This window comes from Canis aureus, chromosome 25 (genome assembly GCF_053574225.1).
Source record: "Canis aureus isolate CA01 chromosome 25, VMU_Caureus_v.1.0, whole genome shotgun sequence".
Taxonomy (NCBI): domain Eukaryota; kingdom Metazoa; phylum Chordata; class Mammalia; order Carnivora; family Canidae; genus Canis; species Canis aureus.
The window spans coordinates 37,539,582-37,653,362 of NC_135635.1; the positions used below are offsets into that span (position 1 = coordinate 37,539,582).

Below are 113,781 nucleotides of genomic sequence, written 5' to 3' on the forward strand. Positions count from 1 at the left end.
CCCATTCAGGAAAGAGACCACCCCCACATGCCCCCCACACCCCACACCCAGAAATCCAGAGGAATTATTTTACAGAAATCAATCTGCAGTTAAGAGATTAAATAGTAAGAATATGGTGATGATAGTCTAAAACAATGTTTTATCAATGGGAGAGTACTATTCACAAGAGGGTGATAATAATGAAAATGATCAAAAGGAAATGGGGCACCTGGGTGGCTCGGTGGTTGAGCATCTGCCTTTTCGCTCAGGTCATGTTCCTGGGGTCCTGGGATCCAGTCCCACATCAAGCTCCTGGTAGGGAGGCTGCTTCTCCCTCTGTCGATGTCTCTGCCTCTCTCTGTATGTCTCCTGTGGATAAATAAAATCTTAAAAAAAAAAAAAAAAAGAAAAAAGAAAGAAAATGAGTCATGACTTCCAAGAGAATGAAGCTGCTGTCAGGATGCCTGACATATTTCCATATTTCATTTCCTGTGTTTTAGAATCCAGCATGTTAGAGCTAACCATTGTACTTTGGTCTCCACATCAATCTTTCAGCTGAGCACCATTACATGGAAGCTTGCTAAGTCCCTAGAGGGGGGCTATGCAGAAACTAGATTTGTGAACCCGGCAACTTAAAAATCTGCTAAGTGCTACAAATATGTAGCCACCTGACCCCAGATAGGAGAGTAATCAATTCGCCCTGGGGAATCAGACATCCTTATGTTTTGAATCAGTAGGTTAGAATCTTAATAACTGGGAAGCTGCTTGCTGACATTTTTGAATAAATAAAAGGAAATCCAGCATGCAACAAAATACACTTTCTTTTTTCTGGAATCCACATGTTAATCAAATTCAGTAATAGAAGGACGCCTGGATGGCTCAGTGGTTGAGCGTCTGTCTTTGGCTCAGGGCGTGATCCCGGAGTAACGGGATCGAGTTCCACATTGGGTTCACTGCATGGAGCCTGCTTCTCCCTCTGCCTATGTGTCTCCCTCTCTCTGTGTTTCTCATGAATAAATAAATAAAATCTTAAAAAAAAAAAAACAACAACCATGATTTGTTAAGTGGAAAACTGCTTTATACGAATGCATTTAAGTTTTTCTTCTTTTGACTGATAGTCTCACCCAAATGACTATGGATGTATCAAAAGGTATCTTAGTTGCAGACCCTGAATTCCAAGTTAATGTCTGTGCCTTGTCAGTTTAAATTGCACAATAGGGACACCTGGGTGGCTCAGTGGTTGAACATCTGCCTTTGGCTTAGGTTGTGATCCCGGGGTCCTGAGATCGAGTCCCACACCAGGCTTCCCAGAGGGAGTCTCTTTCTCCTTCTGCCTATGTCTCTGCCTCTCTCTGTGTGTCTCTCATGAATAAATAAATAAATAAAATCTTTAAAAAAACGTGTACAACAAAATGAGGCATTTACAAGAAGACATGAGAAAAAAAGATGATGACAACTAAAAAGAAGTAATATAGAAATATATAAAGGCAAAGGTAATAAAGTGTGAAATGATATTGTTGATTTTATGAATTCTTACTATATGTCAGTAATTATTTGAATGCATGTCTATGGCACATGATTTTAGGTAATAGTAAAAACTGCTATTTTCTTATTTACATCACAAGATAACACAGTGTCTTGTACACTCATACATGTGGCCATTGAAATTTCAATTAATTAAAATGAAATAGAATTTAAAATACGATCTCTCAGTTCCACCAGCCACACTTCAAGTGCTCACCAGCCACATGTGGCAACTGAATTGGAAAGCACAGACACAGAACATGGAACAAGCTCATCATTCCAGAAACTTCTATCAGACAGTAGCATGTGATTACTCTTTCTTGATTTAATCTTCATATATTACATGATTACAAGATAAATCAAAGCTCAGAATTCCCAGAGAAAATCACTATGAGAGCTGGAAGTGACTCCTGAGTAATTTTGGTGTACTGTGTGGAGACTATCAAAGATCAACAGTGTCACTTTGGGGCAAATAACTAGGTACTGAACTGGTGTATGGTGGAGTACTAGCCAGGTAGTTATAACTAATTTCTTTTTACCTCCTCAGTAAGTGCAGAAGCATAGCCGGGCTTGTGTAACCAGCAATAACAGCTGGTTATAAACATAAAGCATTGTCTCCCAGACCTGATGCAAGGATCAATTCTCTATGAATCAAATTACATGTATATTACATTATTTTTACTTTTTGGTAATTAGAAATAAAAAGTGCCCTGGTGATTTCCATTTATAAGGAAAGCCTCATTCTAGCCATCTAAAATTGCATGCTAAACTTCAAGGTTAAAGTTTTACCTATTCTCCAGATTCTCTGCTTTAGGCTGGAAGTCTGTAATGGTAAAGAAGGGGCATGGCTGACCTTTTTATATCCCTATCCTGGGCTTCACCTCTAGCATTGGAGCCGGAGGAGGCAAAAGAAGTACAAGACAGGAAAATCCCATTATACTTGGGGAAAGGGCAGGAAATTACTCTGGTAGCTGGGAAAACACCTGGACAAAGCAAATCCCCAAAGCCTAGATGACCAAGACAATGCATCAACCATGGTTGGTTGTGTGTCAACATCTGTGTCATTTTGTTGGAGAAATATTGCAATTAACCGACAGGCACTCTGAGACAGGCCAGATGGAAATCCCCAAACATAAACATGAATCACCAAATATTAAAGATGAACAACTTGAAATTAAGATATTAAACTGAAAAACAGCTTACAACTGAGAAAACAGTTGAAGATCACGAGAAGAATTTAGTAATAAGTAAAATTGACATACTCAGAAATTAGTGCATATCTTTTTAAAATAATCAAAGATCTTGAAATTCAGCATATTGATTTTTAAGATTAAAAAGTATAGATGGACTGATTAGGAGAATGGATAGCACTGTAGAGAGAATCACTAAGTGGACGATGAAACTGAAACATAGAATGTAGCCCATAGGAATCTACTATGATTCCTTACAAACAACTTTGCTCTTTGCTTTTTCTACCTATTGTTTTGATTTTTTAACAATGAAAACATAAAGTATAGAGAACAAACTGATAGTCACCAGAGGAGAGGTGAATGTGAGGATGGGTAACTGGTGAAAGGGACTAAGAGTACATCTGCCAAGTGAGTAATGTATAGAATTGTTGAATCACTATATGTACACCTGAAACTAGTATAACACTGCATGTTAATTATGCTGTAAGTAACATTTAAAAATAAAAAAATAAAAGTTTAAAAAATAATGAAAACATATACATACTTTGTGTAATTAAAAATAGAATTTTAAAAAATAAAATAAAATAAAAATAAAGATAATTTATAACTTAAAAGTAAAACATAAACAATGTATGCTCATTATAGTACATTTTGGAAATGCAGAAAAGCTAAAAGATGCAAAATATTATCTTAAGAAATTAAATAATTAATTAATTAAATTAATCAATGATTAATCAAATAATCATTTCATTTCTTTTTTAATGTCTTTCTTTGTATTGTGTCTTAGTGACTTCAATATATGACTTCTATATGTTGTTGATTTCTAACTTTTTAATTAAAATCTATCTTTGCCTAAAGCATTTAACTCAATTAAAATCACATCATTTTAGATTTCCTCCAGAAACTAAAATTTAAAGTAATTGGCTATTTAAATGTAGATGCACTAATGGTTTTAGACACTAAAGAAAGGTTTCAAAACAGGCTGAAAAATAAATAATGACATTAATCTCTGTAATGTAATTAATCTCTGTAATTTTATTGTTTTTATTTTCTTTTATTACGTATGAATGTTTAATAAAGTTGTGCATGCGTAAACTCCCATTACATATAAAGTGTCTGTGTGACTCATAGCACCACTATCACTAGCATTGAGTAATATATATATTTAAATTCTTCACAATAAAAGAGCACTAAAGATTATGCTTCATGTCCCTTTTAGTTTCCAGTACGATGAGTCTGGAAGACTTGTTGTATTTTTTATATGATTTTTTTTGTGATTTATTCCTTAAATCATTATTTTCAGTGTTTATTGTCTCCCTTTTAATTGCCCTTGAAACTTCTTGGTCTACTTTGATTTTATTTATTTATAACTGATGTTATCAACCTAGTAATTATTTCAGGGTATTCTATGATATATATATGATTTATTTCTAAATAGGTCACTACTTAACCAGAAACCTCTTGTCAGCTAATATTGTTTGTCCTGAGTTTTGAGACTAACTTTATTATGTTGCTTGCTATCTTCTCTACTTACTCTGTTGATCGACCAGCCTTTCTATTCTATACTATACTCTTTTAATTACTGTAATAATATAACATGTATTTTCTATGCTACTTTCTTTGTTATTTCTAGGGTGAGGATGCGGTTTAATGAGGGCTTTTTAGAGTATTCTATGCCTCCTTTGATTCTAAATACCTCCTTAAGGATATAGTTATTTTACAAATTGTGTTCCTATTTCTATAAATTCCTTGTTTTTTTCTTTTTTAATAAATAATAAATATTCAATAAATAAAATAAATTTAAAATAAATGTTAAAATATTTTAATAAATAAGTTCTATTTGATATTATAAGCAGAACCTTTGGAAGATATGAAAAACCCCACCCCAAAAAAATGTGGAAAGAAAGCAACCAATCTGAATTTTCACTACTTTCCTTTTGTTAAAAAGAAATGTATCCCTTCCTCTGAATTCCAAGGGATTCAAATGTCACCCCTATGTTTATTCAAGGGGAGGAGGATAATGAAATCTCTCTCACTGCATATGCTATTAATATACTCCTAGAAACTGGTCACCCAGTCTCAGTACATAATCCACTGGTGATACTCAAAATTTTCTTTTTCTGAGCTACAACATTTTACACCAACAAACAGTAATAGGAACTAGATAAAAGTATATGTTTGTGTCTACTATGAAATAATGCTGGGTCAATATCCTTGTTAAGTCAAATGACATCTTATTGCCACAACTTCACAGAAATTAAAATGTATGTATTACATTTGCCCTTTGAACATTTCAGCACAGACAAGATTCATTGCTGATTTTTCTTCAGTGACAAACACATCTTCATATGTGTTTGTGCATTTGTGTTTCTGGACACGGTAGAGTGGGTCGTCAAGAAGATGTAACCACTGGTTGACCTGTAGGCTCGACCTCCTCAATCAAAGGCTCCTCATCCCTTCCTCTGTCCTTATAATACAAATTCCACTTGGCTTCTGCTCCCAGAAGCTGCCCAACGACATGGCCTTTGAGATGGTCATTGGCATTGAAAGCTTCTGGCTAGTATACATGACTGAACCCAGGTAAGGCCTCCATATCAACTTTTAAAATATGGTGGGCAGGTACAGGGATTCACTCATCATGCAGTTGCCCAAGACAAGCTGCACATCTAAGTCCCCTTGTCTATTAAACCTACCGCCTACAATCTGGAGTGGCTTGCCTCTTTCCTTGATCTCTCCCTGCCCTCCACATATGGAGGACTGGTTTCAGATTTTACCAGGAAGCACCTGGAGGGATTGTGAACCAACAACTAGTGAGCCAGATGGAAGACTGGAGAAATGGCCTTGGGAAAGAGGCATTTGTGGGGAAAATCCCATATTGGCCATTAACTTCTGTGTGAGAAGGAGTGTTCAGCATATGTTAGATGCTTGTGGACTGCAGTGTGAGTACAGAGACCCCCTGACAATACCATTTCCTGGTATGGTATGCTGATAACCATGCTAAGTCCAGTTGTAGAACAAAATCTTGTGATGACGAGGAATCCATTGCTTATTTGGGGGAGACTGACAAATCTTGCTGTGGGAAAGACCCAAGACAGAGAAGGAGCTCGGGAAGCCAAGAGGCTATCCTAATTGACTGTAAAGGGTCAGGTAAATGTAACCCAAAACAAATATGGCTTGACCTCATTGCTGTGGAGACCCTATCTGAACAGATAGATGAACAACTGAACTCTGTGTTGTTTGTCCTGTGGAAAGCCCTAAAGCCTGAACAACAGTTCAGATCTGCCATACCTGCCCCCTTCATCCTTGATTCATCATCCGCTCCAGCAAGGGCCTCAGGGACACAATGCTAGTCAGGGTGGGTGCCTTCTATGCCCTGGTATAAGTTGGAGGCCGAGATTGCCTTCAGGCGAGAGCAGTTATGGGTGACCTGAGACCTCATATAGAGCTCACTATTCACTGGTCCTCCAGAAATAAAGGGTGATGGCTCTGGTGGACATGGGAGCTGATATTCTAGCATGATAACCCTCAGAAGTTGTCTGGCTCCCTTGATGAACTTGACAGATATGAAGATCTCACAATTATAGTTAGGGAGGGCCTTTGACACTGCAAATTGGGTATTCCCTACCCCAACCCAAGAATATGAGACTTTTATCTCCCCAATATCTGAGAACATATTGGGCCTTGATATCATCCAAAGTCAAACTCTGCAAACCTATATCAGTGAATTCCACCTCTAGGTTAGGGTAATCAAACCAGTGCTGAGAGGAAATGCCAATTGGGAACTGGTAAGCCTGCTGTCCCCATGAGGAGTGGTAACTGTCAAACAATATAAATTTCCTGGGGTCATAAGAAGATAGGAAAAACTATGCAAGAACTGCCCTCAGTGGGCACAATGTGTCCTGCCCATAGTGTTTTCCATAATCAAGTATGGCCTATAAATAAGCCTTGTGGCAGATGACAGTGAACAGCTGAGAATTGAACAATATAGTACCCCCATCCATGCAGCTGTGCTCAACGTTACTGCCATCTTAGATACCTTGGCCAGGGTCCTATGAGTATATCCTGCTCTGCTGGACTTAGCAAATGTCTTTTTCAGTATACTCCTGGCCACTGAGTCATAAAATTAGTTTGCCTTCATGTGGGAGGGGCAACAATGGTCCTTTCAAGTGCTTCCCCAAGGTTACCTGCACAACCCCATCATATGTCATAGGATGGAACTCCAAGATCTGTCCCTGTTGTCCTCCCCCACATCAGTAAAATGGGTCCATCACATTGATGATATAATGTTGACATCTGAAGACTTGCCTTTGTTGCAGGACACTCTGCAGTTTTTGCTGGAACATCTGTGAAGGAGAGTATGGACAACAAACTCACAGAAAATTCAAGGGCCAGGTACAACTATAAAGCTTTGGGAAGTTTTTTGGTTGGGTGAGAGCTGTGTTGTCCCAGAAGCTGTGATTGATAAGGGGCAAGCCTATCCAACCCCGAAGAATATGAATGTGAACAAGCCCTTTGTAGGGATTTGGGGGCTTTGGAGGATTTTTATTCCTTACTTGGCATGCATCCCTTATACTTCCTGGTAAAGAAAGGACATCTATGGGACCAAGGATCAGAGCAACATGCTGCCTTTGAAAAGGCAAAAGTACTAGTGAAATAGATTAAAGCTTTGGGCATCTCCCAAGCAGAACTACCATTTGAGATATATGCTTCCATCACTCCACAAGGTATGTGTTGGACACAGTGGCAGAAGCAAAAGGAGTGAATACTCCTAGGTTGTGGTCTCAGCTCTAGAAGAGGCCACTCACCTGATATACCCCCATAAAGTAATCATTCCTAGCAGTGTATATAGCATCCCACCCACCTACCCCAAGCAGAGCTGCTCACTAAAGGATAGCACATTATGCTAACTTTTCTGCATAGCAAGGAATGGACTGACAATATGTTCCATCGATTCGCCCCTGCCATAGCTTCAAAACCCCACTTTGACTAAGTGACATGTCTCTGCAGCAGAGGAGCACTGTCTCTAGAAAGATGGGTGTTACTAGCCCCTGCAGAGTATGTAGATCCCACCCCTAATTTTATAAACAGGGAACAGGATACCTCTGATAACTGGGTATCAGGTATTACAGCAGGGTCTAGTCAAGGAAATCTGCCCACGTGGACTGTGGACGCTGTTCAGCCCAATACTGACACCATCTGGATGGAAAGAGGAATAAACCGCGGCAACCAGTAGGCTGAGCTCAGAGTGATCCGGCTGGTGATCCCTCATAAACCCTGGCCATTAACCCTTTGTACTGACAGCTGGGCTGTTCTAAAGAGATTAACCCAATGTCTTGGACAATGAAAAGCCAAGGAGTGGATGATCATGAGTGCTCCCTTATGGAGTCAGGATGTGTGTGGAAACCTTTGTGTTCACCTGCAAAGCCTGAAACAGTCCTCATTGTCTTCCACATCCTGGCTCTGACCCACCCCTGGCACTCAGGAGGCTGATGCCCTAGGTCAGGTATGAGCCCTAGTAACCTACCTTCAGTAGATACAGCAGATTGACTGCATAGAAACAGTGACCACTGCAGTGCCCAGGTGGGATGGAGGCAAGGATGCCAAGGATGCCGGATTGTCCTTGAAGTACAATAACTTGGTTCATGAAATAACAACATGCCCTGTGTTCCAAACAATGCCCAAGACAACTGCCAAAGGAGTCGGGGCCATTCACTGGAGTTTTTTTATGAATTAGTGTCAATTAAAGGACACACGAGTTATGTTTATTTGAATAGAGAAAGATACATATACTATTAGAGATGATAGGGAAGCCCTGGTGGCCCAGCGGTTTAGCGCCGCCTTCAGCCCAGGGCATGATCCTGGAGACGCAGGATCGGGTCCCATGTCGGGTTCCCTGCATGGAGCCTGCTTCTCCCTCTGCCTGCGTCTCTGCCTCTCTCTCTGTCTCTCGTGAATAAATAAATAATTTATTTTAAAAAGAGAGATGACAGAGATATCTTAGTAAAAATATTTTGACAAAGCATATTTTTAAAATTCACAGCCATTCATTATTGTTTGTAATTCTATGGATCAGCCAGGCTAACTGGGTTGGGCTGGCTCAACTGTTCTGCTTAAATTGCTCTTGTGTCTGAGGTCAATCTGGCTAAATGATCTAGAATGGCCTCATTCAGATGTCCAGCTGGTGGCAAGCTCTTGGCTGGGGAATAGCTGGATGTTGGCTGAGGTAAACTTACTTCGGCTTCTGATCCTTTAACAAATTAGTCAGGTTACATAGGGAACTATTATCTACCGATCCAAATATTTCCCAGTACGGTGAGATTTTTCAATTAAAATGAAATATTTTTGGGATCCCTGGGTGGCGCAGCGGTTTGGCGCCTGCCTTTGGCCCAGGGCGCGATCCTGGAGACCCGGGATCGAATCCCATGTCGGGCTCCCGGTGCATGGAGCCTGCTTCTCCCTCTGCCTATGACTCTGTCTCTCTCTCTCTCTCTCTGTGACTATCATAAATAAATAAATAAATAATTAATTTAAAAAAATGAAATATTTTTATAATCAGAGCTACTTTGCCAAATAATTTGGGGGTCTTTGTTTTCCTCTTTAACCAAATTTTTATCGTGTTGTTTGTTTTAACCAAAGCTCAACAAAGATGATTTCTTACTTACATCACAAAACAAGTAAATGACAGAACAAGGGCTCCAGCTTGGGTATTTTGACTTGAAACTTCGCTAAATTACAATACTTTGCTTTCCTTAGGTAAAAAATTATATTAAATCTCAAATTTCATATTTAATATTTTAATTCCTTAAAATGAGCAGTAAATACTTCTATTAATAGTTTTTATTGATGAATACATTTAAAATTATGAGCATTCCTTGGAGTATTGCTTTTGGTGTTCTTCCCTGTATATTTTGTTATAAAATGTTAGTCATTTTTATTGTATTTTAAATATTTTATAACTGTTTTGATCATTACTTTTCCAAGATTTATCCATGAATGCATTTTTAAATTTCAAACGACTGCTTGCTTGTCTGTTTTTTATTGGTTAATTTGTTTGGTTTGGGATCAGAGAACAAAATCCTTTTGAGTAAGGAAAGGGCAGAGCTAGGTAGAAACAGATAGATATGGAGGTATGGGCCTAGGCCCACGCAGGAGGCTAAGTGACCAGGCTCACAGAAATCCCAGATGTAGAGAAATGTTGTAGATGAGATATTTACCAGAGAGAAAGGAATATAATAAATTCACCTTGTTAATTCTAAATACAGATGAGATATTTTCATGAAAGTTACAAATGCATCTTGTTTATCTTAAATGTAATAGATGAGATATTTACTAAGTTCCCTATAAAAGACTGACCAAAAAGTCCCTCAGTAATAACCCATTAGGGACTCCCCTCACTCTGGGGAACTTTTTTTTCCCCCTTTCTGTACTTATCTTTATTTAATAACCTTTCACTTCTCCCTTTTGTGTCCACAAGTTTCTTCCTTCGACTCCATGAGATGAAAACCCTTCAATACTTTGATCATTTTTTCTATTCTATTATGATCAGAGACTATGGAAGTAAAATCAATTAAAATCTTTATAAAATTGTTATAAGATCTATTAAAGTTTTATTTGTGACAACATAAGTGATCATTTTTTTACAAATAGACTCTTTAAGGCATATGAGAGTCTTTAAACTTGTTTTAAGATGCACCTGAGGGATCCCTGGGTGGCGCAGCGGTTTGGCGCTTGCCTTTGGCCCAGGGCGCAATCCTGGAGACCCGGAATCGAATCCCACGTCGGGCTCCCGGTGCATGGAGCCTGCTTCTCCCTCTGCTTGTGTCTCTGCCTCTCTCTCTCTGTGACTATCATAAATAAATAAAAAATTTACCAAAAAAAATTAAAAAAAAAAATAAGATGCACCTGAGTGTTTTCAGTAGTTGAGCAGCTACCTTTGGCTCAGGTCATGATCCTGGGGTCCTAAGATCAACTTCAACATCGGGCTCCCGGCAGGAAGCTTGCTTCTCCTTCTGCCTGTGACTCTGCCTCTCTGTCCCTCATGAATAAATAAAATCTTAAAAAAAAAACAAAACTTGTTTTTAGTAAAGTCTGTTGCTCATTTAATTACTTTTTCTCTGTGCTTACTGAATGCTATTAACTATTTTAGTAACTTGTGTTTATAATAATCTAATATTTATACATTTATGTTTTCTGACTGATAAATTACCTTTTATTGCTGTATATTATGTAATGGTGATTTAATCAATTTACTGTTTTCAATATTAAATAATATTCTGATGATATCACAACTCCTAATTTGTTTAGGTACATTTTCCAGTTTCCCATTTCTTTACTTTTGACTTTTTTTAGCATTCTTGTTTTAAATGTTTCCTGTAAATTGTTTTAAGTTGAATATCCTCTTTTTAACACAATCTAGTAATCTATTTTTTAATGAGGGAATTCAGTCCATTCGTGTTGTGTAGTAACTGATGTATTTGATATTTCACTTTACTTCTTATTATTTAATTACATCATTGTAGAAGCATTATGGTATAGTAGTAAAAGCATATACTCAGGAAGCACACTACCTTGGCTAAAATGTCAACCCTATTACTTGCAATCTGAGCACATTATTTAACATATTTTGCCTCAGTTTTCTGATCTGTAAAATATGTAGTATCACAGATGGATACTTCCACTTGAGGAAGAGAGGTGGTGACACTCTCTGGCAAGGGAAATTGGGCTCAGATTATTGCAAGAACATATTTGAAAGAAGATTCCAAAATGAGGTAAACATGGCTAAAAGAGTCATTCAAAATAGAGTCAGGAGGATATTGAGAAAGCAGGACCTGTGCATGTCTCCTGTTACAACTTTTGGAACACCATAAACTTCGGGCTTTTGTCAATTGCAACTTGTCAATAGCACCTGGACCACCTGCAACAGGTCCTTCTACTCTGAAATAAAATAGAGACAAGGTAACATCTATTAGCTAAATACCAATTGTGTTTTTAGATAGTCTTTTTAACTCTTTCAGCACCAATTCCTTCAAAATCAGTTGTATAACTTTGTGGTTTTTGCCTTTACAAGCCTGTACGCCCCACTTGCAATTCGAAGCACACTTTTGATATTGGTCCACTTTCTTTTCCAGGATTACAATCCATGGGCCCCAACTAAATGCTTTTGGTTGCTTTCCAATTTCTTCTTGATCAATACCTCCTATCAGATCTGAGTTCTCCAGGTACCTGCCCCTGCGTCTTGGACTTCCAAGGTGGCCTTGGCTGCCCAATGTAAATCTCAGCACTATGGAGGCACTCGCTACAAATACCCTCCCCCTCCCCCTTCCAACAACTTCCAGGAAAATAGCCTTCATGACCCACTGCAAAACCCTGGGCTTCTCCAAGCTATAACCTCTATCTCCAACATCCTACAATAAGATGCTATAGTTGGATTGCTCCTGGAACAATGTTTGGCCTCTGGACCACCTGGAGAGGAAATGTGTCAGTTGTTTCAGTCTTTTAGTAGTCCCCATTGCCCTGATGGTTGCTCAAAAAAAAAAGTGCATCCTCTGCAGAGGCCTTTCCTCATCCTGCAAAGTCCCTGTGGAACTTCTCTCATCTTCCCATTATCTGTACCTTTCTCATTTGTCTGAGAGTGTGCAATTTGGTATTTAAACAAGCAAGTGTGAATTTTTAACAACAAAAATCTATCCAAGAATAATATGGGACTAAATACACTTCTTTGATAGCTTTTATAGTTTCCAGTCAAATGCCTATTGAATAACCTTTCCTTCTGGTGAGTAGTCTTGGCTGCTCATAGCCCCAGCATAACTGAAAAACGCAAATAGCAATCTGGAGATGTAATTTGAGATACACTCCATCCTGTAGCTTTTAAACTGCATCAGGGGAAATGGTCCTATGGTTGTCTTCATTCATTTGTTAGAAATGCTGTAACAAATACAACACAATGAGGGGCTTAAACAATGAAAATTTACTTTCTCATAGTTCTGGAAACTGGAATTCCAAGATCAAGGTGTCAGCAGGTTTCTTCTGAATCCTTTTTCCTTCGTTTACATGTGGCCATCATCCTTGCTATGTCTTCATGGTCTTTCCTCTGTATACTACTTTTCTGGTGTGTCTCTGTGTGTCCAAATTTCCTCTTCTAAAGACATTAGTCAGATTAGATTAGGCCCACGTGAATGGCCTCATTTTAACTTAATCACCTCTTCAATGGCCCTATCTCTAAATACAGTCACAGTCTGAGATACTGAGGATTAGAGAATCAGCATATGGATTTGGGAATGGGGGGGGAACATACTTCAGCCTATAACGTCATCACTATAAATAAGCCTCTACACAGCAATATCTTCTACATTCTCCTTATATTTATTTCTAAAATAAAGTTGGGGGGCTGGGCACCTGGATGGCTCAGTTGGTTAAGTGTCTGACTTTGAATCAGGTCATGATTTCAGGGTCCTGGGATCAAGCCCCACATCAGGCTCCCTACTCAGCGGGGAATCTGCTTCTTCTTCTTTCTCTGTCCCACTCCCAACTTGGGTGATCTCTCTCTCTCTCTCACTCTCTCAAATAAATAAATGAAATGCTTAAAAAGTAAAAAAATTAAAAATTTTTTTTAAATTCAATTTGCCAACATATACTATAACACCCATTGCTTATCACATCATGTGCTCCCCTTAATGCTCGTCACCCAGTTACTCTATCCCCCCACCCATCTCCCCTTCCACAACTCTTTGTTTCCCAGAATCAAGAGTCTCTCATGGTTTGTTCTCCTCTCTAATTTTTCCACTCAGATTCCCCTCCTTCCCTTTGATCCCTTTCACTATTTCTTACATTCCACATATAAGTGAAACCATATGATAATTGTCTTTCTCTGATGGATGTATTTCACTCAGCATAATACCCTCCAGTTCCATCTACATTGATGTAAATGGTAAGTATTCAACCTTTCTGAAAGCTGAGTAATATTCCACTGTGTATACATATAACACATCTTCTGTATCCATTCATCTGTCAAAGGATATCATGGCTCCTTCCACAGTTTAGCTATTGTAGACATTGCTGCTATGAACATTGGGGTGCAAGTATCCCATTGTTTCACTACATCTGTATATTTGGGATAAATACCCCGTAGTGCAATTTCTGGGTTGTAAGGTAGTTCTATTTTTAACTTCTTGAGGAATCTCTATACTGTTTTCCAGAGTGCATACACCAGCTTGCATTCCCACCAACAGTGTAAGAGGGTTCCCCTTTCTCCACATCCTCACCAATATTTGTTGTTTCCTGTCTTCTTAATTTCAGCCATTCTAACTAGTGTAAAGTGGTATATCATTGTGGTTTTGATTTGTATTTCCCTGATGACAAGTGATGTGGAGCATTTTTCATGTGGCTGTTGGCCATGTGTAGGTCTTTGGAGAAATGTCTGTTCATGTCTTCTGCCCATTTCTTACTGGGGATTCTTTATTTTTGTAGTGTTGAGTTTGGTAATTTCTTTATAGATCTTGGATACTAGCCTTTTATCTGATATATCCTTTGCAAATATCTTCTCCCATTCTGTAGGTTGTAGGTTGGTTGAGTGTTTCCTTGGCTGTGCAGATCTTTTTATCATGGTAAAGTCCCAATAGTTCATTATTGCTTTTGTTTCCCCTGGCTTTGGAGACATGTCTTGTAAGAAGTTGCTATTGCTGATTTCAAAAAGGTTGCTGCCTGTGTTCTCCGCTAGACGTTTGATGGATTCTTGTCTCATCTTTAGGTCTTTCATCCATTTTTAGTTTATTTTTGTGTGTAGTGAAAAACATTGGTCCAGCTTCATTCTTTTGCATACGGCCGTCCAATTTTCTTAACACTATTTATTGAAGAGACTGTCTTTTTTCCATCAGATATTCTTGCCTGCTTTGTCGAAGGTGAGTAGACCATAGAATTGAGGGTCCATTTCTGGGTTCTCTATTCTGTTCCATTGATCTATGTGTCTATGTGCCAGTATCATGCTCTTTTGATGATCATGGCTCAGTAATATAGTTTGAAGTCAGGTATTGTCATGCCCCCAGCTTTGGTTTTCTTTTTCAACATTCCTCTGGCTATTTGGTGTCTTTCCTGGTTTCATACAAATATTAGGATTATTTGTTACAAATCTGTGAAGAAAGTCCTTGGTATTTTGATAGGTATTGATTGAATGTGTAAATTGCTTTGGGTAGCATAGATATTTTCACAATATTTATTCTTCCAATCCATGAGCATGGAATGTTTTCCCATATCTTTGTGTCTTCTTCAATTTCTTTCATAAGTGTTCTGTTGTTTTTAGAGTATGGGTCTCTTACCTCTTTGGTTAGGTTTATTCCTAGGTATCTTATGAGTTTTGGCACAATTGAAAATGGGATCAATTCCTTAATTTCTTTCTTCAGTCTCATTGTTAGTGTATAGAAATGCCCCTGAGTTCTGGACATTGATTTTGTATCCTGCCATATTACTGAATTGCTGTAGGAGTCTAGCAATCTTGGGGTGGAGTCTTTTGGGTTTTCTATATACAGTATCATGTCATCTACAGAGAGGGAGAGTTTGACTTCTTCTTTGCCAATTTGAATGCCTTTTACTTCTTTTTGTTGTCTGATTGCTGAGGCTAGGACTTCTACTACTATGTTGAACAACAGTGGTGAGAATGGGCATTCCTATCATTTTCGTGATCTTACAGGAAAGACTCAGTTTTTCCCCATTGAGAATGATATCCACTGTGAGCTTTTTGTAGATGGATTTTATGATATGGAAGTATCTCTATCCCTACACTTTAAAGAGTTTTAATCAAGAAAGAGTTTTGTATTTTGTGAAATGCTTCTTCTGCATGAATTAAGAGGATCATATGGTTCTTGCCTTTTCTCTTATCAATTGATCGATCACGTTAATGATTTACAAATGTTGAACCACCTGTGCATCCCAGGAATAAATCCCACTTGGTCATGGTGAATGATCCTTTTAATGTACTGTTGGATCCTATTGACTAGTATCTCAGTGAGTATTTTGACCCCCATGTTCATCAGGGATATTGGGCTGTAATTCTCCTTGTTGATGGGGTCTTTGTCTAGTTTGGGATCAAGGTGATGCTGGCCTCATAGAACAAGTTTGGAAGTTTTCTTTCCATTATATCTTTTGAAACAGATTCTGTAGAAAAGGCATTATTTCTTTTTTAATGTTTGGTAGAATTCCCCCTATAAAGCCATCTGGCTATGGACTCTTTTTCTTGGGAAGTTTTTGATGACAGTGTCAATTTCCTCACTGATTATAAGTCTGTTCAGGTTTTCTATTTCTCCACTTTCAGTTTTAGTAATTTATAAATTTCCAGGAATGCATCCATTTCTTCCAGATTGCCTAATTTGTTGACATTTGGTTAATCATAATGCATTCTTAAAATTGTTTTATTTCCTTGATGTTGGTCATGATCTATCCTCTTTCATTCATGATTTAATTAATTTGAGTCTTTCTTTTTTTTTTTTAAATAAAATCTTTTTTATTTTTATTTTTTTTAATTTATTTTTTATTGGTGTTCAATTTACTAACATACAGAATAACACCCAGTGCCCGCCACCCATTCACTCCCACCCCCCGCCCTCCTCCCCTTCTACCACCCCTAGTTCGTTTCCCAGAGTTAGCAGTCTTTACATTCTGTCTCCCTTTCTGATATTCCCCACACATTTCTTCTCCCTTCCCTTATATTCCCTTTCACTATTATTTATATTCCCCAAATGAATGAGAACATATAATGTTTGTCCTTCTCCGACTGACTTACTTCACTCAGCATAATACCCTCCAGTTCCATCCACGTTGAAGCAAATGGTGGGTATTTGTCATTTCTAATAGCTGAGTAATATTCCATTGTATACATAAACCACATCTTCTTTATCCACTCATCTTTCGTTGGACACCAAGGCTCCTTCCACAGTTTGGCTATCGTGGCCATTGCTGCTATAAACATCGGGGTGCAGGTGTCCCGGCGTTTCACTGCATTTGTATCTTTGGGGTAAATCCCCAACAGTGCAATTGCTGGGTCGTAGGGCAGGTCTATTTTTAACTGTTTGAGGAACCTCCACACAGTTTTCCAGAGTGGCTGCACCAGTTCACATTCCCACCAACAGTGTAAGAGGGTTCCCTTTTCTCCGCATCCTCTCCAACATTTGTGGTTTCCTGCCTTGTTAATTTTCCCCATTCTCACTGGTGTGAGGTGGTATCTCATTGTAGTTTTGATTTGAATTTCCCTGATGGCAAGTGATGCAGAACATTTTCTCATATGCATGTTGGCCATGTCTATGTCTTCCTCTGTGAGATTTCTGTTCATGTCTTTTGCCCATTTCATGATTGGATTGTTTGTTTCTTTGGTGTTGAGTTTAATAAGTTCTTTATAGATCTTGGAAACTAGCCCTTTATCTGATATGTCATTTGCAAATATCTTCTCCCATTCTGTAGGTTGTCTTTGAGTTTTGTTGACTGTATCCTTTGCTGTGCAAAAGCTTCTTATCTTGATGAAGTCCCAATAGTTCATTTTTGCTTTTGTTTCTTTTGCCTTCGTGGATGTATCTTGCAAGAAGTTACTATGGCCGAGTTCAAAAAGGGTGTTGCCTGTGTTCTTCTCTAGGATTTTGATGGAATCTTGTCTCACATTTAGATCTTTCATCCATTTTGAGTTTATCTTTGTGTATGGTGAAAGAGAGTGGTCTAGTTTCATTCAAATTGGCAAAGAAGAAGTCAAACTCTCCCTCTTTGCCGATGACATGATACTCTACATAGAAAACCCAAAAGTCTCCACCCCAAGATTGCTAGAACTCATACAGCAATTCGGTAGCGTGGCAGGATACAAAATCAATGCCCAAAAGTCAGTGGCATTTCTATACACTAACAATGAGACTGAAGAAAGAGAAATTAAGGAGTCAATCCCATTTACAATTGCACCCAAAAGCATAAGATACCTAGGAATAAACCTAACCAAAGATGTAAAGGATCTATACCCTCAAAACTATAGAACACTTCTGAAAGAAATTGAGGAAGACACAAAGAGATGGAAAAATATTCCATGCTCATGGATTGGAAGAATTAATATTGTGAAAATGTCAATGTTACCCAGGGCAATATACACGTTTAATGCAATCCCTATCAAAATACCATGGACTTTCTTCAGAGAGTTAGAACAAATTATTTTAAGATTTGTGTGGAATCAGAAAAGACCCCGAATAGCCAGGGGAATTTTAAAAAAGAAAACCATATCTGGGGGCATCACAATGCCAGATTTCAGGTTGTACTACAAAGCTGTGGTCATCAAGACAGTGTGGTACTGGCACAAAAACAGACACATAGATCAGTGGAACAGAATAGAAAATCCAGAAGTGGACCCTGAACTTTATGGGCAACTAATATTCGATAAAGGAGGAAAGACTATCCATTGGAAGAAAGACAGTCTCTTCAATAAATGGTGCTGGGAAAATTGGACATCCACATGCAGAAGAATGAGTCTTTCTTTTTAATAGATTTTCTTTTTAATAAGTCTGGGTAAGAGGTTATTTTTATTATTAATTCTTTCAAATACCAGCTTCTAGTTTCATTGATCCATTCTACTATTCTTCTGGTCTCTAAGTAATTGAGTTATGCTCTAATCTTTATTATTTCTCTTCTCCTGCTTTGTTTAGGCTTTATTTGCTGTTCTTTCTCCAGCTTCTTTAGGTGTAAGTTTAGCTTGTGTATTTGAGATTTTTCTAATTTTTTGAGAAAGTCATCTATTCAAATGTATTTCCCTCCTAGGACAGTCTTTGCTCTATCCCAAAGATTCTGAACACTTGTGCTTTCATTTCCATTAGTTTCCATGAATCTTTTTAATTCTTCTCTAATTTCCTGGGTTACCTACTCATTTTTTAGTAGAATGCTCTTTAACCTCCAAATATTTGAGTTCCTTCCAAATTTCTTCTTGTAATTGAGTTCTCATTTCAAAGCATTGTAGTCTGAAAATATGCAGAGAATATTTTCAGTCTTTTGGTATCAATTGAGACCTGATTTGTGACCCAGTATGTGGTCTATTCTGGAGAACATTCCAAGTGCAGTTGAGACGAATGTGTATTCTGTTGCATTAGGATTGAATGTTCTGTATATATCCATGAAGTCCACCTGGTCCAGTGTGTCATTCAAAGCTCTTATTTCTTTGTTGATCTTCTGCTTAGATAATCTTTCCCTTGCTGAGAGTGGAGTGTTGAAGTCTCCTACTATTAATGCTTTATTATTTATATATTTCTTTACTTTGGATATTAATTGGTTAATATAATTGGCTGCTCCCCTATTAGGAGCATATATACTTGTAATTGCTACATCTTCTTGCTTGATAGATCCTTTAAGTGTGATACAGTGTCCCTCTTCATCTCTTACTATAGTCTTGGTTTAAAATCCAGTTTATTGATATGAGGGTTGCTACTCCAGTTTTCTATTGAGGTCCATATGCATGGTAAATGGTTCTCCATCCCCTCATTTTCAGTCTGTTGGTATATTTAGGTCTAAAATGAGTCTCTTGTAGCTTGCTTTTTTATCCAGTCTAATACTGGAGCATTTAGTCCATTCACATTCAGAGTAACCATTGAAAGATATGAATTTAGTGCCATTGTATTACCTGTACAGTCCCTGTTTCTGCAGATTGTCTCTGTTTATTTGGGCTGCCTCTTTGCCTACAGGATACTCCCCCCCCTTAATATTTCTTGCAGGGCTGGCTTGGTGGTCACATATTTTCAGTTTTAAGGTAGAGTTTTCCATCCTCTCCATTTTCTTTGAAATCTAACTTTTATTTTGTTAGGCACTACTACAGAAAAACTCTCCCAAAATGATCAGACAGTAGAATCTTCATAAAGTTTGGCAGCCATTTCACAGATTTAGGTTTGTTTGATAATAACTGCACTATTTGTGAAGACTCAATTTCCCTAATAAAGAATTTTGTGTCTATGCCCTCAACTAATTATATTTCATCATAAAGTTTTAGTAATCAGACAAGAATGTTATTCTCAGTTATATTATTCTAAATTAAAAAAGGTTTTTATAAACTGCTTTTGTCTTTATTTTTGCTTGTATATGTTTTTTGACATATTAAAACTCTTGCTTTTTTTAGATTTAAAAAAATATATTTATTTATTTATTCATGAGAGACACACAAAGAGAGGCAGAGACATAAGCAGAGGGAGAAGCAGGCTCCCCCCAGGGAACCCAATGTGGGACTCCATCCTGATTCCAGGATCACTCCATGAGCCAAAAGCAGACGCTCAACCACTGAGCCACCCAGGCATCCCGGTGTTTTTAGTTTTTATAAGACAATTTTATTGAATCATTTTATTAACTTTAAAATTTATTTTCCCATTGATGATTTCAGCTTTATATTTTAACATGTAAGTTAAAAACACAATCTCTAAAATAAATTGACTAGGTTCAAGTCCTGGTTTGTGCAATTTGTTAATCTATATGTGCATGAATTTCCTTGCCTATTAAATTGAAATAATAGTATCAACTACTTCATTGGATTACTGTAAGGATGGAATGTATTAATAAATGTCACATTCTTAGGATAGTACCTATTCTATGGCAAGCACTTAGCAAATTGTCCTTGTATGGTGCTATAGCAAAATAGTGACATTTAATCTCTTCCTTATTATTTTTCTGGTGAAAATCAGATATATTGTTTGAGAAAAAAAAATGGCCTTTCAACTATCTTTCCTACATCTCTGAATATATAAGAAATGGGTGAAAGGGCATTTGTAGCAGAAGCTACTTGTTTATCCTGTGACACTCTGCTCTGCAAATCAAACAAGCTCTGTAAGAGTCTGTTTTTTTTTTTTTTTTTCTTGAGTGTTTGTTTGCTTTTCACCTTCAAACTGAGTCTCATGTGTTCAGCAGATGTTTTTAAGTATGGTAGAGTTAGATCTCAGAATTTAAACTATTTATTTTTAGAGTATTTCCCTCCCCTCTGCATCTTCACTGGCACCTAGATTATTCCAAAACCACAGCAAAAAAGAAAACAGACTAAAAAAAAACTATTTATATAAGAGCATGGCAATAAGATCCTCACACAGAGCCAGATTTTTCTCTCCCAATGTCTCAATAAGGATGGATGACCAACCATCTTGATCTACTAAAGTCTGTCTTACTAGCAGTAATGAAATCCTATTTCCCAGGAAGTCACACCCCAGGATGCAAAAAAGATTTTTGGAAATGAGAAGTTGGATAAAAACACAAATGAAGATAGAAAATAATACGGGCTGAAGACAACACTGTTTTGAATGTCAAGTGTATATGGCATTATCAGCCTCTTGTAGGTACTGTTTTTTTCCAACCACTCATATAGACAACCATAATCTGTGGATCACAAAATGGACCCTTTATTATTTCATCACTCAAAGTGATGCTACTTAAACATGTAACTTAAGTGTGTCATGGTCATAAACATTAACAATCCATCCTTAACTTTGTGAACTAGTTGTTGTCTGTATTAAGACAGTGCTACTTTAATTTTTAACATTGTGATTATGTAGTAGGAGTTCAGATAATGAAAATAAAAATGCTTGCATTACAGTCTTAGTCAGTTTGGGCTGCTATAAAGAAGACATCATAGACCAGGGAGCTTAAGCAATAAATATTTCATAGTTCTGGAGGCTGAAAGTTTGAGATCAGAGTGTTATCATGATCCAGATCTGGTGAGACCCCTCTTACTGGTTTTCAGATGATTGTCTTCTTGCTCTATCTTCACCTGCTATAGAGAGAGACTTTGTGTCTCCCTCTTTCTTCATTGGGGCAGTATCCCCAGTACAAGGGCCCCAGCCTACATGAATTACTCTAACGCTAAGTGCCTCCCAAAGGCCCCACCTCTAAAAACCATCTAATTAGAGATTAGGGTCTCCGTATGTGAACTTTGGGAAGACACATTCAGTCCAGGGCATATACCAAAGCCAGCATCACCCAGACATTACAAAAAAACAAAAACAAAACACAAACCTAGATATGTTATTTTAATGATAGATGAAAGGACATATGCAATTGGATCAAGATGCTAGCCAAAACAGCATACCGCACAATATGCAGAGAAAAATTTGGGATTAAGCATGGTGGAGCAAAGGATATAAAAGACCATGAAGAGCGAATCTCTCAAAAAAACAACAATAATAATAAAGAGAATGTGAAAACTTTTGGAGGTGATGAATATGTTTATGGCTCTGGTGATAATTACACAGGTGTATATTCATCTATAAACATCATTGTATGCATTAAATATATACAGTTTTTTGCATATTAGTTATACCTCAAAGTTATTTTAAAGAAAAATACTGAATTTCACAAGTCTCCAGTATGGTAAGTGACTATCCCAAAATCAAACAAAACTTTTTTTCATTTCCCAAAGCAATTACTCAGTTAAAAATATAACTGCCACTGAATTTTGAGCATACCACTCAAAGGGACACACAAAATTGCATCTGTCCTTGAATTGTTCTTTGAGAAACTAAGTAAAATTACATTTCCTGATTTAGAGGTCACAACTAAAATGTCTTGTGGGCCAATTTTGATCACACATGTGTCTGTTGGTCCTTGGAGGATAGAGGTATTTTTTTTTTTCAGATCCTACCAAAGATCATGATTTCAACAGCATATCAAGTAACTTTTATCAAATTATGTTCACAAAAATGTCCTCCTTAGATCCTATGCACTCCGATTTAAAACATGAAATTTCAAATCCTCCTCTTGATTTCTATGAAGACTTTAACAAAATCACAGAAAATATAAAACAAAAAATTGTTAATATCTTCTCCAAATACAAACTAGATTAATCATGTTTGTCAGTCCATGAAAATGCAAATTTTGACAAATTCCATTTAGTCTGTAAATTTTTACCAAAAAAAAAAGAAGAAAAATATCTTGCATGTTATGTACACAAATGGCTAAAAAGGGTGTAATTTGCCTACCTGTAGTAGTGAAGCTTCCATAATGAAAGATTTATTACTTTTCAGCTTTCTTAAAATGTGCAGAAACACTTAAATAAGATTTCTGACATTATAGAAATGGAAAGAGATAGCCTAGTCAGACATGTGCTCCCAAGATGATTGTCATTGTTGCTGGCCATATCAAAGATGTGGAAATGTTGACCTGTCATAAAATCTTATTTTCAAATTACAGGGCAAAAAGAGTGTCCTTCTCTGATTTGGAAATGCATTGAAGATAAGAATGGATAAAGGGATAACAGTAAAACAGAATTTATATATTTCTCCAAAATGTTTAATGATATTTGAAGAAGCCATACAGAGCACCCAAAAGGATAACCTGCCTGAACCCAAGTTATTCAGTGTTATATGTACATTGCAACAAATACACAGCAGGCAAATTACCTCATTTTGGAAATAAGACTATTCCATAACAACAACAAGTCATCAGAAAAGAACAACCAAATAAAGGAGTTCTTCTTAATTTCTTTACTAAAATTGTGACTTATTTGGAATCCAACATAAGTTTTACAAGTTCAAACTATTCCTATGCTTTACAACCATTTCCCTGATAAAGAGAGGTTTAAGTTTGATGACATCCAGGGTGCTTGGGAGTGTTCTAAAATGATAGACATTTAGACATGAATAGCCTATATGAAAAATTTATACATGCAATGAACCTGATTGACAGCCAGTCAGTTTTCAAGAAATTATCAAGGAAAATAAATTACAGGGAAGCCGATCTATGATTTGAAAAGGGAAAAGAGCTTTAAAAGGAGAGTAAACAAAACTTCTGAAACATGGATTCTAGTAAGTTCTTTTGGCCCAGACATCCTTGGAGCTCCATGAGACAGACATCTTCTCATATGAGTAGAGAAAAAGCTGAAAAACAAAATAACTGAACAAAAAGTCTAACTTCTTTCTCAAGAATAGCAAAAAAAGAAATAAAAATCTAAAAACTGCTATGCAAATAAACTATAGGGTTGACAGAACTGAGATTACAAACTATTTAAAAAGAAATGAAAATCAAAGATTCTTCATACCACAACCACCAGAGCAGAAGAAAAGTAATTCTCTGAGGAAAATGTTTGACTTAAAATATGCTAATCAAAGACAGATCATAAATTATGATCTTCATGACTCACTTTATGAAATTAAAAATATTACAAAAAGCTTTTAGAAACTTGAAAGAGTGAATTAATAAAGAGCGAAGTAAAATAAGTAAAATAGAAAATCGCACTTAGAAGAGTAGTGAAATCTAAAAGCAAATTATTTGAAATAAATGTAAAAACTAACCTTCTTACGAAATTTAAGAATAGAGAGCCATAGATTACAGCATTGGAATAAGAAAGGATATGTAAGTTCTGCCTAAACAAGCAATTTCTGAGTGAAGAACTTATGTACTAAATTTATGTGTTAGTCAGCCTGAGACCAACTAACTTATGCCTGCTGTCCTCAAATAATTATTCCTAGTAGCCATTTTATCTCAAAAGTCCTAAATTGGGCAAAATATTATATAGTTTCACGAGTTATAAGACATTATTATAGTGCATATCAGCACAATAATTTGAAAATAAAGAGAAAGTAGACTTTTCCTAGTAAAAAGTAAATGACTAAAATTGACACAAAGGTAACAGAAAGCTAGAACAGAATAAATACCACATAAAAGATTCAAGTTTATTTTATGAATAAAAACAGCTAGATATGGTTTCCTGAGCTATAGTTAACCTGTAGCCAGCTGGGGACTTCAATAATTTCAACTATCCCCATCTAGGATCTCCACTTCATTTTATAAAGTCAGGTTAATGCCATATCCCAGAGATAAAACTCCAGAAATGAAAACTAATCAATACCAGTTAGGAGTATAAGTAATTCTAAATGAAATGCCATTAAATACAGTCTAGTAATATATCAAAAAACAGATTTTATTCATAAATACAAGAATAATTCAACATCTAGACATCTTTTGATATAATTTATTATTACGTCAACGTTTATTCATTGGATTCTTCACTTATCAGAAATATAGTTTCCTTTAAAAGGTCATTTCTCAAGTTTAGATGCTGCTCTATAATTGTGCTGGTGACAAGTACACCTGAGCCAATGTAGAAAGCATTAACAGATATTCACAATATTTTACCATTTGACATCTTGAGTCACTGAAAGGAAGTCCACAAATATTTCCAGTTGGCTGATCTTCTAAAAGCAGTAGTCATTTCAGAAGATGGAGCATATTTGAAACAAGTTCTTCCTGGAAGAAATTTTTAAAAGATGTTCAGATTAAATGTACAGCTTCCATGTATTTGTGAGCAACTGGAGACTTGGTTAAAATACATATTTCAGAAACAAAGTGTGAAAAGAAATATCCTCATAATTGGTCAGAAAAGTATGTTCTATATATTGTCATGGTATTCTAAAGGAGAACAAAATAGATTAGGATTAAAGTTTGTAAGATTTTCCACCACAATACTAAGAGAGACAGCACATGTAAAGAAGCACATACAGAGAGAAAGAACCATGAGAAGTAGCAAGCAGAGCAAGAGGAATGGAAGAAAGATAAAAAAAAGGCAAAGGGAGGATGAGCAGCTGGTTTATGACCTTTCTTCTAGCCTCAGCATGTCTAAGGGGTTTATCTTTGGTCAAATCCTCCTTGAACTACTAATTCAAATAATTTATAAGAGTATCTCAGATGTAAGATAAATGAGAATGTGGATAAGGTCACCCTGGACTCACTGTCAAGTTTATTGAGTAAAGAGTAATCTGAAAGATAAGGCTCAGACATTGAGAAGGGAAAGGATTACTGTGTAAGCAGAGAAAGATAGGGGGGTCCTGACTAGGATCCTGGCAGACAGAGACTCTGAGACAGAGAGGAACCAGGGATAAAGGAACAAACCAGACCATCGTGCCCTGGATGTCAGGGTTTTTTTAGGGCAGCCACATTGTAACCACAGAAAATGACCAGACCTCAAAGAAGAAATAAGCCATGAAGGATGCTATCAATAGTCCTTGCTCAAATCAAGATGGCAAAAGAATCTCAGGGCCACAAACTTCCCCATCAATCCTCAAGAAAAGACTGCCACTAAAAGCCCTGAGTGGCAACCCATGTGGGGCCACTCTCATTCTAGAAAGCTTTTTTATTCCTTACTGCTCTCACCTTCACTTAATAAACTTTCACTTCTCTTCACCCATTTTTGTCCATGAGATTCATTCTTTGACTCTGTGAGACAAGAACCCTGTAATAACACCAGAGAAAGGGGCCAGTCCCATATGCCTGGGATGAGCGCTGGAAGAGATAATGTGACTAACACAGCATAAAAACTGAAAGTACTGATGTCTGATGGCTGCCAGGGCTGAGGTGGTCTCAGCCAATTCCATTTTATCTATCATGACCTTATGACCCCAGGGGTCTGAAGCACTATATCATTTAGGGATTCCAGAATGTCATCCTGGGAGACCTCTGTTACACTGTTCCTGAAAATGCTATGTTTTTCCTGCCTTATATATATTTTTTAATTAATGTATTTATTTGATAACGAGAGAGAGGGAGGGAGAGTATATGAGGAGGAAGGGCAAAGGGAGAGGGAGAGAATCATTAAGCAGACTCCTCACTGAGCAGGGAATCCAATGTGGGGCTCGATCTCACCACCCTGAGATCATGACCTGAGCTGAAACCAAGAGTCGGACACAACAGACTGAGCCAGCCAGGTGCCCTTGTCCTGTGTATTTTCATAAAGAAAGTAGATTGGGCAGGATGAAGCCTGTTGTGTTTTGTGGGTTTCATTGTTTAATGTGAACTTGAGGTCATAGCTGCTGGGTAAGCCAAATAAGCGTTGCAAAGAAACCAGTAAAAGTATTGAGAGGAAAGAGTATTCAGTGACTAGGGGCAGACAGAAAGTACTCACACAGCTCTCCACATATTCCATTGTTTCATACAATATTTTCAGTAACGTTCTCTTCTTTTTGTGGTGCAGGTGTGTCTTAATTAAAATACAATTAAATTGTATGTATTTTCAATCTTATTTAATTTAAACATAAGGAAACTATTATTTCATTGTTTGTTTTTTAATCACTGTAAAATTTTCATGTTCATGTACTCTCCAGATGAGTAGAACTTTGGGAAATTTCAAATACTTGAAACCACTATCTTTTCCTTCCTAATGTTATCAGGTTAAAGGCAATTCTCCTTTTAAGGAAGCCTCTGACAGAAAAACAAATGTCCATTTTGAGAGTTGAGTTTTACTCACAAATTACCATTGACCTCACTTACCTTTTTTCTGACATGGTGGCAAGTTTTCCTTAGTGTCTTCTCTGTTCTTGACTCACACACTCCACCCTGGTCCTTCTCAGAAACCATAGGTATCTTTCCTCCCTCTTGATCATCCAGCTTCAAATTTGACACCCCAAAGAAAACTAGCCTTGAAACGGAAATGACAAATGTCAGTTTTTCCTGACTCAGGGATATTTGAGCTTAAGATCATGCATGTAGGAATATATACATGAAAGAGTGATTATATGTATGAGCAATTCAATTTATAGAGGCTAAAAACTTCAAACAGATCCTACGCAAATATAGGAAACCAATAATAAAATGTCCTGTGTCTTACATGTCCCCTCTACATTTTTACCCCACCCCAATTCTCTTCAAAACCTCTCATAGAGACAGGTGACAAAACCAGGTGAAGTAGCTTGAGATGCCTCATTCTGTCCTTCTAGCTCTTTTTCTCTACTTGATGGGATCTCCAATAGCATTCGAACATCTTCTTCCATTTCATAGTTTTGTAAAAACTTTACTAGAAATTCGTTTCCAACGATGAGTTTATCTGATAATATGGGGGGGGGGGAAAACCCTGCTGAGAATGGTTATCTCCTAAGGAATTATATTTTACAAAAAAATATTCCTCTTGTTCAACATACAGTAACATCCCTGCTTCATTAATTAGTTATGGCACAAGTGAGCACAATGGAGAGCAAAAGAGTAAAAGCAAATAAGCAAACAAGAGTTAGATAACCGAGAGAGAGACAGGCACAGACAGAGATGAGAAGTGGCCCACTGTATTCTTTCAGGTGTAGAGTGAATGAAACAGAAGTGAAGATTTCAATTCATACAAGACTACAAGCTCTGACAATTTGAAGATATAGCCTTCTCTTGGGCCTTGATTTTTTTCCTTTCCTTAACCAAAATAGAAAAGTGTTGAAAAGTCAAAAGATAAATATTAAGCATCCAAAAGACAACAGCTAAAGGAATAATACACATAAATTCTGAGGAGAGGGACAAACGTTGCGAAAAAGATACCTGTCTGGGAGAGATCCTCTTTTCTAAGCATGTTCATAGGAGTTTCCAATGAATGATTCTGGAAAATAAGATTGAGAGAAGATTTTCATTTTTGTGAGATGCCTAAGCATACTGGAGCAATTTGATTTATTAGACATGATGGATAACCAAATTTGACATTTGTGGGTGGCTCTTGGCTGAATATTGTCACCGGATGATAAAGTGAAGCTAAGGCTGTAGTTATCTCCACAAACTTAAATTTTATCTTATAGATTTTAGTCAGCACATTCACTGGCAATTAGGTCATCAAAGTCAAGTTGGAGAGAGTTCCATAGTCTATGGCTTTACCCCAATACCACTGTGAATCTGTGCCCAACACTGAGCTCATGAAAAATTCAATACAGTTGCAGTGAATTCATGCTCCATTTTTGTACTATCATAATCTTCACAAGGACATTTACAATTATATATAATTTTCTAGAGCACACAGCTATTAAGTGGTGAAGTAGTTCAATACTAATATTTCCTTTATGCAACATTCCCTGGACATGGAGTCACTAGTATTTTCATGTGTCCAACATCATTATTCCCTCAGCAATTCCAGGATGCTTGCTTGCCTAAAATAATTATACAAACTTGATTATAGTGTTCTGCTATTCTAATTTTCCTCTAACTCCTGGAGGTAAATGGTAATTTACCTTGGGTGGCAACCACTCCATTTCTGAAATCTCAGAAGCTAGATTTCCACTAGAGAGTTTGCTTTTAAGGGAAAGTAAATTTAATCAGTGTAAATACAAGCAATGCAAATCCAGTGATTAAATAAAGTTTGGCTCTCACATAACCCTGATAATCTGATGAAGCTTCAGACTTTTTAACCATGAAGATTGAACTCCTACTTTCATATGAATGTGTAAATTTTCTAGGGATATATTTAATCCCCGAAGCCCATTTCTATAAGTCATATTTAAACACCTGGATAAGTGAGTTTTCCCTGAAAATATTACTGTGTCTAATACTACTGTTTAAACACAGTGATAATGATCTTGCACCTAAAATTTAGGGAGATCTGTAGTAGTGCCAAGGAAGAGCTATTGTAACTATCTTGAGAAGTTTACCAGAAAAGAACTCTCCTATTCAAATTGTTTTTCACTTCTAGAGTTTCAATTTCAGAAAGAAAACACAAATTTGCTATTGTAGTAATGGCTTTAAAATATATGATACATTCCTAAAAATTTATTTTTTACTCTGTCAAGTGACAGAGTAACAGTGTGTTCTTTTCTCAGCTCATTGTTTGTTTTTTTATTCTGAACAAGATCAGCCAACAAGACCCTACAAAGAAATCAATTAAAGATAGTGTTGCCCACCCATGCTGCTCCTAAAAATGCTAACATGGGAGACCTTGGCAGCTCATGACCTTGCTGACCATGAGAGACCTTGTGCCTAAGAATTGCTTGCAAATGAAGTTTTCCATCTTTAGGCAGAGTCGAAAGACATTCCAATTTCAGTAATACTAAATATTATTTTGGTGTTGTGTTTAGAAAGCGAACTAATTATCTGTGAATTCCTTTCATTGACTTTTGTTTATCAATGCCCTTAAATATTTGCCCTATTAGAATGAAAAAAAAAGTAACTTCAGTTTTTCTTTGAGAAAGAAGTTACTCCTAATTAGAAAAAAATACAACCTAAGTCTCTCCTTAATCCTCTATAAATCTGATCTTTCAGAAGCTTGTGAAATCCATTAATTTTTTCCTAAAAGATATACATGCAAGAAGTAAACTATAATGTGAATAAGTTTCATTTAAAAACCAACTGAAAACACCACACATGTATTACTTCATTATTCATTTACTTGGGGGGAAAAAATGATCCAATTCTTTGTTTTCAAAAGTAGGATTCCTTTTAGAAAACTGTTTATCAAGCAAAACTTCGGAGACTTTAATTTTGTTTTATAATCAATATGTTTTCAGTGACTAAAGAAGTTACTTATTTAAGCAAATCATATCTATATTGCTGCAGCATTACTGAGAGGTCAAATCAGTCTTTGCCAGGGCTTTCTTCCCCATAGCCCTCAGTCACCTAGAAGAGAGAAACTATAAAGTCTTCCTTACTTGGCTTTCAGCTTCCAAACCAAGGTCAAAAGAAGCCTAGAATCACTTTTGGCAAGGAATAAAAGCTCACAAAACATTCAATCACTTTTCTCTAACAAGATTTTTTTTTCTAATATGGATATCCTGGATGTCCCCAGCATCCACTCACCACTCACACTTTTTTTTTCCCCTGGAGGGGAAGGGGGGCTGGCAGGACAAAGGGATCCAGACCAGGTACACTTCCGCAGCACTTAGAGCAGTGAACCTCATCAAGTCCCTCTTGCCTGTTGATGGTTAAGACAAGCAGAAGCCTAAAGGATAGGCTTAAACCAACAGCACAGTTTTTAATGGATCTATAATTTTGAGAAAGTGTCAGTGTTTCCTTTCAAATACTTCATGTCTTTCCTGTCACTTCAAAATCAAAATATCTGTGTTGAGAACTTAAAAATCATTGGTAAAGATGAGAGAAAGAGGGGATCCCTGGGTGGCTCAGCGGTTTAGCGCCTGCCTTTGGCCCAGGACGTGATCCTGGAGTCCCGGGATCGAGTCCCACATTGGCTCCCTGCATGGAGCCTGCTCCTCCTTCTGCCTGTGTCTCTGCTTCTCTCTCTCTCTCTCTGTGTGTGTGTGTGTGTCTCATGAATAAATAAAATCTTAAAAAAAAAAAAAAAAAAAAGATGAGAGAGAGAGATTTGTCACCATACTCACTAATACAATTTTCTTTCAGGAAGTCTTACTTAAGTCGCATGTCTTAAACTGTACCTTATTATGACTTCCAATGCTCAAAACCCTGCAATTCAAAATGTGTATCTCTTTATCTTTTGGATCTTCATCATTATATTCGTTCTATTTCATTTTTTTTTTTCTGAGGCAAATCCCTCCACGGGTTCCGGGACCTGAACACATCACTTCTTCCTACTTTGTTCCTCTGAGTCTCTCTCCCCTTTTACATCCAAACCTTTCAGTTTTAAAACAAGTTGTGACATCTTTATTCCTGTAATACCTTTTCCATTTATTAGGATGCTTTAAAAGGCACAGATTATATTTATTTTGAATTATCTTTCTCTGAGCGAGAAAATAATTTTCAAATTCCTTTTAACTTATGTGAGTCTCAGTTCATACTTATTATCTATGTCAGTAATTCTACTTTGAATTACTGTTTGAGGGGTTTTTTTAAGATTATATTTATTTTGACAAAGAGAGAGAGAGAGAGCACATGCAGGAGGAGGGGCAGAGGGAGAAGCATGCTCCCTGCTGAGCAGGGACCCCCCCCAAGGTGGGACTGGATCCCAGGACCCTGGGATCATGACCTGAGCCAAAGGCAGATGCCTAACCAACTGAGCCACCCAAGTGCCCCAATGTTTGAGTATTTTAATGATGTTTCATGGTGATACATTTTACCTCAATATATTTTAATATACTCTGTCATCTTACTCTCCATTGTATTTCTTTTTTAAAATAAACATGTACTAGAGTAATTATTGTACCTAATTTCTCTCTTTACCAAATGTTATGCACTAACTAAACTTTCTTTTCATTCTAAGTTTTCTTTTATCTCTTTAATACATGATCCTTTTTTTCCTACATAATACTGACTTAAAACCTTAAAACAAAACTGTACAAATCATATTGATTAGCATAGATCTGTCAATATCTTAAAAGACTTCTAACAAAAGTAGTATGTTCAGAGGAAGTATGCTTTACTTCAGGAATTAATGTTCATATCAATGAACATTATCTGTTTATGTTGTAAATTAACAATGGAAACTGAGAAGAAAATATCAGGTGATAATCCTGATAGGTGTAAAAAGAAAAAATGTGATGCTCTACAACAAACTTCTGATTTAAAAAAAATTCTTATTAGATACCGTGAAGTACTTTTTAAAAAATATATCAATTTATATAATACAGATATGTTAATGCCAAAATTTTTTCTTCTCTTATATTTTTAAGTATTACTTCTATCTCATTTGTTATAACATTTTTATAAACATACACTTCATACTTCCTTTCCTTTCTATTTTGCTTTCTATATTTTCTTTCCCAACATTTTCACCCTTACATAACTTTGCCTGCATCATTATTTCAGAAACTGCTCAAATTTTAGCCTACAATCCTTTATTCTCTAATACGGATTCATTTTTTATTAACTTTAGTACTTTAAGTGTACTTTAGTACACTTTTTAATTGTCTTATTATAATTTATAATTCTATTATGTCATTTCATTTCTTTATTTCCTTTCTTAAAAGATTTCATGTATTTACTCATGAATGACACAGAGAGAGAAGCAGAGACACAGGCCGAGGGAGAAGCAGGCTCCATGTAGGGGGCCTGATGCGGGAATTGATCCCAGGACTCCAGGATCATGCCCTGAGTCAAAGGCAGACACTCAATCACTGAGTCACCCAGGCGTCCCTCTTTATTTCCTTTTATCTAGTTTTCCTAGAACCTCAATATGTTCTTTCCCAAGCTTTTCATGCTTGTTCCATGGAGGTCATGTCTTTCATACTCTGTTGTTGATGATGAGTAGTTTTAACTTTAAATTTCTAACTTATTTAGTAAATCATTTAAAAATTGAGCCTTTCCTTTGAGTCTTAAGATTTATGATCATTTTTCTCGATATTTAAGATTTTTTTCCTTTTTGATACTCCCATTTTAAAAAATATTTTGGGTGCTCGCTTTGGCAGCACATATACTAAAATATATTTTAAAATATTTTTGTTTATCTTCAAATGAGTAGAAATCTTTCCAGACTCCCATGCTAAGAGGCATGTAGATTTTACTTGATTCCATTCACCTGATATACATATATATGGCTTGAATGCCCTTCTAAGACCTATACTTATGGGTCACTTTATTGTCAATTTGTCAACTTATAGGTCAATTCCCAATGCTCTACCCAAACTCTGTAATCTAAGGCAAAGTTTTTCTTTTCTTTCTTTTTTTTTTTTTAAGATTTTATATATATAATCATGGGAGACACAGAGCGAGGCAGAGACATAGACAGAGGGAGAAGCAGACTCCCTCTGGGGAGCTTGATGCAGGACGCAATTCCAGGACCCTGGGATCACACCCTGAGCCAAAGGCAGATGCTCAACCCCTGAGCCACCCAGGCGACCTAAGGCAATGTTTTTCCAACTGAAGATTATACCATAATAATAGATCCTGAAATCACTTTAGAAAATTACAACTAGCAATGTCAGTGTATATTGCACATAACTGTTTTAAGTATTGCTTGGCAATGGCTTTTTTCAGTTGTAGGTACATATACATATATATGTTCATAAAATGCATTTCTTACTATAAACATAGAATTGTTTGAAGAGCACTGCTCTTGGCTGGATCTGCTTTGCTAAAGTTGGTTTATATTATAGTCCCACTGCCTATCTAATCCTTTGAAATACTGGAACACTGGGTGTTATGCTACATGTTGGCAAAACGAACTCCAATAATAAAAAAAAATGATCAGATCAAAATATCAAAAAAAAGAAATATTGGAACATAACAAAATTCGAATTCACTTTCAGATCTACATATTTGTTACATATCAGAATACAATAAAACTTCCTTTGATACTCTGACACGTTTCTCCTTGCCTCTCTCCCTAACCCCTTCTGTCCCTGTCCTTAACAAACACTGCTTTTAAAGATTAAATAAAATAAAAGCAGAAAGATGATTGAAAGAGTTTCTGTCTTTCTCCAATGGACAGCATACACAGTTCAGGGACTACTGTTCAATTTTAGGGTTTCACAGAACCCTGTGTTTCTAAACAAAGGAGACAAGAATGAAGTGTCTTTCAGCCTTCTTTCACGTAGATGGAGCTGCTGTATCTGTTTGGAACCTATCATCGCCAGCTGTGTGTTCAGTGGAAGAAAATGACAGTAACATTTCTAGTCTGATGACATTTGAAAGCACTTATTTTATGTAAAATTGTTTGCCTATTTTTTTGTTTTTGTTTCTTGTTATATCTGTTTTTCCTTTACCATCTTTTCCCTTTTGGTTTACTTTACTTTATGAAAGAATTTCGATCTAAAATGGAACCAGAGGATATAAAATGAAAAATCTCGTGCATATGCTCTCTGCACCTAGAAAAACAAAATGTACAAAACTGATTTTCCATAAATGCCTGATTTACAGAAAACTGGTAATGTTGAAATTTTCTTAAATGATAAGGAATTGGTCAAGGGTTATCTTAAATGAAACTTAGGATTTTTTTTTTTTTTTTTTACAGTTTCCACAAATGTGAACAAGAAAAGCCCAAGATCAGGTCAATCACACAAAATAAGGGGAACTGAGCTTTGTTTGTACAGTTGGACTGGTTTTGTCTGCTAGGGGAATTTTCAAAGCTGATCTCTGCTTTTGATTTTAACAGTCTGCAAAGTGATCTCTCCCCTCTTTACATTCCCTGCCCATAAATACAGGCTACCCCAAGCCCTCATCATATTTCTCTGTAACTTACTACAGTTTGTGCATCCCAAATTGTAATTCCTCTGCTATTCCTATGTAAACTCATCTTTTTTTGACAATGTTAAGCTTCTTCAATTTACCTCTTTTTCAGATCAATATTCCTTGGTATCAGAAGTAGGATCCAGGGATGTCTAGGTGACTCAGTTGGTTAAGCATCCTACTCTTGATTTCCTCACAGGTCATGATCTCAGGGTTGTGAAATGGAGCTCTGCAATGGGCTGGGTGTGGAGCCTGCTTGAGTTTCTCTCTCTCTCTCTAACTCTGCCTCTGCCCCTCCCCACCCACCCCCTGCTCACTCCCTCGGTCTAAAAAAAAAAAAAAAAAAAAAAAAAAGAAGAAGAAAGAAGTAGGATCTAAAGGAGATGACCATGAAGGATGACAATCCTACAAATAGAGCAAGGTGCGCTCTCTTCTCCAAGCCCCTTGAGCTCCTCGCTTCCAGAAATTGCTGTTTATGATCAGTTCATGTGTCTCTCACATTCTGAGATCCCTCCTTTTAGATGAGCTTTCTAATTTCATGCTAGATCTGTTCAAGAGCTTTGTCTTTTTTGGTGAATACTCATTTGTTTTCTTGGTTTCCAGAAGCATGTTAGAATTTTAGTATAATTCTTTGGAATTCTTAAGAGCAAAACAGAAAATATATGTTGGCCAGCACAGGTCGAACAAATAAATGCTGCTAGAGGACCCACCTCCTCCTTATGAAAGATTTTGGTGTCCGAAGCAAAAGACTCTTATAAGAGGATAAGTTGGTCATGCACAGGCCAAATTGACATTTAGTCACCTGCCAACTACAAGACAACTTTGGTGGGATAAGGGACATCTGGTCATTGTCGGACAACTAGGGCAATGGCCAGGAAAAAAAGAAGCATCCCATGAAAGGAACACTAAAAAAACCCCACAACTCCCAACCCTAAAAGCACATCCATCAGGCTATTCTGGAATTATTTTTTTTTTCTTTGCCCTCAAGAAAGGGATTTTCTTTGCCCTCTTAGCTAAGGGATTCCAACCACCTAAGTGCTCTAACAGTGGCACATTTAGAGGCTTGAGTGGTCCCTAAGTGGCCCCACCTTGCTAAAGGTAATTTAGAGCTTCAGAGGCCACTACAGGGAACTTTCCATCCCACCTTTTCTTCAGACTATGTTAGAAGACCACAATAATTGAACAAAAAAACATTAAATAGGATAGCTATTTTAATCAATACCTAGAGGATTCTAGATGTACTCAGCATTCTAAATTTTCCTCTTTATAAAATATTATTTCTAAGTTAACTGGAGGGAAAAAAAAACAAAAGGTGATTAAAAAAATTTTTTTGAGTCCTCATCTTTAGCAATATGAGCAAAGGTTCCCCCAACTCCATTGCTCCACTTCCTCTAGATACACCATTACCTTCTTCTAACACCTTCCTTTATCTGAACTCTTCTTCTCTATAGCTGAAACTTGACCAATTGAGCCTGTTAAAATTCTCTCTTTTATTTTTTAAAAGATTTTATTTATTCATTCATGAGAGACACAGCAAGAGAGAGAGAGAGAAAGAGAGAGAGAGAGAGAGAGAGAGGCAGAGACATAGGTAGAGAAAGAAACCAGGCTCCATGCAGGGAGCCTGGTGCAGGACCCAATCCCAGGACCCTGGGATCAGGCCCTAAGCCAAAGGCAGATGCTCAACTGCTGAGCCATCCAGGCATCCTAAAATTCTCCTTTTTAAAATAAGGCCTCCGAAGGTCCTGCTAAACCATTGATTTCTTACGTTCCATAGGCCAAAGCTGAACTCAGTGCTACAGTCAAAAATTTTCCCAAGGTAACTGGGATCTTCATCGATTTGCCAAAGGATTCAATATTGTAATTCAGATTTACCAACCTGCCTTCTCTGACCTTTATCAATTAGTCCACGTGCTTGTTGAAGGAGGTTAAGCCCAATATTGGATGAAAACTGCTAATTGGAAAAGCCCTGAACGATCTTTAGAATTCCAGTTAAGTCAACCACCAGATCTTTTATGTGATCAAGCTCATGCCATGTCCAAAAGGCTGCATCTGTTCATGATTACTATAGTAGACTCCAAGTTGTTTTTAAAGAAAATTCTGGACTCCCTGTGCACATTGAATCACCAGGGAAACCTTTAATTCAGAGTCTACAAATGGCTTAGAGATCTATTTCTGTTAGTCAAGAGAACCTATGTAGCATGGGGAATAGTATCCACCCTTGATCTCATCAAACTACCTAATCTGTTAGCCCACACCCTAGAATATGATTCCAAAGGAAGGGAACTACAATTTTAAATTTCCAAATTCAGTATGTGGAATTTTTTTTTCTCTTGAAAGGGAAAAATAACTCTTGAGTTCGAATGCCTGAACTGAATATATATCCCTTGAATATAACCCCCTCCCAAAAGTCTGACACCTTTTCCTTTCACATATACTTTACAAATCAGAGAAGATCAAACTTCAGTTTTCTTCTTCATTATTAATTTTAATATCCCTACTCGATGGGCAAAATCCATAGACATACACAGAATTCATAGTGTCCTTCCTATTAAGATCCAAATTGATCCCTTATAACCTCTCCCCCAAATTATCAACATCCTATAAACAAGGAATTTTGCAAGACATAAGACCTATCATAGAGGACTATAGAGTGCACAGACTTATTATTCCTTGCATCAATGCTCAAAATATCCCTGTTTTACCTATAAGAAAACCTAATTGGGGAAAAAAAAAAGAAAAAGAAAACCTAATAGTTAAAGATAGAGACTTGTCCAAGACCTCCAAGCAATAAATAACATTGTTATTCCTTCATCCTGTTGTTTCTAATCCCATGCATTATTTTCCCTATGAAGGACATGACAATATACCTAGACAGTAATGTACCTGGGTTTTACTGAAAGTTCTTACTTTTCACAAATTTCAATAGGTGATCTAGAAGATATAAAATTTTCTGGAGACCCCACCTTAGTACAATATGTAGATTATTTACTTCTCTGGCTCACCCTCTCAAGCTTCCTCACAAAAAAGACTCCTCTGTTAAAACTCTTAGCCACTAAGAGACACAGGGTCTCAAAGCAAAAGTTGCAATTTATTCAAACTTAAGTACATTACTGGCCCAACATCTATACATCTTATTTTTAAAAAAGCAAGAAGTCCTAAATATGACCCCATGATCTAGGAAAATCAAGATGACTTGGCCTTGAAAACCTTGATAGGAAGTTTAATAAATTAAACTGCTCTTGGATATTCAAATTATTGGCTGCCCTTTTTTGGTTTTGTATATGCAAAGGAGGAAAATGTTCTCAGATATCCAAAAACAAGGGGGCTGCCACCAATGTGTAGATTACTACAGCCAACAATGAGGTTTCGCCATCTGAGGTTACCCCTATGCTTTGGAACCATACTGCCCTTCTGGTAAAGGTCACTGAAAAAATAGTTATCAGACCTGGGGCCCCTGGGTGGCTCAGTGGTTGAGCATCTGCCTCTGGCTCAGGGCATGACCCTGGGGTCCTGGGATGGAGTCCTACATCAGGCTCCCTGCAGGGAGCCTGCTTCTCCACCTGCCTATGTCTCTGCCTCTCTATCTCATTAATAAATAAATTAAAATCTTTTTTTAAAAAAGGAAAAGAAAAGAAAAATAGTTATGGGATCCTTTTTGACCATCTCTGTTCCTTCATGCTATCAAAGCTCTCTTGAACTCACACCATATCCAGCACCTTTCAGCAAGTCACCTAGCTTCTCATAAAATTCTCTTGCTAGCCACCTCTAACCACCTGTCATACCACTCTCATTTACTGTGACAATTTCAACCTTGCTACCCTTCTCTTTTTTCAGGGGACAAAATCCCCTATGACTGTTTAACTTTCAAACAATTAAGTGATTAGTTACAAGAAATCCCCTTGAAAAATATTGATTTCTCACGATTTACTGACAGCTCTTACCTGAAAAAGGAAAATGGTAAATATTTTACTGGATATGTGATATCGACTCCTTTTGAAGTCATTCAGACTGCAAACTTACCTTTGGCCATTTCAGGCTAACAAGGCCAACAAGCTGAATTTGAGCCTCTTCTCTAGCTAAAGGTAAAACCACAAACCTCTATACCAACTGCTAAAGGAGTAGTCCATGGTTTTTGGAATGTTGTGGAAACAATGAAGTTTCCTAACTTCCAGAAGATGCAAAATTATAAGTGGTCCTTATGTCCAAAATTTACTAGATGCTATGCTTCTACAGCGGCTCTAGATATTATTACAGTCCCTGAGCATTCTAAATCTGACTCCTGGGAGCCATAAGAAACTACCTTGCTGATGCCTCCACAAAAACCATGGCTCTTACTGTTTTTCCCTGGTGATGACCTAAGAGGACTAATCAGGGAAATACAAAAATTGGCCTCTGAATAGGAAAAGCAGATTTGGAAGTTTAAGGGATTATGAAGAAAAGAAACTTTGATTTGAGCTCAATAACAAACCAGTCCTACTAGAAAGATCTAAAAATTTCCTTTATTAACTACACTAATTAAGTCATTAGTCAACTGATAAAATGATAACATTCATGAATCAATATTGGTGGTGAAACATTGACAAGGTCACAAAAAGTGCTTATCTTGCTTGTTCCATCTGTCCTGAATTTAACCCAGGGAAACCTATCTGTACTTCTCCTGGACATTTTAATTTCCTCAATGGACTATTCAAGGTTTGGCAAATGGATTTCCCACAATTGCTCCCATCTTACAGATATAAGTATGTTATTTAGCCAAAAGTATTATTTAGCCAAAAGTATTACTGTTAGTTCTTCTATATCTTATATCTACTTCCTCCAGGACGCATAAGCTTTTGTCTTTTGAAATAATTACAACAGATGTTGTAATTGTCTACTCCCACTTATTTTTACCCACAACTAATAAAGGGGGATATACTTCAGTTTTGCAAAAGCCTGACCAAGCACCTAGAAAATAATCATGCTCTGGTAGAACAATCTTTCCACAGTGCATCTCCAGGAGATGAAGACAAACTCACATCTTACAATGTGGAAACTTGATCTATTGGAAAGACATCGCCAAAGAAACTGTTCAGCCTCACTGGCAAGATCTCTACCAGGTGAATTAACTAATCTCTGTGCAGCCAGACTTCAAGGAATAGACTCTTAGATTCATGTGTCACATCTCAAGAAAGCCCCAAAACCTCAATGGACTTGTATACCAACTGGTGACTTCAAACTGGGAATATCTGGGAACTGAGGCAGATAGCATCTGAAATAGACAACTTACTCAAGATACACAAATGAGGTCTGTATGACTTTACATTTTTTTCAAAAACTTACTCTACATTCAGTTGATCATATCATTCAGGGCTTCAACTGATCTTTCTCTGGTTTTCCTACTGTTCTTTAACTTTAAAACAGTATTTTATCCTCACCTTGCAGAAACTCTGAATCTGCTACCTTACTGATTATTGGATTTGTGCCAGAACAAATAATGTTCATGATGAACCTGAATTGTGGCCTGGCTACTGTCCTTAGAAGGGTGGTGAAACCTATCTAGTAAAGATAAAGGATTTTCCTATTGTACCTTTGAAACCACATGTCGCTGCACCTGGGTGGCTCAGTCTGTTAAGCATCTGCCTTCAGTTCAGATCATGATCTCAGGGTCCTGGGATCAAGCCATTCAGCAAAGAGTCTGCTTCTCCTTCTACCCCCTGCCCCTTCTCTCTCTCTCTCTCTCTCTCAAATAAAATAAATAAAATCTTAAATAAAAAAAAAAAACATAAATGTCCTCTTTCTAGAGGACTGGTGCCAAATATTATGGCTACAGAACTGTCAAACTCTAAATGTGCTTACTGCTTAGCAGGGGGGAAACTGGGCCCTGCTTGGAGAAGAATGTTATTTTTATGTCAGTAATTTAAGAAAAATAACATAAGAACTAAAAATAATGAAAGACAATATCAAGCTGCTAGCAGAAGTTGGCCAAACTACTGGAACCTGGGACAGTTTTTATCTATTAAACAAAGGCAATTGGGGAAATTGGCTGAGAAGTATGTTTCAATCAATAGCTATCATTGGGCTTTTGGTCATCAGTTTAATTGTAGTATTAAATTTCTATCATTTTTGTGTTAGTAAGCAGATGTCTTCTCCCCAAATGTAGGTACAAAATAAAATTCTTTTTCTTTGGAAGGCTTTTCCTGAAACTCAACTGACCATAGAAACTAAACCATCTGTCTTAGAGGGACATAATGGAGATTCTTCATTTTCCACTCTCTCATTCAGATAAGGCCAAGAAAATTCCATTGCATGTCCCTCCTCTGTGGGACAAGACATATGAAGATGGTCCCCCTGGCTTCTTGGAAAAGATACCTGAGAACAACCCTTCTCAGCTCCATGCCAACATACAATAAAATCTATAAAGAGCTATGCCCTTGACAAAAATTAGCAACACCTGAAAGACAGAATTGGCCAGCATTGTTTTCTTTGAAAGATGTCCATCAAAGGGGGAAATGTGAAGAAAAGAAGGGCATGTGAAAGAATTTCTAACTGAAAAAAAAAATCTCTGGGGCACCTGGCTGGCTCAGTGATTGAGCGTTGGCCTTCAGCTCAGGGCATTATCTTAGAGTACTGGGATCGAGTGTCCCACATCAGGTTCCCCGAGGTGAGCCTGCTTCTCCCTCTGTCTGTGTCTTTGTGTCTCTCATGAGTAAATGGGTAGAATTTAAAAAGAAGAATGAGAGAGAGAAAGAAAGAAAGAAAGAAAGAAAGAAAGAAAGAAAGAAAGAAAGAAAGAAAGAAAGAAAGAAAGAAAGGGAAAGAAAATTGCAGAACAACATCTCTCAGACTCACATTTTTATTTGACAAAAATCAGGGTTTAGAGATGGTGCTGTTACTCTTAATCATTGCTATACCCTATCATTTTATCACAGAATCAATCATGAAAACATAAACCTGTTTAACACTGAAACTGAGCTTTGACTTTTGACTCTGCGGTCATTCACTGGCTATGGAATGAACTCCCTGGACTCAAAATGGAGTTTTGTCATTTTGCAAAATCCTTGTGTGTAATACCACCTCAAAATATAATTATGTGGAAATATTCTATCATCAGAAACAATGGTAAACAAGAAGACTGTGAAAGAGAATGGCATTTCTATCTTCCTTGCATTTACCTATTCTCTGCACTATTTAAAAACATGTTTCCATGTATGAGGTATGTATTTTTACCCATGTCATTAAGAAAAAGGGAAGAAAGTCCTTGTTCTGCTCATAAAAGTCTCATATATGACTTCTTGCAAAAAGACTAACTCAACAATACATTAGGTAAATCTTTTTTTATATATATATTTTTTATTGGAGTTCGATTTGCCAACATATAACACCCAGTGCTCATCCCGTCAAGTGCCCCCCTCAGTGCCCGTCACCCAGTCACCCCAACCCCCCGCCCATCCACCTCCCCTTCCACTACCCCTTGTTTGTTTCCTAACATGAGAGTTAGGAGTCTCTCATGTCACATTAGGTAAATCTTAACCCATTCTTAACCCTTGAGATGTTGTTCTATGTTAAATATATACATGCAATTCAATGTATTCCCTTATAATTGTTATATACTTTATAAGAGAGAAGAAGCAAGTGTCATGTCTCATGGGCACATGGTTCTTCATTCATTTACTCAACAATGATTGGACGCTTGCTGGGTATAAGTGCATTCACAAGGAACAGTGACCCAACAAAACAAAATCAATTTATATCCCAGTGAGAGGTGCCAGGCAATAAACAATAAATATAATAAGTAAGGCATTATATAATATGTCAGAAAATGGTAAGCATTTAAAATTGTAGTCTACCTCCTTATCTTGTGCCACTACTGCTCTCCCTTGCTCTGCTAGTAACTGCAAACTTTAAATAATTATTTGTTGAGACCCTGGGTGGCTCGGTAGTTGGGCATCTGCTATCAGCTCAGGGCATGATCTTGGAGTACCAAGATCGAGTCCCACATCACGCTCCTCTCGTGGCGCCTGCTTCTCCCTCTGCCTATGGCTCTGCCTCTGTGTGTGTGTGTGTCTCTCATGAACAAATATATAAAATTAAAAAAAAAGAAATGTTTTATAATATATAAATAAATATTTGATGAATAAATGAATGAAAAATAATGTACCCATGAGACATGACACTTGCTTCTCACTGAGAAGATGCTAGGTGAGCAAAGGTATGAGGTGAAGAAGTTAGCTATGTCAACATCTGAGAGATAGAAGTGGCAAGCAAAAAGCACAAAGTCTTTCAGATAGGAAGACTTCTAGATCCTGGAAGAAAGCAAGTTCAGTACGGCTAAAGCAGATAAAATAGAATCAGCAGGTTGGGGTTGTGGCAACTGAGGATCAGAGGAATGTGGGGGAAGGTTGTGCAGGTATGGAAAACATCATCCTTCTGAACAAAATTTCCATTGAAGATTCAGAGGAAGAAAATTGAGCCACATAGAACATTATTTTTCCACTGGGGCAATTTTTAATGAAGAAAATACAATTGCAGTCTAAATAAAGAATCACAGTTCAGTTGACAAGCCCACTGCCCCAATCTCTGAATCAGCATGGTGATATTAAACATGAGTCTTTGTAGTAAGACCCCCAAAAAAAAGACATTTCTTGTATTCTTTTTATCATTTGTGTTGCTTCTCAAAATCTGTGCCTGAACTGTTATACATGAGTGATGAATTACCAAATTCTACTCCTGAAACCAATATTACACTACATGTTAATTAACTTGAATTTAAAAAATAAAACCTGTGCCTGGAAATCCTTGATGCATAAAAATGTGTCCTTCAAGCTTCAGAATTTTCCAGCCTACTCTCTACTAGGCCAAGTATTTACAGGGAGAAAAACATATACAGAAAATCAGCAAGTTATCATAAAGGATAAATTACCATAGCCAGGATTCCTCTTTCTTTTATTCATTAAAAATATTTTATGAATGTCCCATGTGTGTTAATATGAGTTTCAATGTTATTCTGGCAATTCTCCTAACTCTACCCCCATTCCATGTACACTAATATGACAAGGACACTCATTCTCACCCACTCACAGTTGCTCAATGCTCTGTAAACACATCTTTCTTTGGAAATAACATTGGTTTAGAAATATGTCCAAAGGTAACGATGTCTTTTGTAGAGTTTCTTTTAAATAGCTTTATTTTAATAATAAAAATCATGAAGGAATTATTATTATTAAGCCAATTTTACAGATGAGGAAGGAGAAGTCGTGTAATTTGCCCAACACAGCACAGTAAGTAAGGATTTCACCCCAGGCAGTTTGACAGGTGACTCTATCCTGTTAACCCTTGTGTTGTCCAATCCTAAATCCAGTTAAAATACTCCCACAGGTGCCTGAGTGGCTCAGTCCGTTAAGCATCAACTCTTGATTTCCACTCAGATTATGATCTCAGGGTTGTGAGATCAAATCCCATGTCGAGTTCTGTGCTCACCATAGAGCCTGTTTGACCCTCTTCCTCTGCTCCTTCTCATTGCTCGCTCTCTCTCAAATAAACAAATAAAATCTTTTTTAAAATATCCCACATTGTATTTCGGATTTCTTCTTTTCCAGATACTTTTCTTGCTTATATGAACTTTCTTGCTTATCTTCCGTTTAGCAGGAAATGATTTTATTTATTACTTCATTTCACAAATATTTATTGAGTGCCTATTAAACTGATGACTGGAATCTCATCACTGTATTTTCATTTGTGTGACTGTAGTGGCTACTTACCACTAAAAATTGGAATGCTGACATTGATCCCTGACTTTGACGTTTGGCTAAAATCTGCCATTCAGATTCAGCTTTGGCCTCAACCTATTTCAACATCATTTCTGGATCCTTGAAACAGTGTATAATCAATAAACCTATGATCTTTGTAGGTAACGATTATATAAAAATCACTATTATAATGCTAATAATATAATCAAGGCATAATTTGCAGATCTATTTTAATATACAAATATTCACTTTTATGTATTTAGATTTATCTTGGAGTGGAAAATTCTTGCTAGTCTCTTTCAAAAAGACAATTCAATTGATATTTGCAAAAATTCCCTTAAGACTCAAAGCCCATTATTGGCCTTATTTATCCATCTGTCCTAAATATATTCCCAGAATTAAAAAATATGACATTATAATGGGTAATTTAGGGCCATTTTTTAATATTCTGTATTCTTCGTGGGGGTGAGTGGCAGAAATGATGACAATTTTCATTTAAAACCCCGCCTCCTTTCCCCAATCCTTTTCAATGCCTATTGCCCCTGAGAGTTAGTTCCATAAGAATAAAGCAGAAAGCGTGGGAAGAAATACTGAAGCGGAAATGTCTTGCTGCATCTAGATAACAAATAACCAGCAAGATTCTAGCTTATCTTAGAATTTATAAGTCTAACAATTATCACAGAGATGTATATTTACGAGTTTATTGGAATTAAAAGTGAGGCATTATTCGTCCTATCAGAAATGTCTCATTTTTTAAAGTAGATTTTATTTATTTATTCATGAGAGACACACAGAGAGAGAGGCAGAGACACAGGCAGAAGGAGAAGCAGGCCCCATGCAGGGAGCCCGATGTGGGACTCCATCCTGGGTCTCCAGGATCACGCCCTGGACTGAAGGCGGGGCCAAACCGCTGAGCCACTGGGATGCCCAAAAATGTCTCATTTGACCAATTATTTTGACAATGAGAACTGGCTTTGCAAAATTAGGTCATTGGAGAACATTTTCTAAAAATTTAATCAGCTAAATGTATATTTTAAAAAAATAAGTTAAATAATTTTATGAGGTTTTATATTTACAAAAGTATAACTGAGTTAATAATATTTAAATTTTCTAAGACTTCTTAAGTGTATTAGGCATCTTTAAGTAAGAAAATAGCAATCAGTAGCCATTTATAAGTGCTGGTAAGTCTTTTTTGCATACTTTCTAGAAACTAAGAATGAGATTGATTCTAATGACTGAGTTCCAAATTCTTTTGCAATTGACCTAGTTTCCAGTGTTCTGCTTTCAACGAAATTAAGAAGGCTATTTTTTCAACTGATAGATAAATAAAATTATATTTAATGATAATTATAATGTGAACTTTGGCTTATAACTTAGATGTATAAATAAATGATATTGTTCTAATAGAATTTCTCTCATCTCTCTCTTTATGTAAATAAGATATCTTGGTGCTTACACCTATATGATAGGGAATAGAACAGGAATATTCTAGAAGAGAAGTAAAATAGAAAAGAAAAAATAGGAGGTAAAGAGATAGTGGAAATTGTCTCAATTGGCCAATAAGTAATATTCATCCAAGGATACAAAATCTGATTGGGAAAACCAGATGGATGAAATGTACAATTTATTTCATTAAGAAAGCATTTTCATGTTGGCAAATTGAACTCCAATAAAAAAAAATTTTTAAAGAAAGCATTTTTTAAAAAAAATATTTTATTTATTTATTCATGAGAATACACAGAGAGGAGAGAGGGGGGGGCGGGGGCAGAGACACGGCAGAGGGGGAAGCAGACTCCACGCAGGGAGCGCAACGAGGGACCGATCCCCGGTCCCCAGGATCACACCCTGGACGGTAGTCGGCACTAAACCGCTGAGCCACCCGGGCTGCCCAAAAGAAAGCATTTTCTTTTTTTTTTTTTTTTTAATTTATTTTTATTGGTGTACAATTTACTAACATACAGAATAACCCCCAGTGCCCGTCACCCATTCACTCCCACCCCCCGCCCTCCTCCCCTTCTACCACCCCTAGTTCGTTTCCCAGAGTTAGCAGTCTTTATGTTCTGTCTCCCTTTCTGATATTTCCCACACATTTCTTCTCCCTTCCCTTATATTCCCTTTCACTATTATTTATATTCCCCAAATGAATGAGACCATATAATGTCGTCCTTCTCCGATTGACTTATTTCACTCAGCATAATACCCTCCAGTTCCATCCACGTTGAAGCAAATGGTGGGTATTTGTCATTTCTAATAGCTGAGTAATATTCCATTGTATACATAAACCACATCTCCTTTATCCATTCATCTTTCGTTGGACACCGAGGCTCCTTCCACAGTTTGGCTATCGTGGCCATTGCTGCTATAAACATCGGGGTGCAGGTGTCCCTGCGTTTCATTGCATTTATATCTTTGGGGTAAATCCCCAACAGTGCAATTGCTGGGTCGCAGGGCAGGTCTATTTTTAACTGTTTGAGGAACCTCCACACAGTTTTCCAGAGTGGCTGCACCAGTTCACATTCCCACCAACAGTGTAAGAGGGTTCCCTTTTCTCCGCATCCTCTCCAACATTTGTTGTTTCCTGCCCCATTAACAAGGCAGGAAACAACAAATGTTGGAGCTTTTGCACAGCAAAGGATACAGTCAACAAAACTAAAAGAACACCTACAGAATGGGAGAAGATATTTGCAAATGAAATATCAGATAAAGGGCTGGTTTCCAAGATCTGTAAAGAACTTCTTAAACTCAACAGCAAAGAAACAAACAATCCAATCATGAAATGGGCAAAAGACATGAACAGAAATCTCACAGAGGAAGACATAGACATGGCCAACATGCACATGAGAAAATGCTCTGCATCACTTGCCATCAAGGAAATACAAATCAAAACCACAATGAGATCCCACCTCACACCTGTGAGAATGGGGCAAATTAACAAGGCAAGAAAGCATTTTCAAACAAAGTTTTATCTCATGCGTTTCATATGTATTAAGATTGTAGTATATGTATGGGGGTTTTTTTGTATATTTTTTTATTGGAGTTCGATTTGCTAACATATAGTATACTACCCAGTGGTCATCCCATCTTCATAAGTAATACATTGACAACACTAGTAATGATAATTCAATCCAGAAAAATTGCATTACTACTCAGAACCTTATAGGTACAAAAACTTTTTTATGATTTTGATTGTCTTTAGCTATAGAAATGAATGACAAAATGTTCATTAAAATATATTGAAGAACAAAACACCGGGATAAAATTATGTGGGAAATTAGAATGGAAATACAAGATCAAGAAGAAACAAGAATGACTTAAAATTTCCAACTGGTTACAAAAGAATTCATGTGTGTTTAAAATGAATGATGGTAGGCAATAAATGAATAATGGTATTTAAATCACATTGGATATGTTTAAAAAGTGATATTACAGTTTTATTTTTAAATATCAGTATTTATAATACACTTTTTATCATCTCGCATATGATGAAAAATTTTAAGTTACGGAAGTATGAGGAGTTACATGTTTAATCAAATTCTTGCAAATAAAAGAAAAAGGTTGAAAACCAAAAAGTCTAAAAGCCTTAGTTGAGAATGCTAAGAAAAGTATTATTTATGCCACATAATATATATTTTAAATGTTCCTAATAAAATTTGCAATTAAAAATCAAAATGATTAAATTTTGATGACATTCAATTTATTCTTCCATTCCTGAAGTTCAAGATATGATGATGATTTATGCTTCATCCAAATATGGATTCTTATTTTTAGTCATTAAGCATTTGACCAAAATATAGGTTTGTTGCACATCCAGTAAGTTTTAATTATCCCTGGAAAAGGTAACATAAGGGCCTCTTAAAATCATTTATTATTTATTATAAGTTAATTTATCCCACATTGAGCTGGTGCAGAGTAAGTGTATTATTTATGACAGTGCAGGAGTGGAGGGTGAGAATAGTAGGGAGCTCAGAGAAGAGAAAAGAGCATAAAGATTCTAGTGAGAGAAGGACCCAAAATGACACAGAAGAGTTTTATATTCATTCAGCAAACATCTGCCAACTCCTAAGAGCCAGGACAATATTTTATTAGAGTTTATGCTGTTTGATTTGGCATTATATCTCCCCTAGTTTATTATCCTCCTTGGAATTTAAATATCTTACATATCTGTAGTTTTACATACAGTTCACAAGGGTTGCCATGTACGTTATCTTCACTTCTCACTCTCTCAGACCATTTACAAAACTGTACATCAAAGGAGTGCCTGGGTGACTCAGTTGGTTAATCGTGGGACTCTTGATTTTGGCTCAAAACATGATCTCTGGGATCTTGAGATTGAGCCCCGCAGAGGGCTCCATGCCCAGCCATGACCAGAGTGGAGCCTACTTGGGATTTTCTCTCTCCCTCTCCCTCTGCTCCTCCCCCTGCTCATGTGCTCTCCTTCTTTCTCTCTCAAATAAGTAAATAAATCTTTAAAAAACAATGTATGTCAAAACAAAATAGACCTCATCCATAGAAGCGCCTGTTTCTCATCACATCATATTTTAGAGTTTAAACTGGTTCTCTATTCAAAATATGTACACTTCATCTTGTGAGTTCCTAGTGTAGATCTTTCTTATTTTTAAGACTCCATAAAGATAGATTCCTCAATCTCCCTTGGAAAGTAAATAGGAAAAAAAAAAAAAAAAAGGAAAGTAAATAGGATGATGAATCACTATTGATAACATTTTTTTAAAAGACTGTTTATTGGAGAGAGAGAGAAAAAGAGAGAGAGAGTACAGGCAAGAAGGAGAGGAAGAAGCAGACGCTCCACTGAGCAGGGAGCCCTACGCTTGCGGGGCTCCATCCCAGGACCCTGAGATCATGAGCTGAGCCAAAGGCAGATGCTTAACCAACTGAGCCACCCAGGCAACTTGATAAAATATTTTTATATTGCTCAAAGTAGAATTAAATAAGAATGTTCATCAAGAATCATGAATTAATTGACTTTCTATTCTAGGTGTTCAATGAACTAAGAAATAATATGTATTACATGGGCTGTATCCAAATGAACTATCATTCTCTTTATAAACAAACATAAGGAGAGCTATAAAATGCAAACATTAAGTGGTTAAACAAGGAAGAGATTGTCTTCAAATTTATTGTGTCTAAAACCCTGTGATAAACTTCACTTCTTTGTTTCATTAAAGAACCATAGAGGATGAAGCTCAGAGGAATATGTGATGCTCCCTGGACTACCAAGAACCAATTTGGTATATGTATTTACATTAATAGCTCTTTAAAAAAAGAAAATGCAAGTCAAGAATATTAATTGATTTCATCAAGTCCATATAATTTATTTTGTTTCTTCTTGAAAATATTTAAGATACTGATTAATAATCAGAGCTAATATAGGCTAACAGCAGTATTTTTAAAAGGCTTTGAAAATTTGAGAAAGTGGATAAAAGAATACTGATGGTCATAGAAATAATCTGGAATTGATTTTTTTATTCTGGAAGTAGTTAATATGTTACAAAAATAAATGGTTAGCAGTTTACTTTCACTGCCCATCAGGTAAATTAAAAACAAGTGATTCTGGAACAAGAACAGAGTTCAAGGAATCAAGGACTGAGACTTCTATTATTTCCCCTTTCTCTCCACACCATGAGGAGAAATCCACTGCCCATCCCAGTCTTGATTCTGTTTTTCCTGCTCCTTCCCAGAGATGCTTCCACTACTTCAAAACCGTAAGCAACATTTCTATTAAATTCTACTGTCCTTTTCTTTCTCATTGTGTTATCTGCTTCTTGATATGTCTGTCTTACTTTTCTGATTTCCTGTGAAATTATCTGCTGTTGAAGGGGTTTGGAAAGGTCAGTAAGTTGTTATGGCTCATGTGGAAAGAAGCATACTCCAATTCTAGAAAACACGGAGACATAGGTCAGTTACATTTGTGAAATATTCACCTAATAAGAATACAGAATTATACAACATTCATTAAATAATAATACAGAATTTCTGCCCAAAAGGGGAAAAAAAGGTACATTCTTTATTGTCTCATAAAAAAGGCTGCAGTGTCACATCCACTGTAAAATGACTCAGTGTCTGTATTTTCCCCCAGTCAGGATCACCAAGATGGATTCATGACCCTCAGACAAGCCAACATTTGTGTGTCAGATCATGCAATTCTTCAGCAAACCTGTGTGGGCTGGCATTACACCTTGGGAATATACAGATTTAACAAAATGTGGATCCTGCCCTCAATTTCTCACAGTACATAGAGGAACTAGTGTACAGAGAAAGGAATGTGGTGCAAAATCAGAAGCAAGCATTGCAGGATTCTGTGAGAATGCTCACAGAAAAATCTACCTCCTCCTGGAGCCTTTAAGGGATATAAGAGAAAGGCGCATCACCTAAGTCTGAAGAAAGTTGTTTTTGAGATAAATCTTATGAAGCAAATAGACTGTATCCAGATAGAAAAAGGCCACTTCAGAAAGAGAGAGAGGCATAGGAAACCAGAGCATTGCAAAGTACAGGGCATTTGAGTGGTTGTAAATGATGGACAAAGAGCAACAAGAAAGTGATATTTTTTTCTGGGTGTCCATGATAATATATTTGGTGATTAGCCTTGCATGGCTCTCTGATATCAGAAAAATAGAGAGAAATAGAAAAGAGCCTAAATTACTTCTGAAATAGTACTGAAAAGCACTTCAGCTCCTCCTTTTCTTTTTTTTTCTTTTTTTAATTTATTATTTATGATAGTCACAGAGAGAGAGAGAAAGAGAGGCAGAGACATAGGCAGAGGGAGAAGCAGGCTCCATGCACTGGGAGCCCGACATGGGACTCGATCCTGGGTCTCCAGGATCGCGCCCTGGGCCAAAGGCAGGCGCCAAACCGCTGCGTCACCCAGGGATCCCAGCTCCTCCTTTTCTATTGTTACTTCTTTAGTGTCCTGGAATAAAGAAATTCATATCATCCACATGAAACTCAAGACCCCATATAAATAGGTTATTAACACTTTCAAAGATAATTAATTGGTTAATTACATTTTGTCATTGCTAAAAAAAGTTTTGAGCTTTATAGACATAATTGACAAAAAAATTACAAAATAATGAAAGTATACCACATGATGATTTCATATACATATATAATGGAAGGATTCTTCCCATTGGGTTAATTTAAATACCTATCTCCACCTTCTCCTTTCTTCTTCTCCTTTCTTCCTCTTCTTCTTCTTCTTCTTCTTTCTTCTTTCTTCTTTCTTCTTTCTTCTTTCTTCTTTCTTCTTCTTCTCCTCATCCTCCCCCTCCTCCTCCTCCTTCCTCTTTTTTGGTGAGAACATTTAAATTCTATAGTCACCACGTTATACATTATGTCCTCAGACTTTGCTTACCTTACTTTAATTGAAAGTTTGTACCCTTTTACCAACCTCTCCCTATTTCCTTCAACACCCTCACCCTGCCCCAGCACCTGGCATTCATTTTTCTACTCTCTGTTTCTATGAATTTGACTTTTTTTCAAAAGATTCTACATATAAGTGATAGCATGCAATATTACCTGTCTCTGACATATTTCACTTATAGTACCCTGAAATTCCATCCATGTTATCGCAAATGATAAGACTTCTTTATTTAAGGCTGAACCATATCCCATAATATATAATCTCAGCTTTCTTGATCCATTTATAAATTTGACAATAATCCTTTTTTACTTCACTCAGCACTGGGTATTATACTATATGTTGGCAAATCGAAATTCGATTAAAAAATAATCCTTTTTTAAAATGATTTTATTTATTTATTTGAGAGGAAAGGAGAGAGAGAGCATGAGCAATGGGGCAGAGTAGAGGGAGTGAGAGAGTCAGGCTCCCCTCTGAGTAGGGAGTCCATTGTGGGACTTGATCCCAGGACCCCAAGATCATGACCTGAGCCAAAGCCAGACACTTAACCAGCTGAGCCATACAGGCGCCCTTGAAAACAATTTCTATCCAAAATACATAATGACTTAAGGATTGTTTATCCATAGCTTATGCAAATATTGTGAGGGTGAATATCTCCACAACACAAGAGAAGCATAACGTTTAACTTGTTGGTGGTTTCTGAGTTTCTAAGATCTTTTGGATTGGGCTTTGAAGAATACACTCCTCCGCCCTCTTGCTGAAACCTGGCTCTGTTCTGTGATTGGTGATTACAGAAAAGATGATCTAGAAAACAGCCACAAAAATGACGTCTTTTTAACTTCTCCGTGGTTGATCCAGACCCCTATTCTCCACAGGCAGTACCTAGTGCTGGTCCCATCACAGCTGTACGCTAAGGTTCCTGAGAAGGCCTGTGTTATGCTTAATGACCTGAATGAGACGGTGACAGTAAACTTAATTCTGGAGTATGCAATGCAAACCAGAACCCTCCTCTCAGACGTGGTGACAAAGAATTCCTTCTACTGCAGGCCCTTCACGGTCAGTATAATTCATTGGGATATGGGTGCACATTAGAGGAAGAGCATATTCGCTGCTACTTTGTGTTCTGACCCCCCAACAATAAAAAAGCATAAGTACAAAGTGAACTTCAAATTCAGTCCTAAAAATGAACGTCCTACTGAATATGCTTTCATGATATCTACAAACAATTCTAGCACAATAAGCAAAAGGTAGTGGTAGCTATAGGAAAGATAAACTTGTGAGGTAAATAAAGTTCTTGCCATTACCCATAAAAGCTCTGAAACTCATAATTTAGGTGACTTATTTAAGATCTCACAAGTGGTTGATGGTTAATATCTTGTCCTTGTAACCTTTTATTATGTAAGGAATTAAATAGGTAATCATACTGGCTTACTACCAGTGATAGTATATAATGTCGATGTTGACTATTGGAAAATAACATTTGGTAATTATTGTAATAACATTATATTGCTATGGAAATAAGAGCATGTTATTTTCTTCACTGTCATGACTGGAAGAACTAGTTTGTTTTACTGCAATGACATTTTCCCCTTAAATCAACAAAGCATTACTGTCATGTTACATAAGCATAAGAATCTTTAAGTCCAGGGACATAATTCTTGACTTATTCCTTACTCATTCTCTGGGACTAAGCAGAGAATAAGAAAATCATAAAGGCTGAGACATTCAGAAGTAGATCTGGGCAGATTTTTCAACTCGTTTCTGTTTTACAGATTCCAGAGTTGCCGTCGTCCCCAGGGCTCATTACCGTGGAGGTGAAGGGGCCAACCCAACTGTTCATAAAGAAGAAGAAAGTACGCATCACAAAAGTAGACAGCCTGATCTTTGTCCAAACAGACAAACCCATCTACAAGCCAGGACAAACAGGTCAGGAACCAAATGAGCAAGGCCAACTTTAAGGGGTAGGTGGGTGGTTCTCGATAACTTATTCTGTAGTCATGAAAATCCAGCCATGTCATTATCTGTGTTACTATGGTGGATTCCCATTGGAGGGTTTCATGGGAAAAAATCTTTATGTTTCAGTGAGATTCCGTGTTGTCTCTGTGGATGTCAGTTTTCATCCTTTGAATGAAACCGTAAGTCCCATAACAGTGGATGAGTTGGGAGGAAACAGGCAAAAATGTCAATCCCATCCTTTTGGAGAACCTAAGACCCGTATGATCTCATAAAAGTACCACTGCTGGAGGACGGGGAAATCAGTTCATCAACTGCACTATTAAAATGAAATATTCAGTTGAAATTATCCTTTTCAAGATCCCAGTAATTTTTATTGAACACAAGAAAACAAGTGCTCTTGATTTCTCCCTTAGAGAAATGGAGACTTTCTCAGAGATAAATTTCATCTGTAAAATAAACTTATAATTTGGACTTTTTTACCTTAGTATACATTTCCTCAATTGTATAGTACTTCATAAAAGTAAAGTCATGATTTGTCAAGAGATATATTTCCCAAACTAAACATATAAGTTGCTGTGACCCAAACTGGGGCATATTTCCTTGTTTGGACAAGAAATATGCAGACTCACTTCCTCTGATTCAGATATTCTATGTTGATAGATCCTGATGTCATGCCTTTCTTTTTCTAACCTCTATCTCACACTCATACTATTTTTTTTCTTTACAGTTGCCGGTGGTTTATATTGAGGTAGGTAATATCTTATATCTGTTGGGATGAGGCCTTACGACAAGTTCTGTTCCATTGCCACCTCCTTGCTCCTCACCAGCACTTCACCAAGACTAAACAGTTTTTCCTGTCTATTTTAAGTCCTCTGGGCAGTGGGTAAGATGTAAATGAAGGAACAAAATCCCCTGACCTGGTACAACTTAGTGGCTCTTACGGAAGAGCCAAATTCCTAACCAATTTGGGTATGCATAATCTCAAAAAGAGGTATTACAATCTGTAATATCTCATAGCTGGTAACCCTGCCGCCCTTTCCTCAGTGTAGAATTCCTAGACAACTTTGCTCAGTACCTTTGATGTCAATTTACAAAACATCTACTATCCAAGCCCCAATGTGCCCTCCCTGAAAAGCTGTCCCTCTACTCAAAATACATATTTTAATTTTTTCTATGAACTCATAATGTTCTAACCTATAGAATCCCAAAAGGAACCGAATTTTCCAATGGCAAAATCTCAGATTGCAAGGAGGACTCAGCCAGCTCTCCTTCCCACTCTCAGTGGAGCCCACCCTGGGTGCTTATAAGGTCAAGCTGGAGAAGGAGTCAGGGGAAAAAATAGAGCACCCCTTTGAAGTGAAGGAATACGGTAAGAATTCTACCTGTGTCCAAGACATTTATGACATTATTTAAGAGTGTAAGAGTTTTTACACATAGGTACTAGCAAAAATCTAGCATATGATAGTTGGAAATTAGCAATTTTTTAATTTACCTAAATATTCACTATGCCATTTTCATGCACTATCTCATTTAATCCTCTTATCAATCATCTGAGGCAGATACTATGTTATCTCCATTTTACAAATGAGTACATCAATAACTAGTACAGTTAGTGATTTACCAAAATTGCAGAGCCAGCAAGAGGCAAGAGAGATTTTAATAGGTCCATTACCCTATTCAAACAAAATTGTGAACCAAAACAATAAATATCTGCATGCATCTGTTGAACTCTAACTTATAGCTGAAGGCACCTCCTGGTTGTCTACGACCTACACCTATACTACTCTAATCAAAGCAGCCAGGCACTGAAGCCATTTTATGAGTTATCAGTCATGTGGATTTTCTAATATAAATTAAGTATAGCATGCCATGGATGAAGAGACTTACCACAAAACATGATTCCCCAAACTCACCTGGATTGTCATGAGGATTATAGGACCAGGATTTGTTATAGGAACAGCTAGTCTTGTACAACTGTAAGAGAGGCTAGAAAAGTAAGGGCCCAGCAGGAGGAGCTGGTGGATTGGAGGCACTCACTAACCAGTTCTCCTGAAGCATTAGTGGCGATGAATAAATTATCACCTGTAAGGGTGCCTTCAGATGCTAAAGTGACCATGAAGGGAAAGTGATAGAACAATCGATGGAAAACTGTATGTATATGTACCACTTCAATACTTCTGTAATCAAGTTTCTGGTGATGAGTATGGGGCTTCCATTAGTCAGTAGGACCAGCAGTTGGAAAGAACTGGACACACAGAGGGAAAGAATAAGAACAAACTGGAATCCAGAGGCCTCTCTGCACCTCTCACCACATCTAACCATGACCATCTTCAGAGACTAATGGTGCTGCTTTTTCCTTCCATCTTTGAAAGGATCCTAGGAAATGTAGTGCCAGCTTAACCAAGTTAACGTGTACAAAATACCCATGATCATAAACACGTCTCCGTTGTCAGTAAAGTTCTGCTGCTTCTTATTGTAATTGTAATCATTTCATGTGATCCTACGTTATAAGGTTCTGTAATAGAGTCATTACTAATACTTGCAAGATATCCTACCCACCCACCTTCACCTCTTTCTTCCTTCTGCTGACGACAGTTTTGCCCAAATTTGAGGTCCAAGTGAAAATGCCCAAGACGATTAGTTTTCTGGATGAAGAATTTGTAGTATCCGCCTGTGGCCTGTGAGTTACATTTATTCCATCCCATTTCTATCTCCCTACTCTAAGTGCATTGCAAGTAATTGTTACTGGACTTCAAGTATTTGAATTAGAGAATGACTTTCTCTCCGACATGTCTGAGCTCCAGAGAGTGAGCAGGGGTGGTAGCACAGGACACTTACTTCTACCAATAACAGTACTTACTGAACACTTAAAATGTGCCAGATAATGTTTTAAGTGCTTTGTGAGATAGGGATAGTTACCTTTAGTTTGCAAATGAGGAAAATATAACACATAGGGAATAGAAAACGTGTTCAAGTTGCTACATATAATAAACGGCAGATTGGACTTTAAATCCAACAGTCTGACTCCAGACCCTGAACTCTTCACCACTATCCTATATTGCCTCTGCAATTGAAAAAAAAAAATCTAGCTTCATGAAGTATTCTACATGCCAGACACTGTCCCAAACTGAACACAGGACATTCAGCTCAAGCTCATGCTCATGCTCATAACGTCTATGCTATTCTTTGTCCTATTACCCCCATTTCTTATTGCTCCTGATTTCTTAAACTATGGAAAATTAGGGGGAAAAAATAAGCAGATCTTCTTAAGCTATGGAAAATTAGGGGAAAAAACTAAGCAGATCTTCTTAAATAAATATATAGATACATAATGTAGAATTCACAATACATGTCATAGTTATTTCTTCCCTGATTGCCTTTTAGTTCACTAGAACATACTCCACATGCACTGAGGAGAGACACTTTACCTCTTGCTTTTGAAAACAATATGAGGATCATATTTTCATCTTTGTCACTAGTTTTATTGCTTTAGATTTTTCCCTCATGAGAGAGAGCCCTTTGAGTCAGATTTAAAGATAAGATTCAACAAAGTGAGATTTAATAAATAATTTATTGCTTTATCAGCACCTCTAGAAATTAGGGAGAAAAAAAAAACTATAAAGAGGGGATGATTAGAGCCATCAAAGCCAAAGCTCACCTACCTCACAGTTTTGGCTAAAGCAATAGGCCTCAAACTTAGTGAGCATCAGATTCTATGGCGGTGATTCACTAAAATGTAGACTCCTTTGGCCCAAAATCTGAAGATTCCAATCATAAGGTGTCTGGGTGGCTCAGTGGCTGAGCATCTGCCTTTGGCTCAGGTCATGATCCCGGGGTTCTGGGATCTAGTCCGGCATCGGGCTCCCCACAAGGAGCCTACTTCTCCCTCTGCCTATATCTCTGCCTCTCTCTCTCTGTGTCTCTCATGAATAAATAAATTTTAAAAATATATATATATAAATTTCAATCATAAACCTAAGGAAAGATTCAGGACTCTGAATCTCAATAAATATCTCAGGTAATTTCAGCATAGGTGTTCCATAAAGCACACTCTGAGAAACAAGACTAAGTTTGGCTTCCCATCATATCTTACTTCACTCAGACTGCTATGACAAAATACCACAGAGTAGGTAGTTTATAAACAACAGAAATTTATTGTTCATAGTTCTAGAGGCTAGAAATCCAAATTCAAGTTACCAGCATGGTCACATTCTGGTGAAGCTTCTCTCTCTAGTTCATAGCTGATGCCTTCTTGTCATGTCCTCATGTGGTGGGAGGGGCAAAGGATCTTGCTGGAGCCTTTTTTATAAAGACTCCAACCACATTTAGGAGGGCTCCACTCACATCATCAACATACCTCCCAAAGACCTTACCTCCTAAGACTATCATCTATGGGTTTTAGGATTTCCACATATAAATTTGGAGGGATGCAAACATTCAGACTATACCGTAGCATATCTTTCCATCAGATTTGGCATAATCAGACTAAGTTATTATGATACTGTTCATTTATAACATATCTGTTCTGCGTGGTTAGTGCTTTTGAATATTTAAATTCCCATTCAAGTTCTCACTTATCCTCTTAAAATACATATAAATTAGGGAGGACTTAGAAATACACTGTCTACATATCCTTAAATTTTGCCTTAAAACACCTTAGAAGGTGTTATCAAAACTGGAATTATTACCTAGATAATCTGAAGGCAGAGAAAAAGGAAATAAGATAGTCTTAGAGTAAAACCACAGCTAAAAGTAAGGAAAGATCTGAGAAAAACTACATTGTTAAATTTTCATTTAGAGGTATTTTAAAAAGATCCAGTAGGCATTTTCTTAGAGTTGTAGACATGGGTAATAATTAAAATAATTAGATAATTAAGATGTAGTTTCAGAATAAGTGCTTCTAAAGTACAACTGCTATGTGAACAAGATGGCTATATGTGTGGATCAAATCATGTGAACAAATATCTGAGTTATTTATATTAAATATCTTATTGTATAACTGCTTTACCATTATAGATACACGTATGGAAAGCCTGTCTCTGGTGTGGTGACAATTAACATATGCAGAAAATACTCACAATATCATTTTGCCTGCCATGGAATGCATTCGCAAGGTGTCTGTGAAGAATTCAGTCAACAGGTATATGGAAACCATTCTTCCCAAGACACCAACACCAGAGCCTGTTTTCACATGGATTATAATGCAATAAAGAATATCCTACAAAAGAATACAATACTGTATTGTGAAAACAGTACAACAGAGAGCAGTGTGGGGTAGGGGAAACACTGTAAGATTGCCAGGCAATGTTAGGAGCCTACTTGAGAATTTGGTTCATTAATTTATAGTGGCATTTATTTGGCCAGTTTTATAATTTCCTTCTGACAGCAATTAACATGCCAAATATAAAGGCATAAAATAATGTGAAAGTATCCAAAGTCGGCTTTTATCAAACAGATAAAAGAAAAAGAATGTGGCAGGTGTTAAGAATTTGGTTAGTGGGAGGAGGTGCCTGGCTGGCTTAGGTGGTAAAGCCTGTGACTCTTGAATTCATGGTCATAAATTCTAGCCCCATGTTGGGTGAAGAGCTTACTTTTAAAAAGGGGGGGGGGAGAATACGGTTAGTGGGAGAATTAAATGACTTGCTATGGGATCTAAAGCTCATATGGAAGAATATGAAACCCACATAGAAAGATAACATAGGGATCCCTGGGTGGCGCAGCAGTTTAGCGCCTGCCTTTGGCCCAGGGCGCGATCCTGGAGACCCGGGATCGAATCCCACATCAGGCTCCCGGTGCATGGAGCCTGCTTCTCCCTCTGCCTGTGTCTCTGCCTCTCTCTCTCTCTCTCTCTCTGTGACTATCATAAATAAATGAAAAAAAAAATTAAAAAAAAAAAAAAGAAAGATAACATAAAAGCCTAGAGAATGGCAGTGAGTGTAAGGATTTGAAAAAGAAAGTTATCAAAGCTGCAGCGAGGGGTGCCTGGGTGACTTAGTTGGTTGAGCATCCAACTCTTGGTTTCAGCTCAGGTCATGGCCTTGGGGTGGTGGAATTGAGCCTCACTTTGGGCTTTGTGCTGAGTCTGGAGCCTGCTTAAGAGTCTCTCTCTCCCTCTGCTCCTCTCCCAACCCCACTCACCCACACATATGTGCATGAAAACAAATCTTTCTTAAGATGTGGGCCCCAATATTTAATTTGGAAATCTAATTACTATAATGATTCATCTATTCAATGAATATATATATCTTTTTATTAATGTCCTAGACATGGAGAAATACAGTTAAAAAAATATAATCCTTAGTCGATATGTAGATGAAAGTGGTCACAGAGGAGATGTTATATCTGAGCTGAGTTTAGAAGAGCAGTAACTCTTAACCAAGATAAGAATGGAACAAAGAATGTTATCACTTGTGAAGCAATGTATGCAGAGAGAGTACACTGGTACATTTAGAAACTAGGAAGTTTAATTTGGCAGAAATGGGATAGGCTTTCAGAAGAGAAGGGGGAAGGCAAAGGTTGGCAATGAGTAACTCAATGATCAGTGAAGAAACTGGATGTCATTTTTGGCTTGGGAAAGGGTAAGCACCTAAAGGATGGTCAGAATATTTGTAAAATTTCCTTTGGCCAACAAAAATATTTCACAAATTGATAACTGACTTTTTTTATATCAAACTGGAGGACCCAGGAACTCTCTTTCTTTCTCTTCAGGCAGATAATAAAGGCTGTTTCACACAACTCGTGAAGACCAAAGTATTTCAGCTGAGACAAAGGGGGTATGACATGACAATACAAGTGGAAGCCAAAATCAAAGAGGAGGGAACAGGTTTGTTTGTATTACTTATAAATATTAATTCATTAAGTCTCCAATATATTAAGCATCTATCAAACTTCCATTCCATGTAAAAAACTTTGTAGTTTCTGGGGACTATGAAAATAACATGGTCCCTGCTGTCAAGGAACTAGAAGTCTAAGAAGAAATTATATATAGGTTTGTATATATGTATATGTTTACTTGTGTGTATGTATTTATAACCACAGCAAAATTTCTATAAGAAATGTAAAAACTAACAGCCAAATGAGTATGAAAAGAGAGAATTAATTTTTATATAGAAACAAAGAAAGTTGATAAAGTAGCATGTGAGCTGATTTGGATAATATTTTGAAAGCTTGTAATGAACTGGGAAAGCATGATTCTTATAAAACAAATATGTTTAGTCTCAGAATAAACTGAAAATGTAGGTTGGGGCTAAGGTGTGTAAAAAAGTAAATCATATGCTAAAAAGATTATATTTTGGGGATCCCTGGATGGCTCAGCGGTTTAGTGCCTGTCTTTGGCCCAGGGCATAGTCCCGGAGTCTCGGGATCAAATCCCATGTTGGGCTCCCTGTATGGAGCCTGCTTCTCTCTCTGCCTGTGTCTATCATAAGTAAATAAATAAAATCTTTTTTAAAAAGGTTAAATTTTATTATGAAAAGCCTTAGGTATCTACAGATATATTTGAGGAGAATGTTCTAAATATATTGATATTTTGAAAATATAGTTCTAGCAGACATGAAGAGGACAGGCTAGATGAAACAATTTTAAGGTGTTACAATTTGATACATCAGATTATTATTCAAAATTGCCCCAAAGATTACAAACCTGGGACCTGGGAAATGGAAATGCCATTAATCAAAGATAAGAAGTAGATAAAAAGAAATATAATGAAATGGGTCAAAGAAAAGTCATTCAACAATAAATCATTACAACAATGAGTTATTGTAATCTGGAACATCAAGATAGAAGTTGATTCATTCAGCTTTAAAAATAATTTTTAAAAAATAAAAATAATTTTTAAAAAAAATCAGAGCAAAATCAGGACCAAAATCGATTCCCATTGTATCTATAGCTCCTAAGAGTAAGGGCAATCATTCTAAAAGTGAACTCACTTAGCATTGCTAAATTGAAGCTAGAGACAGACAAGGAGAGCCCAAGGACAGAAACAACTACATTTAGGACATAGTATCAAATAAACCAGCATAATAAAATTAGAAGTCACAGGCATGAGGGAAAATAATAAAGTACAATTTCTTAGAAGACACTGGAAGAGTCTCGGTGGCACTGATTTATAAAGTACTTCTAGGAGTTCATTTTGATCAAGTCTGAGATGAGAATGCTATACTGGGAAGGGTGCCAGGGTGGCTCAGTTGGTTAAATGTCCAATCCTTAATCTCAGCTAGGGTCTTGATCTCAAGATCATGAGTTCAAGCCCTGCATTGGGCTCCACAGTGGGCATGGAACCTAATTTAAAAGAGAGAGAGAGAGAATATTATATTTGGAGCAAATAAGAGACCTTTTAGACTTTGATAGACCAATGCTTTAGATAATGAAGCCAAGGTACAGATTGCATTTTACTGTGGAAGGGGCATACAGCGAAAAGAAGGGTCTTGCTGGGGAAGTAGTTTGTGATAGACATATAAACATATTCTGAGACCAATGTGAAGAATCCTGTTGTATGCAGAAAGTCCTGGGGAGAGGAGAGGGATCTGAGAGAGGCTGAAACAGAAATGGAGCAAGATCACAGATCTGAGAAGAGCTTAAGAACACAGATGGAACAAATAAGATACCAGTGAAACCAGAAGAATTGGGAAATTAGGTATAATAATTTTTTATCTTGAAGGTGAAGCTAACGTCAAGTTGCTTGTATTTTCTAAGTGTGAAAAATTCTGGAAAGAGTAGGAAATAGAATAGGGATAGTACTTTGTCATGACAGAGCAAAGCTGGAGTGGAAGTAGGAAGTGAGTTGAATATATAGAACAGTTCGATTTCACTTCTTTCTTTTTCAGAGGTGGAACTAACTGGGCATGGATCATGTGAAATCACAAATATCCTGAGCAAGCTGAAATTTACGAAAGCGGATACATATTATAGACCCGGGCTTCCTTTTTATGGGCAGGTAAAATATCTTTTCAATAAAATTCATATTTTGGGAGAGGTGGCCATTAAGAAAATAAATTTTACTACCACAAGAGTACAATTTATTATAAAAATAAATATTTATTTCGAATGGGGAAAGAAATGGTAGCCATGACAAACTTAAAAGGCAAATAACATCATATCCAGAAAAACAAAGCACACTTTTATTGACTAACTTCCTAACACATCTCTCTGAAAGACATTTTTCCTGTGTAGTTTGGCTGCATACTCAGATTGCCCCTTTATAAACAATTATTTTGTAATACAATTCTTTTTTAAAGATACTCTTTCATCTAGATGATTGAGTTCTTTTTTCATATTGATAGTTTTTAAAAGTTTTTTTTCCAGTTTCAAAGCTCTGTATTGGTAATAATATTGGTAAGTTTTCAGACTGATATCTAACTTAGTAAACTATCAGTTTTCTGTCATATAATAAATATAAGGTTTCTAGGCATTTTAAATTTCCTTTTTTAGTAACTAATATTTGAATTGACAGCTGATAGGCAATTGACAGTTGATAGGCAATTTCTTCATTAACTGTGAAATTTCTAAGTATTTCACAGTTGATGACATTACGAATTTTGTATTTTCTTCATTTATTACAGTATTATGTTGCAAATTGGCAAGAAATTAATACATGTATAGATATGATTGGGCAAAGCCATCTTGGAACAAGTGAAGAATGTGAGAAAACTGAGGATTAAAAGGATGAATATGACTTGGCCAGAAATTTAAGAAAGGGGAGAATGGTCAAGGTCCTAGGTGTGAAACAGCTTTTAAAGAGCAACTATGTGACAAGCTGAGATAGGAGATATAGCTGGAGATGGCTGTAAGTAAGCCAGAACAGATCTTGAGGGCTTTATAGAATATGTTCAGAATTTTGATGGGGTTTTGCTTGTTTGTTTTTCTTTTTTTTTCTTAAGAATTTATTTAGGGATCCCTGGGTGGCGCAGCGGTTTGGCGCCTGCCTTTGGCCCAGGGCGTGATCCTGGAGACCCGGGATCGATTCCCACATCAGGCTCCCGGTGCATGGAGCCTGCTTCTCCCTCTGCCTATGTCTCTGCCTCTCTCTCTCTCTCTCTCTCTCTCTCTCTGTGTGTGACTATCATAAATAAATAAAAAAATTTTTAAAAAAAGAATTTATTTATTTGAGAGAGACAGAGATGGTGACAGATATAGCGAGAGAGAGCACAAGCAGAGAGGAAAGGGAGAAAAGCAGATTATCTGCTGAGCAGGGACCACCCCACCCCTCCCAAACATGGGGCTCGATCCAAGGACTCCGGGATCATGACCTGAGCCAAAGGCAGATAGATGCTTAACCAATTGAGCCACTCAGGCACCCCTGCTCAGAATTTTGGATTGAGAAGTTACTGAAAGTTTTAAAGAGAATAACATGACCAGTTTAGCTCAGGCCATAGAGAGAGTGATTTGAAGCAAGCATGAAGCAGTAAGAGAATGAACTGTGGAAGATTAAATAAAAAGCTGTTGGAAATCAGATGGGGGAAAAATATTATGTTTTGTCTGTGGAGGAAAGAAATAGAGCTAAAATAAAAACAAAACATCTATTTGGGGCCTCAGATTGCAATTCAAGAAACATGGATTTGGGCAGCAATCCACATAGTGTATCTTCTCCCTGAGAACAGATATCAATGGTTTTAAAGACAAAGGAGGATTCTTGTGCATGTTATTCATGAGGAATTTTGATTGGTGTTGGTGGCAGAAATCTAATCTTGACTGAATATAATTGGTTGCTAAGGCTTTCACTGAGCAAAATCTTCTGTAGCAGGTTACAGGCATTTGGGCTGAGTTTCGCCCAATTCAAAAGTTCGTGGTTCCTCTCAGCTCCACTGTAAACCTTTTGATAAGTGATCTCATTTTATTTCACCTTAAACAGATTTTAACTGGAATGATAGCAATGGGTCTGAAGAGAAGTAAATAAAATGTGTTGAACAGAGTAAGAGATAGCACTTAGCCTTGGGTTAGATGTAGTCAGCAAAAGAGAGAAAATGATGGGAAAAGGCCTTTGATATTGTTGGATAATCCATGGGAATGGATAGAAGCACTGTATCCTGAGATAGAGCACACAGGGATGAAGAAAATTGAGAAAGGTGATATTTTGAGCTCATTTTTGCATATTCTTAATTGTTATATGCTCACGGAACATTTAAATAGAAATGTCAGAAAGAAAAACAGTTTAGAGCCCAGAAAAACAAATCTTATTTTCAGATTCTAAGATCTTTAGTAAATGACAGTGGCCAATAGTTCAAGAGGTGAACACAAGAGAGAGTGGAAGGTGTCATTGCTATGTAACCCTTGACACCAGCTATTACTTCCACTTCTAGGTTCTTCTAGTTGACGAGAAGGATCAGCCAATGGCCCATAAAACTGTAGTCGTCAGTGTGGACGTAACCACATACCAATCCAGCCTTACCACGAATGAACATGGTTTGGTGAACATTTACATTGATACCACCAACTTCACATCTTCTCTCTTTACAGTTATGGTAAGTGGGAAGGGGCATCTGGGACTGAAAAGACATTGCTGAGGCCACAGAACTTAAACATATCCAGGAAGCACATAAATTCTAGGGAGGAAAGAAATGGCAATAAAGAGTAAAATAGAAATTAAGCAAATCAGAAACCTAAGTTATAAGAAAAAAATTGTCTGCCAGAAAACTTTTACTCTAACATCGTCTAGTGTCAGGAGACACTTATTAGATCATCTTGATATCCCCATATAAAATTCAATATTTTTACAACATTATTATAGCTTAGATGTTATTTGGTTTCTTTGGTGTTACCACCATTTTTTATTTTTTGTAAAAAATTTAAATATCTTTATGCAGTTTAGAGCCTTAAGAGTATTAAGAAAAAGTAATTGATCTCGACTATGAGGGAATATTATCTATTAAATCAGTATAGCACAACCTTAAATAAACTTAAGGAAAAGTCACTCACAGATTATGCTTTATTTGGGAGAGCAGACTATGATGGAATCAAACAGGCCTGGTTCACATAAAATCTTCAGTACATGACATTTCAGGGTGACCAAGATATACATAATGTACATTAACAAATAGCCTTTTTAAGACCTTTTATTCTTTACATTAGGTGACTTACAAACAGAATGTCCACTGTTTTGATAATTGGTGGCTTGAAGAACTTCATAACCAAGCACAGCACACTGTAAAGCATATTTTCTCCCCGAGCAAGAGTTATGTTCACCTTGAACTTGTTGCTGGTACCATAACCTGTGGACAAACCCAGGAGATCCGGGCGCACTACATCCTGAATGGACAGATTCTGAAGGATGAAAAAGAATTAACCTTCTATTATTTGGTAAGAATGGAAACCACTATAGCTCTTTCTAATCATGTGGAGATTGAGTTCCTATCTAAGTAATGCGCTGTGCTAGATATCAGTGTGCACCTTTTTTTTTTTTTTTTTTTTTTTTTTTGTGAAGAAAAGTTACTTCCTAATAAAATTCCTAATGCTTTAATTTCTTACTTATGCTCTGGTCCCTACTGAAACTTTTTAGTTTTATGAGTTCCAATGGAAAATTATTGAATGAGAGGAAAAAGACTAAGAAAAAATGCCTTCTTAGTCAAAAAGAATGTTTTTCTTAGAACTTAACAGATAAATAAGCAAAGTATAAGAAATCAAGAACTAAGGAAATCAAGAACTATAGGAAATAAAAATTATAAACATTTGGGGACTTAGGTGGCTCAGTTGGTGGTTAGACATCCAAGTCTTGATTGATCTCAGCTCAGGTCATGATCTCAAGGTTGTGAGTTCAAGCCCCATGTTGGGCTCTGGGTTGGGTATGGAGTGACTTAAAAATATATATATTATAAACAATCTTCTAAAAATGTTCAAATTTGACATTAATTGGAGAAGTGAAAATAAAACAGTAAAGCAGTAACATTTTACACCTATAAAGCTTCTGAATAGTTTACAAAGTTCTTAATAGTGCATTTGAAGGAAAAAAGGACATTGACAGGCATATTATAAATTGGTATCATACTTTTGAGGTCAATAAACTTACTTGTGCCCTGAGATTAAAAATATGATCCAAAACTGGTAGTTACTCAAGTAAGTCATTTTAAGAAAAATTAATGTGTAGGAAATTCTAGGTAGGATTAGCTATAAATAATATTTTTAAAAATCTATGAAAAAAATCTATGAAAAAGCAAAAAGAAATTGACAATAAGAGTCTTAGTTTTATTGCTTCCTAGTTATGTGACTTTGAGCAATTTATATAATCTCATTTGTAAGACAAATATCAGTCATCTTTCTTAAATACTAGGGATAGGATTTATACCTACTTCATGCGAATATTGTGCACATTAAATAAAATCTTAAAACCAAAATATTTAGTTCAACGTCTGGCACACACAGAGTGTCAATACATTTAGGTTTTTAACAATAGAGAAAACTTACATGTACTTTATATCCTCCTGTACTGCATATTGCTTTGTGTATGTTTAAAATATTTATTGAAAGAATATGTAAATTTGAAGTATTAATATTCAAGAAAAGTAGCAAATATTAAGTAAAACACTAAAACGTTGCAAAATATATATTTGTTACTTAAAGTGTGTAACTATACATACAGGAAAATGCTGAAAAATATTCAAAACTTCTGGGTTGAGGGATCTCTGGGTGGCTGAGAGGTTTGGCGCCTGCCTTCTGCCTGGGGCGTGATCCTGGAGACCCAGAATCGAGTCTCGATCGGCTCCCTGCATGGGGCCTGCTTCTCCCTCTGCCTGTGTCTCTGCCTCTCTCTCCTCTCTCTCTCTCTCTCTCTCTCTGTGTGTGTGTGTGTCTTTCATTAATAAATAAATAAAATATTAAAAAAAAACTTCTGGATTGGAGTAGTGAGATTATTTATATATTTTAAATATGTTTATGTAAGTTTACTATGTGCACTTTAAGATGATAATGGATATATTTCCCTCTTCAGATCAAAGCAAGAGGAATGATCTCCCGATCAGGAATCCATGTGCTGTCCATTGAACAAGGAGACTGTAAGTACTTCCAGGATTTCCTTGTTTTTCTCTCATATACTCAGATCCTAAACATTTTAGCAAGATGGAGTTACTTTTATATCTTCCATTTTACATGTACATTTTACAGAGGCGATGGTCACCAACCTTCTTCCATCAACCAGAGATGAGGAAGCTAATATAAAAACATGGCATACTAGGTTCATTTTTTAAAAGATTTTATTTATTTATTTATTTGACAGAAAGGGAGTGAGAGAGCACAAGCAGGGGGAGGAGCAAAGGGAGTGGGAGAAGCAGGCTCCCCACTGAGCAGGGAGCCCAACTCAGGGCTTTATCCCAGGCCCCTAGGACCATGACGTAAACCAAAGGCTGATGCTTAACTGACTAAGCCACCCAGGCACCCCCATTTTAGTCCATTTAGTATCTTTTCTTCATTTTATAGCATTTCTATATTTTAAATTTTATTCCTCAAGTAAAATATATTCATTTTATAATTAAATGTCTTAAGATGCATAAAATAATTTAAAAGCACAGAAAATCACTAAAGAAAAATCTTACTGTGTAGGTCTTTGTATTCGTTTCCTATTGCTGCTGTAATAGATTGCCACCCTCTTTCTGCCTTAAAACCATGCAAATTTATCAGCCTACAGTTTTGTAGGTCAGATGTCACACTGGACTAAATATCAGGGTGTCCAAAGACTGCAGGCTTTCTGGAGCTCTCAGGAATTAATTATCCGTTTCCTTTCCTATAGACCTCCTACATCCTTCAGTTTCTATCTTCAACACCAGAAATACATCATCTTCAAATCTCTCTCTTTCATTTCTGCCCCCTCTTTAAAGATTACTGTGATTACATTGGGCTCACTTGGATAATGCAGGATAATCTTCTCATCTCAAAGTCCTTGACTTAATCACATTTGCAAAGTCCCTTTTGCTATATAACATAACAAAGGTTTTGAGATCTATCTTTGGGAGACATTATTCTGCATACCACAAACTGCCTCCTGGCCCCAAAGATTTACATCCATCCCATATGCAAAATGCATTCACCGCATCCCAACAACCCTAAAAGCCTCAATCCTTTATAGCATTAACTCAAGTCCAAAATCTCATGTAAGTCTCATCAGCTTGAAAGGCCCAAATATCATCATTTCAATTATCTAAATTAGATACTGATGGGGCCTTGGGTGTAATCCTTTCTAGGATGACAGAGTCATCAGTCAGAAGAAATTTTGAAAGCAGTTGGACAAACAGCATTAGGTTTCAAGATACTGCTTTGTCTACATCTTACAATTATTTGCATGTGATATTTTCATTTATGTTCAGTACAAAACATTTTCAAATTTCCCTTTTAATATCTTCTTTGGACTATGGGTGATTCATAAAATAAATGTTATTTAACTTCCAAATACCAAGATATTTTTCAGAGATTTTTCTTATTTATTTCTAATTTAATGCTGCTGTGATTATTTCTTTAAAATTTAGTAAGACATGGGACACCTGGCTGGATGGCTCTGTCGGTTAGGTGTCCAATTCTTCATTTCAGCTCAGATCATGATCTCAGGATGGTGAGATTAAGCCCCAAATCGGCTCTGCACCCAGCATGAAGTAGGCTTTAGATTCTCTCCCCACAAACCTCATCTCCCTGCTCCTGCATGCTCTATAGATAAATACATACATACATACATACAACCTTTTTTAAAGAATTTTTTTTAAAAATTTAGTGAGACATAGTTTATGGCCCCACATATGATCTATCTTGGTAAATGTAAGAATTTCTATTCTTCTGCTTTAAGTGGAGTGTTTTCTAAATGTCATTTAAGTCAAGTGATTCACAGCATTTCTATATCTTAGATAATACTTTCCTTCTGGATTTTCTTGAATCATTAACATCTCTTAATGAAAGAATAAATAACTTTTTTTAAAAAGGATCTGTTACAAAAAGATGAATACATTTAGTCTATTTATTTATTGCATGTCCCCAGTCTAAATCTCATAATTAGCTTCCCTTTTTTCTATTCATTTGAATGAATATAGGCTATCATTTAGCTAAGGCAAAATAAAATTTTTTTTATTAATAGAGCATATTTAGGGAGATCAAAAAGCTCACCTACCCAAAGTAAGTCAGAATATCTAGGAAAAAATGAAGAATACATATTACAAAAATTAAAATGTATTTGTCCCTTATCTTCGAAACCCCATTTTTTCTCTTAGTCCTTGGCATGCTTGTGGGTACATAATAAATATTTTAAACTAATTCATCAGTGAAGGATATCTCTTTGTTTACAATTTGTGATAGCTAAACTTTATTTGAAGTTTATATATTTGAACTATACTTGAAGAGAACTAAATTTGAAGATAATATATCTTTCTTCATATATCTCTATAATAAGGCTTTTGGATAAAAACATTAATAAAATATGGTCCATGCCTTCAAGATGCCCTCAGGATATTATGTTTTTTATGTGCCCATTATATGGTTTTAGTATTATCATTTCAAATTATTTTATGAAGTATAGTTAATATAATGGGATATTAATTTCAGGTGTACAATATATTGATTTGACAATTCTATACGTTACTCAGTGTCCACCATGATAAGTATAGTCATCATCCGTCACCATACAATGTTATTACAATATTATTGACTACATTCCCTATGCTGTACTACTCAGCCACAAAAAAAAATGGGTGAGATCTTGCCATTTGCAACAACATGGATGGCCTCTAGAGGGTAATATGCCAAGTGACATAAGTGAGAAGTTTCAAGTTTATTTCAACCCTCCTGTTTCTATGTATTTTCACCACAACCTGTCTTCAAATTTTCTATAGATATAGGATGGCTATAATTTTTAAATAATTTCATGCTACAAGGAACTTAGAACATTTATGAGAAAATTAAGTGGGCATAACTATAAGCACTGTGTATGCACATAAAAAGGAACCACTAAGATAAATGCAGGAAATTCTCTGATAAAAATCAGAAACATGGCATGTTTTGTATATGATTATTTGTACCTATATCTCTGCAGTATTGAAATGAAGGTAGAGATTGTGTTGCGTTCTTTGAATTATCCTTATGCATATGACAGGAATTGTGTTGATTTGGATCATAAATAGAGATAATTAAAGACGTCTAGAGATTCTTCTCTCTTGACTTTTTTCTTGAGAAATATTTTTTAGGGGCACCTGGCTGGCTCAGTGGGTTAAGCGTCCAACTCTTGGGTTCAACTCAGGTCACGATCTCAGGTTTCTGGGATCGAGCCAAGTTGGGTTCTGCACTCAGCGAGGAGTCTGCTTTCCCCCTGCTTGTTCTTTCTCTCAAGTAAATCTTTAAAAACAGAAACAGAAACGAAGATACAAAATAAACCCTCCTTTTTAATTTTTTTAGGGGGGGAAGGGGGGGCAGGAGTACCGGGCGCCCTGCTCCCGCCCCTGCGGCCCGTCCCGCGGGCTCCCTGGGGCCCCCCCAACCTCTTTTTTTATTTTTTTAAAGATTTATTTTTATTTATTTATGATAGACATAGAGAGAGAGAGAGAGATGCAGAGACACAGGCAGAGGGAGAGGCAGGCTCCATGCACCGGGAGCCCGACGCGGGACTCGATCCCGGGTCTCCAGGATCGCGCCCTGGGCCAAAGGCAGGCGCGAAACCGCTGAGCCACCCAGGGATCCCCCCCAACGTCCTTTTTTAAATTGTAAAACAGAAATGTGTATGAAATGGATTTTTTCTACTTAAGCAAAGGAAATAATTTATCCTACATCTTTGAGGAAAACTATTGTTGGTTTGGCATGTAGGTGTTGGACACTACTACATGCGCAATGGTATAAATGCAAATCCTCTCTTTAGTGTGCTCCAGATTGTGAATAAGTGAAATAATTGGAGAGCCTCTTCCTTATAAAATTGAGAACTCTTCCTTCTTCCTAATCAGTTATCTTGAACTTTCTTTATTCTCCAGTGAAAGGGGAATTTTCCTTCTCCTTTCGAGTGGAATCAGACATTGCTCCTGCAGCCCAGCTGCTCATTTATGCTATTTTGCCCAATGGAGAAATTGTTGCCGATACTGAGAAACTCGAGATTGAAAACTGTTTTGCCAATAAGGTGGGTCTTTTGTGTAAGCAGTTCTTTTATTCATCTCCCCTTCTGAAGTATGGAAAAGAAGGAAATTGTATACATTTTTTAAACTACCATAGAGTGCTCCTAAAACTACCCTCTGTAAGACCTCCAAAGGCAGAGAATGATGCCATACCCTGCCTGAGAGGGTTAGTGGAGAAGTCTGGAACAGGTGGCCGTAAGTCCAATGTTTTCAAAGTTTCTTGTTTTATCTTAAAATTCATATGGAATTCAAAATATGCTCTGCTATAAAGCTTTCATAGTGTTAATTTTGAAATATTTGTTCCCCATATGTTTCATTAAAAATGATGCTTCACAAGGACCTGACAGTTTTATCCCATCATCCCCCCTGACATATCTCCATAAACTATTTGATACCAGCAACTCACTGTGAGTTAAATTCTGATAATACAGAACAGAGGTATATGTGTGTGTGCCCCATTTTGAGAAACATAACCTGAGCACTCTAATGACTATAGCAGAAAAACCAAACTTGCAAATGGAATCTTGTATTTCCAAAGAATACATAGCTGTAATAAGAAGCCTACTGAAACATAAAGCTTTATCTCAAGGGAGTTTTGTGCTATAGTCATAACATTACAATCAGATAGCATTCACCAGCTTCACATATCTTTTTTAAAATATACTTATAGAGCATGAGTTTTATGGAGATTTAAACTATGCATTACAGCAAATGAGCATTTCTGCAATGAAAACTATATTAGATTATCCCTCTTTAAATATATAAGGTCTCAAATACCCACCATTTGCTTCAACGTGGATGGAACTGGAGGGTATTATGCTGAGTGAAGTAAGTCAGTCGGAGAAGGACAAACATTATATGTTCTCATTCATTTGGGGAATATAAATAATAGTGAAAGGGAATATAAGGGAAGGGAGAAGAAATGTGTGCGAAATATCAGAAAGGGAGACAGAACGTAAAGACTGCTAACTCTGGGAAACGAACTAGGGGTGGTAGAAGGGGAGAAGGGCGGGGGGTGGGAGTGAATGGGTGACGGGCACTGGGGGTTATTCTGTATGTTAGTAAATTGAACACCAATAAAAAATAAATTAAAAAATATATATAAATAAATAAATATATAAGGTCTAAATAAATAAATAATGATCCAAGAAAAAAAACACAATGGATGCTAATTTAATTTAAACCTGAACAGGTATCCAAGAGCATAGTTTCTGTTCTGCTTGAATGTACCGTGTGTTCCTTGTGAACCTAGAGGAGATTCCTGTCTCAAACTTCAATGCCCTTACTGCTAATCATGGGTAGTTAATTATTCGTTAAATTCTGGAATGGTCACGTTATGCTACAGCTTTTGTCACACTTTGTTCATTCCAGCAGTGGTTTCTCTCTGGTACAAAGCATGTGACACCTCCTGAGTAACATCAGAAAACTTTCACGCAGAAGCATAAGTCCCTGGACATTATTCTCAATCTCTTCATGTTAAATATCTTGTAACTTAGTCACCAGAAGTAGAGATGCTGAGGCACCTGGGTGGCTCAGACTGTCCAGTGACTGATTCTTGCTTTTGGCTTAAGTCGGAATCTCAGGGTTGTGGGTGCATGCTCTCTCTCTCTAAAAAAAAAAGAAAGAAAGAAAGAAAAGAAAAGTAGAGAAAGCTATTAAAAAAGAAAAGTATTTAGAAGAAAGTTGACTATTTTTATTTACCACTAAAAGTTAGAAAAGAGAGTTATTAAAGTTATAAACTGAGGATATTACCTGATACTACTAAAGTATCTAAATTCTAAATGACTTATTTTAATATACTCAAATTTTTATATACTCAAATATACTCAAATTTATACTCAAATTTATACTCAAATTTTTACTCAAAATTTACTCAAAATTTACTCAAAATAAAATAAAACTCAGATTCTACTCAAGAAATGTTTACATAAACATAGGGAACTAATAGACTCACTTATCAGTGAGTTTCTACTGGCCAAAACAGAATCAAATCTGAAAAAAATTATTGCACAATTTTCCATTATTTTGTAGTTCTTATTCTTTATTCACAGTTCTTTGAATTATCTCAGCCAGTTAACTCTCAGGATGCATGTTAGATGTTCAATTTTTTAAATGACCCAATAAATCCCGGATCCTGATAAACAATAAAGCACCCTTCTAGAATGTCAGATGACTAAGACTGCCCCCTGGAGGAGACTTCAGGTGGCTGGTCTCAGAGGCCGAGCATGATTTTTCAGGGCACCATGCAAACTACACACATTCACCACAAAAACCTGCACAGAGAGAAGTCAACTACAGCAAGGTATGTATCTTTGTTAGTGGATGTGTTCTCATTCCCACTCAGGATTCTATTTCAATGTGACCGAAACCAATTTACATTTCACCAGTTATTTTTTTTAAAAGATTGTATTTATTTATTCATTAGAGACCGAGAGAGAGAGAGAGAGAGAGAGAGAGAGAGAGGCAGAGACCAAGGCAGAGGGAGAAGCAGGCTCCATGCAGGGAACTCGATGTGGGACTTGATCCTGGGACTCCAGGATCACGCCCTGGGCCGGAGGCAGACGCTCAACCACTGAGCCATCCAGGCGTCCCAATTTCACCAGTTATTAAAGGAGCAGGAAACCTGAGTTAACTGGAACCACATTTCCAGTTCATTCCTGAGATCATTAACTGGTAGTCCCGCAGTGTACACATCTCTTAAGCCTGGTCTAAAACGGATGAAAAAAAGCCAAGTGAAGAAAGAGCTAGCCCTAGCCTGGGGTAGAAGAGAGTGTTGAGGTTGTAATACTTAGAAAATTTGCTGCCATAATTGTATTCTCTTTACAGGTAAATTTGAGCTTCTCCTCAGACCAGAGCCTGCCGGCCTCGCACACCAACCTAGAGGTCAGGGCCTTTCCTAACTCCCTCTGTGCCCTCCGAGCAGTAGACCAGAGTGTTCTGCTGATGAAGCCTGAAACTGAGCTCTCCCCTCAGTCGGTGAGTCTTGCATGTCAGAGCATGCACACAGGAGAAGACCAGTTCAGGAAACTGGAGGTTATAGCTGAAAGGACATGTGTTCTTCTAAGTGTCAGGCATGGTGTAGTAGGTTATGTATGAAACGGAATATAATTCAGTTCCACAAAAGACGTTTTGCACAAATGCTTTCCAAGTCTCACTTCACTTCATTCTCTGTTATAATATATTCTCATTGAGGGAGCAACATGGCTCCCCACCACATTCCCTGCCTAGCCCAGTACCTTATGTAGGTACAAAGATGCCAGTACATTGTCAATGAATGAATACATGAGTAATAATCCTTTTAGATGGGTATTATTACCTTAATTTTATGAATGAAGAAAACATAGCTAGGATAGATAAAACCACTACAAAAGGAGCAGGCCAAAAATATATTTTAAATGTGGAATTTGGAATCAGATTTCATATTCAATGCTACCTTTAATGTACCACGTTTCAAGGTAGTTTGTGAAATGCCTGATTTTTAAGCTTGCTCTAAAAATCTAGGCAGTTACTCACTGGTTTGAAATATGGACAAAAGAGAGTTTCCATTCAAACTACTAATGAAGCACTTTCAAAAAGGCCTTGTGGTTTACTTTCATTGTCCCCTAATAAAGGGACAATGTTCACTTTGTGACAAAGCGACAAATGTTCGCTATGTCTTGACCAGGGGCTGGATCCTGCTCTAGGAACAGGCATTCTATTGGTGAACAACCAGATGTGGTTTTTGACCATCTTAGACTTACAGTCTTATGAGGTATTAAAATAAACAAACAAGCAACAAGGGACACCTGGGTGGCTCAGTGGTTGGGCATCTGCCTTCGGCTCATATCGTGATCTCAGGGTCCTGGGATCGAGTACAGCATTGGCCTCCCTGCAGGGTACCATAGCATTTACTGTCTGTTCCAAATTTATCTGAAGAGTTTTATTTTTTTATTTTTTTATAATAAATTTATTTTTTATTGGTGTTCAATTTACCAACATACAGAATAACACCCAGTGCTCATCCCGTCAAGTGCCCCCCTCAGTGCCCATCACCTATTCACCCCCACCCCCCGCCCTCCTCCCCTTCTACCACCCCTAGTTCGTTTCCCAGAGTTAGGAGTCTTTATGTTCTGTCTCCCTTTCTGATATTTCCCACACATTTCTTCTCCCTTCCCTTCTATTCCCTTTCACTATCATTTATATTCCCCAAATGAATGAGAACATACAATGTTTGTCTTTCTCCGATTGACTTACTTCACTCAGCATAATACCCTCCAGTTCCATCCACATTGAAGCAAATGGTGGGTATTTGTCGTTTCTAATGGCTGAGTAATATTCCATTGTATACATAAACCACATCTTCTTTATCCATTCATCTTTCGATGGACACCGAGGCTCCTTCCACAGTTTGGCTATTATGGACATTGCTGCTAGAAACATCGGGGTGCAGGTGTCTCGGCATTTCATTGCATCTGAATCTTTGGGGTAAATCCCCAGCAGTGCAATTACTGGGTCATAGGGCAGATCTATTTTTAACTCTTTGAGGAACCTGAACCTGCTGAACCTGGAATCTGAAGAGTTTTAAACAGAAGAATGACAATTCAGATTTCTCTGTTAAGGAGATGCAGTTTGCTGCTGAGAGGATAAGAACTGAATTGAAAGAATGGAAAGGGTTAGTAGGTTATTGTCGTAGCATAGATAAGAGATGAGCGCAGCCAGATTAAACTGTCTGCACAGAGGCCAGTATTTGTTTAATGACCTGGATACCATATGACTAAGCAGGTGCCTGACACTAGGCTCTAGGCAAAGACTGAACTGCAAATGGTTTATTTCTAGGTTGCCTGTGCACCTAGTTTTTTCTCAAACTAGACATGATCCCAAAATAGTAGACTAAAACAAACAAAAAACTTCAGTAGAGTTGGAAACAGTTATATAAAGTGGGAAAAGGAATGAATTAAGAATTTACAATGATTATTTCTGAATGATAGGATTATGAGTGGCTTCTGTTCTTTCATCACACTTCTCTGTACTGTTCACATTTTTGGCTTCCTTTTATTTTTTTTTTGAGATTTATTTATTTGAGAGACTGCACAGGCAAGTGGAGGAGGGGAACAGATGGAGAAGAAGAATAACAAGCAGATTCCCCATTGAGTGTGGAGCCCAAAAGGGGCTCAATCTCATGACCCTAAGATCATGACCTGAGATGAAATCAAGAATTGGACCCTTAACCAACTAAGCCACTCAGGAACCCCTCTGCTTCATTTTAAAGGAAGGCATTTGGGCTAGGACATAGGAGACTTGAGTTTTATTCTTAACCATGGGCTGTGAGACTTTGATCAATTAATTTGATTTCTCTACATATTAATTTCCTTTGCATAGGAAGATTAGGATCCATAACTCTTATTATTTCCCCATGATTATCTGTGTTGCTTTTTATAACATCAGCATGGGAGTATTAAACAAACACCATGATCTTCTAAATCCCAGGTTGAACATTATCACACTTAAAATAAAATTAAAAAAAAAAAAAAGGGGTTTTCCCTCCTTCTCTCAATTTTGCAGGTCTATAATTTGCTACCAGTAAAGAGTATCTTTAGTGTTGGTTATGGAGATCTCAGAAGAGAAGATAGTGAGCAATGTATCCACGCAGAAGACTTTATTCACGAGGGGATCATTTACACGCCAAAGCAGATCCTGGATAATGATGACATTTACAGTATTTTTGAGGTAATTCATCTTCCTGATAATATAACCAAACTGAGTTTCAAGTCTTTACTAAAATGGAGAATAAGTGGGCTTCTGAGCTCTAGAATCTGGTCCTGTGCTCCCTAAAACAAAGCTAAGATTAATATAAAAATACTGAAACATCAGAGGCATGGAGAACTTTGTACACATACTGATATTCTATCACGAATTTATCTGGCTCTTTAAAGAGCAAGGGGTGTACTTTTAGGGTTCACAACCTCAACCAAGTGGATCCCAAAGCTATTCACTACTGTCATATCCCCTCTCAGCCACTGTCAGAGATTCTAGTATGTGAGGATAACAAAACATTTCCCATATGTTGGAAAGGTGAATTCCTTATTGGCAGCCATCATATCAGTCTGATGCACAATAAATACATATTGAATGAATAAATGACTGAACATACAACTATGATACTTTCATCATCTTCAGCAAGTGCAGCAAAATTTCAGGAAAACTTGAAAGTAATCTTTCATGAAGAAAAGATTCACAAAACTTGGGTAGTAATGCTAGTATTACGGGTATGTTAGATAAAATATTTATCTTTGAGATTAACTAGGCAGTGTTGTGAAAGGAGAGTTTATCTAGTTTGTGAGATTAAACCTTATCACCACCAGAAGGACTGACAACTCTCTTTACACTTTGAGGAAAATATGTCATTCTTCTGCAGAGTAGCCGACAGCAATTTAAATCTGTCTCTTCTGGAGCCTCCAGAATCATAAATCAGTTGGTGGTAGGGAAAAGGAAGAGGACTTCTTAGGTTTCCTAGCTTATTGTTTAATCTTTAAACATGTATTTCTGACTTCTTTCTATCTCATGTCACTACCACCACTGATAGCTGTGCCTCAGTTCTCATAGTCTCTCACTACTCTGAAATAAGACAGCAAATAATATTTACCTGTGGCTAATATTGAAAAAAAAAAAAAAGGCAGCTGAGACCTGGTGGGTTGTAGGAACCAGGTGACTGCAGGCATCTGCATGTCTGTTTTGGATACAAAGATTCAAGATACTTAAAAGAAAGGGAGAAGGAATAAATTATGAAAGAGCTGAGTTGAGCACAGAGATTCAGGGAAAGGCATATTTCCCAACAAAACATAAAACATAAAGAAAAGCAAAGTTTACTAGGATTGTGAAGAAAAATCTCCACTATGCAACCCTATAATTTCAAATGAAAAGAAACAAAAAAAGTACTCTGTGCCGTAAGACCATGACTTACACACACAGACACACACCAGCACACCCACATTATATTTGTTTGAAGGGAGAAAAGAAAGGAAACATAAACATCTAAGTGTAAAATATTTAGTTTCTTTGATGCAAATGATAATTAAAGGGGCATCAGCATATAGCACACAAAATTCAGAAATAGGAATCAGAAGACATGAGTTCGAATCCCAACTTCTCTTCACTAACTGGATGAACTGGACTTTCTGTGACTCTGTTTTTATATTTTAAAAATAGGTCTCTTCCCTATTGTGTGGCATTTTCATGAAGATCTTATGAACTCTGTACATAATAATAATGAAAGTATGATAGTGTTGGGAAGGAAATATTCTTCCTCAGGGTCTTCTAGCTGAACTAAGAATTAAATTTCCATGAGACAGATTAAGTGGAGAAAAAAACAATTTTATGTACTCACACAAGCCCAATAATGAAATTGAGACCTAGAGAAATGCAGGCAGTTCTCACACTTTTTAGACAAAGATACAATACATTTGTGAGAAATTGACAGGATAAGGAAAGCAGATGTTGGGAACTCTAGAATTCTAAGTGGAATTTGGGCTGAAAAAAAAATGAATTTGGGCTGAGATCATAGATTAGAAAAAAAATAACAGGGTTCGTTTCTATAGCTTTCTTGGCTTTAAAGTTTCTATCTCTGCTGATAAGGAATTTTTTTTTTCATGCTTACTACAGGGAGGGTACTTTTCACATGGGAGATGTGTTTCCTGCTCTGAAAGGACAGAGGAGGGACTTAGTGTCCTTGTACCAACTGTTTCTCAAGTAGCTTCAATTCCAAAAAAATCAATATGCCATGTGGTTCATTTTGGGGCAGCCTGCTCTTGGCCCCTTACAGTACAAATGTAAGACAATATTCCACTCTTACAATTGGATTGCCAATATGCTTTAATCATTCATTTTCACCCAGTCCGCAGGATTATATATTTTTACCAACTCAAAAATCCACAAGCCGAATTTTTGTCAGCTGCCACAGCCATATCCGGGAGTGCCTATGGCCCATGCAGCAGTTAACGGTGAGATTTATTTGCCAGGTAGGATAATGGAAAAAAATGATGTTTTTCTGTGTATTGAATGTGATGACTCTGGAGTGATTTCTTAGTAAATTTTCCCCCAAATAACATCTCCACCCACCCCCCCAAAAAATAGGACCTTTAAAAAGATTATTGTTTCTTTTTTTACTGTCTCTGTCTGAAATCAAATTTGACTGCCTTTTTGACTTAGCCTTCAATAGTCGCTATTTCAAGTCCTTCTTATCCAAGGTGGTTTCAACACCTAAATTGGTCAGGATAAGAGAAACTGTACTACAGTAACAAAGAAACCCCGAATCTCAGTGGCTAAGCAAATAACAGTTTATTTTTTGCTCACATAAAACTGCTTTTTGAGTCCAGTAGCTGTCCAGAGCAGCTTCTTGCCAAACAGTGAGTCAGGGATACCCATTCTGCTTTCATCTTGTGACTCCATCTCCAATGCAACAATTAAGATCATTACCATGGGAAAGGAGTTGGTTTGCACAGGACTTTTTTGGCCAGCTGTGCAAGTGGCATATATTACATCTGTCCTTACTGCAAAGGAGGCTGAGAAATGTGAAGGACACGAATTGTCTGTGTCACATTCTTTTATGAAAACCAAAGTGAGGGCAGCCCTGGTGGCGCAGCTGTTTAGTGCTGCCTGCAGCCTGGGGTGTGATCCTGGAGACCCGGGATCGAGTCCCACATCAGGCTTCCTGCATGCAGCCTGCTTGTGTCTCTGCCTCTCTCTCTGAGTAAATAAATAAATCTTAAAAAAAAAATGAAAACCAAAGTGACTTTGATATATTGGACAAAATAGAATAATCCAACTTTCAGCAGATATACTACTAGTCTCCTTGTGTGTTTCAAGTGTATCTGGAAAGGGAAATGAGGGAAAGTTGGAAAGATTCTGAGTATTCTTTTCTATTTCTGTCAGGTCTAGAGAGAAGTCTCTCACTGCATGTTTGTATAACTACTAATCCTACTTCCTAATAAGAAATGTGCTGTAAAAAGTGTTTCTTAAAAATAAACACATATTTTAACACAGTAGAAATTAGTTACCAAAGAAGACAAGGAATAAAGTTCTAGTTGACAACAGAGAAGTGACTAAGAATATTCCCTTTACAGAAAGAAAATTTTGTGTACAGGGGCACCTGAGTGGCTCAGCAGTTGAGCATCTGCCTTTGGCTCGGGGCATGATCCCAGGGTCCCGGGATCGAGTCCTGCATCAGGCTCCCTGCATGGAGGCTGCTTCTCCTCTGCCTATGTCTCTGCCTTTCTCTTTGTGTCTCAAATAAATAAATAGATAAATAAATAAATAAATAAATAAATAAATAAATAAAAGTTTTTCTTTTAAAAAAGAAAAGAAAATTCTGTGTATGGAAAAAGAGCAATGTGCTAAGAGTAAAGGGACATATTCTCATTATACTCCAACATGGTAGGACGTATGGAACTTCAAAAATTCACAGACTCATAAGCTATCAAAGGCTCAATTTCTTTGATCCTAAATTAAGAGTGATAAAGTCACTGAGCATATATGTGAGCATAAATGAAGAAAATAGAATTATGATTCCATGAATAGTATGTTTTTAAAAAAAAATTGTAAAGCACTATTACTTTATGTTCATATTCCTCTTGATACCAAGTAGGTATTTTCTTGTCAATCCTAAGAGAAAACATGGTCATAGAATGATCAAGAAAACCTGAAAACAGAGTACCTTCATTGCATTCCTTTTTTCTTTTAAAGATTTATTTATTTATTTGTGAGAGAGAGACAGAGAAAAGGAAGAGGCCCATGTGAGCAGGGGGAGGAGTAGCGGGAGAGGGAGAAGCAGACTCCTCACTCCTCAATCCCAACCCTGAAATCACAACCTGAGCAGAGCAATAACCAAGAGTGGGACGCTTAACCAATTGCGCCACCCATGGGCCCCCATCATTACATTCTTATCCCACATACTCTGTAAGGCTCTATGCAAATTTTGCAGTTGTATTTATCACCTATCCATTCTTTCCTTTCTTTTTTTTTTTAAATTTTTATTTATTTATGATAGTCACAGAGAGAGAGAGAGAGAGGCAGAGACACAGGCAGAGGGAGAAGCAGGCTCCATGCACCGGGAGCCCGACGTGGGATTCGATCCCGGGTCTCCTGGATCGCGCCCTGGGCCAAAGGCAGGCGCCAAACCGCTGCGCCACCCAGGGATCCCCCATTCTTTCCTTTCTATTCTTAGTAACCCCAGCTTAGTCTTGTGTCTCATTATTTCATAAAGAAATGATTATAAAAACCATCCTAAAAAAATAAAATATAAATGAAAACCATCCTAACTTACCTTTCTTGCCTCCAGTCCTTTTCCACTTCAATCTGTCCTCAATACTGTGAAAGGTGTCATCACCCTTAAACTTTGCTTTTATCACGTCACATATTTCTCATAGACAGTCACTATTTCCAGAATTCATAGAATTACTGTCCTTGAGGTTTGAAAAAAGAATGTCCCATGTTATTATTTTATATATGTATATAAAATATAAATGTATATATTTATCACATTTATATTTATATATTTATACCTGTAATCTTTATATATCTTTTGATCTCTGAAGTATTGTTATTTTTAAATCAAGCTAACTCCTACTTTAACAGATCTAATTTATTTGTCCTAATCTTCAAGGTGTTTCATTATATAATTACACCTACTATTTCCTCAACACAGCCCTAAAATAGACATCCTACTCCATTTTCCCTATGGAGCATCCTTTCTAACCTCGGTGTGTGTATTCGTTAAGCCATTTCCATCAAATACCTCTTCCATGTTCCTCTGTTTCTCATTCTTCAATGATCATCTAAAAGTCTACTTTGGTGAAGTCTTCTCTGGCTAATCTAAACTTCACTTTTTGTCCTTCGCTGAATCTCTACTCTCTATAACACATACTTAACTGTTTCCTAGGGTTTGTGTCCATATCTTACTCATTGTAAAATAAAAAAGCATTTCAGAAATCCTCTTGCTGTAGCTACTCTTCATTCTTCTTGTTTGATTCTCACTGCAAATGGAGATCACGTGCTTTCAGCATTAAAGCAGCATTTGGTGCATTAAATTACTCTTTATTCTTTCCTTTACCCATTGAATAATCAGCTTATAGAGAACTACAATTGTTTTCATGTATAGAGAAAAATACATTTTTTATAAATTTATTTTTTATTGGTGTTCAATTTGCCAACATATAGAATAACACCCAGTGCTCATCCCATCAAGTGACTACCTCAGTGCCTGTCACCCAGTCACCCCCACCCCCTTCCCACCTCCCCTTCCACCACACCTAGTTCATTTCCCAGAGTTAGGAGTCTTTCATGTTCTGTCTCCCTTTCTGATATTTCCCACTTATTTTTTCTCCTTTCCCCTTTATTCCCTTTCACTATTTTTTATATTCCCCAAATGAATGAGAACATATAATGTTTGTCCTTCTCCGATTGACTTATTTCACTCAGCATAATACCCTCCAGTTCCATCCACATCGAAGCAAATGGTGGGTATTTGTCATTTCTAATGGCTGAGGAATATTCCATTGTATACATAAACCACATCTTCTTTATCCATTCATCTTTCGATGGACACCAAGGTTCCTTCCACAGTTTGGCTATTGTGGACATTGCTGCTAGAAACATCGGGATGCAGGTGTCCCAGTGTTTCACTGCATCTGTATCTTTGGGGTAAATCCCCAGCAGTGCAATTGCTGGGTCGTAGGGCAGGTCTATTTTTAACTCTTTGAGGAACCTCCACACAGTTTTCCAGAGTGGTTGCACCAGTTCACATTCCCACCAACAGTGCAGGAGGGTTCCCCTTTCTCCACATCCTCTCCAACATTGGTTGTTTCCTGCCTTGTTAATTTTCCCCATTCTCACTGGTGTGAGGTGGTATCTCATGGTGGTTTTGATTTGTATTTCCCTGATGGCAAGTGATGCAGAGCATTTTCTCATGTGCATGTTGGCCATGTCTATGTCTTCGTCTGTGAGATTTCTGTTCATGTCTTTGCCCATTTCATGATTGGATTGTTTGTTTCTTTGGTGTTGAGTTTAATAAGTTCTTTATAGATCTTGGAAACTAGCCCTTTATCTGATACGTCATTTGCAAATATCTTCTCCCATTCTGTAGGTTGTCTTTTAGTTTTGTTGACTGTATCCTTTGCTGTGCAAAAGCTTCTTATCTTGATGAAGTCCCAATAGTTCATTTTTGCTTTTGTTTCTTTTGCCTTCATGGATGTATCTTGCAAGAAGTTACTGTGGCCGAGTTCAAAAAGGGTGTTGCCTGTGTTCTCTTCTAGGATTTTGATGAAATCTTGTCTCACATTTAGCTCTTTCATCCATTTTGAGTTTATCTTTGTGTACGGTGCAAGAGAGGGGTCTAGTTTCATTCTTCTGCATGTGGATGTCCAATTTTCCAAGCACCATTTTTTGAAAAGACTGTCTTTCTTCCAGTGCATAGTCTTTCCTCCTTTATCGAATATTAGTTGACCATAAAGTTGAGGGTCCACTTCTGGATTCTCTATTCTGTTCCGTTGATCTATGTGTCTTTTTTTGTGCCAGTACCACACTGTCTTGATGAGCACAGCTTTGTAGTACAACCTGAAATCTGGCATTGATTGTGATGCTCCCAGATATGGTTTTCTTTTTTAAAATTCCCCTGGCTATTCGGGGTCTTTTCTGATTCCACACAAATCTTAAAATAATTTGTTCCAACTCCCTGAAGAAAGTCCATGATATTTTGATAGGGATTGCATTAAACGTGTAAATTGCCCTGGGTAACATTGACATTTTCACAATGTTAATTCTGCCAATCCATGAGCATGGAATATTTTTCCATCTCTTTGTGTCTTCCTCAATTTCTTTCAGAAGTGTTCTATAGTTTTTAGGGTATAGATCCTTTACCTCTTTGGTTAGGTTTATTCCTAGGTATCTTATGCTTTTGGGTGCAATTGTAAATGGGATTGACTCCTTAATTTCTCTTTCTTCAGTCTCATTGTTAGTGTATAGAAATGCCACTGACTTCTGGGCATTGATTTTGTATCCGGCCACGCTACCAAATTGCTGTATGAGTTCTATCAATCTTGGGGTGGAGGCTTTTGGGTTTTCTATGTAGAGTATCATGTCATCGGTGAAGAGGGAGAGTGTGACTTCTTCTTTGCCAATTTGAACGCCTTTTATTTCTTTTTGTTGTCTGATTGCTGAGGCTAGGACTTCCAGTACTATGTTGAACAGCAGTGGTGAGAGTGGACATCCCTGTCTTGTTCCTGATCTTAGGGGAAAGGCTCCCAGTGCTTCCCCATTGAGAATGATATTTGCTGTGGGCTTTTCGTAGATGGCTTTTAAGATGTTGAGGAATGTTCCCTCTATCCCTGCACTCTGAAGAGTTTTGATCAGGAATGGATGCTGTATTTTGTCAAATGCTTTCTCTATCTATTGAAAGGATCATATGGTTCTTGTTGAGAAAAATACATTTATGTCCAGACTCTTTGAAGAAGCACCAGGATTAGCTTTCCTAGAAGACAGAATAGATAAATGTACAAAGTAACAAGCTGGTGTGTTAAGTTGTTCCAATAATAAACCTTCCCTGAGCAAATGACCTTATTCTATTTGAGAAATTAGGCAACTCTAAGAAACTCATGATAAAAATGAGGTTTACATTGGGCCCTTTGTACTGTCTTTCCACAGTCCTGCCTCTAGCACGTGGTAGTGCAGGAGCAGTTTATCCAATGGTCATGAGACACAGTTCTCCAGCCGTGGAAGTGAAAGAGACAGTGCGGAAGTACTTCCCTGAGACCTGGATCTGGGACTTGGTACCAGTCGAGTAAGTTGTGTATTGCCCAGAATTTAGTTCAGGAGAAGATGCGACCCATCCTCTATGATTCTGTTGTTCCTCAGCCTTTTGGTTCTGCTCCACTTCTTCCTGGTAAACATTTAGGTTCATAGTTCATTGATCTCAGAGCTTAAAATGCAGTTTTTTCCTAATTTGGTCCTGATATGTCTAAAATCATGGAAAGTAGGAGACTACCTTTGCCCCTAAAAGGAAAGGATGAACTTTCAGAGACTTTGCTAGAAGTGCCCAACCTTGTATCAGGTTTAGTGTTGACCACACTGGGTGACTAGGTTACCAAGCTCCATAATCAGCTAGGGTCTGTGCTAAAAAATAAAATAAAAAATAAAAATAAAAAAAAATACTGACTCACAAGTCTCCCTCTCTTTCCCTCCTCTAGTTTATCAGGTAGAAGTGAGCTGGCAGTGAAGGTCCCTGACACCATCACAGAGTGGAAGGCCAGTGCCCTCTGCTTGTCAGAAATGACAGGGCTAGGCCTCTCCCCCACCATCTCTCTTCAAGTGTTCCAGCCTTTTTTCCTGGAACTCACTCTTCCCTACTCTGTGGTGCGAGGAGAAGCCTTCACACTCAAAGCAACCGTGTTCAACTATTTGTCCCACTGCATTCGGGTAAGGACACTCCTCTGAGAGCGAGCAAAGTGCAAAGAAGAAACATGACCGCCACTTAATATCTGGATCTCCTGGGTCATCTCCCAGGGATGGTAGCTGAAGAATGCTGTAGCCAAACTGGGGAATGGAATAGGTGTTAAGAGCAAAGCTCCCTGATTGATCCAAGGTGATAAGGTCATATTCACTGAGGGTTGTTTCCTAAATTCAGACATTAACAGCCACCTGATTACCTTATTTTTTTTTTTTCACTCTGACTAAAGCAAACATGTCCTCCTTGTGTTGGCATGAAAGCCTAAGCCCTGGGAATATCTCAATTCCATTGGCTTTTCAGTTTCCTATGGGCAACAGCTATACTACAAAGCGTTGGACAGGATTTACCTCATTTGAACAATTCCTTGAAGCCTCTCAGTTGGTTCACATTGTCCTTTGAAGCTCCTTTCCCCTGTTACTGTCCCTCTGCCTGTGATCTTTCTCAGATTTGTGGGTGGGTGTGGGGGACAGGTCAGTGTGCAGCTGGAAGCCTCTCCTGACAAGTCAGCTGACCTAGAGAGAAAGAACGAAGAAACTCCCTGTATCTGTGGAAATCACCAGAAAACTATGTTCTGGGCTGTGACCCCAAAGTCACTGGGTAAGTGGTAAAGTTGTTAACAAATCCTACTTCCTATGTTGTAATGATTTCCACTATGATTTTCCACTATGACCCAGATACGTGCTTTTGTTTTCTCTTCCTTCAACAATGATGAGCTGAAAGAAATTTTATATATATATATAACTATATATATAATATATCTTCAAAAGGCAAGCCATGCAATATGGAATCGCTGTTTAACTCCTTAAGAATCTTATTCCCCAGGAAAGATGAATTTCACAGCTACTGTGGAAGCCTTGCAGTCTCAGGAATTGTGTGGCAATGAGGTGCCAAGAGTCCCAGAACTTGGACAGAAGGATACTGTAGTCAAGCCCTTATTAGTTGAGGTATGCAGGTATACTTTCTCTGACTCTCAGGGGCCTTATCATATTATATAGCATTACCCACTATGTCTGGGACAATCACATTTCATTTCCCAAAAATATAGATGTGTTTACAACTCAGTTTCTTACTAACATTTTCTCTTCCACTTTAAAGTGGTTGATGTTTTTCCTATATATTCAGTATTACCTTACTTTTTCACCTTTTTTTTCAATATAAAGCCTGAAGGAATAGAAAAGGAGGAAACTCTCAACACACTCCTCTGTGCAGCAGGTGAGTATCAAAAACAAACAAAATTCTCATGTTAAGCCACTTGCCAAAGTGTATAGTGGCAGAATGCTATTTGGGGGTATATTTTCCTCTGGAAAAAAAATTAGCATACTCTCCCATGTGCAAATCTAAAAATCTTTGATTCAGAACAATTTTTTCCTGATGAAGGCTTAAAGAAGTAAAAAGACTTATCTAAAAACTCCTGACTAACAATGAGAACTAAAGCTGATGACCATAGAACAGGATTCTTTCCAACACTCAAGCTTCTTCCTAAACAATTTTCAAAGTGTTAAAATATCTGTGTGGCAATAGTACTATTTATTATTCAATTAATAGTTTAAAGATACTCAAGTTTAACTTATGTAAGTTACTTGAAGAAGAACTTCAGGTCAATAACATATATAGGAAACCAATGTTTTATTAATACCATTAATATAATCATATAAAAATTATCCTTAAAATGTTTCGCTCTGCACCATCTAGAATCATCTTGGGATGATGCTCAGTGTGCAGATCTCTCTTCTCTATCAGCATCCCCTGATAATCTCATTTAGTCACAGAACTTGAACTAATAACTTTGTACTGGAGACAACAAAATGTACTACTTGGGTCCATGCCCTTTTCCTAACTCAAACTCGTTTATTCAGTTGCCCACTAATCATCTGCACTAACAGGCCTAGAGGCTAATAGACATCTCAAAACCAGCATGTTCAAAACTACACTTCTGCTGGTCTCCACAGGCCCACTCCTCCTATGGTTTTCTCCGTCTCATATTATGGAAATTCCATTTTTTTTCTACTTACTTGAGATAAAATCTTTGTAGTCACCATTTATTATGTTCTCTCTCTTAGACTCCACAACCAAACTATTTTCAAATCTAATTAGCTCCACCTTCACATTATATCCAGAATCTTCCCATTTCTTACCAAGTCCACTTCTACTCTAGTTTTTCCGCTCCTGGATCATCTCAACAATCTCCTAACTGATCTCCTGGTCATCTTCCCTTGATCCTGTACAGCAAGAGGGATCATTTAAAGCACATGTCAGATCATGTGGCTCTTCTGTTCAAATCTTCCAAGAGTTTCCCATGACCTGAAAGTTAGAGCCTATATCTTCAATGTCCCATCCAAACCCTTGCTACTGCCACGACTTCATATCCTGTTACTTTCTCCCTCACCCTCCTCTGGCCACAGTGGACTCCTAGTATGGTCTTGCAACACAACCTGCGTGCTCAAATTTCTGGAGTATTTTCACTTCTTGTTCCTTCTTTCTGGAAGTCTTTTCCCCCAGATATCTATAAATCTTACTCCTTGACACATATGAAGTCTTCAATCACCTGTGATTTTGTTTTATCAAAGAGGGGAGCCCAATTCCCACACCCTACACTTCCTGATTTATTTTGTCATACTAGCTCACCCATATTAACTCTCTGCCTTAATTTTCTCTATAGAGCTATATTATTACTATATAGAACTATATATTGCTCTGTAGAACTATATCTCTAACATCTATCATAATAAATATTTATTTGTTATTTTATTACTCCCATTAAAATAAAAACTCTAGGAATTCAGGAAATTTTTGTTTTATCATTGCACTTAAAACAGAACCTGGCATATAGTATGCACTTAATACGTACTTATGACATGAGTGTTGTTTTTAAAGATTTTATTTTTATTTATTTACTTGAGAAAGAGAGATAGTAAAAGAAGTAGGAGCCCTCTGAGGAGGGAACCTGATGTGGGGCTCAATCCCAGGATCCTGGGATCATGACCTAAGCCAAAAGCAGACACTTAACAGGCTGAGCCACCCAGGCACCCCAGGAACATTATTTTTTAAAAACACTAATAATAAATATTGACATAAACAATGAAGGAAAAGAAATAAGCATAACATAAGGTATATGTTTATGTTTCCTTATTTACTGTAAGGAAATCTTTTTTTTTTTTTTTGGAAAGAAAAAAAGTATCTTTATTATAAGGAAAATACACAGCAAAACAGAGCTGGAAAGTGGTGTGGGTAGAAGATCTAGAAAAAAAATCACAAAACAAGCTGCTCAGTTACCAAATGAGCTGTTTAAACATGGCTTCCTGCTATGAAGGAGAGTGATTGAGCCCTTATCTTTCCCACCTTTCCTGATTCAAAAAAATTTGCTCTTAGGGCTGGGCCCCGGGAGCCCCATTTTCCAATCTGTTCTCTTCCTGGAGTTGGGGAAAGGTTATATAGTTCTCAGGCTTTCAAGATACAGAAGACAATACGGAGAAGGAAAGGATGTTCTAGCCCTTTGGTCCAGTGTTATCCCCAGCCCTATCCCTCAGTATTTGTTGATGCCAAAGAGACGAACCCCATGGAATTGGGGTAACTTAGGCAGCAGTACGCTAAGCAATGAGGCTGTGTTGATGATGAAGTGAGCAGCATCATACTTGGTGTAGAAGCTGGCCAGGAGGTAGAGTACAATAGGAGAGATGCTGAGGAATTTGCGGGAAGAGGTAAATTGGAGCCCGTAGTCCATCTGTTCCCAGTGTGTCAGTAGCCGAGCCTTCCCTTGGTCAGGGGTCTCAAAGAGTGTCCCTTTCACTGTATGTAAGAAGACATACATAGCCAAGTTATGGATGACGTTGGTCAGGGTCCAGACAACAGGTATGCTGAAGAAGGGGATGCTGAGTAGAACCACATGCAGCAGTCCTACCAAGATGATGTAGGCCAGATGCCCCGGCTATTCACCACGCGAGTGTTGGGGTTTACTTCGCTGTGTGCCACCCCCACATTCATCCTGCAGCTTCCCCAGCGGGTCCCACTCGAGGCCTACTGTAAGGAAATCTATAAAAATTTAGCACAAACATATATTATTATGAACTTAACTGACATGAATCATGACTTTAGGAGAAACGGGTTACATCAAATAATGTAACTTGGGTTACATTATTATAGAATAGTCAAGAGAAATGACAGGTTGGAATTTGATCAAAAAGGGGGAAAAATTTAAAAAAATAGAACATTTCTCTCATTCTTTTTCCCTCTCTTATATATCTTTGTCTTCTTTCATTAGAAACTGATGTACCTGAAAAGTTGTCACTAAAAGTTCCTTCAGATGTGGTTGAAGGATCTGCCAGGGCGACATATTCGGTTTTGGGTGAGTCGGCCAGCCCAAGGCAAGCAGCTGTCCATCTCATTATTCTAGTGCATGTAGCCTCACCATCCACGGTTAATGAAGACTTCGGGTGTAGGCACTTGATTGAGAGAAAGAGCACTAAGCTAAGAATTGCTTTGTATATTAGTCAGAAAGGGGGTTGGATGGATGTTGTGCTATTTATTCTACCTTGACATACTTGAAGGAATAAGAAGGGTCACCCCTCTCTGCCCTCATCTTCAAGAGATTGACTAAGTGATGATGCTTCCTAATAGTTTTGAAAACAGTTAGCTTTTCCCAGACATGCAGTTCATCAGAAAAGATGTGCCCTGCCATTATTTTTCCCATCCTGGAATCATCAACTTTATTTTTCCCACTTTTTTCTATCTTTTCTATTTCCTGTTTCTCTTCACCTCTTATACTCTTGTCCTTCCCTCCATAAGTGATTTGACCTCTCATTTAGCTAGTAATCTATCTTCCTATCCCAACAGAAACCAGCTCTGATTTTTTTTAAAGATTAATTTGTTATTTTAGAGAGCTCAAACTAGGGAGTGGGGGGAGGGACAAAGACAGAGGGAGAGAATCCTCAGCAGACCCCCCACTGAGCACAGAGCCCAACTCAGGGCTGGATCCTGCACTTATGAGATCATGACCTGAGTGGAAACCAAGATTTTTTTTTAAGATTTTATTTATTTATTCATGAGAGATACACGGGGGGGTGGGGCAGAGGGAGAAGCAGGCTCCATGCAGGAATCCTGATATGGGACTCGATCCTGGGTCTCTGGGATCACGCCCTAAGCCCAAGGCAGACGCTCAACTGCTGAGCCACCCAGGCGTCCTGGAAACCAAGATTTGGACACTTAACTGACTCAGCCACCCAGGTACCCCTCCTCTGATTTTTTAATATCTTTCATTCCCCAGGTGACATTCTAGGCTCTGCAATGCAAAATCTTCAGAATCTTCTCCGGATGCCATATGGTTGTGGAGAGCAAAATATGGTCCTATTCGTCCCTAACATCTATGTTCTGAACTACCTGAATGAGACACGACAACTGACAGAGACTATCAAGTCCAAAGCCATCAACTACCTCATCAGTGGTGAGAGATAACTCCAAAAAGAGAAATCTTAATTGATTCCCTAAATATCTCTTTCAGTGAACTCAAATCAACATACGTTTGGTTAAGATTTCATAATCACTGTTGCTTCCATAGCCAATAAAATGTCGGACTGTACTGCCAGGAAATTCAATGGCATTATCAAGCCTTGAAGACATCTTAATAAAATAATAGTTTTCCTTCCTATGATTCCTAACCAAGCTTTTAGGGAAAAAACTGATTAATTCTCCAAAGTCTCTGCTATTTCATAAATCTATGAATACTTCCTCTTCAGGGTACCAAAGGCAGTTGAATTATAAGCACAGTGATGGTTCATACAGCACCTTTGGGGATCATGATGGAAGAAGTCAGGGAAACACTTGGTAAGATCATTGTTTCCGTATGTTTGCTATGGGTCCATTCTAATCTGGAATTCTGGAAAGTTCTTTCATTGAAATGTGTTATCCTTTAAAACTCCATATGTCTGTCATTCTACTGTGTAATATCACCATTTTGTGTATGAATACACACCAGCTGTGGGAGCACAATAAATAGCAGGAAAATAAAGATTGCTCAAAATGAAAATATAAGGCAGAAAGTGTTATAATGTGAAATGGTAGTAAGATAAGCTTCTATACTGTGCATTAAGGAAAAGGACAGAAAGAGACTGTGATGATATTAAAATCATTCGGGAGGGCATCTGGGTGGCTCAGTGGTTGAGCATCTGCCTTTGGCTCAGGTCATGATCCCAGAGGTCCTGGGATTGAGGCCCACATCAGGCTCCCCACTCTAGAGCCTGTTTCTCCCTCTGCCTCTCTCTTAATGTCTCTCACGAATAATAAATAACATGTTTAAAAAATAAATAGGGATCCCTGGGTGGCACAGCGGTTTAGCGCCTGCCTTTGGCCCAGGGAGCGATCCTGGAGACCCGGGATCGAATCCCACGTCGGGCTCCCGGTGCATGGAGCCTGCTTCTCCCTCTGCCTGTGTCTCTGCCTCTCTCTCTCTCTCTCTCTCTATCATAAATAAATTTAAAAATTTTAAAAAATAAAATAAAAAAATAATAAATAAATAATTAATTAATTAATTAAATCATTCAGGAGTTGGCAGTTTGGGTTAATTCTGTAGAAACCAATAAAGTTAAGATTTTTAAAAGACGCTCATATTTGCTGAACAAACAAAAGAATATTTAGGGGGTAAGTGTCATTTCCCCACCAATTCTTCCCAAGAATTTCCTCTACTGGATGGCAAAGACCAATGACTGAGAGAAGAGCACTAAGCTAAGAATTGCTTTGTATATTAGCTCACTAGTTGCCCAAAGTGAGCTTTAAATGTGAGATGGTCCTCACGTCTGTCTCTTCTGTGCTGGACAGGCTCACTGCATTTGTGCTCAAGTCTTTTGCTCAAGCCCGGTCACACATTTTTGTGGAGATGTCACACATCACGAGTTCCCTCACCTGGCTCTCACAAAGACAGAAGGAAAATGGTTGTTTCCAACGCTCTGGATCACTACTAAACAATGCTATTAAGGTGGTGCCATTAATTTTGTTCTGGTCCCTGAAAATAGTGATGTGTAGGAGCAAAGATACACCTGTTGATTCTTCACGTCTTGGAGACATAGCTTTGAGGAAGGATGGTAATCTCTAAAGCTTCTGAAATCTGACAATAAATTAGTAGTTATTTATTGAATTATAAAACCGCATGCAAAAACCCTAATATATTACTGAAAGTGAGAGGAAATGATGTGAGACAGATTCAAGAATTTTCGGGTGGAGGAGAAAGAGGGAAAAATCAATAATGTTGCACAAGAAAAAATGCTTTCTGGTGAAGAGTGTGCAGGGGGAAAGTAGAATTAGCCAACTCTGGCTAATGAATATTGAAGTGTTTGAATATCTCTGCCTCTGATCTTTACAGGGTGGGGTAGATGATGAATTGACGCTCTCTGCCTACATCACCATTGCTCTGCTGGAGATGCCACTGCCTGTCACTGTATGTACCAGCACAGTCCTCACAAATACAAGGAATACAAATCTTGAAACTATGAGTAAAATGAGTTGCGGGTTTTATGTTATTTAATTTTGGTATATTTCACTGGAACATAAAAGACTAGATCCTTCTGGAAACTGCAGAGGAAATTATTCTCTGGTCAGAACCATGATGTTACATGATACATTGTGCCTTTTAATCTGGTGTCAGCCTACCAACAATTCATTAGCCTGGTTCTGCTACCTAAAGATCTCTTTTTATCTTCCTTATAGCACCCTCTTGTCCGCAATGCTCTATTCTGCCTGGAAAGTGCCTGGGGATCCATCTCAGAGGCCCAAGGAAGTCTTGTCTATACGAAGGCATTATTGGCTTATGCCTTTGCCCTAGCAGGAAACCAGGTCAAGCGAAATGAGCTTCTTAAATCACTAGACAAAGATGCTGTGAAAGAAGGTAAGGGCTGCTATTGCAAAATTTACCTCCAAAATCACCAGTGATTGAAAGAAGAAGGAAGATCCATCATGATTATATCATATCATATATCATATCATATTATATTATTATAAGGATAAGAACAATTATCACGGAGGCACTTGGGTGGCTCAGTGCATCTGCCTTTGATTCAAATCATGATTCCAGGGTTCTGGGATTAAGTCCTGCATCAGGCTCCCTACTGGGAGCCTACTTCTCCCTCTGCCTATGTCTCTGCCTCTCTCTCTCTCTCTCTCTCTCTGTCTCTCATGAATAAATAAATTAAATCTTTTAAAAAATTTTTTAACAAAAAAAACAATTATCATTGATCCAACACTGTAATTCTGTTACTAACATGGATCATTTTTTCAGTTCACACATTATAAACTATACAGCCCAACTTCTAATATCACGCAAGAATGTAATAGACACAAAGACAAAATGTGATTTGCTAGAAATTTAATTTCCTTTTTTGGCAAAGATTTATGTGATATTTTTACATCAGTTTACCAGGTGAGCTCTGATTGTAATGATCGTTCATGAATTAGATTTTTAAACCATTCTTTAAATTTAAGAGCATATTCTTTTCCATTTCAAAGAGGACTCAATCCACTGGCAGCGTCCTGGGAAAGTTGAAGAAGTTACGACATTCTATCAACCCCGGGCTCCTTCAGTTGAAGTGGAGATGACCTCTTACCTGCTCCTTGCCTATCTTACTGCTTCGCCTGCCCCATCTTCAGAAGACCTGTCTGTGGCTTCACGTATTGTGAAATGGATCACCAAGCAACAAAACGCCAATGGGGGCTTCTCTTCTACTCAGGTCTGTGAAGAGACGCTAGGAAGAAAAATAAATATATTACTACATAAACACAACTATATTCTGGGAATTGAATAATTGGATAATATTTTCTAATTCATACTTTCTCCATTCCTCCACCACCAGAAAGATTCCAGCCTCATTATTTTATATATTCATTGTTGCTCTGTTCTCTGTACCGTCGCTAATATCTTTTCTTTTTAATCAACTCTCAAATATAAAATAGATCAATCTTCCTAAAGCAATATTTCATAAACTTAATTTCCTGATAAAGTAAATCTTTTCTTCATACAAAGACTAAAATTATCTAACATGTTATTCAAAACATTTCCCCTCCCCCAGTAAACACGGATACTCCTATCTAATGAGGCTAATCCCACCCCTTTTTCTGGAATTGGCTCTCTCCTTTCTCTGTCTCCACATAATATTTCCCACCCTGGTAGTTCCTGATGCCTCTCTTTCTATCCATATAAACTTTTCTCATGAAACATACATAATTTTATTTCTTCTTCATGGTAGCTTCTTCAGTAAGTCTTCTTATTTACCTTCTCATTAGTAAGTTTTCTCTTACTAATCTAGTTCTGCTTTCTTCTCCTTTCTCTGAATATTTACAACAAATATTGTGTATTGTTACATAAATTTATAAATTATTGAAACAGCCTCTGGTTTATGTCAGCTGTTTGGGTCTAATCTCCATTATGTATAAACTATTTGAATGGGGAGACTTTTTCATGTTCCCCTCAAGTACATAGAGTAGTTTATGGTTAAGAGCAGGGAGGGCTGTGTTTGTCATGAAATAACTCTGAGAGAAAATACCGTTGATCTGATTTACATCCAGTATGATTTTGTTACTTTCTCTCCTGTGATTTCTGCCCCATCTTTTTTCAGGATACAGTGGTAGCTCTCCAAGCCCTGTCCAAATATGGAGCAGCAACTTTCAGTAAAAGGGAGAAAACAACTGTAGTCACTGTCAAGTCTTCAGAGACATTCTCCCAAAAATTCGAAGTACACGATGCCAATCGCCTGTTGCTACAAGAAGTCAGGTTGCCAGAGATTCCAGGGGAGTACAGCACAACAGTGTCAGGATCAGGATGTGTGTACCTCCAGGTGAGACTTCTGGGATTTAGGGAATGCCGCAAATGAGAGAATAGGTCTCAGGAACTACATATGAATCTCCAAGTTGCAGAAGAAATATGAACTAAGGAGAGATATGAATCATCTAGAAGAGACAGACTATTTGCATGCAAAGATAAAAAAGTTTTTTTCAATTTGTTTTAGACATCCCTGAGATACAACATCCTGCCCAAGAAAGAAGGCAAAGTTCCCTTCAATCTGAAGGTTGATACTTTCCCCAAGAATTGTGATGGAGTAGTCACTCACAGGAAATTCCAGATTCACATCAACATTAGGTAAATCCTTTTGTAATAATGTCTTTTGTAGAATATGGAGAAATTTATTTCCTTTGCTGGGAAACTGCATTGTCCAAAGGCACACAATATGAATATGGAATTCTTGCAAAATTTACTAACAAGAAAATTATCTTCACTCTTACTGAAAAAAACCTTAACATTGAGTGTGTGATGTTGCCATACTAGCAGTGTGAGTTCAAAATAATGGTTTTTTGTAACAAGCATAGCAGAACAAATAGAATGGATGGGGAAGCTGAGTGGTAGTTAAGGATCAGGAACACCAGAAATAAAAGAGAAGAGGGATGGATTTCTGTCTTGGTTGAACTCCAAAGAATTTTGTTTGAATGCCTTGTCCTTATGTCTTGACTTCATAGTTATACTGGGGAACGATCAAGCTCCAACATGGTCATTGTTGACGTGAAGATGGTATCAGGCTTCATACCTGTGAAATCATCAGTGAGAAAGGTAAACCTTAAATATCTTATGGATAGCAAAGCCATGATAAATGCTGACATTTATGCTTGTCAATTTTATTTCACTGATTGGGTTTTCAAGAGGTTTACTCCCTCAAACTCACTTCTCTAGAGTGTCTTCATAATTTTAATAGTGGATAGCCCTGTTATGCAGTCTCCAGTGTAAGACATATGTCATAGACATGGTTAAAAATGCTCCAGCAAGCCCTGAGACATCTAGATATGTGGAGAGGTACTGAATTATCTTCCTATCATATATTTTAAGAAGGGAAAATATATAATATACACATATGTATGATATAAAAATATATCTCATATACTCATATATACACACATATATATGTGATATTCTTCCTTGTTTCTTTATATATATATATATATAGCCTTTATATATATATAAAGGCTAATGCTCTCTCTTATATGCATGAAAATGTATATGTTAGAGATAGATTGGATAGGTAGATGGTAAGTTGACAGATGATAAGCAGCTGGACAGACAGATACAGGTACACATAGATGATACATAGAGATACACAGGTACAAATAGATGATAGAGATGATAGACAATAGAAAAAGGGTTTAATAAATATTGCTATTAACCTTGAAGAAATCATAATTAGCAGTTTGGATGTTTCTGAGCAGCCAGTTAGATCACAAGTACATAAAAGGGGCTCTCAGCCGGTAATTTCCTCATCCATATGTCTGGCTTATCCTCTTGGCCAACAGCTCCAAGAAAAGCCTCAGATTCAAAGGACTGAAGTGAGCACCAACCATGTTCTGATTTACTTTGAAGAGGTAAGATTCTGTGACTCTGCTGGACCTGAGAAAACTGCTGGAGGTTCCAACACACCAATCCAGATTCCAGATAATGTTTTACACACACATAGGTGAGGGAAGAGAAAATAGCCATAGAGGGAAATGAAGACTGGACCAGTCAACAAGGCTCAATTTACTACAATTTACTGTTCATAAAATCATCTCTTTTGTCCTCCTTGTATCTGCCACTGAGTGTATGACCTCAGTCTCAAAATGTCCCATGCTTTCCATAGGTTTTGGGGCAGATGGATAACATAACCATAATATTTGATAAAACCATAGGAAGACAGGATGGTAACTATTCACGATGTTAATCTTTGATTCCAATCCCATTTTCCTGTCTCTCCAGCTAACCAATCAAACTCTGAGTTTCTCCTTCTCAGTGGAACAAGACATCCAAGTTGACAATTTAAAACCAGCTACTGTAAAAGCCTATGACTATTATGAGACAGGTGAGTGAGATTCCAGGGGAGTACAGCACGACAGTGTTGGGGTCAGGATGTGCTTTGAAAGAAAAAAACTGACTAACCTGGTAAAAGTTCACCTTAACTAAATCGAAATTCCACAATCTTTCACTGGAAGAGAAAGTGAGTTTACAGACACTGGATAATTATGTGCCTCCTAAACTAGTCTTAGAAGCATTCTTCTAGATCAATCATAAAGCAATATTAGTATCAGTTCTTTCTAAATCCTCCTATAAAGTTGTTTGTTCTGGTTTAAATTATTCCAGAAATATAAGTAGAGTAGTACTAACTAAAAAGCATCTGAATATTGATTTGTGATATGAGACTTAAAATCTGATCAGTTTTTAAAAGATTTTATTTATTTATTTATTTATTTATTTATTTATTTATTTATTTATTCATTTGAAAGAGAGTGTGCACTGGCGAGAACATGACCAGAGGGGAGGGGTAGAGGGAGAGGGAGAAGCAGACTCCACGCTGAGCAGGGAGCCCACCATGGGGCTTGATTCCGGGACTCTGAGATCATGACCTAAGCCAAAGGTAGACATTTAGCCAACTGAGCCACCCAGGAACTCCAAATTTGATCCATTTTGACTTGTGCCTTGAGTAGTCTCACAAAAGTTGGGAAACTGTAATATATCATAAATTCTTCCTTTTGCTCACCACTTTGAACTAGAAACCAGTGTCTTAGCAGCTGATCCTATTAAAACTTGACTCCTTCCTGGAGTGTGAAAGAGTTCAGAGAGGAAGTTGTTTAACTCTCCAATAAGGAGAACACAGCTGTGGAGCGGGCCATACATTATCCTATAGATAGATAATCTTTCACTATAAAAGTGAAACGTGCCCCTGAATTCTTGAATTCCCCAAGCCCAATATTCTCCTCCTGTCCCCTCCACCAGTCCTGCATGGTTTAGTACAGAAGTCATTTGCTTTCAATGGCTACATAATTGTCTTTATACTTTCTTTCCTAGCTTATACAGTATATTTGTAATTACTTGCTCATATGCCTACTACTGAATGTCTTCACCCTTGCTGTCTTATCATTTTGTGTTTCAGAGGAATTTACTATTGAAGAGTACAGGGATCCCTGCAGTGCTGGTAAAGTATAAACAGTAAAGCCTAATGCCAACATAAAGAAAATAAATAAAACATCAGTTGTCTGTATAAGTTTGCTTCTTGACCATATCTTTATCATATTATAAAAGCCCATGGTGTATCATTTAGGAATTTAAACTATTTAAAATGTATTATAGACTTTCTCAGTAGGAAAAGAATGCATGTGAAGAAAAAAAAATGCATGTGAAGTATAATTACTGGGCCTGGGGTGACTCGTTTGCAGATGAACCCAGAAATTTGCCACGTATAAAAACTAAATCATCTAATATTTAGTTTATAGTCTATCCCTAGTGGTGATATATTTATCACCTATGACCTTTTTAGGATGTTTCTAAACTTATACTAGTTAGGGTCAGGAAAGCTTTCCCTGTAATTTTCCATATAGCACAGCATGAGAGATGTGATCTACAAGATTTTCCTTTAGGCTGGTTGACAATGTTCATCTTTGACAGTATAGCACTTGCTATGAGACATTCACTTCTCCATTCTAAAATATGAAACAAAAAATAAGAACATACTTAACATTTAAAATAAATTCTATTAAGTTCAAATATTCACAACTGAAATATGAAAAAATCATTCCTTTAGTAGATGATAGAATTTTCCTAATTTTCCCACCTTTTATTCTACTGTTTAGAATCTGGACACAGAACTGTTTAAAAATGGAAACTGTGGACCTTATCAAATGACCTTCTCCAGTTGCAAAGGACTCATCAGGAGAGAAGATAGTGAGAGAAACAAGGGACAGGAATTGGATATATAAAAAATTTATATGTTGAATAAATTCATGACATATACACTTCTACCATTTCCTTTGTTTTTTTAATCAATGTGATATTTCCCTTCTGAAACATGTATCTATTTCCCTCAGTATTTTTAAAAACACTATAAAAGCTATATGAAAAACTGGCTCAAAACACTACAGATTAATCAAAATGGAATTCCAAAATGTGTTCAAGTAACGCACAGGAAGATAGGCAAAATATAACAATCTTTCCAAATACTGGAAACAATCAAAATGTGCCCTAATATGTGAATGGTGATACTAGTGGTACATTCATGCCATGGAATATGACTCAACAATAAAAAGAAACAAGTTGTTGATCTACACAACTATTTGAATGGATCTCAAAAATATTATGCCTGGTGAAAATAAAGCCAATTTCCAAGATCATACTGTATTATTCTTTTTATTTAACAGTCTTGAAATGAAAAAAATTATAGAAATGGGAAAAAATAGTGATTTTCAGGGATTAGGGATGGTAAGGCAAGAGGGGATTGACATGACTATAAAGGGATAACTTCAGAGAGATCTTTGGGGTGATGAAGTCCTGCATATGTTTCTTTACAAGTAAAATATTTGCTATTCTTTAGCTTAATAAAATGTTTTAGTAACTACTAAAGGCAGGGCCCCTGGGGGTCTCAGTCAGTTAAGTGTCTGCCTTTGACTCAGGTCATAATCCCAGGGTCTTGGGATTGAGCCCCCCTTCAGGCTTCCTGCTCAGCAAGGAGTCTACTTATCCCTCTCCCCCCGCCCTCCACCCCCTCATGCTCACTGTCTCTCTTTCAAATAAGTGAATAAAATCTTCTTTGAAAAATTTAAAAAAGAAACTACTATGGCTGGTTCCTCCCATCTCTCTGTTTTTATCTTTTTTTTTTTTTCTGCAATGCTGTTTATTATTTTCTTTGAAAATAAACTTTGAGGGATCCCTGGGTGGCGCAGTGGTTTAGTGCCTGCCTTTGGCCCAGGGCGCGATCCTGGAGACCCGGGGTCGAATCCCACGTCGGGCTCCCGGTGCATGGAGCCTGCATCTCCCTCTGCCTATGTCTCTGCCTCTCTCCGTCTCTCTCTGACTATCATAAATAAATAAAAATTAAAAAAAAAAGAAAATATAAAAAAAGAAAATAAACTTTGAAATCTTTCGTCAAGTTAATTATCCCCATAATCATATTGGGTACTGTTTAGTGTTGCATTGAATATAAATCAAGTTATAATGATTATGAATATCAGTAGTTTACAATATTTAGCCTTCCCTATTCAGATATAGTTTTATTTTCATTTATTCAAGTCACATGAAGTGAATTCTAAATTTGATTTACTTTCTGAATTTGGACTGAACTACAAAGTTGAAGGTTAACTTCATGAATATACATAGTATGCTAAGTTGAAAGCATAAAACAATGTATACACGGAGACAAATTTAAAAATATGTGCAAGAATAAGATTACAAGATAATGAAATACTAGAACAATATTATTCATTTGTTGATAGAAACCATTGAAAGAAGGATGCCAATGAGGGTGGCTCAGTGGTGGAGCGTCTGCTTTGGCTCAGGGTATGATCCAGGGGGCCTGGGATCAAGTCTTGCATCAAGCTTCCCACAGGGGGCCTGCTTCTCCCTCTGTCTATCTCTCTCTCTCTCGCTCTCTCTCTCTCTCTCTGTGTGTCTCTCATGAATAAATAAATAAAATCTTTCAAAAAAAAAGAAACCATTGAAATATTTGAAGCAAGAGAATATTTCATCTTAAAAGCCATCTACAAAAAGCCCACAGCAAATATCATTCTCAATGGAGAAACACCGGGAGCCTTTCCCTTAAGATCAGGAACAAGACAGGGATGTCCACTCTCACCACTGCTATTCAACATAGTACTAGAAGTCCTAGCCTCAGCAATCAGACAACAAAAAGAAATAAAAGGCATCCAAATTGGCAAAGAAGAAGTCAAACTCTCCCTCTTCACCGATGACATGATACTCTACATAGAAAACCCAAAAGACTCCAACCCAAAATTGCTAGAACTCATACAGCAATTTGGCAGTGTGGCAGGATACACAATCAATGCCAGAAGTCAGTGGCATTTCTATACTCTAACAATGAGACTGAAGAAAGAGGAATTAAGGAGTCAATCCCATTTACAATTGCACCCAAAACTCTAAGATACCTAGGAATAAACCTAACCAAAGAGGTAAAGGATCTATACCCTAAAAACTACAGAACACTTCTGAAAGAAATTGAGGAAGACACAAAGAGATGGAAAAATATTCCATGCTCATGGATTGGCAGAATTAATGTTGTGAAAATGTCAATGTTACCCAGGGCAATTTACATGTTTAATGCAATCCCTATCAAAATATCATGGACTTTCTTCAGGGAGTTGGAACAAATTATTTTAAGATTTGTGTGGAATCAGAAAAGACTCCGAATAGCCAGGGGAATTTTAAAAAAGAAAACCATAGCTGGGGGCATCACAATGCCAGATTTCAGGTTGTACTACAAAGCTGTGGTCATCAAGACAGTGTGGTACTGGCACAAAAACAGACACATAGATCAATGGAACAGAATAGAGAATCCAGAAGTGGACCCTCGACTTTATGGTCAACTAATATTCGATAAAGGAGGAAAGACTATGCACTGGAAGAAAGTCTCTTCAATAAATGGTGCTTGGAAAATTGGACATCCACATGCAGAAGAATGAAACTAGACCATTCTCTCACACCATACACAAAAATAAACTCAAAATGGATGAAACATCTAAATGTGAGACAAGATTCCATCAAAATCCTAGAGGAGAACACAGGCAACACCCTTTTTGAACTTGGCCACAGTAACTTCTTGCAAGATACATCCATGAAGACAAGAGAAACAAAAGCAAAAATGAACTATTGGGACTTCATCAGATTTGCATAATAAGAGTTCATCTTCAATTGCTTCTCAGTCTTTTGGCTAAGATCAAGTGTAGTATCTGTTCTTATCAGTTTAATATCTGATACATCCTCTATCCGAGGACAACATATTAAATGGATTTTTGGAATTAGGAGATGGAATAGGAGCTTGCCCCATCCACTCCAAGCATCGACCTGGTACTGCAGTACTTCCAGGAACGGTGCACCCACCTCAGGAGAAATAAAGGTTGCTTAAAAATAAAAATAAATAAAAAATAAAAGTTCACCTTCTAGGCAAAGGGAAGAAGGAAATTTTTGCTGATATCCAAATACACAGACCATTTGTTTAGAGCTGGGATTTCTTCTTTATACATAATTAAATGGTTTAGCACATCTTTCTTCCACATTATACAATTCCACACTTTAAAAAATTGTTTTCTGGGGCACCCAGGTGTCTCAGTCAGTTAATTGTCTGCCTTCAGCTCAGGCCATAGTCTCATCGTCTTGGGATCAAGCCCCATGTAGGGGGTCCCCACTCAGCGGGTAGTCTGCTTGGTCTTCTCTCTCTCCCCCCAACTCATGCTCTTCTCTCTTTTCTCAAATAAATAACTAAAATCTATTTTTAAAAAGAATAATTAAAAAATTATGTTCCTCTCATCTATAACTCAGACATCTTTGAAAACCAAACCTGTATCTTAATCACATTTGCAGCCTGTTCACTCAGCACAGCACCGTGACTATTGTAGGCACTCAGTGAAACAAAGGAGTGACTGAATGGGTCACTGGCAGAGTGAGTATATTCCCACAGGTAGCTAGGTAGAGGAGAAATGGATGAACACAAAGTGTTGGAATACATGAATAAAGCAAATGAGCTACAAGGGTTGCTGGAGAGGAAGAGATAGGGGGATGCGCTAAGTGGGTGATGGGCATGAAGGAGGGCACTTGAAGTAATGAGCACCTGGTGTTTGTATGCAACTGATGAATCATTAAATTCTACCTCTGAAACTAAAAAAGAATAAAAATAAAAGAACATAGAAAAAGAAAAGAAAATGAGCTAGAAACACCATTTCAGTCAAACTGTTTAATGCTTCACAAATATTTTATGTGAAAGATTTTCATACTTCTCCAAAGTCAAATAAATGAGGAGGAAACAGAATTTTGGTTATTCATTGGCACTTTAAGCAAAACTTGTTTAAAAGTAATTTTATATATTCACCAAGCTCTAAGAGGAAAATTGTTGCCTCTGTCTTGCAAAACTAGCTGTCAGCAATCATCAAAAGGGCAAATACACATTATATCCGTTGTGAGTTCAACTGTGTCACAGAAAAAGATATGTTGAAGTCCCAAATCCTGGTATCTGTGAATGTGACCTTATCTGGAAGTAGGGTCTTTGCTTTGCTCTCTGCTTATGTCTCTGCCTCTCTCTGTGTGCCTCTCATGAATACATAAATAAATTTTTTAAATAATAATAATAATCTTTTCACTACTGGCCCAGTTTACCTAATCCATTCTTATTTGTCTTTTCAATTAGAACAAATAGGTGCACCTGGGTGGCTGTCAGTTAAGCGTCTAACTTTGGCTCAGGTCATGATCTCCGGATCCTGGGGTGGAGCCCTGTGTCAGGCTCCATGCCCACTGTCGGGTCTGCTTGAGGCTCTCTCTTTTCCTCTGCCCCTCCCCTCGCTTGTGCTCTCCCTTCTTCTCTCTCTCTCTCTCTCACACACACACACACATAAATAAATGATAAAAATCTTTCTAAAAAATAAAATAAGAACAAATAAATGAGCATATTCCAAATGATTGAATGGTGGAAGGAGAAGCCAAGAAATTTTCTTTTTGTTTTATATATTCCCACACAGTTTAATAATTAAATATCTTGTTCCATAACTTAAACAAAAATTAAGATGAGATATGGGGTCTAGTTTTCGCATCTAGTCTTCTGCCATGTTTATAGCTTATCTCAAAAAAGAAGAATCTCTTCTTGCTGTTAAAATTCTCCAGGAGAATTTTCTCATATATTTCTCCTTTGGTCATAAGGAAAATAAAAAGATTCATAATACAAATATATAAATTCATGAGTCATTAATATTGCTGAACTTCAAGGTACATTTGGGGGAAAATGCTGATCTATAGATATTTATCTGTGCTAGTACCTCCTTCAAGGACTATTTGTTTAGTACTTAATACAAAGTAGAAGTATTTTTGTAGACCTTTCATCTTAGTGAATTTAAAAATATAAAAGTAGTCATTGTTACTTAAATAACAACAGTATGCAAAATATCTTTATGCTTTTCTCTTAATATTCTCAGGCCCTTTTCTTATAACATTTAGGAATCAGAATTAATGAGATAATATTAAAATAAAGAAGTCAGTCGGAGAAGGACAAACATTATATGTTCTCATTCATTTGGGGAATATAAATAATAGTGAAAGGGAATATAAGGGAAGGGAGAAGAAATGTGTGGGAAATATCAGAAAGGGAGACAGAACGTAAAGACTGCTAACTCTGGGAAACGAACTAGGGGTGATAGAAGGGGAGGAGGGCGGGGGGTGGGAGTGAATGGGTGACGGCACTGGGGGTTATTCTGTATGTTAGTAAATTGAACACCAATAAAAAATAAATTAAAAAATAAAAAATAAAAGAATACTCAAGCCACTAAATGCAAAAGGTCTGCAAGGATTCAAGTTATTGTTGAACAAAGCTTGGCCTCAGAAAATCCATGCCAAGATCTAATGTGTGTTTAATCTGACAAAATGAAACTTGTCATGTCCAGTAAATGATCTTCGATTACCCAAACTCTGTTAATATATAAGCCACACAAAAGATTTTCATCCTCACTACACTTGGATATCACTTGGCTCAGAAATTCTATCCCAAAGATACAAAGCAGCTGAATATAAAATTAAATTGCTTCTTTTTTTTTTGAAGATTTTATTTATTTATTCATGAGAAACACAAAGAGAGAGAGAGAGAGGCAGACACACAGGCAGAGGGAAAAGCAGGCCCCATGCAGAGAGCCCAACATGGGACTCGATCCCAGGTCTCCAGGATCACTCCCTGGGCTGAAGGCAGGCATCAAACTGCTGAGCCACCCAGGGATCCCAAATTCCTTCTTGATATCAGGCATAAAAAAGAAAAGATTAAAAATAAAAGAGAATGCCTTTGCCAATTTGTGTAAAATCTTTTAAAATTTATAGTAGGACTCATAGATGAATATTATTAACTATGGTATCTTATTTTAACAAATTATTCATCACAGTATAATTTTCAAAAAGAAAATATATATTCATATATATACATATTTACTTTATATTCTCAAGCAAACATAAAGTGAACACATGTCAAAGATTTTATTTAACCCATTAATTAACTAACCACTAAGATGTTATAACTATTTCAAAAAACATCCAAAATGCTCAGATATTTACAGACAACTTAACAAAAACTATTAAGATAAGAAGGATAGGTTAGGTATAAAATTAAACAATATAAAATATGCCATAAAACCTTTGGGGTTATTTGTTCCACGAGACAGAAATTATTTGCATGTGTACCTGACAAAAATCAATAAGTAGCTTCACGGAGTCTGGAAACTTTCATTTGTAGTAAATAATGAAATGAATTAAGTATACTTTCCCTGATAATCTTTAAGTGACCCTTGCCCCCAAGTTGTACTGAAAGAATGTGCAACCTCCTATTTTTGCCTTATTGCTGAGTTTCTGATGGTTTCCCCTCTCCAAAGATCATTCTTGACTTAAAAAAAGAGGAGTGGCAGTCTCATTAGGTCTGTACTAATTGTTTTCATAAGTGCTAGGAGGGTTAATCGGCCATGTAGGCCTCCTGGATTTTGTCTGCAAATCTTGAGCCTTCAGTATTAAGCAACTACCAAAGCCACATAATTACCTTTTGTCCAGCAACTTTCATGAGGAATCTTGGTTTAGACCTTTAAGACCCTCTAGGACCTACTATTTCACCTATAGTACCCACAAAGTTAAATGAATGTCTCTCATGTAAAAGTCCCCCAATTCCAGGGTCCTTGGCTTGCAAGGAAACGATCTTACTTATACTTGTGAGACTGAAGCCTTGTAAGTCAGGTACCAGGTCAATTTCATAAAAGAACTTTGTACGCATTGACTCCACCAATACTTCTCAATAGTGAACTTATCATGTCTGATTGAATGAAAATTAACTTCAAATATCATTTCTCCAAGTAGGCCTTGATTACACAACCTGTCCAATTACATCCATTTTAAAAGAAAATAGCAGATTCTTATTAATCCATGCAATATTTGCCTTGAAAAGTACATAGATTTGATGAAAGTATGTGTTTGAACTCTAAGGAATCAGTGGGAGTCAAATATCATTTTTAAATGTTTTATTTGCATCCAAAGAAACAAAATCTACTAAATTAGATACAATATAAAGAGAATGAGAAAAAAAAACTTTTCCTATATTTGTTAAAAACACAATATTTAAAATAACACTTACCATATTCCAAATAGATAACGACATTTTAATTTCCTCCTTGGTTTATTCAATTCTAGTAATTTTTATTCTGCTTGATCTTATGTCAAGCATTCTTCTTTCATGGAATATATTTGCTTCTAAACTAAAAAGAGTCCGGGATATCTCGGCTAATCCATTGGCACAATCTGAAAGTTCTCTAAGGAAGAACAGCTCAGAAAACTGATCCAAGAAGTATCAATGTTCATAGTATCTAATACAGGACTTTCCAGAAGCATTTAGCAAGAATCAAGAAATAGACAACTGGGGCACCAGGATGGCTCAGTTGGTTAGGTGTCCAACTCTTGATTTTGGCTCAGGTCAGGATCTCAGAGTTGTGAGACCCAGCCCCACATTGGGCTCAAGTTGGGCACAGAGCTTGCTTGAAATTCTCTCTCCCTTTCCCACTGCCCCTCCCCCAACTCTAAAATTTAAAAAAAAGTAGATACCTGCTTTATAGCAAAATTGGTTAAAATTTATAACAATAACCAATAACATCACAATAAAAGAGGGTAAATTTCTCTATAGACATATTATACAGAGCTATCTCACAAAGGTTTGATCAATGTTTTCTTAGAAGTGACTAAAGGGGTGCCTGGGTGGCCCACTCAGCTAAAGCAACCAACTGCTGGTTTTGACTCAAGAAATGATCACAGGATCATGAGATTGAGTCCTACATTGTGCTCTGCACTCAGCCTGGAATCTGCTTGAGATTCTCTCTCCCTCTCCTTCTGCCCCTCCCTCTTGTGCTCTCCTTCCTTCTCTCCCTCAAATAAACAAATAAATCTTAAGAAAAAAAGTGAGAATATACTATGAACAGTGAAGAAGACAAATTGTCTTCATATAAAAGGTACAATTTCTGAAATATTTATATTGACATTTTGCCTGTGCAAGTTTAACCTAGGGAAAGCTGACTATATCTTCCAATTGGATCATTCTTCGAATTTTAGTAGATTTTACAACACTGATAATTAATAAGTATAATAAAAAATATCCTGACTTTATAATTTTTTTAAATTTAGGATTCCATCCAAAGAAAGTAGCCAAATTATACCTGGTGACTAGCTGAAATAGGGAAAACGATATTTTGTTACCTATTGCTTAATCAAAGTGAAAATATTTTAAAGTTAACATAAGAGAAGAAAGATAACATGATTGTAAAGTTAATGAAAAGCAAAGAAAAATATTCTGGTGCAACACTAAATAGTTGCTATCTGGACACATTAAAAAAGAAAATAAATAATAATCTCAACCACTGTTGAGAGCAAAACCTACTAAATTGAGTTAGATATAGCATAAAAAGAAATAAAAAGAACTTTTCTGGGGATCCCTGGGTGGCTCAGTGGTTTAATGCCTGCCTTCGGCCCAGGGCGTGATCCTGGAGACCCAGGATCGAGTCCCACATCGGGCTCCCTCCATGGAGCCTGCTTCTCTCCCTGCCTCTCTCTCTCTCTCTTTCTCTCTCTTTCCCTGTGTCTCTCATGAATAAATAAATAAAATCTTTAAAAAAAAAAAAGAACTTTTCTTATATTCTTTAAAAAACACAGTATTTATAATAATATGTACTATATTCCAAGAAACTAACTACAACTTAATTTATAAGAACAATATGCCATTAACAAAGAAACTCAATTAGTTTTGCATTAACATAACATTTTGCAGTAAAAGTTTTATAAGTTTTTTAAAATTAATAAACCCATCAAAATTGAGCCAAGAGTAACATCAGCAAAAATGTAGGGTAAGGAACTCCAAAATAATAAATGTTCATGGATTGAAAGACATAGATTAATATAAAATATATGACATAGAGTAATGAAATATTTAAATTTTAGCATACTCATATATTGATATTCTTAAGATGGCAATATCCCTCAAAGTGATCAGTGCAATAAATTCGGTGCAAGCTCAACCAAAATTACAAGGGCTTTTCTTTCAAAAATGGACAGGTTGATCCTGAAATTCATTTGGAGATGCAAGGAACCTAAATTAGCCAAAGCCATATTGAAAAAGAAGAAGACAGACTCATTATTTCTCTATTTCAAAACTATTTCCAAAACTGGATCTAGGATCCAGAACACATAAAAACCTCTCACAATTCAACCATAAGAAAACAAACAATCAAATTAAAATATGGTAAAGGAATTCAGTAGAAACATCTCTAAAGAAGACATGCTCATAACAATATTTTCAACATTGTCAGTTATTAGGAAAATGCAAATCAAAACCACAATGAGACACCTCTTCACACCTAGGAGGATGGGGATAATAAAATAAACAAACAACAACAAAACGACAAGTGTGGAGAAAAGAGAAGCCTCATTTATGGAATGCAGCATTGTAAAAAGCTGCAGCTGTTTGGAAAACAGTTTGGCAGTTCCCCAAAATGTTAAACAGAGTTCCAGTGTGATCCAACAATTTTACTCCTACTTACACACCAAAGAGAATTGAAAACATATATTCACACAAAAACTTTACCACAGCTGTTCATGGCAGCATTATTCATAGTGCCAAAAAATGGAAATAGCTCCAATGTCTTATCAACTGAATAATAGATAAAATATGATATGTCCATACAAAAGAGTACCTTTCATTCATATAACAAAGTAAAGTACTGGGGTGCCTGGGTGGCTAGTTGGCTAAGGGTCTGCCTTCAGCTCAGGTGATGATCCTGGAGTCTTGGGATCAAGCCCTGCATTGGCTTCCTGCTCAGCAGGGAGCCTGCTTCTCCTTCTCCCTCTGCCCCCCACCCCACTCATGCTCACTCTCTCTTGCACCCTCTCTCTCTCTCTCAAACAAATAAATAAAATATTTTTTTAAAAAGTAAAATACTAATACAGGCAGCAAGTGTGATGAACCTTGAAAATACCATACTAAGTGAAAAAGCCAGACACAAGTAGCCACATAAGGTATTATTCCATTTATTTGTTTAAAACGTCCAACTAGACAAATCCATAGAGACAGAAAATAGATTAAAGATTGTCCAAAACTGAGGAGGAAAAAATTAGGAGCAAATACATTTCTTTTGGGAGTAATGGAATATTTAATAATTAGACAGTGGTAATGATTGCCTAACACTATGAATATACTAAAGTCACTTAATTTACACTGGAAAACGACTTCTGTGTTATGTGAGTTACATCTAAATGAAAAATTACCCCCAAAATGTGCCAGCTATGGAAAAAGATGTATTGCTTCTTTCCAGATTCAATGTTATAAATAAACATTGAAGGGGGGGAAATGAAAGAGGAAAAAAAAAGCATTTCCTGCAGACCTTGTTCTACATTCATTCCGGTTTTCTCTTTCACTGTTCCGTTTCATATTATGAAAGAACCAGGCATTTTAAAATAAAAATACTCTCATTTTAACCTTGGGAAACAGCCTATTACTTTGCAAAACTGTGTTTTTCTGTTCCCACTATAATCTCTCCTTATTCATAATTAAAGCTTTTAGCTGTACATACAGAAAGACAACTGGAAGAGAGATCATTGAGAAGTATCTCCATACTTTACTTTAGCAGGCTAATAAAGCTCTGAAGAAAACATATAATCCAATTTTCTGCAGCCACACTAATCCCTTTCATAACTTTTCAAAGTTTGGAGTTGTAAAAACAAGCAACAGAACACATAAGACAAGGAAAACATGGCTAATTTGAAAAAACACCAACTGCAAATAATTCAAGAGACAAAAAAATAATTCAATGAAATAAAAAAGAAATCAGGGGTGCCTGGGTGGCTCAGCTGGTTAAAAGTCCGACTCTTGATTTCAATTCGGGTCCTGATCTCAGGGTTGTGAGTTCAGACCCCCCATTGGGCTCTGGGCTGAGAGTGGAGCCTATTTTTTTTAAAAAGTTAAAAAAAAAAGAGAGAGAAATCAACTAATGGTTTAAGCAGTAGATCTGACAGAGGAAAAAATGTAAATTAATAAATTAGTAGTAAGATCTGAGGAAATTACTCATAATGCAGAAGAGAATAAGAAAATTAAATGAAATATCAAAAACAAGTAAAAAAAAATACAAAAAGCAGAGAATAGAGTTAACACTTAATTCCAACACAAAAAACTAGTACAGACTGTTTCTTCCTTCTTCCAGATAACCCTCGAGAAACAACATAAGCAAGAGAGAAACATAAGTTTTAGGAACCAACAAAATATTATAAAAGAACTGTAGGATATGAAAGCAATCTAGAGCTGATAAGAAAGTGGCAGGGGAGGAGGTAGTCAAATAGAAAGGAATTTGGGAAATAGCTGACTTGGTACATTAAAAGAAAGTTATTTAAATTCTGCTGTTGACTTTCTTTCAAACTGGTTTGGGACAATCATTATCTCTTCACCACAGAAATCAGCAGTGAAAGCCTAGAGTAAAATCTCATTAGACAAAAAGCTCTGCAAGTATGAAAATGAAATCAGATGTGGAATAACCAGGTACATCAGGCGTTCACTTTTCTATTCTGTCCCCTATTCAGCCCTCCAAACTCCAGAGATGATCTCTTTTCACTGTTGTCTCCTACAAATATAAAAACATAGCAAGTAAAAGTGATCACTTGGTGACTGAGGATTTCCTCCCTGGACTCTCCTTCCCTATACTTTAAAGTCACTAGCATGATCACAGACAAGGATCTTATCTTTGGCTCTTTCCCTACATATATTATTGGACAAAGTAACCCATTAATAATGGGCACACAGACCAAAATAACTAAACAAATGTTGGCTGTTCAAGTCCTATAAAAGAAACACAGCAAACTGGCCAACATATATTATCTAAAGAAGAATTACCAGAATAAACATAACATAAAATAATCCTAATATTTAAAGTAGATAATAAAAGGTATACAAAATATAAATTAAAAACAAGAAATCATAGTACAAAAAAATGAGAACATTAGATATAAATACATAATGTTCAATATTTATGAGATTAATATTCTGATGTGTATAACAAGAACAAAATAATGAGCTTGAAGATGCAGTTGAGGAACTTTGCAAGAAAGCAGCAGAAAAGTTTAAATAAATACATAGAAAATGCTCATGGAAAGCTAAATTATATGAAAGATTGAAGTAAAAGCATGAACATCTACATCTTAGACTTCTGAGGTGAAATGAAAGTAGAAGTTAAAAGGAAAAAATATAAAGACATAATGGAAATAAGTTTCCTAGAATCAAAAAAAATATGAATAACAACATAAAAGAGATGAAAAAAAACACAAACACAAAACTGAACATATACTAAACTTTTAAAATTTATAAGATTAAGAAAAACTTATCTTTATAAGATAAATTCTAAATAATTCCAGAGAAAAAGGCACTAAGGAAAAACTTCACATCAAGAATTTTATATCCAAAAAATAAATAATAAAAGAATAAAATAAGTTAAATAATGAAGAACTTTATGTCCAAGAAAATCATGACTTAAATGTGAGAACATAAAAATATTTTCATGTATACCCAGCCTCAGAAGTTTTGCTAGACAAGAGCCCTCCAATGAAAAGCATTCAAGAGATAGTCTGCAGACAAAAAAGAGAAATAAATCAAGGTGTGCTATAAAAGATATGAAAGCAATAATGATTTAAAGTATTAATGCTATTTATGGATTTCTTTAAATAAAATGGGTAAGAAAGAAACTTGAGATAGTATAATTTTGTATCAGGCAAGGCACAGTCAGGGGATCAGAACCGCATTGTAATTTGAAGAGAGGGAGTTTAGTATAAAGTGTTATAAACAAAAACAGATCAGGTTAATGAGAGATTATTTGGAGCAGACACTATTCCTGGGCTGAAATAGTGCACCAAGGAAAAGACAGAACTGAAGTGCATCCAAAGGAACTGCTCAATGCTAAGTACTGAACTTTGTTGGAGAGGGAGCAACCCTGGCTCACTGGATGATAGAGAAGTTCACCAAGGCTTTGAAACCAGATGACAAGGGAAGGTACTGGGCAGGTGGCAGTCTTGCTATGAAACACCTCGGTTGGTGTTGGAGAAAGTCACCCACAGGAAGTTGCCACGTGCTGCTGGCTATGGAGCACCGTAGAAGCCTAGCAGTGCAGAAGCCACACACACTGCTGAAAATGGGTGCCCGACAGATCATGCAAACTGCAGGAATCCCACACCAGAGGAGCCGGGCCGGGACTGCAGAAACCACACCTGCAGAAGGAGTACCTTAGAACCAAGAAGAGAAATTTCTTCCTTTGCCAATGTTCCTCTAGAACTCTTTATTAGAAAAGTTTAACATCCTGCCAAAGGATAAAAATTCACAGATACCAGCTCCACAAAGCAAAGTAGCCAATGAAGGATGGATTTGGAAGGTTTTGAATTGGTAACTGGCACAAACCTCAATAACTCATTACTTTAACCCTGGGAAACGAACTAGGGGTGGTAGAAGGGGAGGAGGGTGGGGGGTGGGAGTGATTGGGTGAGGAGCACTGGGGGTTATTCTGTATGTTGGTAAATTGAACACCAATAAAAAAAATAAAAATAAAAATAAAAAATAAAAGTATATAGGAGAGCACCTGGGTGACTCAGTCGGTTAAGCGTCTGCCTTTGGCTCAGGTTATGATCCCAGAATCTTGGGATGGCATTCTGCATCACGTTCCCAGC

At 37.1% G+C, this 113,781-nt stretch overlaps 1 protein-coding gene, 1 non-coding gene and 1 pseudogene across 3 annotated transcripts; 2 read left to right on the forward strand and 1 right to left on the reverse strand.

Annotated features, from left to right (window-relative positions):
• Window positions 1-49,754: 49,754 nt before the first annotated feature.
• On the forward strand, window positions 49,755-100,202 carry LOC144297263 (pregnancy zone protein-like). 2 transcript variants are annotated; one of them, XM_077871120.1, is made up of 36 exons: window positions 49,755-49,908; window positions 52,436-52,616; window positions 53,333-53,486; window positions 53,643-53,695; window positions 54,244-54,264; window positions 54,717-54,885; window positions 56,112-56,196; window positions 58,533-58,656; window positions 60,225-60,339; window positions 62,342-62,451; window positions 64,814-64,975; window positions 65,583-65,810; window positions 67,435-67,498; window positions 71,435-71,577; window positions 74,399-74,548; window positions 77,114-77,278; window positions 79,443-79,566; window positions 85,244-85,379; window positions 85,786-86,014; window positions 86,516-86,642; window positions 86,868-86,989; window positions 87,206-87,257; window positions 90,304-90,387; window positions 91,306-91,482; window positions 91,775-91,862; window positions 92,853-93,009; window positions 93,394-93,468; window positions 93,738-93,915; window positions 94,533-94,753; window positions 95,639-95,857; window positions 96,029-96,159; window positions 96,534-96,624; window positions 97,359-97,427; window positions 97,798-97,900; window positions 98,969-99,010; window positions 99,666-100,202. In XM_077871120.1, the coding sequence occupies exons 1-36, from the start codon at window positions 49,826-49,828 to the stop codon at window positions 99,686-99,688; spliced, it is 4,455 nt and encodes a 1,484-aa protein (XP_077727246.1). In that variant the 5' UTR covers window positions 49,755-49,825; the 3' UTR covers window positions 99,689-100,202. The 2 variants fall into 2 exon arrangements, with proteins under 2 accessions (XP_077727246.1, XP_077727247.1); XM_077871121.1 differs by having other exon boundaries at window positions 79,443-79,548.
• Window positions 89,468-90,053, reverse strand: LOC144297265 (ORM1-like protein 2 pseudogene; annotated as a pseudogene).
• A 2,529-nt stretch (window positions 100,203-102,731) lies between the features above and the next one.
• LOC144297754 (U2 spliceosomal RNA) lies at window positions 102,732-102,922 on the forward strand. The gene has a single exon (XR_013364630.1). It is a non-coding gene; the product is annotated as a U2 spliceosomal RNA (small nuclear RNA).
• Window positions 102,923-113,781: the final 10,859 nt, after the last annotated feature.

Coding starts and splice junctions, on each gene's coding strand:
- LOC144297263 (XM_077871120.1), top strand. CDS start 49,826: ATGAGGAGAAATCCACTGCCCATCCCAGTCTTGATTCTGTTTTTCCTG. Junction 53,696..54,243: donor TTCATCCTTTGAATGAAACC/GTAAGTCCCATA, acceptor TTTTCTTTACAG/TTGCCGGTGGTTTATATTGA. Junction 60,340..62,341: donor AATCAAAGAGGAGGGAACAG/GTTTGTTTGTAT, acceptor TTTCTTTTTCAG/AGGTGGAACTAACTGGGCAT.